Source organism: Micromys minutus (assembly GCF_963924665.1).
Source record: "Micromys minutus genome assembly, chromosome: 29".
Taxonomy (NCBI): domain Eukaryota; kingdom Metazoa; phylum Chordata; class Mammalia; order Rodentia; family Muridae; genus Micromys; species Micromys minutus.
The window spans coordinates 33755320-33873935 of NC_137964.1; the positions used below are offsets into that span (position 1 = coordinate 33755320).

The window sequence follows — 118616 nt, forward strand, 5'->3', positions numbered from 1 at the left end:
CTAAGCTGGTGGGAAGCCTCTTCCGCACGCTTTGGCTACAAGGGCCTAGAGAGCCTTGGGAGCCAGGCTGCCTCTGTGGCGGTCTTATAGCTCTACAACGTGTCAGCAGCTCACACACCACGTGCACAGAATCACATACTAACACACACCACACAGACATACATAGAAACAGGGACACAATCACACACACACACACACAACACACAGACACATGCACATATATACACTATACACACAGACACATACACAGCATATCACACAAACACAAAGACACATGCACATACACTACATACAGAGATACACATTGCACATACCACACACACAAACACACAGACACATGCACACACACACACACTATACACAGATATGTCTCACATAGAGACAGAAACACACATACCATATGTACACACACGGACAATGTATGCATGACATCACACACAAATACATAGACACATGCACACATATACACTATACACAAAGAGAGACAGACACATTACACATATCACACACCAAAACGCAGATACATGCACACACATGCCATAAGTGCAGAGACAAACACGTACACATGATATATCACACACACAAACACATAGACACGCACACACACACACACCACACGCAGAAGCAGAAGCAGGTTGCCTGTGCTCTGTTGAGATCACACACGCACACCAAAATAGGAAGCTCACAGGCTTTTCTGTGTCACCAAATATTTCTCCAGTCACTTTAAAGGGGAGGGTGGGTTTGGCCTTGGCGAACAGGCAGGGTCTGGATCAGGCTTCCGGCCAGCTGACTGACCCCGTCTACAGCATGGCCACCTCTGCTAGAGCACGCTGCACACTAGGATCTCCCTGGCCTGGCTCAGTGCCAACAGCTTCATTAGGAATGTCCCTTCGTCTCTCTGCAAGTACCACATTAGCGAGCAGAACCTTGCAGGCTGCTGGCTGACCACAGGGTTTGTTGATGAAAATGCTTGTTATAATTGTTGATTGCACGCGCCCGCACGCGTGCGTGCACAGGTCAGAGGACAGCTGGCAGGAGTCGGGTCTCTCCGCCTAACCTGTGGGTCCTGGGGATTGAATTCAGATCATCAGGCTTGGCAGCAAGTCCCTTTACCCACTGAGCCATCTTGCCGGCCCCCAGAGACGGCCTTTAATAGTACAGGACGATAACGGGCAGCAACGGAGTCGTCACACAGGACAGTTGCTCTGACAGGACCAGTCGCATTACAGGGTGAAAGCCAGTGCCTGTCGGAGGAGGGTTCAACCCCCCCCCCCATTACTCTTGTTGTTGCTGTTGGGTTTGATACAAAGTTTCCCTCTCTAACTCAGGCTGGCCTTGAATTTATAATCCTCCTGCCTCGGCCTTACAGGTGTAAGCACCACGTCAGATCCATCCAATGATGTCTTTTGGTGCATCACCAAGTGCCTGCCCATGTCTGCCCATGTCTGCCCATGTCTGCCCATGTCTGCCCATGTCTGCCCATGCCTGCCCATGCCTGCCCATGCCTGCCCATGTCTGCCCATGCCTGCCCATGTCTGCCCATGCCTGCCCATGTCTGCACTGAAAGCCCTTGCATCTGAGCATGTGTGTGTTTGCTTGGTCCTCAGTCAGACGGCCTGAAGAGACATTCGGGGTTCTCTTTTTGACAAGGGTCATGATGATCTTGATGAGATTGTGTGTATGCCTGTGTGTGTGTTGTAATGGCTCTACAAATTTTCCAATCGCTCCAACAGGCAGACTTCTGGCTTTGGATACAGCATTTTTCTTTCAGCAAACCTTCAGAATTTCAGGAGCAAAAGAAATATGCATATAACCCGGTGGGTTGACCTCTCTGGCGGTGATAGCAAACTTAGGCTGCTGTCGTTATTAAAGATGGTTTGTGGTAGCCGTGCCCGGGAGGTGGCATTCTAACAGAGTGTAAGAAGTGTCCTTGGAGCTGTCTCCCTGCTAACTAACCTAGCTCGGAGCGGGGTGTCTGGCCTCAACCCAGACATTTGAGCGCTCGGAGGAAACCTGACAGGCAGTTGTGTTATGGAAGCTGACACGCTGAATGGCCCTCTTCTCTCACATTCTTCACCTGTCTCTTTGTGTTAAAGGGGGAGCTGGCAGAGAGGCGGAGGAGGGAGTGGACGAGGCGGGAGGGGGAGGCAGGTGGGTGAAGTGTGGGGCGGGCTCCGTGTGCACTGCCATGTAGACGGCAGGCAAGAAAGGGCTGTGCGGACAAAACTCTATTGTTCGCTGTCATCTTGAAATGAGTGTCAAAGTGGGGGGGGGGTTTGACCGTTAACTGCACAATTTAGCCGGCCTGTTGTGTCCTGTGGGCCCCACCTCCTTGGAGTCTCTCAGATTAGAAAAGAAGGCTCCAGCCCCTTCTAAATGGGCCATCTCTCGTCCTTTGTGCCCAGACTGCCCAGTGTGAAATCAACAGTGACGTTAAATGTTTTCTAATGAATCATTACTGAAAGGAAATGGAGGGCTATCTGTGTAATGGATTGTAACGTATTAAAATGTTTTATTTTGCACACAAAAATGTTGTCCTTCACAAGCACCGTGATTGTCGCAGAAAGGCCTTTGTGCGGGGCTGTTTCAATGGATTACTCACTAGTGTTTCCATCCCAGATGGGAATCAAAGGGCGCCTTTGGCTAACTAATGTTTTCAAGATGGCAGCCATGAAACACATTTAGTATTTAAAGTTGTGGTTGTAAAGGAATGTTTGAACTCGGGCGATTTTCTCACTTACTCTCCTCCCACTTTGGGTTTGGGAAAGAGAAACGGCTGCCCGACCTCTGTCCACTCCAGAGGAGCCGGCTTCTCAGTCTCTGAGACCCCAGGGATGGGGGCCAGGTTCTGCCTTCATTCCATTCAGTCTGTCATCCCCCCAACTCCTTCCTTTCTGGCTAGCTGATGCTTTCTAGGACAGATCCTGGGTGCTCGGGACTGAACGTTTGCCTCTTTGTGGAAGAAATACAAGTTTCCGGAGCTTCCTGACTTGGTGCAGAGTTCCGGTGCTGTTCCGTTGCAAATCTGACAGCCAGTGCGTCTAGGGTCTAGCCTGCCTCTCTGTCCCCCTTCCTCTTTGTGGGTGCATGTCTTTTCCTTTCCACTTCACTAATAGTGTGAATGAGCTGCAGGAGTGGAGACGTCCCCATGCCCAGGGTGCCCTTCCTGTCACACGCTCCTGGGGTCAGCACTCAATGGCGAAGCGTGAACTGGAACTTCGGTCTGTAAAAAAAAACAAAAAACAAAACAAAAACTCCATAAGTGTGGCATTCTTCTGTCTAGAAACCTAGATTCGTAAACCTCGAGCTTCCATCTTGCTTCCCACCCCAGACGGGAAGGAAATCGTGCTTAGGAGATAAAGAAGGATTCTCTCGTCAGAGCACGAGAGCCATTGGCCGACTTAGGGATCTCGGTTGCAAAATGGAGCCCGAGAGCCTTGATTTAGGGAGGAGACCGGCTTGGGACTTTGTAGCAAATTGAAACAAAAACCTTTTAGAAGATGGAAGGAGGCTGATGTGCTTGCTTACACCACAGAGGTAACTTTCCAGAGGAAATGAGCCTGCCCACCTTGTGACAGCTCCCCGCTAGATACCCACAGAGGACGCGGCAGCAGTAGCCCTCCGCAGAGCCCTCCGTCTTACCTGCCTCCCTCTCGGCTTAGAACCGAGGCAGAATGCCTCTTACAGTCCTTTTATCACGGGATGTCATCTGCACACTGGCAAGTGTGTAAAATAAACGTGGGCCCTACTGGGTTGTTATAAACTGTACGCTTGTCCATCCATGTCTAGACAGGGTGTCCTAGCACTCCAGAAAGCTGTCAGTGCCTGGTCCACCGGCCTCCCTCCATAGCCACAAAAGATGGCTACAATTTGTTACAATTTGTGTTTTTCATATGCTGTATGTGTTCTCTCTTCTCTCTCTCTCTCTCTCTCTCTCTCTCTCTCTCTCTCTCTCTCTCTCTCTCTCTCACACACACACACACACACACACACACACACATTTTCCTTCCACTGTATATTTGTGTCTGTCTCTGTCTGCCTCTCATTTCCCTTCTCCCATCTCTGTCTGTCTGTGTTCCCCCCCCCCCCTCCAGTTCTTAAAGAAATCAGACCAGCTTCATAGAGTAGAAACCTCCAACCAGTGTTAGATAGCAAGAAAAGCAATTTGTAAGACCCAGCTACACTCCTGTAACCACAGCACTCAGGAGCCTGAGGCAGGAGGATTGTGGCTTCAAGGCTAGCCTGGGCTACACAGCATGTTTGAGACCAACCAGTGGTAGGTAGTAGGCTTACTTGAGTAGCAGGAAACCTTCAGTTTGATCCTCAGCCCAGGTTGGGGAGAGCTGGGGGTGGGGTGGGGAGGAGTGGGTGTTAAGGATAAAGAATCAATCTGCTGAGCTGTTGAAATGAAGACTCTTACTTTAAACAAGACAGGAAGAGGTCTCTGTGGCCAACCCTCTGACCAAGGCAGGCACTGGACTGAAATGAGGGGCTATGGAGGGGCCATGGGAGTTGGGAGGAATGTCTTTTGGTTGGGGTGACTGGGTGGCTCTCTGTTTAAATCTGGAAAGAGGGGGCAGACCAAAAAAAAATCATTTGTTGTTAAGCCACCAGAGGCTGGGTAGTTTTATAAACTCAAAGGGGAGTACCCAAACTATGAGTCGCCGAGCATCCAGTGAGCTTCTCGCTCCTTGCTCTTTCTGGGGGAGGGGGAGGGGCTCCACTCATAGCAATCTCAGATATATTTTGAGCCAAAAAAAAAAAAAAAAAAGATCATCATTTTTCCTCTGGTGTTCGAATTGCTACAAAATTCCATCCAGGTCTAGAGATACACCTCCTCTTCTAGGTGACTGAGTTTGGTTCCAGGTCTACTGAGTCGGGCAGCTCGAAACTGCCTGTGACTCCAGCTGTGGCCCAACACAGGCACCTGAACACATGCACACACACTCAGAAATAAAAATAAATCATTTAAAAAATTTTTAAGATAAAAACCCACCCTGGTGTGGCTGGGAGACCGCACAGTGGGTGTTTGCTGCCCATTTAGAAGGACCTGTATTAAGTCACATACAGAGACAGCACAACCCTAGCCGCGTGAGCAGGGCCTCTCGGCCTAGGTCACACAGAACCAACCAGTGTTCCTCCGCTAACCCTGAGCGTCGGGTTAATAAGAGCAGGGTTTACATTATTATATAAAGATAGGGTTTGCTGTAAAGTTTGATCTCTCTATAAACCGCCTCTGAGGTCAGAAAATAAACTCTGTGTCTGAGAGTAGCTGTTCTCCCTCCCTCCTCCCCTCTCTCTCCTCATACTCCTAATCTCTGCCCCCACCCTGTTCACCTCCTCCCTCCCTCCCCCCTCCTGCTCTCCCTCCCCCCCCTTTCTTCAGGGTCTCATTATGTAGCCCAGACTGGACTCAAACTCCTTAATCCTCCTGCCCCAGTCTTCTGAGGACTAGGATTTTAGGTGTGGGCCACCAAGCCCAACATAGACTCAGCTGAATGAGCTTTATTGTGGTTTTGGGGGTTTCTGATACTGAGTCCCATAGTCTGGCTTCACCACACCCTGTTTCTCTGATGGGCTCAGGCTGCCAAGGGCTTTGCTGCTGGAATTCCTCAGTGGGGTTGGTGATGTTTCTGTCCACCCTTCCTTCCGTCCTTCCTTCCCTCCTTCCCTCTTTCCTTCCTTCCTTCTTATTTTCCTCTTCTTCTTTCTCCTCCTCTTTCAAGGCAGGGTTTCTTCTCTGTGTCCCCAGGCTGCCCTCAAAGGCAGAGCTCCGCCTGCCTCTGCCTCCTATGTGCTGAGATTAAAGCCTCAGTCTTATGCCCGGCTGTGCAGTTCCTTTCATGCTGCTGCGGTCTCTGTGGAGCCTGATCTGAGGCCGACCCCGAGAACCCACCTGATGGAAGGAGAGAGCTGAGTCCTGCGACTCATTGTCCCCGAATTCCATCTGTGCGCGTGGCACGTGCACCTCTCCACACAAACAAATGAATAAATGCAATGTGAAATGTGAGCCACTTGAGTTTAGCTTGACGCATCACAAGGGCCTATCTGCCTCCCCCACACACCGTGAATGAATGCTGCACACACCGTGAATGAATGATGCACAGGACCATCCCTGGCTGCCTCATGCATTAATTAATTAATGCCTTGTTGATGGTCATCCAGAATCTTTCTTGATCGCTTCTTGGCCTTTTGGCTGAGATCAAGCGCAGACTCTCCCAGCTGATTTGACGGCCACCCTTTTCTTCTGGAGACTGGTCGACACTGGTGGGCACGGTGGTACCGCTCTCTCTCCTGTGGCTGCAAACAGGGCGGTGCTGGTGTGATTCGTGTTTATTAGTCCTTCTGCCACAAATATACATGCATTTTCCATCCCTGAAAATGTGTGTGTGTGTGTGTGTGTGTGTGTGTGTGTGTGTGTGTGTGTGAGAGAGAGAGAGAGAGAGAGAGAGAGACAAGCACATGATTCTTTCTGCTTTAGGCTCAGCCAACACGGGCCAAATGGGTTCTCTTCTCCATGCCTGGTTTCCACCTGTCCCCCGAAGTCCCCGCTGAGTGACTGCAGTTTTAGGTGAATTCACAGGCAGGCGCCTGTGGAACTGCATGTGATGTGGCGTTCCACTCGTTGGGGTGTGCGCTGCCTCCTACTTCCCTGCGGCCCCCGCTGGAGAAGCGGCTACTGGCCGCTGCCCTGTGTCCCCACCAGGCCCTGCTGAGCTGCTTCCCTCCAAGTCCCACCCCAACACCACCTCCAGCTGGTGGCAGGTGAGGCTTCCCCGGCTCCACGTCCTTGTCCAGTTCAGCAGAGCTGGAATTGTCTTCTGTTGGAGGGCTACTTGCAGATTTAACGTTCACGTTTGACTTTTCTATAAAATGCTTTCATTTTAACGTCTGCCCGGTCAGACTGAGCTAAGTGTTCCCTCATTCTGTAGACTTTACTCACTGTTTACATTGTGTGTGTGTGTGTGTGTGTGTGTGTGTGGTGTGCATAGGGGGTGGTGTGTATGTGTGTGGTATGAGATGCATATGTGCATGGTATGTGTAAGGTGTGTGAGTGTGTGATTGTGTGGTGGGTAGTATTTGTGTGTTGTGTGTGTGTGCTGTGTGAGGTGTATGTGGTGTATGTAGGGTATGTGTGTGTGTTTGTGTGTGAAGGGTAGGGTGTGTGAGTGTATGTGGTATGTGTGTGATTGTGTGGTGGGTAGTATTTGTGTGTTGTGTGCTATATGAGGTGTATGTGGTGTATGTAGGGTATGTGTGTGTTTGTGTGTGAAGGGTAGGGTGTGTGAATGTATGTGGTGTGTGAGGTGTGTTTGTGTGGGTTGTGAGGTGTGTATGTATATGAGGCATGTGTGTGTGTGTGTGTGAGGCATGTTTGTGTAGTATGAGGTGTGTGCCTGCTCATTCATGTGTGTGTGCAAGTGTCTTCACCTGTGTGTGCACGAAGAAACCAGAACTTGACATCTGGGGTCTCCTTTATACCTCTCCGCCTTAGTTTTTGAGGCAAAGCCTCGCACTGAACCTGGAACTGGTCATTTTGGCAGGAGGGCTGGCCAGTGGTTCCTGGGTCTCCATTAAATCCTTTGATGAGATACCTACTCGGTGTCTGTCACACAGTGTTCTCTACCACCCCCTCTCTGGTGGCAGAACACGTCTACTACTCCAAAAGACAATGCCTAGCGAATTGTCTCAATGTCCCTCCCATCCTGTGGTAGCCCACAGGCTGCACATGTATCTGTGGACTTCCCTATGCAGTACCCAACAGATGAGGACACTTATCAATCAGAACAGAATATCTGATGCGTAATAACTTACAGTGCTCCACGTGTAATAACTTACAGTGCTCCATGTGTAATAACTTACAGTGCTCCATGTGTAATAACTTACAGTGCTCCATGTGTAATAACTTACAGTGCTCCACGTGTAATAACTTACAGTGCTCCCCGCAGCGGGCTTATATCTTCCACTACACTTAATTTTCAAGATGTCATCTAACCTTCACTTTATCATTTACATGGTGCTGGAGCACTTGCTCAGGCAGATGCAACCATGAAGACCCTAGTTCAAAACCCCAGCACGCACATAAGACCAGGCATAGCGGAGCACATCCCTGTGATTCCAGGGATGAAGCCGGAGCTCCCGAGCCTGCCAGTCTAATGGATATAAACTCACCTGTGGTGCATTTTTGGACTTCCTGCCAAGCCATTGTCTTTCAGAAACAGTCACAACCTCAGAAGCACACAAATCTTTACTTCCTCGATATAATTCAATATTCAGATTTTCCCGGTCATTAAAACCAATCAGACTCCACATCAGTTTTTCTCCTATTAATAAGGGTCTTCTTCTGCTTGGTTTTGATTTTATCTAAGGCTGGAGATAACCGTTCACACGCACTGGGTTCATCGTAACGCCACACCCCACGTCCATATACCGTGACTATCAAGAGCACACCATGACCTTTCGGAGTACGCCAAAGGCTGCTCAGCAGAGTTCATGCCACAGGAAGTCTGTATCAGCTGGCCGGCCAGCATTCGGGGTGTGTCAGCATCCCACTGTAGCCCGAGAGTTGCTCAGGGAGAGCTTTTAAGTACAAAGTCTATATCCTGGGTTGACGTGGTTCGGTTAACAAGCAGTTAGCCAGGAGAACCGCAGACGCGGGCGGAGGAAGGTTAGTACATGCAGAGACTTTCCCGGACTACGGATTTTGGTGGATTGAGTCCTTTGGTTGTGGCATTGTGGGTGGTGCTGGCTGCATGCTGAGTGATACATCCTGAGTGGGATTTTCATCATGGAGTCGGTTGTGCTAAGGCGTGGGGCTGTTACACCCTTTAACAAACGGTCTCTCTATGGAGGCCTGAGAGGCGGCTCAGTGGCTGTGTGCATCTGTTCTTGCAGGGGACCTTGGTTCAGCTGCCAGCACCCACATGGTGGCTCACCAACACCTGTAAACTCCAGTTCCCAGGAATTTGATGAGCTCTACTAACCTCTGAATACACTCATACACTCACACACACACACACACACACACACACACACACAATAAAACTAAATAAACGAATAAAGAGTTTTAATCCACATTTGAAAACAGTACCTTAAAAAGCTCCCATTCTATGGTTTTTGTGTCAAAATAGGGTCACAAGATCCTCACCGAGACATGATCATGTTTCCCTGCCAGAGAGCAAACCCACTGGGCCACTAAGTGACTTTGAGAAGCTGACAGGTTGGGCTGGAGAGATGGCTCAGTGGTTAGAGCACCAGCTGCTCTTCCAGAGGTCCTGAGTTCAATTCCCAGCAACCACATGGTGGCTCACAAATGGGATCTGATGCCCTCTTCTGGTGTGTCTGAAGACAGCGACAGTGTACTTATATAATCAATCAATCAATCAATCAATCAGTCAATCCTTGGGCTGTAGATCAATCAATCAATCAGTCAATTCTTGGGCTGTAGAGATGGCTCAGCCGTTAAAGGCTAGGCTCACAACCAAAACTATAAGAGAGGCTGGCAGACCCGGGTTGGTGGGTCCGTGGGTCTTCTGTTTTCTGTCTCCTCCCCAGCAGCTGGGCTTTCCTGACCTGTTTCATTGTTACCATCTTGGCAAGAAGGAGGTGGTCTCGGGATGTGTTCTCCATGTGAATTTTAACCCTCTTCTGACCTCCGTGGGTCCCAGACATAGGTGTGGTGCACAGATGTGTATGCAGACAAATCACTCCTGCACATAAAATAACAGTTTAAAAAAACTCATAAAATCCCAACTGTTGCCGCCGTGGTGATACATTCATGGAAGCCTAAACCTTCAGAGAGCTGAGGCAGGGGGACTGCTAGCTTAAGACCAGCCTTGCTATACTTTCAGACACTGTGTCAGAGAGAAAGAGAGAGAGCAAGCTTCAGTGGGTTAAAAGAATAGAATATGAAGGTAAAGAGAGGAGGTGAGGGGTTGTGGGTAATATGATCATGATACATTGTATATGAAGTCAGAGGATACACTTCAAATACTCCTTAAGAAACCCAAGAGTTCAATAATTGCCTTGATAACAGGGTTGAAACTGTTTTTAAGACTACAATCTGTGTGTGTGCACATGTGGTGTGTCTCTGTGTGTAGCACAGGATGAAGCCAGTAAAAAATGTCTTGGATCATTAAACTAGAATTTAAGTGAAGGAGATAGGGTAGGAGTTTCAAGACGGGTACAGTGAATGACCAGAGCCTCAGGAACTGACTTGACAAGTCCACAGTTTGGACACATGTACACATATGTGTGCAAATGTGTGTGTGTGTGTGTGTGTGCACGCAAGCGTGCAAGTGCTCTAGTCTCTGGCATCCACCTACCCTCCTAATGAGAAACCAGAATCTAGGTTGGGGTCATAAATAAGATAAGTTTGACTTCCCATGTCCTCCTCTTTCCCCTCTTTCTTTCCCTCCTCCCCCCTCCTCCTCCCCCTCCTCCTTCTTCCCCTCCTTCCCTTCTTCCTTCTCCTCCCCCTCCCCCTCTCCCTCCTTCCCTTCTTCCTTCTCCTCCCCCTCCTCCTCCCCCTCCTTCCCTTCTTCCTTCCCCTCCTCCTCCTCCCCCTTCTATTTATTTTATTCTGTGCATGATAAGCACTTTACCTTCACATGTGTCTGTGTATCACACGTGTCTGGTAGCCATGGAAGTCAGAAGACATCACATCCCCTGGAACTGGTTGTGAGCTACCACTTGAGGGCTAGGACCTCGACCTGGGTCCCCTGCAAGAGCAGTGAGTGAGGAAACATACCAGATACCCGTGGCCTGTGACGACCAGGATGCTCATGGCCAACTCTGGGTGGGCCCTGAGTGGTCTCACCCCGCGAGTGCCTGCCTTCCCTGGACTGTGCTGTGTGGTGGCTGCGTCCTCAGTGGGGACGGTTCTCTTCCCAGGTGTCCAGCTGAGGCTGGAGGACTGCTCTGCGGTTAAGAGCACTTGCTGCTCTTCCAGGGGACTCAAGTTCGGTTCCCAGAGTCAGTCAGGCCGCCTTTGGGTTCTGATTTCAATTGACCAGTTATAAGGGACAGCAAGGAGGGGTAGAGCTTGGCTTCCTCTGGCTCTAGTGAGCTAGTGTAGGGAGACATCTGCTGGCCAAGTTTGTTGTCGTTTTTGTTTTTAACTTTTTTTTGCTATAGAAACTTAAAAAAAAAAAAAAAAAAATCTGCAAACAGGATAGTATCCTGCTCCAGCCCCGCTTGCCACTGAGTTTCTGGGTGTGCCTCCACCTCTCCCCACCCTCCCAGCTCCCTCGTTTTTATGGCTCCCTCTCATAAGAATTGAGGAAGCACACCCAGGCTGAAAGCCACACGTGTTAGTGGCGGACGCGTCTGCCTGTGGCTCGCTGATTCACAGCTCTATCGACTTTCCGTTGCCTCTCAGATGTCCTTCCCCTGTTGGCCCCCACCAGGCGACAATTGTTCTGAGTGTCTGCTGTAGATTAGCTCTGCTTGCCCCAGACAGTCACACGAATACAATCGCGGGGTGCACGTTCTTTTGTATCTGGATGCTTTCATAATGTCTGGGAGGGTCTTCCACGCTCCCTCGAACCCTTTACCCTTCGGTGCGGATGGGATCCAGCCATTCTTCGGTTGATGGGTCTTTGGACAGCTTCCAGTTCCCGGCCATTCTAAATGAAGCCATGCCTGGGCTGAACTTGGTGTTCTGGCCTTTTGTGGACCTGGGTTTACATTGCCCCTGTATAAACACTTAGGGGTGGAAGCGTTGATCAAAGGCCAGAAATGTGGCTGACTTTATTAGGAACTGCCAGAGTTCCTCTCCTGCCGACACACAGGACTTGGTGGCCCTGGTCTTCATCTGATTTCTGGTGGGGTCATTTGGGGTTTTCAGTTGCGTCTCCCTGAGAGCCAATGGCCTTGAACACTTGATGCTGAGTGGACACTAATCTGTTTCCTTATAGAATAACATCTGTTCGGGTCTTTTGCCCATCTTTTAATGACTTTTTTTGTATTACCCAACTGTGGCGTCCGCCCCCTCCTCCCTCGCGTGTGTGTACCCGTCAAAGCCACCATTTTCTGTGGCTCATCGCCTTTGCTCTTTGTAATTGGGTCTGGGCAAGGTGTTTCTGGATGTTTTAGGCTTTTTTTCAAGGAACTGAAAAAAGGCCAAAATATATTCGTGAATGAACAAATAACTTTATTCAGAGGAAAGAGCTAGACAGGGTAGATTGGGATACACTGTGGAGAATGTTAGGCCAGGCGTGGTGGAGCATGCTCTTAACCCAGCACTGGAGAGGCAGAGGCAGGCGGATTGGTAAGAGGTCTGGGCCAGCCTGGTCTACATAAAGAGATTGACAGCAGGCCACAGGAAGGGGCGCTTAGGCCCAGGTTATAGCCTGAGCTGCTTTTACTGATAGCAGTTTAGCTTTTAGGAACAGCATAGTTCTCTGCTCTGTGATTTTCTCTGTGTGTGCACGTTTGCATGTTTGTGTGTGAATCTGTGTGACTGTATGTGTTTGCATGTTTGTGTGTGTTTGCATGCTTGTGTGTGTGCGTGCGTAAACCAAAGAACTACTTGTGTGCTTGGTTCTCTTTTACTGTGTGGGGCCCAGAGATTAACCTGAAATCATCAGGCGTTTGACAGACTTGGATAAGAAAGGCCTCTGCTTGTTGTTTATGGTCCTCCAAATAATGCATCTGATTTCAACCACACGCACGCCCGACTGTGCGTATGAAATTAATAGGGATTCTCCCTAAAGTTCACTGGAGCGCACCAAGCCACGGCAGGAGGGGGCGGTGTCCCCTACTCTCACACTAGACACAGTTGGACTGTGACTGACTGGAATATAAACTTAATGGCCGTTAGGAGGCAAGACATGCCCCACTGTTCAGAGGTGAAATGTGTGTACACAGTACACGCACATCAGGGGCCAGGCTGGCAAATGCATCCTTCGGAGAGAGGTGTGTGCACAGCCCAGACCAAGCAGCGTCCGGGGCTGCTGCGCCATTCCCTATGCTTGCTGCTTCACCTGGAGACAGGGTTCCTCCCTGAACCCAAAGCTAGCCATTTCAGCCGTGCCTGGGTTTGCAGCTGGGTGCTGAGTGTTTGAATTCAGACTCTCGCTCTGAATGGTAGGGCGCTGCTGTCCTGGGGACAGGTCCTTCACGGCTGTGGTCTTTCACATTTCCTTCATTCTGAGATGCTTTGTTGCTAAAGCCCGATTTCTCTTTCCCTTAACTCTCCTCTCTTCCCAGGTCTGAGAGCACTTTCCACCTTCCTCTGCTTGGGAGATTCTCTCCTCGTTTACTTTTAACAGAGTCATTGATTTTACACTTGTGCATAGACCTAAGAGCACCTCAATTTACAGACTGCATGTCTGGCTAAATACTCTGTGTGTGTGTGTGTGTGTGTGTGTGTGTGTGTGTGTGTGTGTACATAGTATAAGCCAGAGCCAAGCTGGAGAGCTGGCGTGTGGATAGATAACAATTCCTACCCCGTTGCTTGAAATAAATTCCCATTTTCTTCCCATAAGTGTCTTGTACTTTACAAAAAGGAAACGAAAACAAAAACTAATTTTTTTTTAGTTTTAAAAAAGATTTTTATTTATTTTATGTATGTGAGTACACTGTAGCTGTCTTCAGACACACCAGAAGAGGGCATTAGACCCTATCACAGATGGTTGTGAGCCACCATGTGGTTGCTGGGAATTGAACTCAGGACCTCTGGAAGAGCAGTCAGGGCTCTTAACCCCTGAGCCATCTCTCCAGCCCTTAAATTTAAAGTTGTGTGTCTGTGCACCTGTGTGTGGGGTGCCTGTAGAGACAGGGCAGAAGAGGTGGCTGGCAAAGATGCTGGGACCTGAGTTCAGGCGGCAGGCATTCCTAACTATTGAGAGCTCACCATCCCTTGAGCAATCTCAGTCACTTCAGGGTGACCGTCTGAGTCCCCCACCTTTGTTTTTCTTCTTAAGGTTGTTTGGCTGTTGGAGGACCCTGGCTGGTCGGTTCTAGTTGTCCAATTACTGCCTCCCAGATCCAGGGCCGCCTTCCACGTTAAGAGCACGCTCCACGAAGTCAGCACGATGTTAACTCTCTTACCACTAGAGGGCGCCAGAAGCACGTTGTAATGACCTGGAGCAGCTCTTTCTTGTTCCGCGTTAAACTCTGGATTTTTTTTTGGTTTCTGGTTATATGGAGGAGGTACTTGAGTAAGATGCCATCTGGCGGTGACATAATCCGTTGTCAACCATGTTGTCACTGTCTTCTGACACAGTTCACACTCAACTTGGAACCTGCAGGATTGACCACACCCAGTGTCCATAGCTCTCCATACTCTGAGCCCACCCCCCCCACCGCCCGCCCACCCCACCACCGCCCACTCCCCCACCCCCCCAAACCCCCACCCCCTACCCCACCCCCCACCTCCCCCACCCCGCCCCCCACCCCCATCCCCCACCCCCCACACCCCCACCCCACCACCACCCACACCCCCCATCTCCCCCACCCACCCCATCACCACCCACCCCACCACCGCCCGCCCCACCCCCACCCACCCCCGCAGGGCTGATTCCCAGGACCTTCCACTGTGAAATGTTCTGTGGCTGAGATCTGAAACCCACATTCGTCCTCCACGAGGAATCCACTGTGACAAGAACACCTGGTTCTGCTGGTCAATCTTGGCGGTCAGTTTGACCCCTGAGAAGAGGAAAACAGTTGAGGGGTTGCCTCTAGCTGGAGGACCAATCTGTGGGGCGTTTTTTTGGTTGTTAACTGATGTGGGAGGGTCCAGCACGCCGTAGTTGTTGCAGTCCCTGTGCAGGTGGGTCTGGGCTGAGTAAGGACCCAAGCAAGCCAGTGAGCAGCACCCTTCCGGGGTTTCCACTTGACCTCCCCCCGGCGAGGGACTGGAACCCGTAAGCCGCATCAACCCGCCCACCCCCCAGTCTCTCATGGTCATTGTCTTTATCTCAGCAAGCGGACTGAGAAACTGGGGATTCCGAGGTGAACTTAGACCGTTAACTCTCATCAAAGTCAGAAAAAGCAAGTTCTAGGTCTGGATGCTCTGGCTTCGGTTTTTATTTCATGTATATGTGTGAGTGTGTGGGCACACGTGTGTACATGCGGACCTCGGGAGCCATCCACCCTGGGCTGGCCGTTCGCCATCTTTTATAAACAATTCTCACGGCCTGGAACCCACGGTCAGCTGTCTGGCTCTCTGGCCAGCGAGCCCCAGGAACCTGCATAGCTCACCTGGGTGAGACTGTGTGTGCGTTGTCATGGCAGCGTCTCCGAATGGACTGTGTGGTTCACACTCAGATCTTCACAGCTGCGTGGTGAGCATCTTACCAAATGAGATATCCCCTCGGTTCCCAGGCTACTCTCATGTCCTGATTCTGCCTTTTAACAGATACATACATTTATATATGTATATAAATATATACACACAGATACACACATAAATATACATACAATATACACACACAACACTCATACACACATGCACACAAATAAATACATATACACATATAAATACACAATATATACACATAACACACACATATACACATAAAAATATATATACACAGATACACACAATGTACACTGATACACAAATATACATATACAACATACATACACACACAACCATACACCAATACATATACACATATACATATACAATGTATACACAAACATATATACATATAAATTATATGCACACACAACATACATCCACATATATACACACATATACATAAATTCACATGCACATATATGTACACAATATACACAATACGTACACATATAAATATATATACACAGATATACATAATATACACACAACACACAAACATACATACACATAGAAGTACATATACTCATATACAGTGCAGACATATACACATATACACAATACACATACAACACACATACATAGAAGTACATATACACATACACAATACACACACGCACACATATATAAATACATATTTACACACATGTATGTCATGTGGTATTAAATAGCTATGATCTGAGCAATGCACCATCAGCCACTTTTGTTGCTATAAAAACATCATAGACTGATGCATAGTCACCCACTGTGGGCTTGTTATCCACACGTACTTAGACACATGTGTGTTCAAGTGTGCACACACATTGGCTACACACCCAGCTGAGGTGTTGTCTTAATGAATGCCATGGTCGGTCTTGGTACAACGCTGAGTATTTGTGAATCTGAACATTCCTAAGCATGCAACAAGCCTGGTAAAACACACGTGGGAAGTCTGTTGGGAGTACGCTCACCTCAGCCCATCCTCGGGGCTCAGCGTGTTTCCTGGCGGGCTCCAGAATCACAATAGACGTCTCTGGATAAATGAAGTGCCGAGGACATTTCCGGTTATGTGACCTGCTGAGGACTGTTCTGCCCCCCACAGAAGGAAGAAGTGAGGAGGAAACACATCCGCCTGCACATGGAAGGGGCGCTCACCGCCAGGGACAAGGTCGGAGTGCAGGACTTTGTGCTGTTGGACGCCTACACCAGCGAATCTGCCTTCCTGGAGAATCTTCGCAAGCGTTTCAGAGAGAACCTCATCTATGTACAGTAGCCGTTACCCAGCTGCCATGTCTGTCTGTCTGTCTGTCTGTCTGTCCCCCACTGTGCACAGCCTGGACGACCTGGCAGGACCTCACCCCTGACATAGCCACAAAGGGCCTGTAGGGGGCGCTCTCCACCCAGCCGGGACAACAGAATGATGCTCCCTTGTTTTGATGGCGGGAGAATTGAACATAGGAACAGACCAGGGTTCTGGCAGCCGCTGCTCTGCCTTCTTCCGAGGCTGTTTCCTTCTGGCACAGCTGCTCTTCGCTGAGTGGCAGGGTAATAGCCAGTTCCTCAGCTTAGCGTCGCAGGAAGAGAGCAGCGTCTTCCAGCGCCGTCCCGAGGTGGTCCAGATCAGGTGCTGGCTCACTCCAGGCTATCGTGGGTCAAGAGCCTGCCTCTCAGCCAATCCCCACAGACAGGGACCCGCTAAAAGCCAAGTCTGGAGGAGACGCCCAATCCCAGCCATCTTTGAACGAAAGATGGGACGGGGGAGTCTTTAAAGGAATCTTTTGGAACGTGGGGACTAGGTGCCAGACAGGGACTGGAAGAGCATCCCTGCGCTCCATCCCCACGCCCTGCACATAGCTCCCTGTGAGCACAGCACACGCCTGACATTGACGGATCACATTGCCAACCCAGAGTCAGTGCCTAGGGGTCAGAGTTGGGACACTGTGTGTAGCCTCGATTCCTCACATATGATCCCGTCCCTCCCTTCAGACGTATATCGGGACTCTGCTTGTGTCTGTGAATCCGTACCAGGAGCTGGGGATCTACACCGCCAGCCAGATGGAACTTTATCAAGGGGTCAACTTCTTTGAACTACCTCCACACATGTAAGTAGCTTCCCCAGGGTCAGCTCTGGGCCCAGTTTTCTTTTTTCACATTCTATATTTTATTCTCATTCTCTTCTTTCTTTCTTCTTCATACCCTCCTGTCTGTCCATCCATCCATCCGTCTGTATGTCTGTCCATCTGTCCGTATGTCCATCCACCCACCCACCCATTCATCCATCTATACGTTTGTCTGTCTGTTTATCCATCCACCCACCCACCCATTCATCCATCTATACGTCTGTCTGTCTGTTTATCCATCCATCCACCCACCCATTTATACATACACTTACCCATTCATCCATCTATCCATCCACCTGCCCATCCACCCATCCACCCCCCCACACACACATACACATATCCATCCATCCGGACTCCATTATGGATTTCCTTATACTCTACACTCTTGCATGTCAAAGCAGCAGAAAATGTTAGCAGGTCACTTTCGCATCTCAGTCTAAATGGACAAGAGGAGGACTCTTTGTGGAACCTCGGAAATCCCTGTGTGGCTAGAAACCAGTCTCCTCTAGGATGCGGCTGATGTGGCGCCACCTACTGGTGCCAGCGTGTTGCTGCAGCTAAGGACCCCTGAGCAATTCCTTGCCTAGTCTGCACAGGGAGCCTCGAGCTTTTGCTGAGGCTTGTGGGTCTGTTCTCCCCTCACCTGTCTCTCTGTACGCTGTGCTGTTGCTGAGCTGCTGACTTGTGGGTGTGCTCTGCCCATCTGTCTCGGAGGCTAAGCCATTCTTCCTAAAGCACCTGTAGATTTGTTTCTCATCAGCACTGAATTGTTCGCCACTGGACTCACCAGCTCCCAGGAGAGAGTTGTGCTTGGATTATGAGCCTGGGGATAAAATGCTTCACCTCATGTGATAGGAGATCGGAGTCTCTAAGCTTTGCTTTCTCCTGCATCCTGGGCTTTCAGGAAAGGGGAAAACGGCATTTTAACCTATTTATGCAGCTACCGACTACTTAGACAAGATACTGTATCTATCTACACTGAATAGAATGCCACAGGAGGATGTAACTTAGCATCTGGCTTATTCCCAGAAGAAATGTAAATGTATTTAAAGAATAAACTTGGAGGAACTGTTCTGCAGCTTGGTGGCCGACTGTGTTTGAGATTGCAGTAAAGCCTTAGGATTCAATGTCTAGGGTCAGAGCAATTAGGTTGTCTTAGTTACTTTCTGTCGCTGTGATCAAAAGCACAGTCAGCTCAGGGAAGAGAGGGTTCGTCCTGGCTAACATAAGGGTGGAGCCCACCACGGTGGGGCGTTAAGAAGGCAGCTGGTCACACTGTAATCAGGAGGCAGAGAGAGCTGAAGGCTCACTGCTCTGTCTGTCTGTCTGTCAGTCTGTCTGTCTCCAGTCACAGAGTCCTAGATCCCGGGCAGGGAACGGTGCCTGCAGACCTTCTCCTCACCTCACTCCCACAGGCAGGCCCCATCTCCCACACGATTCTAGAATCTGTCCAGTTCCACCAACTGTCACATGCAGCGATTGCTTTTGATGTGTGTTGTTCAAGCCTGTGTCTTTGTAAAAAAGGTCACTTGGACAGTCCTGGTGGAGAAGCTTTCTGAAGGGCGAGGGGGTTTTGTCCCTTTGCCTAGTAGGTATTCGAGTCAGGGCAAGCAAGCAGCACAGAGAACCAACAGGCTTCTGCCCGCTCCTTCCCTAGCTACGCCATCGCCGACAACGCTTACCGCATGATGTGCTCAGAGCTTAACAACCACTTCATCCTCATTTCTGGAGAGAGTGGAGCTGGGAAGACCGAGGCCTCCAAGAAGATCCTCCAGTACTTCGCCGTGACCTGTCCGATGACGGAGTCCCTCCAGATAGCCCGGGACAGGCTGCTGCTCTCCATCCCGGTCCTGGAGGTGAGTGGCCTCCAGGAAGCCCCCAAGCAAGAGCAGTTCCCTGCCTGGGTATGGCAGTAAAACTGGGCACGCAGCTGCCGAGGACAGGGGCTTCTCGGGTATTGTCACAGCGAGGGATGTGACCTCAGAGGCAGGCTTGGATGTAATCCAGCAGGCTTCAGCAGAGCCCTTGGATGCAGAGCCCATGTCCCCAGCTGAGGAATGTGTCTGTTCGGAGTACCGGACTCTCCAGAGCTCTTGGGGGTTCAGTGGGATGAGCGGCAAAAACACGTGTGATTGGTAAACTATAGATCACGCGTGACTTGTGCTTCCCACCAATCAGAATCATCTGGGTTGTCGTTCCTCCTGGGACAATGTCACCCCAGTCACTGTCTCCTGTGTTGTCCAGGGCCGGTGTGAGGAGGGGTGGTGTGACAGGCTGCCAGTCACAGGGCAGTGAGGGTCATGTGCCCTCCTGGATCATTTCTAACAGAACCCTTCAGAGACTGCCCCCTGCTTTTCCCGTGTCCAAATACAGCATTAGAGTCGTATCTTCAGAACTTAATGACTATTTTGTTTTTAGAAGACAAAGTGTGGTTTCCCTCCCTAGTTCCTTCTACTGTCCCCCACGGGCATGTCATTTGGGGGCAAGGACTCGCCAAGCACTGTAAGCCACAGTTGACTCTGTGTGACATTTATACTCAAAGGCTTTCGGGAATGCCAAGACGCTTCGTAACGACAACTCCAGCAGATTCGGAAAGTACGTGGACATACAGTTCGACTTCCAGGTATGCTGAGGTTCCTGTTTCTGCTCCGGGGACCCTATCAAGGCGACCCTCAGGAGAAGGGCGTTATCGACCTGAACAGTGAGAAAATTCAGGTCCAGATAATCTGTTAGTGTGAGTGCGTGTGCACATGACCGAATGCAGCATGACACCCGTGTGGAGGTCAAAGGTCAGCTTCCGGTGGCCCCTCTTCCCTCCTTGTGTGAGACATGGCCTCCTTTCAGCACCATGTGTGTGCCCGGCTAGCTCACCTGTGAGCTTCGTGGGAATCTCACTCCCTGTCTTGTCGTAAGAGCGCTGGGGTTACAGACACACACTGAGGATCCCAGCGCAGGCCCTTACACTGTAGAGCACGCGCTTTACCTCTGAGCCAGCTCCCCAGCCCTACCTTGCCCCCTGTGATAATTTCAGCACCCGAGTGAACCACAGTGCTGCTTCCTGATGCTTAAGAGTGACGTCTGAGGACGCTGGGTGTGGGTGGAGACGTGGATGGCTAGGAACCCACACGCATGGCTGCGGGGGGTTTGCGGTGAACCCGTTAGAAAACGCCCACTGATCTAACACACGCTCCTGCCTGCTAAAGCTACTGTCATGTATTCGAGCCGAATGCTATGGTGCACAAGTCCCAGTCCTGAGGAGGCTGAGGCAGAAGGATACACATGGATTTGAGGCCAGCCTGGGCTACTGTGTGAGGTACAGGTACCAGCCCATCCACATAAGTATCCCGCAGATACATAAACAAATCCCCAGTAGCCCTGCTCAGCAGGAAGCCTGGCGTGGGCTCCCTGTTCACTCACAGAGCAGCTAACCCGGGGTGTGTGCACACGGTGAGGTGACTCAGATTTACCGCAGCAAAGCGCCTCACTGATGGGCCCTGGGGATGGACTGGGATTGAGCAAGGCAGGAAATACTTTCCTCTCTGTGGGCCAGACAGCCTCTGTCAAAACACCACCTGTTGTAGCATGAAGGTAGCCATGACTGGTACGTGAATGAATGAATGAATGAATGAATGATAAGGTGCTACATACAGGCTGGGGGCGTAGCAAGTATCTGAGGCCGCAGGGCACCAGTGAGGTCTGGCTGGCTCAGGGTCTCCCAGAAGCTGCTCTGTGAGCTGCTAATAGCGGGTACATTGTCTTTAAGATAGTCTGTAGCCCGCAAGGTCTCGGACTTTTTTATTTTTTTAATTAGTGCTTAACGCATCGACCACACAGGCGAGCCCGGTGAATTCTGCACTGACGCTCATCTGTAGGGAGTCACCTCAAAGTGAGACATAGGAAACCTAGCAGCCAGAAACTGGTCCAACAAGATCATCAGAGCTTCTTGTGGCTGAATGTCACACGTGTCACACTATGAGTGTGGAGGTCAGAGGACGGCTCGCAGGAGTCGGGTCTCTGCCATGTGGGTTCTGGGAATCTTGCTTCACGACAGAGCCTTCACCTGCTGGGCTGTCTCACCGCCTCAGTAAAAGAACATCCGGGGCGTCTCTGGTCTCTACGCTGGGCAGTGGCCTCTTCCTGTCCTGTTCACACCCACACCGCCTTGGCTGCTCTTTCCAGTCACCTCTTCAGTAAGGATGCTTACTCCAGAGCCGATGAGAACACACAACCTAATTTAAAGTTGGCCAAACCGAATTTCAAGAGGCTGGAGAGCAAACGTCCACACAAGGAGACAGAGTTAGACCGAAGTCTTAGGAAAGAAGCCACATGAGCCACTTAGAACTCACAAGACTACCAGAGCCGACAGTGAACATGGCAGCGGGGGAGGAGGGATGGGAGCACGCCATGGCTGTGGCTGTACCAGGCCACCTCTGGGCCTGTACCCAACATGAGCAAAGATTGTTTTACCTGCTCCTTCTTACACAGCAGGGGACACTATCTTAGAGATCTCCATTTGCAAATGAGCCAAAGTGAGCAAGGCAGGCAAGAGGGCTCAGCGGGTTAAGAGGCTTGCTGCAAACCTGAGGACCTGAATTTAATCACTGAGACCCACATGGTAGGAGAGAACTGACTCCTGAAAGTTGTCCTCTGACCTCCACACAAGTTCTGTGGCAGGAGTGAGCACCCCTATAGACACACACACACACACTCTAAATATTTATTTTTTAAAGGTGAACAGTTTTGTCTCAGGCAAATAGGTTTCCTGAATGTATCCTGCTGACAGAGGAAAGCCAGGAACATAATATATAATACACAATGTAATTATATATAATATACAATGTAATTATATATAATATACAATGTAATTATATAATATACAATGTAATTATATATAATATACAATGTAATTATATATAATATACAATGTAATTATATATAATATACAATGTAATTATATATAATATACAATGTAATTATATATAATATACAATGTAATTATATACACTGTAGCCACTGAAACTTACTCTCAAGCCCAGGCTGGCCTCAAATCCATGGCTATCCTCCTGCCTCAGCCTCCTGTTTTGTGCCACAGAACTCTGGCAATAGCTTTACTATGCAGGAGCCTGTGTTAGAGCAACAGGCATTTTTAATGGGTTCACGTGAACCCCGGCGGCCATGTGTGTGGATTCCTGACCATCCACGCCAGCATCGTTGGCTGTGATTCCTGACATCATGACATAGACCTATGGTGTTACTGAGGCCTTTGGATGAGTGCGGGGTTGAGGTGAGACTGCGGTAAAGTCACTTGTCACCCTGCCCGATGGCCGGAGTTCAATCCCCACAGCCCCATATGTTAGAAGGGGACAATGTCCTCCTCTGACTCCACACCCAAACTGAGGAACACGTGTCTTTTCCCCCAAACACCACATGCACAGCTATATAAATGTAATTAAAATACCTGCGTTTGAAGAATCTGTGTTTATGGACGTGAATGTGCCCCATGGCTGTGTCAAAAGACTGCAAAAGCGTAGTCGCGTGCATAAAATAAATACATTTTTAAAATTACCACTGAGATTCGGTAGGGACAAGGTCATCTTTCCAGTGAGCGATACCTTATTGACTCTGAGTGTTGATAATGAGTTTAGAAGACATTTACCTCACGCTACAATCAAAAATTAAATACTGTGGGTTGGCAAAATAATGTGATATATACAGGCACTTGATACACAAACCCAGTGACCAAGGTTCGATCCCCGAAACACACACACACACACACACACACACATATACACACATACACACACACATACACATACATACACACATATACACACACATACACACACACAGGGGTGGGGTGGAGAGAACCAAATCCTGAAGATTGTTCTCTGAACACATACATGCTTTGGTACATACATACCTGCGTGCATGTGCGAATATATGCACACGAATAAGTCCAAATTTTTAAGTTATTTTAAGATTAGCAGGACCATAGTCTGTAGCATTAAACAGTAAAATGAATAGAAAAAACATATCTCCCTGATTTTGGACTGGGCAAAAACTGAGCCTAAGGAAAGCTGATTAACCTTTGACCCTGAGAGATTGTTGTTCATTCAAATTGTAATGCTGCAGAGTTGGGAAGACCGTGAATTCAGGGCTAGCCTGGGCTACACAGTAAAACTGAAGCTAATCTGGATGACCAAGACTCTCGTCTCCCCTCCCCCGCCCCCTGAAGAAACCACCCTGGCTAAACCACTATCTCTCTGGGCCCGTAGTGGGCCGGGCCTGTCCTGGCCACCTCCATCCTGTTCTCTTTTGAAGGGTGTTCCCGTGGGCGGCCACATCATCAGTTACCTGATCGAGAAGTCCCGCGTCGTCCATCAGAACCACGGAGAGCGGAATTTCCACGTCTTCTACCAGCTGCTGGCGGGTGCCCACGAGGAGTGTCTCGCCTCCCTGGGACTTGGGCGGGACCCCCAGCTGTACAAGTACCTCTCGCAGGTCGGGAAGCCCAGTGCCTGGCTTCAGTGGCCTCTGGGAGGAAGGGGTCGGGGAGTTTGCTGCACTGTCCTCTGAGAAGCTAGTCACAAGCAAGCTAACACAGTCCCTGGGTTCAAAACCCAGCACTAGGTGAGGAAACAGATTTTGGGGCTGACCTTGGAATATTTAGGTTCAGTCCTTTCAGGGTGGGAAGGAGCTGTCAGAACTGTTGAAGATTTAAGCTCCCTTGTCAGGAGGATTCAGCTCAGTGGTAAAGTACCTGCTGAGGATGTGCAAGGTCTAGGGTTCAAGTCCCAGTCAAACACCCTCCTTTTAGATCTGGCACACAGTCAGCTGCTGGGGTGGGAGTGACAGGCACGACTGTTCCTCTGCCCACATCAATCTGAAAAGAACTCTCTCCCTACCCTCTGCTTCGAGAGCTCAGCTGCAAAAGGAAAGAATTCAAAGCAGTTCGGGCCAGTCCCTCAAGCGGGCCTGGGAGCTAGCGCTGTTGGTGGACCTTTAGCCTTGAACTCCCAAACATTCATTTTTCTGTAGCCTGTGCCAGGGTTGGAAGGTGTGTGGGCTCAGGAAGTGTTTGATCCCATTAACACCTTTCTTTTCTTTGCCCAATGCTCTCTCTCTCTCTCTCTCTCTCTCTCTCCCTCCCTCCCTCCCTCCCTCCCTCCCTCCCTCCCTCCCTCCCTCTCTCTCTCTCTCTCTCTCTCTCTCTCTCTCTCTCTCTCTCGTGTCCTCACTGTGCCTGGCCTTGCGGTCACCTGAGGTCACTGTACAGAATGAAGGCGAGAGAGAGAGAGAGAGAGAGAGAGAGAGAGAGAGAGAGAGAGAGAGGCTTTATAAAGTGTGAGTAAGATGAGGACCATTGTTGCCTAGCTCCCTTCGGGGAAAAGATTGAAAGACTTAAGAAGAAAAAATGGGAAAGGATCAAAGAATCCTGATGAGCCAGAAGCTGTTCCTCAGAACAGAGAAGGGTTTGGTTTGGTTTGCATTTCTTTTTAAAGACCTGGTATATATATATATATATATATACATACATATATATATATATATATATATATATATATACATACACACAGAGAGAGACAGAGGGAGAGACAGAGAGAGAGACAGATATAGACACATACAGAGATACACACATACATGTGTGCAGGCCCAGAGACACAGAGACATACATACAGAGAGATACACATACACACAGACACAGAGACACATACATAAACACAGACACAAAGACATACATACAGAGAGATACACAGGCACAGAAACATACATACAAAGAGACACATACATGCACTCACACACACACATACAGACACACACTCCCACAGAGACACATACATGCAGGGAGAGACACAGAGATATACATACACAGAGAGACACAGAAACACATACAAACACACAGAGATACAGACATACACATGGAGAGACAGACAGACACACACCTTTTTTCTTATAGATTTTTTCCTGGACCTACTGCTTCAATCAAACCCATATATGGCACTAGGCTTGCAAACAGTTCTAGCATTTGCTAGTGTTTGTTTAGACCCCGTTCCCTGACAGCCCACAACGCCGGGGAACTGTTCAGCTTCGGTTTAGACCGAGTGTGTGTCCCGGAGGGACAGATCTGCACACGCTTTGCCCGCAGGAGGCAGGAGCAGATGTCCTGTCGGGAGGGACGGCTGCTCAGGTTCCATGGGGACCCATTTGAGGACTCCCCACGGATGGCAACAACCAAGGGCGTTTGAGTCTCTTACATAAAATGTCGAAGTGTCGGCATGTGACCGATGTACGCGTCCTCGCATGTGTGCTCGCTTGTCCCGTGTAAACGCTGTTCCTGGTGGTTATGTGGGTGGTGGGTGTGGCTCAGTCAGTAAAATGTTTGCCACACATTCAGGGGAACCTGAGTTTGAATCCCTGTATCCACACTGGAAGTGAGGAAGCAGAGACAAGGGGGAGGAGCCTTGCGGCTCCGTCCTGCGGGTCTAATCAAACTGTGAGCTCCTCAGTCAGAGACCCCCATCTCAAAAATAAAGTGGACGGTGATCAAGGAAAATACGTGGTGTGGACTTCTGCCCTCCGCACACAGACTGGGAACCATGTGCACACACAAGGTACACAGCTGTTATGCCGCACTGTTTAGGGGACTAAGACGTCTGCACATGTGTTGCGGTAAATATTAAAAAATGAATCTGCTGTTACCAGTCCTGCGCAGTGTCACTCCGCGGGAGCTGCTCCAGTGTGGAGCTGGGCCGCAGGCCTCTCTCCGCCATGCGGTCCACTCTGCCTGCCTGGCTGCTTTTGATCCCAGTGTTCCACAGCCACCCCAGCGAGTGGTCTTCCCTCACTTTCCCCTGGTGGGTTGTGGCCCCGCCTGGCCCACACACATCCCAACCCCATGGCGGGCTTTATGCCTCCCACCACCACACCCTCTCTTGAACTCGATTAAGTCGCCACATCGAAGAACACACCAAAATACTCTGATCCAATTGGTGTGATAGAATTTGCCCACCTAGGAAAGTCAGATCATCCTGTACAATTCCATCCCTTATAAAATATGCATAACAACCTTTATCCCTATAGATAAAATGATCAAATAAGACTGAAAAAAGTATGATCTCTGATAGGTAGATTAAAACCTCCTCGCCTGCAGTTCTGGACGTTGCGGAAGTGGGTTCCACGTGGTTAGAAAAACCGCTTCGAGCTAGAAGCAGATCCGCAACCTCCGTTGCCCTTAAAATGCCACTAACGGATCCGATTGTGCCACAGGGTCATTGTGCCAGAGAGTCACCCATCAATGACAAGAGTGACTGGGAAACCGTGTGTGGTGCCTTCTCTGTCATTGGTTTTACTGAAGCTGACCTTGAGGTACGGGGCCTGGGGTTCTGTCTGGGTGGGGAGCCACGCCGTTTTCTTGGGACTTCGTAGATGTAGGACTCGGTGTAGGACTCGGGCCGGGGGATGGTACAGCCTGCAGAACACTGGGGGGGGGCATGGGAAGGGGGGCTTGAGCCCCAGAACCTGCATCAGAAGCCACGTGTAGGGGCTGGAGAGACAGCTCAGCGGCCAAGAACACTTGCTGCTTGCAGACAGCTTGAGTTTGGCTCCCAGCACCCAGGTCAAGGGAGCCACTTAAAACTCCAGTTCCAGGGGACCCAGCACTCAGTAATAATAAAAGTCTTTTTTTTAAACAATAGATTTATCTTCTACAGACGAGTGCTTCACCTGCATGCATGACGGCAGATCACATGTGTGCCTGATGCTCACAGAGGCCAAAAGAGGGCAGCAGATCCCCTGATCCAATGTTACAGGTAGTTGAGAGCCATCACGGAAGCTCTAGGGAATGAAGCCAGGTCCTTTGCTATAGAGAGCAGCATGAGCTCAGAGCCATTGAGCCATCTCTCCAGCCCCCACAGTAATAAAGTCAGGCATTATAGCCTGATCCCAGCAACGGGAGGCAGTGGAAGGAAGGGGTGGGGTGGGGTCCCTGGGCTCACTGGCCAGCCAGCCTGGCTCACATGCTAATCTCCAGGCCAGAGGGAGAACTGGAAAAATAACCAAACTGAAGGTGGGCTTGAAGCCTGTGAGATGACACCTGAATTGTCCTCAGTTCCGGGGACACCACAGAGATGTGCACACGCCTGTGAACATGCATATATGCGAGCACATGTCGGGTAAAAAAATAGGGCATCCCGTAACAAAGTACTTTGAGTTAAATAACAAATAATTTGGTATAAATATGCCTCAAGTGTTGCATCCAAACAATTCTCAAGGATCAGACGCAGCCTGTTCCAGCAGCAAATGGGCATTTGCCTCTTTTCTGTCAGCTTAAGTTTCCCCAGTGTTGGGGCTGGAAAAATGGCTCAGTGGTTAGAGCACTGACTGCTCTTCCAGAGGTCCTGAGTTCAATTCCCGGCAACCACATGGTGACTCACAACCATCTGTAATGGGATCTGACGCCCTCTTCTGGTGTGTCTGAAGAGCTACAGTGTGCTCCTATACATTAAATGAATCTGTTTTTAAAAAGTTTCTCCAGAGTTGTATAGAGAGAGGTGATGTGGTCATTCTCAGGTGATATGGCTCTCCCCAGGTGACCTGGTCCTCCCCAGGTGATACGGTTCTCCCAGTGATGTGATCCTCCCAGAGATGTATAGTCCTCCCTTCCCCGGTGATGTGATCCTCAATTAGACCAGTTGAAGTCCAGTCTCTATTTAGATCTGTTGGACTTGCACATTTATTCTCTATTTACTCTTCAATTTTAAAATGAATTGCATCATGGATAAACACAGGATAAGATTTTGTCACTTTCTTCTGTTTGGATTATAACTCTGTTCAAATTTCAAGAAGCAAAAATGTAGTCTTATAAAAATGATATTTAAGACCATGCTATTAGAAAATTAAACGGTTTACCTGTAGGGTTTGTTGGTTGGTTTGAGACAGGGTCTCACCATGTAACCCAGGCTGTTCTGGAACTAGTGATCTCCTGCCTTATCCACCCAAGTGCTGGGGTTACAGGCATTCACTAGCTGCAAGTTTGTTTTGTAAACAGCTTTGGCTGTTCTTGGAACTAGCTCTGTAGACCAGGCTGGCCTCAAGCTCAGAGAGATCTGCCTGCCTCCCAAGTGCTGGGATCAAAGGTGTCCACCCCCTTTCATCAAGATAATTAGCCCTGGATAATAACCAGGGCCTATTTCTAGGGAGCTGGCTCTGTGAACAGGGCTGGGGTTCAGGGGGAGAAGCTGCATCACCACCAATTGTCAAGGAGGTGCTGCTGACCCTCTGTCCCTGTCCCCTGCCGGTTTACAACTCTAGAACCTCTTTGGGATCATCGCTAGTGTCCTACACCTGGGCAACGTTTGTTTCAAGGGAGACAAACAAGGCTGTGCTAGCATCCCGGACACCCACGAAATCAAGTGGATTGCCAAGGTGACCTTCCTTTGCTGATGAGCTCAGAGGGCGGGGTGCGGAGGCTGAACCCCAAATGTCCACAGCAGTGCAAGTGGTCAGTGCCACATTCTTTCGTAGTTGGGAGGGTCAGAGGGGGCCGTAACCAGGGAGCTTGCTGCTGTTTAAATCAGTTTGTTTGGCTTTGTGCTATGACCTCATTGTTGCAGTAAATTTGCTACCAGTCCTGTGGTCTCGCTGCATTGTGGAGCCGGGCACCCGCACAGTGTCCTCTAAGCAGTTAGTTACCAAGCCTGGCACCCACACATCTCGTTCCATTACAGAGCTGGGCCCTCATGCTCCAGCTTCCACTCAGCCATTGCTTTCACACACTGCCCTCCGCAGCCCGGTAAAAACATGACTCAACAATCAATAACTTATCAAACAGATTTATATGTTAAATTCTCAATCCACAATACAGCCACACAATGTAAGCTTACAACCATTGGACAAAGATGTAAACCGCCTGCCCACCTAGATAAAACAAACTGACCCATAGAAACCCTTTGAAATAATCGTATCTACCTAAGGCTACTCAGAGCCGCACGGACGGAGACGGTTCATCTTTGTCCTCCATCTTGATTCTTCCGCTTCTCCCCCTCTCCCTTTCCCAGCCTTTCTCCACCCCCAGCCCACCCCTGCCTACCTTGCTTCTCATCCAATGACAGGCTGGACCCACCTAGCTGCATAATGACATCATCCTACACCTCATTATATAACCCGGGCTAGCCCTGAACCAGTCTCCCCAGGTGCTGAGATCACAGGAGCCTACCACCATAGCCGGCCCTCTGAGGCCCCTTTTGCCCTAAGGCATAGCAGTGAGGGTGGGTGGGTGACCCTGAACCCAGAGAGGCCACAGGCTCTGCATGGTCACCGACTGACGACCGCATTCTTTCACACAGCTCCTGGGAGTCTGTCCAGCTGTTCTTCTGGAAGCTCTCACTCATAGAAAAATCGAAGCCAAAACAGAGGAGGTAAAAAACAGTGTGCAGGGAAGATGTCAGCCCCCTGCCGTGGCTGCCTGACCCAGCCACAGCACTCTGGTGTCCTCTGTGGGTAACAAAGCCTCTAAACCAACCCACCAGGCCCTGAGAGGCTCAGCTATTGCTGGGGTCCCAACCTCATCTCTCCACACCCATCCCCCCATTAAATTAAATCCCTTGTGCCTTACTCTCCACCCCCGCCCCTTACTCCTTCATCCCCACCTCTTACCCCCATTCCTACTCCTTACCCCTCTATCCACACCTCTTACCCCATCCTTGTTTCTAACCCCCATCTCCACCTATTACCCCATGTGCACCCCTTACCCCCGTGCCCATCTCTTACCTCCTATCCCCACCCCTCACCCCATCCGTGCCTCTTACCCCTCCCCCACCAGCTCATGTCTCACCCTTGCCACTCCCTTCCTCACAGGGTGGGCATGCGCACATGCTGTTCCCTCTGCTGGAACGCCTTTTCCTGTCCCCCATCCTTCAGCTCCCAGAGCCCTGAGTCAGGGACTCTTCCCGGTCACCTGCCTCAGCCTCTCAGTTGTCCACAGGGCTCCGCCGCTCTCGGCTGGCACCCGGACTTTTCCTCATGTGGGTCTTTGGAAGTCTTGTCTGCCCCAAGCTGAGCCCACAAACACCAGGCCTGTGTCTGGGTCCTGCTCTCCGAACCTGTGTCCTTTGCTCGGTGACCTTCGGACACTGGTGTGGACACTGAGGACACTGCTCGTCCCCTCCGTAATGACGTCCCTTACCCTTCTTTCCAGGTGGTATGCCCGTTGACAGTAGAACTCTCTGTTTACGCTAGAGATGCCATGGCAAAGGCTGTGTACGGGCGGACATTTACCTGGCTGGTCACTAAGATCAACTCTTCCTTAGTTAACAAGGTGGGTCAACACTGCAGTCGTCTTGTTCTCACCAGTGGTAGTGCCTTACGGTTGTCATAGTAACGTAAAGTGCCCATGAACATGAACCGGAAGCTCCTCATGGGCAGGGGTGATGTCGTGGGTCTTCCAGTGCCTTGCACACAGTAGGCTAATGGACATACATACCTGTTGGCTTGAGTCTTCCAATACACACAGTAGGCTAATGGGTGTGCACACCTGTTGGCTTGGGTCTTCCAGTGCCTTGCACACAGTAGGCTAATGGGTATCCACAGAACCCATGGATACCATGTGGCTTTCTACAGCATCTGACTTTCAAACTCCTGCTTAGGTTGTGTTTCCTTTTTACAGAAGGATCAGGTAAGATGGGAGTTTATTCAAAGCTAGAAATCAAGGCATGACTCTAGGGCCTGGCGTGCAGAATGCAGTCTCAGTCCACTCAGAAAGAAGAGGCCACTGTGTCCCGTTAAGAATAATTGGGGGGAGGGGAGCTGGACGGACAGCTCAGGGGTTAAGAGCACGGGCTGCGTTTCCAGAGAACCCAGGTTCAGTTCCCAGCATCCAAATGGCAGCTCACAGGTGTGTGTAACTCCAGTGCTAGGGGATGTGACATCCTCATACAGACACGTAGGCAAGGCACCGATGCACGTGAAATAAATAAGGTGATGGTGATGGTGGTGGTGGTGGTGGTGGTGGTGATGATGATGATGATGATGATGATGGTGATGATGGTGATGATGGTGATTAGCCAGGCTGGATGGCTCAGCAGTTAAGAATGCTATTGTCCTTGAAGAGGACCCAAGTTCAGTTCCCAGCATCCACAGTGGATGACTCACAACCACCTTTAATCCTGTTCCAGGGGACTCAGAGAACCTCTTTTGGCCTCTTTGGGTACCCAAACATGTGGGCTATGTGCATGTGTGCATTCTGCACACATGCATACACACCTGCGCACACACACACACACACACACACACACACACACGTTTAAATTAATGACAAGCATAATCTCCGTTGCTCTAACCCAGCCCCACAAGCTGGGTGGTTGATAGATTCTAGACGTTTACTTAGCTCGGGTTCTGGACGGTGGGGAGTTGGGAGTCAAAGCTCCATGTAGTGGAGTGTCGTTCAGCATCCGTACGCGGCAGGGGACATCCCACAGTGAGGCAGGAAGGGCTAGTGAGCCCCTGTGTCATGGCGCCCCGCCTCATGACCTTGTCCTCCGATGACGTGAGGCTGGAGGATGCCGTTTCTGACAGGTGAGCCTTGGGGAGATGAACAGTGAGGTGCCCGCCCTCACCTGTATAAAGTGACTGTCATGCCCCTGCCTCCTCTCACACTTCCTGGTAGTTTCTAGGTCACTTTGATGGTTGGTTTTAGAGTGCGGGAGAGACAGGAAACCATGAAGTGAATCGGAAGGTGAGGTGGTCCTGGCCTAGGGAAGCCTCCGACAGGCCCAGCTGGGGACCAACCTGAGGGCCCCAGAGGTTGCCGTGAGCCCCCGCTGAGGAAGAAGGCAGGAGCCATGTGCTTTGTAACCGAGTCCCAAGCTTAGGGGCAGGAACAGGGATTGCGAAGACAAACTTAACTGAGTCAGTCCATTTTCCATTAACTCTCATGGCGACCCGGGAAGAGTGTCACATGGTGACACAGAGAGGACACGGTCCGTGCAGCCCTCTGGTTTCTCTCTTTGTAGGGAGTCAGCAGCATCAGGTCCTGGGGTCTTATCTAACTAATGAACCCGAGGCCCCACTTCAAACCCCATAGTCAGATTCCGTTCCATCTCTTAGCCTCACTGTGGGGATGGAGTTTCCACACTGGAGCCTTTGGGTAGGAGCTTGGAAGGTGGCTCCCTGGTCAAACGCACTTGCTGCTCTTGAAGATCACCTGGGTTTTGTCCCCAGCACCCATGCCGGGCGGCTCCCAGCTGGGTAACGGCAGCTCTGGGGATCCAGCGCCCTCTTCTGGTCTCCATAGGCACCTGCACACAGGTGGTAGGCAGAGCTATGTGCACTAAAAATGTCTGGAAAATGAAGACGCTTTGGGAGAGCATGCAGCTAATGGCATGCGTTTTTCCCCACTAGGATTTCACCCAAAAGACTGTGATTGGGTTGTTGGACATCTATGGCTTCGAAGTCTTCGACAAAAATGGGTGAGTTTCCCGGGTGTGCTGCTGCCTGCACTGCCTGTCTGCCTCTATTAGAGCCTGCCATTGGTTTCCCTGCCCCCAGAACAACAGATCCACAGCCTTCCATTTACACACAGTTCCCGGCAAGTGCCCTACCCACGGGCTGCATCCCTAACCATTCACAGGCCGCCCCGCCCTGTTTCCATGAGAGTCTCCCCATTTATTAGTGGACGGCTCTACAGATATTTTTGCGTCCCCGCAAAGATGCAGTTTGGCTGTGCTTGGTGTCTCTGCACGGGTCGCACGACCAAAATCCCCCGTGTCTCTAGTTTTGAGCAGTTTTGTATAAACTACTGCAATGAGAAACTGCAGCAGCTGCTGATAGAGAGGACACTGAAGGCGGAGCAGGCTGAGTACGAGTCTGAAGGCATCGAGGTGAGGGCTGGGTGTCTCCAAGTTAGGGAGGGGGAGGGGGAGAGAATCTGAGATGGAGGTGGGAGGAGGAGGGAGGGATGGAAGGAAGGAAGGGGTGCAGGGCTGGCAGGAGACTCTGGCTTTGAACACACCAGTAAAACACTCTACCTCCTAGCTCCGCCCTGACCCCTCCCCATTTCTTGGATTGAGGACCTTTAGTTCTTCCCTGAGGAAACACTTGGCTATCTAGAAAGTGTCTGTAGTGAGAGTTTTAGAATTTTGGATTATTTTAAAAATGGAGATATGGCTCAGTGGTTAGAGCACTGACTGTTCTTCCAGGGGTCCTGAGTTCAACTCCCAGCAACCACATGGTGGCTCACAGCCATCTGGAATGGGATCTGACGCCCTCTTCTGGTGTGTCTGAAGACAGCTGCAGTGTACTTATATGCATGAAATAAATAAATCTTTTAAAAATAAGTTTTAAAACCCACGAGAAATAGAAATCAGATATCCTGACAGTGAAGATCAAACTTGCCCCAAGGACCTCGATGCCCCCAATCATCAGGAAGTGCTGTAGTGACGCTGTAGGTCACCCCCTTTCTGACTCCATTTGGGATCTCCTTTTCACCGCTTTCTCTCTGATCTAGTGTTAGGGCTGAGATGGTGGAGAAGACTGAATACGTGAGGGTGTAGGTACATATCCAGGGCACAGAGGACACCCTGAGTCACTTCTCTCCTTCATGTGGGTTCCAGGGAACAAACTCAGGATATGAGGCTTGTGCCACAGACACCTTTACCTTCTGAACCATTTCGCCAGCCCCAAAAGTATCATGTTTTTAAAAGATTTATTTACTTATTTTATGTATGTGAGTGCACTGCAGCTGTCCTCAGACACACCAGAAGAGGGCATGGGATCCCCATTACAGATGGTTGTGAGCCACCATGTGGTTGCTGGGAATTGAACTCAGGACCTCTGGAAGAGCAGTCAGTGCTCTAACCACTAAGTCATCTCTCCAGTCCCCCAAAAGTATCATTTTTGCAGGTTAGATATGAAAATCAGATTGTGAGAAAGTATTTGGAGCACCCAGGTCAAGCCAATGTGCTCGACGCCCCGTGCATGCTGGGAGAACCCCTCCCTATTGTCCTTCCAGTGGGAACCTGTCCAGTACTTCAACAACAAGATCATCTGCGATCTGGTAGAAGAGCGACACAGGGGGATCATCTCTATTCTGGTGAGGAAGCTGGGGCCCGGCTCTCTGACTACGCGCCCGCCACAGCGGTAAACAACGCACAGGGCTCACAGGCATGGGGGAAGAGCCCAGTGTAGCCCCAGCAATGAGGGCAGATTGCTGTGGGTTTGAGGCCAGCCTGGACTACATAGTAAATTCAATAGCCTAGGCTATTTAATGGGATGTCTCATTGTGTGTGTGTGTGTGTGTGTGTGTGTGTGCATCAGTGTGCATTTGTGGGGGTTGTGAGTTTGTGTGTGTATGAGTGTGTTTCTGGGGGTGAGTAAGTGTGTGTGTGTATGTGTATGTGAGTGTGTGTGGGGAATGAGTGTGTATGTGTGTGTGTCTTTGGGGCATATAGTAGGTGTGTGGGGGAAGGTGAGTGTGGGGGGTAAATGTGTGTGTATGTGTGTGGTGAGTGTATGAGGAGGTGAGTGTGTGTTTGTGAACATGTGTCAGTGTGTGTTTGTGTGTATGTGATATGAGTGGGGGGGAGGTGTAAGTGTGTGTGTGTGGGTGAATGTGTGTGTGTGGTAAGTGTGGGGGAGGTGTGTGTGTGTCAGTGTGTGTTTGTGTGGGTTGGGTGAGTGTGTGTGAGGATGTGTATGTTGACAATGGCCAGTTAAGTAGACTCACTGTTGAGGAGATTCATGCACAGGGATGGAGAGAGGCTCCGTCCAGCTTTCTTTCCACGAGGCATTGTGCACGCAGTTGTCCCTGATCCTTAATGACAGCTTAGGAGTGTTTCAGTAAGCTTCCATGGCAACCCTGAGTGTCTTTGGAAGTCTAAAAATATGGTTGGAGCAGGGCATGGTCCCCGTGTGCTTGAGGCCAGCCTGAGCTACATCAAGTCACTAAGAGTCGGGGAGGAAAGAAAAAATAAGTCAGGGTGTGGCGGTGCAAGCCCGTCACCCCAGTGATCAGGAATCTGGGGCAGGAGGATTAGGAGTTTGAGACCACTCCAAGCTACACAGCAAGACCCTAACTAGAGGCAAGGGGAGGAGGGTGGAAGGAGAATGAAACGAATGAATGAATGAATGAATGAATGAATGAATGAAAAGATACAGGCCAGAACGTGAGCTGGCCAGCACTGGTAATGCCAGCACTGAGAAGGCTAAGACAGGAGTTTGAGGGACCCTGGACACACAGAAAAGTCCCGCCTAAAAGGATGGGAGGAATGGAAAGGGATCAGAAGGGCACTGATCAGATGCAGGGCAGTTGACTTCGGTATTTCCAGGCTCTTTGGGGTGGAGGTTCCCTCAGCCAGCCCTGGGGTCCAGACACTGGCCTTGAGGAAGGTGACAGGAATTTAATCTAGAACATTCAGCTGGGGCTGGTGAAAGCTCTTAGAGCCCGAGTCAACCAGCACACACGCTGGTGTGTGGCTGAGCTGTCTTCTTTCCATCTGAAAGGATGAAGAATGCATCCGTCCAGGCCCTGCGACGGACCTGAGTTTCCTGGAGAAGCTGGAGGAGAAAGTGGGCAAGCATGCGCACTTCCAAACGTGCGTGCTTTGTCAGTCTGACAGGCTGTCCCGTGGGGAGAACGTTGTTTTCTTTCTTGGACCTGTGTCCAAGTACAAGTACTTTGGGGCTGGAGAGGTGGCTCAGTGGGTAACAGTACTTGTGCAAGCATGAGACCCCGACTTCAGATCACGGCACCCACATAAGGGGCTGTGTGGGCTACGCTGGTCCATAACTCCAGCTAGCTGCCAGTCTAGCTCCGGGCTCAGTGAAAGCATCCTGAAAACTGGCTCACGTCAGCATGCCCTTGTGAGTACACCGGACGGACAGGAATTGCATCTCTTTGAGGTTGGATGTGTCACTTTATCCAGCGGCGGTTATGTTTCCTGTGTGGTGCAGGTGGGAGGCAGTCCTTCTGAACCGTTTAGGTCCAGTAGGGATGAACGGATGCGGTGAAGGGCTTGCCAGCATTTGCTCTGGAGGCTGAGATAGGGAATTGGGAGTTCAAGGCCAGCTTGGGCCACGCAGAAAGACACTGTCTCAAAAGACCTTAAAACAGGCCAATACGTGGAACCCGCTGACCAGGGCCCTGGTTAAACCACATCTCAAAACCAAACAGAACCTCTAGGCAATTGAACACAAGATATAGCAAAAGCAGCAACAACGCCCCCTGCCCGACATTCAAAATATCCACATCAAAAATGCCCCGTAAGCGTCGTCCCGGGCGCCAATCCCGAGTTCTCAAAACGGCCTGACAGGTGACTGAGCAGAAAGACAACACCAAAATCTCTGCCAGCACAGCAATCAACAACTGACTATACACAGACACCTTCACACAACACAACCCAACACCTCTGCTCCCTCTTTTTCCCCTCCTCCTCTTTCCTTCCCCTCCTCCTCTTTCCTTCCCCTCCTCCTCTTTCCTTCCCCTCTTTGGAAGAGTCTCACAATGTAGCCTCTGCTGGCCTGAAGCTCATGTAAACCATGATGGCGTTAGACTCAGAGCTTCCTGTCTCCGGATTGTTGGAATTAAAGTCACGCAACCAAACCCAACCTTTTACTTTTTATTTAAAACTGACAGGGCTGAATAAGTCAAGAGCACCCACTGCCCTGCCAGGGGTCCTGACTTTGATCCCTAGCTCTCCGATGTCCCTAACTCCAGTTCCAGGGAGTCCAATACCATCTTCTGGCCTCAGACATACAGGCAAAGCACCCACATATACAGAAATTAAAACTAGAAGGAAACCCCTGTGTTGTAGAGGGAACCCAGGGCTCCGGGCTTGCCAGGGGTCTGTTCTAGTGCCCAGCTGAGCCCCCAGCCCTTGTTACTTAAACAAGACAAAACAAAAGCTGAACGTTTCTCGCAGACACATGCTTCTTCCTCCGGAGCTTAGGCAAAGGAAGGCTCTCATGATGGGAGACCTGATAAGACAGGCCAGTCAGGGAGCAGCTTCAGGGTAGACGTGGTCATGCCTGCTGGAGAGGTGGTCTGTGCTTGTGTCTTGTAGCCGGAAGCTGGCTGGTCCGAAGGGCCGGAAGAGGATCGGCTGGCTGGAATTCTGCCTCCTACATTACGCAGGAGAGGTTACCTACTGCACCAAAGGTGAGTGTGGGGGTGGGTTACAGTCACGTGGTGTCCAGGTGTCGCCAAGTCCTCCAAGGAGATCCTACCTATGGCCACCCAGAGTTCCCTAGTGTCGCATTCAAGCCAGCCACCTGAAAGGTCTTTATTAATTACTGATACTGTCATGTCCGAGTCGCAGGGACCCCAAAGGCCACCAGAGAGCCAATTGTGATGCAAACACACGACTGTCTTCTATAACAAGCTGAAGAGCAAGGGCTCTCGCCACCCTCCGCTGCAGCGGGATCCAAAGTGAGAACCCGAGTCTCGGGGTGCAGGGTTTTTATTGTGGCTACAGCAAACTTGAGACATTTCCATTCGGGTCACAAAGTTAATATTTTCAAAACTGTATTTCTGGCATAATCCGGAGGAAACAAACACGGTGGTGAAACCACCTGGCAAACAGGATGGTTAGGTTATCTCTTCTCTGAAGGATGTCTTCGGCTATCTCTGTGGACCTTGACCCCGCAGTTGTATCCTGACTGGGCTACAACGCTAAGGGGGATGGGTTGTCATAGGATGTTTGTCCAGGAGGACTCTGTGATATTCTTCCTGCAGTTGGGAGTTTCGTCCCTGGTCCCGCACAATGTGGAGTTTCTTCCAAAATGAAGCTGGTTGGCCTTTACAATATAACCCCCAATTTTTAAGTAAACAAATCAAATAGAGTTTATACAGCATATCCTTCATCCGCTGTCGCATGCTACTCAAGGGTTTTAGGGAACTCAGAGTTGTGCAACTGGGTACTCCGGTTCATATACTGCCTGCCTACACCCTCTGCCCCTACCACACCCTCTGCCCCCCAACACCCTCTGCCCCTCACACACCCTCTGCCCCCCCTCACCCTCTGCCCCTCCCACACCCTCTGCCCCTCCCACACCCTCTGCCCCTCCCACACCCTCTGCCCCCCAACACCCTCTGCCCCTCCCTCACCCTCTGCCCCCCAACACCCTCTGCCCCTCACACTCTCTGCCCCTCACACACCCTCTGCCCCCCAACACCCTCTGCCCCTCACACACCCTCTGCCCCTCCCTCACCCTCTGCCCCTCCCACACCCTCTGCCCCTCCCACACCCTCTGCCCTTCCCACACCCTCTGCCCCCAACACCCTCTGCCCCTCCCACACCCTCTGCCCCTCCCACACCCTCTGCCCCCCCACACCCTCTGCCCCTCCCTCACCCTCTGCCCCCCCACACCCTCTGCCCCTCCCACACCCTCTGCCCCTCCCTCACCCTCTGCCCCTCCCACACCCTCTGCCCCTCCCACACCCTCTGCCCCTCCCTCACCCTCTGCCCCCCAACACCCTCTGCCCCTCACACACCCTCTGCCCCTCCCTCACCCTCTGCCCCTCCCACACCCTCTGCCCCTCCCTCACCCTCTGCCCCTCCCACACCCTCTGCCCCTCCCTCACCCTCTGCCCCCCCAACAACTTCTGCCCCTCCCACACCCTCTGCCCCTCCCACACCCTGTTCTGCCCACTCTGCCATCTACCCTTCCCATGTCCTCTGCCCCTCCTCCACATCATCTACCCTCCCCTCTTCCCCTCCCACACACCCTCTTCCCCTCCCCTACATCTTCTGCCCCGCCCCCACAGCACAAGGCAGGGAATCAATGTCCTTTCTGAGTCCATAGCTCCTGGCCTGGAGAATGTGATCCGTCCGGGTCTGATTTCCCTCGTTAGCATAAGGTTTCCAGCTTCCTCTATGCTGCCCTTCATCTTCATTGTCTAGTAATATTCCGTTCTCTGGATACGCTTCTCTGTGCCCATGGTTCAGGAAACATTCAGGGTGTTTATCCTTGCAGCCATGGTGAGGAGTGACGTTTGGAATACGGCTGTATATCCCCTCCCCCACAGTACCACGCATACATAAAAGGTTTTAGAATTTTGGGACAGTCACAGTAAGTTGCCCAGGCCGGCTTTGAACTTGCCATCGTCTTGCCTCAGGTTTCTGAGTAGCTGGGATGAGCAGGTTGCTAATATCTTCCTGGCATTTGTTATCGGTGATGCCTTTCCAAGCACCAGAAAGTTCATCACAAAGAATCTTTTTAAAGTTAAAAAAAAAAAGGATAGATTGGCTCTCTGTTGAGATGATTCCATTTATATTTTGAGGCCAGCCTGGTCTACAGAGCGGTTGCAGGCCAGTCATAACTGCATGGTAGGACCTTGTCTCAACTAACCAACAAAACCAGAACAGCACGGGAGAATGGAGAAGGTCACCAGGGGAGTTTGCCTTTGTCTGTGGGGCTGAGAGTCGTGGTCTGAGCTTGCCTCCCAGGGCTCAGTGCCCCCCACTGTCTCTGTGGGTCCTGGATCACTTTGAATCCAGGTTACACATCATGCAGTGGCTGCTGTAAATGTACCTCTGAGGACCTGCCTCTCAGCCTGGGAAGTTGTCCCCTAGACTATCTGGCTCTCTAGAGTTACAGAGGGAAAGTGGACACCTAGAATGCCTGGCTCTCTTCAGGAGGTATCAAGGGGCGTGTCCCCCATGATGTCTGTCGTATAACACTGAAGATAGGGTGTGGCTCTGGTGTGAGTGAGCGGAGGCCTGACTGTTGCCCCATCTTAGCTCACAGCGCAACTCAGAGCTCACTGCCAGGATCCAGCCCCTCTTAGTGTTGCAAGGGCTGGGAAACCCCAGGCAACCTCAGTCGTCACCAGGTGCCTCAGTCAGGGTTTCATTGCTGTGAACAGACACCATGACTAAGGCAACTCTTGTAAGAACATTTATTTGGGGCTGGCTTACAGGGTCAGAGGTTCAGTCCGTTATCATCAAGGTGGGAGCATGGCAGCATCCAGGCAGACATGGTGCAGGAGGAGCTGAGAGTTCTACATCTTCATCTGAAGGAAGCTAGCAGAATACTGACTTACAGGCAGCTAGAGTGAGGGTCTAAAACCCATGCCCACAGTGACACGCCCACTCCAACAAGGCCACACCTCCTCCAACAAGACCACACCTACCTCAACAAGGACACACCTCCTCCAAGACCACGCCCTCTAATAGTGTCACTCCCGAGACTGCACATATACAAACCATCAATTACATCAGGATGTGTCTTAGCTATTAGTGTGGAATTCATTGATTCAGACTTTTTTTAAAAACAGGATTCTTGGAGAAAAACAACGACCTGCTTTACAGACACCTGAAGGAGGTAAATCTGAATCTCCACCCCACATGTTACTAGCAGTGAGGCAGAAGTCGGCAGTGGCTCTGGGGGTTTTCTGGGACTTTCTTTTTTCTTTTCTTTAAAGATTTATTTGTTTATTTTATGTGAGTACACTGTTGCCGTCTTCAGACACACCAGAAAAGAACATCAGATCCCATTACAGATGGTTGTGAGCCACCATGTGGTTGCTGGGAATTGAAGTCGAGACCTTGGGAAGAGCAGTCAGAGCTCTAACCACTGAGTCGTCTCTCCAGCTCTACAAGGACTTTTTTATATGTCTCAATTTTATTAAATTAAGGACTTCTTTCAGAGGTGGTGGCACACAGCTGTAACCCCAACATTTGAGAGAGGGAGACGGGAGGATCTTGAGTTTAAGGCCAGCCTTGGCTAGCTAATGAAAGTGTCTAAAAGAAAAGCATAAAGTAAAGATTAGAAGAGGAAGACACTGGGACTGGGGCTGAGCAAGGCACCAAGTATGGTTTATAACAAGAATAAAAAGGGGGTGCACTTTCTTATAATAGATTATTTCAAAGACGGATGGAGCAGGACTCGCTAATACAAAGCCAGTCTTTGGTTTCACAATACCAGATCTGTCTCCTGAGATCCAACTTATACTGGTTTCTGAGTCCCCCAGGAGTGGCTGAGGCCCGGCTGTGTGTCCTCCGTTCCTTCCCCTGAAGTGCAGGGCACCGCACGCTCACTTGCCCCGGCCTTCTTAGGACTGATTGTTCATAGCTTGGCTCATTCCCCAGCACCAAGGTGGGCTGGAGACAACTCTTGCCAAGTCATGCACGGTGCGGAAAACTAGAAGCCTCTGCAAGTAAATGAGGCACGGCTTTTGCACGCCTCCTTCCGTGCTCTTTGGCAATGCAGGGTGTGGAACCCAGGGTCTCACTACAGGAAGGGAGCGATCTACACCCCCAGCCCCTTGTTTCCCATTTCTTTGTGTCTCTTCCCACTGCCCTGTGGTGGGGAGTAGCTTCATGTGCTCACGGAGCTGGTGGCTCTGCTGTCCCCTCAGGGCTTCTAGGATCCCGACAGCCGGGAGTTCAGTGTGGCCTCTCTTCACACAGGTGCTGTGCAGCTCCAAGAATAGCATCTTGAGGGAATGTTTCCTGGTGACAGAGCTTGAAAACCGGAGGCGACCACCCACGGTGGGTGAGGGAGAAATGCTAGTGTTACTTTAGCAAGGGAACAAAAGCCGTAGTAGGGTAACAGTGACCACTGTCTCCTTTCACAGAGAGCTACAAGACACAGACGTAGACTTTGTATCAGTTCTTTTCCCATGCCCGCAGCTGGGGGAGGGGGAGGGAGCTCCTTGGCCTCCAGGGGTTGCAGTCTGGGAGGAGAAGATGTGAGAAAACACTGTCCAAGGAAGGGATTGGGACCTAGGGACATGGGGCTGGACACAGTGGCAGCTTTCGCTCTCCATTAAGTACTCTGCGTGTGTGAGCCAACTTTCCTGCCCTGTGACAAAATCCTTGAGGAAAAAAAAAGTAAAAGCTGATTTAGTTCCTGGTTTTGGAGACTGAATTCCTTGACCTCTGGTTGTGGGAGGCAAGGAACACTGCAGCTGAGAAGGTATGTGGAGAGATTGGGGGGAAATCCCCCTTCCAAAGTAAGTAACTTACTTCTTCCCAGGAGGCCCCACCTTTTAAAGAGCCCACACCCCCCTAAACCCACCAACCGCAACACCATTGGGCTCTGACTCTATGATGATGTCATAGCCCCCCCTCACTGTAAAGGTTGCTGCACTGGGGACCATGGGCCTTTGAAGGACACCTCAGAACCCATTCATAATACTGTGGCTGCACTCCTGAGCTAAGAGCCTGGCTGATGCTAGGGGCTGGGGGCTGGGGGGCAGCTGCGCCTGTGCTGTGCTGTCTCCAGAGTTGAGCTGGTAGCAGGAGTGTGTACTTAATATGTCCTCTCACCGCATAGGTTGGGACTCAGTTTAAGAACAGCCTGAGCAGCCTCCTGGAAATTCTCGTCTCCAAGGAGCCTTCCTACATCCGCTGCATCAAGCCCAATGAGAGGAAGGAACCCAGTGAGTTCCCCCACTGAGCCCTGCTGGGGGAAGCACAGCAGGGTGGCCAGGGTCAGGAACTCCAAACCCTTCTCCTTGAACATGGGCTCTTTTCCTTCTCAAACAACAGGGGCTGGGATATGACTCGGTGGGTCACCTGCTTGCCTTGCAAGCATGGGGTCTGAGTTCAAATCCCAGGAACCCACATAAAGCCAGACACAGTCATAAGAGATAGGTGGGAGGCAGAGACAGAATTCCTGGTTAGCTTGTGGGCTAGCTTGGTGCACTAGTACACCTCAGAAAACAACAGGAGATCCTATCTGAAGCAAGTTAGAGAGTAAAGAGTAACACTTCAGAGGTTGTACTCTTTCTTACACACAAGTACACACAAGCGCGCGCATACACACACACAAGCAGACTTAAGCTTTTAGGAAAGGGCTGTCCATGATGGCATACCTTTAATCTCAGGAGGCAGAGCCAGGTTGGGGAGGGGCGGGGTCAGAGGCAGAGCCAGGTTGGGGAGGGGCGGGGTCAGAGGCAGAGCCAGGTTGGGAGGGGCGGGGTCAGAGGCAGAGCCAGGTTGGGAGGGGCGGGGTCAAAGGCAGAGCCAGGTTGGGAGGGGCGGGGTCAAAGGCAGAGCCAGGTTGGGAGGGGCGGGGTCAAAGGCAGAGCCAGGTTGGGGAGGGGTGGAGTCAGAGGCAGAGCCAGGTTGGGGAGGGGTGGAGTCAGAGGCAGAGCCAGGTTGGGGAGGGGTGGAGTCAGAGGCAGAGCCAGGTTGGGGAGGGGTGGAGTCAGAGGCAGAGCCAGGTTGGGGAGGGGTGGGGTCAAAGGCAGAGCCAGGTTGGGGAGGGGCGGGGTTAGAGGCAGAGCCAGGTTGGGGAGGGGCGGAGTCAGAGGCAGAGCCAGGTTGGGGAGGGGCGGAGTCAGAGGCAGAGCCAGGTTGGGAGGGGTGGGGGCAGGCTCCCATGGGAGAGCAGGGTAGAGAAAAACCAAGAGAAAAGAGCACTAGATGCTAGACTTATTCAGAGGGACTCCTTTGACGCTCCAGAGAGCGCTCTGCTCAGAGCCTGGAGATGCCAGGCAGGGGGCCGAGGAAACAGGAATCAGAGTGACTCCTTCATGACCCAGGCAGGTGGCATACTAGAGAACAGGGTGACAGGGTCTGGAGCGTGTCCTCCCTAGAGAGATGGCAACAGTAAGTCCTTCCGCCAACTGTTCCTTGTGAGAGTCCCGGCCACATCAGCGGGCCTTGGAGTTATGGGAGAAACGAGAATTCCCTACGAAATCCTTCCACCTAAGCACAGCCGAAGCCTAGAAGCAGGTTTCTGCACCTAGCTGCGGCCCGGAGCCGCCCAGAGCCCCGTTTTTTAAATAGAGCTGAGGGAACGTTTTCCGGTTCACTATCTTCTCCAAAGGCAAGTTTGATGACTTCCTCATCAGCCATCAGATCAAGTACCTGGGGCTAATGGAGCATCTGCGTGTGCGGCGGGCAGGCTTCGCGTACAGGCGCAAGTACGAGCATTTCCTGCAAAGGTGAGTTGAGTCGGCTGAACCTCAGTCCTCTGGGAGACAGTGTGATCAAGCGGGTGGCGTTCCCTAGGGAGCCGCCGTCAGATCTGAAGCGCAAGAGCTGTGAGAACAGCTTAATTCTCGTTCATTCTCCTGCAAAACCAGGACCCTTTCTGCTGAGTTCGCTAAGCTCTACCCTACCTACAGTCTGGAGGAGAGGCTGGGAACTCAGACCCGCCACCGAGGGGCGCACTGTCCATCCAGACCCCTAAGGGTCAGTGCCTCTGTCCTGGGATGTGGAGGGCAGTGAGCTCAACAATGGTGGTGTCATGAAGGCACCAGCTTTGAAACCCCAGAAGGGTGGAAACTCTCCCAGTGCCTCATAGATGTGACCTATCCCTTGACCCACAGCATGGGTAAAGTGTCAGGTGTTTATGAAGGTTTAATGCCACACCCACAGCGGTTTCCTTGGGGACAGGCAGTGCACTCTTGGGTGAGCGTTGCAAAGTGGCCATCTTCAGAAGTCAAGATGGCTGCCCTGTTGTCTGTCTCAGACCGTTATGAGGCTGCCTTTTGAGTTAGTTTGAGCGTGGCAGGGTCCACAGAGCATTGCCCACAGCCCTTTCCCTGTGGTTCCGGCTGCCCCTCCACTGCCTGCTGTCTACCCGACATTCATGCTCTCCCCTGGCTCTTAACTGCACCCCACGTGCCCCCTTCTCCCGCCGATATTGTAACACCTCTTGAGCACCTCCTGAGCCATCATCCTACAGGCAGGCCATGCTTTCTAATCTCAGTGCAGGCCATTTTCTGGTGGAGGGATGTGAGACCTGAGTGCAGGAAAGTCCACAGGGGACAGGAGCATGCCAGGCTAGAGGCTGGCTTTAGAGGGGCCCCAAAGGTATGTGTTGAGATCGGATAAAGCCAACGCCAGAGCCAAAGTTACTCTGAAAGGAATATTTTCTGGCCGGGTGTGGTGGCTCACACCTTTAATTCCAGCACCCAGAAGGGAGAGGCAGGCAGGTAGATCTCTGTGAGTCTGAAGCTAGCCTGGTCTACGTACCAAACTCTGACCCTGTCTCAAAAAAAGAGACAAGAGAAGAAATAATTGGAGCAGCCAGGCTGAGGAGATGACACAGGGGAGAAAAATGTTTGTGTCACAAGTTTGAGGACCGGATGCTGACCCTGAGCAGCCACACAAATGCTGGGCAGGGGGCGGGGCTAACAGCCCACACATAACCCCAACACTCAAGAGTCAAATAGGCTTCCCAGGCCAGCAGGCTACCTAGACCTGCCAACTCAGCAGCCTGAGTTCAGTGAGGGCCCACACATGCACACCCACACCATTGTGTCCACACACATGTAAAGGTGCTCCGGTGTGCATACATGCTACATGAAACCAAACATGTCAACCCCGCCCCCCAAGCTTGAGCACATCTGTTACCCGCCTGACTGCCCTGCTTTGGGCCATTACAAACCGTGCTGCACGAGGCTCTGTGGACACGGATGCAGCTCTTGGATACACTCCAAGGAGAGCTGCTTGGCTCCATGTGTAGCGTGAGCCACTTCCTCTCATACCTTTCTCGCCGTGTATGGATTGCTGAGGTGATTGTCCCTTGAGCATTTGAAACACTCCAAGGGGGTCCGGGAGACCTCTAGGGGTGTGTGGAGGGAGGGCAGTGTAAAGCGGCCTGGTGGCTTCTCTATGTCCTTCTCCATTCCCGCTAGGTACAAGTCATTGTGCCCAGACACCTGGCCGCACTGGCATGGACCGCCAGGAGAGGGCGTCGAGCGGCTGATCAAGTACATCGGCTACCAACCTCAGGACTACAAGTTAGGAAAGTAAGTGGAGGGGGAACGCCAATCCGCGCGGAGCTGGCGTGTCCAGCCTTTGACGTGGAGGCACAGCGTTGCCATCTGCAGAGTTCTCAACTGCTCAACTGAACGGGGAGGGGGGAACGGACCCTTGAAAACCCTCATTCTCGGGTGCCATGGCCTGGCAGGCCAGGAGCTGGATATGCCTGATACTACCTCCTGTTTGCAAGCTAATGCTTCTACCCACTAGCTTAGATGTAGCTGAGTGTGTTGCAGTGAGAACCGGTGGTCCCGAAAGAAGCCAGGCGTTCCAAGGCTGGCTCCACGGTTAGGCAGAGCCTCTGCCTACAAAGTGAAGAGGGGTCCGGAGTGGGGTCCCACCTGTGCTGGCCTAGCATCTCTCGATGCTCAAATGCTAACTTCGCCTTGCTTCATCCTTGGCATCCCATAATGGTACTCCAGAGCACCGTAAGGATGCTAGAGTATCGGGTACCGCTGCAGGGATGCGGTCTCCCGGAGCAGAGCTTCCCCATGAGTTGAATGCTTTCAGACACTCAGTTGGATTAGCCAGGATGGTTGGGTCTGTGCTGTCAGTCATTTTGGTCAGGATCACAAGGCACAGCTGCCTCAGGTTCAAGTCTCACGAGGACCAGTTCACAGACAGCAGGGCCTGCCCGCTTCACGGCTCCCTACCAGCTCCAGCCTGTTTGGCTGGTCTCTCTCAGCTTCATTAATTCATCCACATCCCTGAGAGGGCCGCCTGAACCTGTCCCCATTCTATAGTCCTGGACTTGGCATCCCAGCACATGGGATGCTGCTGTCCCTCAGCAGCTGCTCTGGGAAGTCTGCAGCACAAGCGGCTGTGTAGCTGGCGCTACCCTGCCTGAAGGCCCAGAAGCATTACTGTAAGCAACTTGGGGTCTTACCGTGGATTTGCTCTGTGGGGCTGTGTAATAAGCCACAGCAGTGGTGATGCCCAGGATAAAGGCACAGGCAGGCTCCGTCTGAAGGTCATCAGCCAATTCCCGAAGCTCCTCCGCCAGCTCCTGGCCTTTCTTGGTTGGTGGCATCGCTCTTGCCTGCTTGCGTCCCACATCCTAGCTCTTATAAAGAGGATGCCGGACTGGCTTTAGGGCCTACTCAAACCTACTGTTTCCCCTCTACAGTTCTTTAAACCCATCTGCAGATAGCCAGCCCCCCCCCCCCAAGATCACATTGTAAAGTTCTGATTGGATGTGCATTGAGGGCGGGACACTACTCAACCATTGTAGGTGGCAACTGACCAGTCAGTAATTGTGTTTCTTTTTGCTTCTAGAACCAAAATATTCATTCGCTTCCCCAGAACCCTGTTTGCTACCGAGGATGCCTTTGAATTCAGTAAACATCAGTTAGGTATGATATTCTTTTTGTCCCAATTTCAAGAGATATGAACAAATTTAGCCAGGGAGAAGGAAAGAAAAGCCTTAAACATGGCTGTCTGGTGTGTCAGAAACAGGGATAAAGGAACGAGGCCATGAAGTTATGAGGGGACACCTCTGACCTGGTGCACTCCGAGGGCAGGTGTGGACACATAACATGTCCACGTATCTCATTCTATGCCTGCACCTGCGTGCACACTGAAGTGTGAAATCACAGGGGACCAGGCCCCTCAGTTTGGGCTTCACAACTTCCTTTCCGAATCTGATGGCAACAGCTGTGCCTTGAAACCTGCAGCCAGGGTGACTTTGTGACCAGTGAGTGACAGGAGTTGGATGTGGGCGGGGTCAGGTACTTGTCTAACTGCACATCTAAGGGATCCTTGCTCTGACTTGTGCAGAGTCCCCTACCAACAATCATGCTCCCAGAATAAATCTGAGTGCGGGGCGCTGCTCCCGCTCAGGGGAGCTGAGATGCAGGGGCTCTGAGAAGCTGATCAGCAGCAGAGCCTGGGCTTGAACTTCGACCTGTCTGGTTTCAAGGTCTGACAGTTGTACATGCAAGCTCTCTACCCAAGCGACTGCTCAAGCAGCGGGTACCCATGGCCACCCACCAGGCTGAGCTGCAGGCACTGGCTTACTAGCCAGGCTCCGGGGCTTTGGGTTGGCATCTATTCCAAGAGGACATGCTGCTGCTGGTATGCAGGACTCTGTGAATGTGGCCTCTGGTGCTCAGTCACTACACGGAGGGGGGTGATGAAGGCCAGAGCTGTGGGGTGTTCTGGGGTTCACACCGCTCAGTGTTGGTGGCACTAGGCATCTCCATGTGAACCCGATGCCATTCGTGAGATGAGCCAGTGTCCTTCCAGCCTTGTGGATAGGTTGGGAGGATGAGCTATGAACTGGGCACCTAACAGGAGCCTCTTCCTCACCCTGTGGAAGGGAACTACATTGCGTCTGGGAGCCAGACCTAACTGCTCACATTTCCCAAGTGTGGTTACACTGCAGGCTCTCAAGACCAGTCCCAGAGGTCAGTCCTGCCTCCAAAATCACCAACAAAGACACAGAAGCCAATTCACCAAAACTTTCATTTCATTTAAAGTGTCAAGAATCCAAGCCACATACAAAGGCTGCCTCGGAAGAAGGGAATACGTAAGGAAGAGACAAGCAGGTGAGGACTGGGCGGACATGTGACAAGTCCTTCCCCTATGTGTCCCCTGCCTTGGGCTGGGTTCTGAGATCTAGCACAGTGCCTACGCCTGTCCTATGCACAGGCTTTACACGTCCACATGTAAATAAGATATGTGTGTCAGGTACATGTGCTCACGTGTGCTTGTGGAAGCTGGAGGCCAGATGTTGGGCATCTTCTCTCTCCCTGTTTTCTGAGACGGGGCTGACTGACTTCACCAGAATGGCTGGCAAGTCCCAGGGATCCCTTCTGCCTCCACGGTCCCCCTGCCATGGGATCACAAGCATGTACTCCATGCCCACCTTTTCTATGGGCACTGGGGATTCAAACTCAGGTCCTTATGCTTGCAGGGTGAAGCACTTTACTACCAGGCCATCTCCCCGTCCCTAAGAGACTTTGCCTCAATGTAGTACATGCCCACTGAACTCCTTCGGAGTCATATTTTCAAGCATTTCTTAGACTTTTCTTTCTTACATTTTTTTTTTCTTTATAGTTTTACCATCTGTGGATGCCACTAAACAGCATAGTTTGATGGGCGTCGGTGTTTTGTGGTGAGGGTTTTGTCTTCTGAATTGTTTCTGAAATTCGCCCAGGCGGTGGGCATATTTACCTCTTTTCAAAGCTGCACACTGTCCCTTTATGACAGATCAGCAAGACGGTATTTCCAATCTGTGGGTCCCTGCAGCCTCTCACCTCTGCCACGGCTGCCTGGTACTGCTTTCGGCAGTATGTACAAGAACGAATTTAACTGGGTTCCAATCCAGCTTTCTATACACAGGCAAGCTGCTCTGCCGGCCTCGGGTGCAAGTGCTGGAGTGAGTGATTTCCAACTGTCCTCCAAGAGAAACCGCTGTTCTGGGGGAAGAAAATGCATTTTGAAAACCCAAAGAAACACACACACACACACACACGAAACATTAAAACGCGGAGACAAGCCAGGAGCTAATTTTCCATAACCCTGTTCAGTTATGAATCTCCATCTTTGAAAGCCAGCATTGGTAATTGAACGCAGGGCTGGGACTAGTTCGTAGGTCTCAGGTGTAGTTCCCCACAGAGCCCACTGGAGGGCCCCTTATGCAACTCTGAGCTTCTGCCAAGGTCCCCCAGCCTCTGCTGTCGCCTGGTACAGCTTGCAACCTCTGGGACCAGCAGAGCCCTCTAGTGGGCTGACATGTGCTGAGTGGATGGATCCTTCTGGAAAAGCCTTCCCTGTTTCTGCGTGAATGTTCTGCCTTCTAATGGTAGCAGTGACCTCTTTCCAGCCACCAAGTTAGAAGCCCACTGGCGTGGAGTCCTGGCTCGGAAGGAGATCAAGAGGAGAAAGTGGGCGGTGCAGATCATACGGAGGTAAGGGGTCAGCTCCAGGAGACCAGCGTACCTCAGCGAGGCCACGGACCTGGCGGAGTTTCTGTGGTTGTTTTTAAGGGGTAGGGAGGGGTGTGTTGTGTATGTCATGTGGATGTGTGGAAACGTACTCACCTACGCAAATGGGTGTGAGTGCATTCCAGTAGGGGCACTGGCTCTCTGGAGCTGGAGTTAGTTGTCTGAATGACTGAGCTGTCTCTCTAGCTGTGGTCTTGGTTTATACAGAAAGCTCTGCCCCCAGAGCATTCTGGGGACCCAGCTGTCTCTGCTCTGGGTCCCACCTGTTAGGTCTCAGCTTCGCTGTCTGCGCTCAGCTCTAGTAGTCATGCGACTTCCAGAGCCAGAGAGGGAGAGTGAGCAAGTCTCACAAATGGGCATCAGACAGGACGCTGTGGGGACTCCAGGCGGTCTGGAGGCTCAGGACACTGAGGTGGACTGTCGCCGATTATTTTCCCCAGGGGAGATGAGCCCAGCTGTGTAGCCAGCCTCCTCAGAGAAAGCTGAAGCCCTTTAAAGTTTAATATATTTATGAACACAGTATAGCTGTCTTCAGACACACCCAGAAGGCATCAGATCCCATCACAGATGGTTGTGAGCCACCATGTGGTTGCTGGGAATTGAACTCATGACCTCTGGAAGAGCAGTCAGTGCTCTTAACCACTGAGCCATCTCTCCAGCTTCACACTGCCCATTTATAAATTGACAACTAACTCAAGCTAGTTGAAAGAGGAAGCAGTGCGGGTGGAACACAGCAGGCTGCTGAGGCAGGCGTGGCTGGGGTAGAGTGCTGCATTCCCGGTCCCTGGCCTGGGTGGCTGTGGGAACCTGTCACTTTCCTCCTGAGGTTCATCAAGGGCTTCATCAACCGTGACAAACCCCTTTGTCCTGACAATGAGGAGTTCGTAGTGCTTGTGAGGAAGAATTACATCCTGAATCTTCGCTACCACGTGCCGAAGAACGTGCTGGACAAGAGCTGGCTGAGGCCTCCGGGCATCCTGGAAAATGTAAGTCTGAACTGGGATGCTAATGTTACAGGTGACATGGGCACCAAGAGCCGACAGGGCTGCCTCTCAAGTCATTACTGGTGTTTCTGATGGAACGGGATACCTCAGCGTTCATTAGCAGGGGTCATAAACCCAGCAGACACCTGCTTAGACAGTCTGTTCAAAATACAGGTTCTTACTGTGTATAACCCAGGCTGGCCTTGAACTTGTCACCTTCCTGCCCCAGCATCCCAAGCCCTGAGACTCCACATATGAGAGAGGACTCTGAAGAGTTCCAAACCATGATGTAGCACTCTTGAAGTGACTGCCATGGGTTCCACAAAGAATGTTCTAGAACAGCGGTCCTTAACCTTCCTAACGCTGAGACCCTTTAATGCAGTTCATGCTGTGGTGACCCCGACCATAATTATTCCATTGCTACTTCATAGCTGTAATCTTATTATGAACCATATGTAAATATGTGACATGCAGGGTATGAGAGGTGACAAGGGGGTCACAGCCCACAGGCTGAGAACTCTAGTGGCATCTACTGCAAGATTCCTGGGCTCCGGTGAAGCCCTACAGTGCAAGACTCTTTGTCTCCTTTCTATAAGCTCGCCGTCCCCCCCAACCCCCCCACAGTGGTTCTAATCACACCCAAGTTAGTGAACCCTCGCTCAGCACTGCTGACCTGCTGGTGGGACCGGGTCAGCTGTCTAGAATGGAAGCTGTTGCTCCCACCTAACCGGATACCCCGTCCTGAAAAGCTGCCCTGTGGGTCATGAGGGCGTGAGAAGTCTGTTCTCCACACAGGCTTCCAGTCTGCTTCGGAGGATGTGCACAAGGAACCTGGTTCGGAAGTACTGCCGCGGCATCTCGGCCAAGAGGAAAGCCATGGTAGGACAGATGTGTGGCGGGGACCAGCTCATAGGCACTAGGTCCACTTTACCATCTACCAAGGAGCCAAGGGGTCATGTGACCTGTGACTTGTAGAGCAGCTGAGGAACTTAAATGGTTTCTCTCAGCATCCTAGTGTTGTTGCCATGGCAGCAGAATCTAGAGGGCCCCTGTAGTTCCCCAAGCCAGAGGACACTTCCCTGTAGTCTTTTTTTGTAAAGGGCTTTAGCCTCTACCTCTGAGGCTTTCTGGGCTGTAAGCTCTGGCAAGCAGCAGTCACAGACATGTAACCATGAGCGGCCATAGACCTGTTCCACTAAAGCTTCCCCTGCAAACACAAGCAGCGGGCCACAGGCTGCCGGTGGGCTGGAGTCACAGAGCTCTGCTTTAGGAGAGATAGTCCTTGAAGCTCCAAAACCTCCACCGGAGGAAACCCAAGTAAGGGACCCTGCAAAGCACCAGCCTGCTCTCCACCGGTTCAAGCTGTAGCAAAGGCTCCTGTCTGGAAACCGCCCAGGACCTGCTCGGTGTTCTGACCTGTTGCAGATGCAGGAAAAGGTGGTAGCGAGCGAGATTTTCCGGGGGAGGAAGGAAGGCTACTCGGAGAGCCTACACCAACCCTTTGCCAGCAGCCGGCTGGGTGAGTGCGCTTTCTGGGGGGTGGGGGGGACCTCCACAGGAAGGAGCAGGGCTGGGGCAGCAGGTCTTCCTCACAGGGCTGGCGGTGACCCCTGATGTCCTGGTTCCTTCCCTAGATGAAGGCAAGGTAAATCTCAAAGTGCTTCAACTGCTTGGCAGTGAGAAGATCCAGGTACAGCCTCTATCATGACCCTTGTTATGTCTGAGGCCAGGGTGTGTTTTCCCCGTGAGCAGTTCCAAGTGCTGCTTACACAGGGTACAGCTGGGTTCGCCGGGGCTCCCCACTGCCGCTCGGGGCACTAGCTGACATTACCAGGTTGGTGCCTATTGTCTGCCATCCCCCAAACCATCTTGGTTTGCTTGTCCTTGAAACAGCTGTAGCCAGGACCTTTATCATGAGACCCCATGTTGGTGGGGGACACTGAACTCAAGACCCCAGTACCTCAACAAAAGCCAGGAGGAGGTCACTGCTTCCAACTGTAGTGGCTTATGGGGTAACTGAGGGCTGAGTGAGACTCTTGCTCGTATACTTGGTGGCTGCTGTCACCGGCCTGGTGCTGGAGAAAAACAGCAGGAGACTGAGAACCTAGGAACCAAGCACGCTCTCCTCTGTGCTGGCCTCTCAGAGCCTCAGGGGGCCGAGAAGGAAGGTAGAGCACAGAGTGGAAATCTTCCAGAGTCAGGGTGACTCTGGGAGCAAAAGGGGCTCTACTAAAGCTGAGTCAGGCTGAGTGCCTGAGGCAGTAATGTCACAGGATTCTACTTGGAAAGGCTCTGTCCCCAGCCCTCGGGTGAGGTAGCCTTTCCCTCCTGGTGACACTAGCTGCCTTGCAGTATGGTGTCCCGGTCATCAAGTATGACAGGAAAGGGTTCAAGGCACGGCAGCGACAACTCCTCCTCACGATGAGGTCAGCATACCTGGTGGAGCTTTCCAGAATCAAGCAGAAGATAGAGTACTCAGCCCTGAGAGGTGAGCGCTGGGCCGTCTCAGTGTCTCACCAGCCGCTCCCTGAACCTCAGTGGCTGCACCCCCCTGGCCCACCCCACCCTCATGCTGGGTATCCAAACCCCGTCCTCAGGCTTAGCCATCTCCACAGGCCCCAGTTTTTGTCTCTTTCCTCCCAAGCAGGGCTTCTCTGTGTAGCCCTGGCTGTCCTGCACCTAGCTCCGTAGAGCAGGCTGGCCTTGAAACCACAGATTCACCTGCCTTTGTTTCCTGAGTGCTGGGATTAAAGTGTGTGCCACCTTTTTAAAACTGATGCCAGCCTCTGGCTCTGTCTTAGGCGTCTCCACCAGCAGCCTGAGCGATGGAGTCCTTGTCATTCATGTCTCACCAGCAGACAAACAGCAAAAGGTGACAGCCCCCGGCCTCCACTGCCGGTCTCAGCCACAACAGCTCGCTTCTTGAAGTTGGACACTGTGGGGGCCCTCCCCCTTCAAGTCACTCATCTGGAACTCACTGTCACCCTCTCCACAGGGGGATGTCATCCTGCAGTGTCAACACATATTTGAGGTGGCCACTAAGCTTGCCATGCTGAGTAAGAAGGAACATGCTGTCCGTGTCGTCCAAGGAAGGTAGGGGCTTTTCCACTGTGACAGGGCAGCCGGTGTGAGCCCCACCCGCCTCTCCTGCACAAGGCGGTGGGGGTCCTCCAGTGGGGACTGGGTGGTACAAGACACTGCCGCACAGTGACTTGGTAGTGAACAACATTCCTTTCTCCATCCCAATCTTGGGCACAGATAGATACCCAAAGAAGCCAGCATCTCCTTCCTCAGTTTTCAAAGGGGGCACTGATGTTCAAGGGGGGGCCTGTTATCACTCAGTGTGCCCAGAGGGCGCGGGTCTGCCACCCTTGTGGCGGGTGGGCAGTGGTACAGGTGCTCCAGCAGGAAGGCTGGTTTCTTTAGGGGGTGAAGGAACTGGCTGAGGCAGAGAACTCTCAATCCTCTCAGTAAGTCCGGAACAGCCCCTTAGGGTCCCATTCCTGAGCAAGACAAGCTCAGGCCACCCAGTGTGCCTGAGGCACAAGGCCGACAAGGGAGACCGTGAAGTCGAGGCCTCCTGCTCTCTGCCGAGTGTGCTGTGCTCTTAGCCCCTAATGGGTGAACTCACAGGTAGAGAGCGGGTGGGGACTCCTCTGAGGAAGGGATCCTCGGGTGGCCCTTAGAGGGCTGGACTGCTGGACTGGTTTGAGATTAGAGAGACCCGCTTGTGAGGACATCTTCCTCCTGATTGTAACCAACAGTGAAATTCAATCATTGCTAAGACACTTTCCCTCACAGACAGTAACCCGGTCTCTCGCTGCATTTTAAGTTTACAGTTCCACATCAGTCCTGGGAGAGAAGGCACCATCGTTTTTGAGACTGGAGAGGAAAACCAGGTCTATAAGGATAAAAGCGGACAGTTAAGAGTGGTAAGTGGAGGGTGGGAGTGAGATGATTCTGCATATGCATGAGCCAAGATCGGCTGTTCTCCCTGCATCCCGACTGGTACTCTGGTGTCTCGAACCAGAAGGGCACACAAGATAGTTGTCATTCTCAAATGTTAGAGCCCAGCTGTTTGTCTGCTGGCTCTCAAAAGGCTCTGCCATGTAATCAGGACCCAGCCTCGATGAAAGGGCCCCAGGTCTAAGGAGGTTCTGATCTGAAGGCACTCAGTGCCTGGTGAAAATAGACTGAGCTGGGCCACAGCAATCTGAGGAAGGGTTTCTCCTGCCATGCGGCAAGGGAATGGCATGCACAAAGATGGAGGAATCCATTTTCTGTGTATGTGTACTTTCTGTATCTCACCTGTCTATAAAAATGGCTTGCACAGTTGCCTTTTGCCTCTGCATGCTCAGGGACAAGTAAAGAAAGGGTTCCTTTGAAGTAGGTGATCTTTTAGTGACGTGAGGTACTGCCCTGACATGGTGGTCACTCAGTCCAACTTCCCCCATGCCTATCCAAGGCAGAAGATGCTGACGGGTTGGTCTCTCTGTACCACGTTCTAACATGGCTGCTCAGAGGCAGAAGGGAGCCCAGTGGTGGCTGCTTCCACTGGGGCTGATGGGGAGGCTCTAAAGCCAGGCATTCCTCTCCTCAGGTGTCGGCGGGGAAGAAGACCTGACAGAGGATGGCCGTGTCCTCTACTATCACTACCTCTGCTCCAGCTCAGGCAGGCACCGGGCAAGCGCAGACCTGCTCCAGTTGCCCACGCGCAGGGCCGGCGCAGCAGCTCCTGGAGCAGGGCTGCGGCAAAGCCAGGTCTCAGGCGGCACTGCATCCAAATGCTTTCTGGGAGCCAACCTTGAGTCATCCCCCGTCCCTGGTAGAACCCAATTTAGGCGCATACCAAGAAGTCATCAGAGGGAGGGTGGCAGACTCTGTACCCCTGGCAAGCTGCTGAGACACAGGAGTAAAGGAAATCTCATCAAGACGCACCATTTGAACTCTGCTGTACATGACACATGCTGCCAGGGACTAGCTGGGCTCCCAGATCCCAGAGGGGGTAAAGGGCCCTGACCCCAGTCTAACACCAGCCCCTCACCTTCCTACAGAGAAGGACTCAACTGAGGTAGGACGTGGTGGCCTTGCTGCCAAACAACCTCAAAAAACCCAAAGGCAGATGGGAGTAGAAGCAGTTTAACATTTATTGTACATGTGGACAGATGCCTGCGCAGAGTGAGCACTTCCGAAACGCCCAGCGTGGTTTTCATGTGCAGAGGCAGGAAGGTGGTGGTGTGCTTCTGTGACCAGGGACTGTGGGTGGAGCCCTCTGGCCTGCACACACTCTGGGGCGGGCTGAATACCAGCAGGTATAGGACATGGCCCCCCTGAAAGGAACCCCTCTCCCTCAGCAGGCGACAGGAAGCTGTGCTAGACCTGCCATGGGTGTGGGCCCCACAAACACTGAACTTGGTTACCATCAACAAAAGCTATTCCGATTTATTTTTAATTGTGAGCCCTTAGCGTGCAGCAAAAGTTCCCTCTACACAGCGACTCACTAGACGGGAACGAGGAATACTGACCACCTCATGCCAGCATCTGGAAGCACAGTGCTGAAGATGCTGGCTCAGGCCTGGCCTGACACGAGTGTCAGGCACCATGGAATGTCCGCTGGGTCTGTTCCTATCCCTGGGAGCTCAAGTACAAAGCTACAGGCACAAGGTTTGAGGCTAGAGGAAGGTAGAGCGAGCTGCCAAAACAGTAACCGTAAGGCCAGAGGCCAAGGCAAGTCGGATTGTGCTGCTAGGTCATTCTGCACATGAACATTTAAACAGAGGATACATGGCTTTTCCGTTCCTATACAAAACTTCCTAGAAAAGTTGAACCCACTGGGCAGGGCTGACATTTAAAACAAACAGTATAAAAACTTAGGAAACAGGATTTGTAAGCTCCCTTTCTGGGCTCTTAATACAAAAGTTCACTCCATACCAAAAAGTAATCACCCCGAGCATGGTTTCCCGATCCAGTCGGGACTGTTTGGATGTGTCACAGGCTTTGCTATCAGATACAGGAAAAAGGTATACAACTGTCACGTACAAAGTAAGCTGTACAAACCGTGTCAGATCACCCACTCCATACCTTTGGTCTAAAAATAGCAACAGTCCCTTTATCAAGCAGACAAAATCCACCCACCGCTCTCAGCCACGGCTCCTCTGCACAGAGCAGACTGGGGGAGCCTGGCAGTCCTCCTCCTGAGCGCCTGCGCCCAACAGTCACACGTCCTCACCCACAGTCACACACATCCCTCAACACAAGCGAGACCCAGAGGTATCTGCACGCCCACTCTGTTCTGCACAGAAGCAACCCTCGGGAGCCTGCAGGCCACACAATTCCTAACCAGAGGAAGGCAGGCAGAGGAGAGCAGGCCCTTAAAGCAGCAGTCTGGAGCGCACCGAAAGGACCAGCCCAGAGAGCAGCAGGCTGCCAGGCACTGGGGGGCCGTGGACAGGCTGGAAGCACCCTTAGTCCCCCTTCCACTGCTGACCACGGGGCTCTAGTCACAAAACCGCATACAGAGCAGACTCCCAGGAAAGAACAAGACTGCCTGCTCAGACACAGGGGTCAGGCTGTTCACAGAAACCTTGGTGGCTGGCTGCCAACTACACAGTCCCTCCGAACTACCAAACTAAGCCCTTGGGGGAATGTCACCACCCATAACAATAAATACTGCAGCAGAGGTTCTCACAAACACAAACTCACTCATACTTTTCCTCCAGGAGCCCAGAAAAGCCAGGCTCCAGGCTCCCACGAGAAGTGGGGCCCGTAGAACAGCTTGTTCAGAAGGGGTGCACACCTGGGTCAACACAGAAGCAATCCACTTTGTCAAGAAATATCAAAATAATCATCTGGCTTGTTACAAAAGTGTCTCAGACTCCAGGGGCAATGAGAGGTGCCCCGAAGCCTACAGAGGGTCTGAGGGAGCAGGGACGGAGGGAGGACGGAGGGCAGGTTGCACCGGCCTGCTCACTGGTGGAGGTGGGCCCGGTCATCTGGGCGCTTGATGTGGATCCTCCGCACTCGCTCAATCCGCTCCCGCTCCCGCTCTTCATCCTCATCCAGGTGATGAGAGCGTCCCGCCGCCCCTCCCGTGGCCTCCAGGAGTGCATTGTCAGGTCCTCGGCCATCCTGGGCCTCATACAGCAAGATATTCAGGGTCTCCTCATAAATGCGGGCTTCGGGGAACTCAACCTGCACCCCCACAAAATACAGGGCAGGAACGTTAGCAGGCTTCACATGGCCACCTCAGACTGCATTCTCAGCAGCTCCTAGGTGGGACTGCAGAGTCCCAAGGAGTCCACAGTGCACCCCGTATCCTCCATTTCCCTACTCTTCCGCCTCCAGCACATGCATGGCTGTACACAGAGCCTGTCCTCGGGACATCTCCCTTTCTGGTGGGGTCGGGGGTAGGGCTGTGGTCCAAGTGGCAGCCTGGGATAAAGCACGAGCTTTACAAGTAGTCATTTCAGAAAGGAATGGTGTGCGGGGCCTACGCTGGAAGCCAGATCTGGGTCAGCAGAAGGAAAGGACAGGGAGACAGCCAAGGGTAGTCAGGAACCATGCTTCGGAAGGCAGCAGAGGCCTCTGACCAGGGAGCCTTGATGAGGCCATGCCGGTGAAGAGCCCTGCCACGCAGAGCAGGGTCACGCAGCATGGGCGGTCAGAAATGCCAGGATGCACTGGAAGCTGGGAGCACGGCCTACTCTGCCTGCCCGGTGTCAGTAGGACCAGCCTTTGTTTCTCAGACAAGCCACCCCCCTCCTTGGAGTGCTGCAGAGATCTGAGCGCGGCCCTCAGCAGCGCCTGCCCGGCTCTTACCTTGGTCTGTTTCTTCTCGGTGGCGTAGACAATGGAGGTACAACAGACCTCAGCAATTTTTCGGCCCTGGCCATAAAATGACCAACAGCAGATTTCATCCCCAATGACGTCCTTTATGAACAGGACCCTCCCGTTGAAGCGCAGGGAGAGCTTATCAAACAGTTCGATGTTTTTCAACATATTGTCGTCAGAATTGCTGCAGAAGAGCATTGGGTAGGGTGAGCACAAGCCGGCACCAGTGCTGACACCCACCCTGCACCCCGCACACGAGCCCTCCCTGGCCCCTGCTCTCGAGCCCTACAGTAAGCCCCCGAGAAAGGGACCATGGAGTCTACTGCCCAAGAAAGGAAAAGAAGGCCCAAAGACATCAATTCACTGTTCAAATCCATATAGATAACGGCAGAGCTGGGTTTCAAGGACAGTTGTGGCATGAAGGCTGTGTCCCTAATCCATGGTTGCACATCTGCTCTACACACGCCTAAGAATACTGACTGCAGAGTCTCTGGGTACAAGCTCCTGAGCCCACCCTACCACGTTCCCTGCCAGGTCCCATGAGGTGCGCATGCCCGAGGCACACTTTTTGATCCCCGGTCTGTGGGTCCTTGATGACCTCATCACGTCTCCCCATCCCTCAAGTTGCTCGTTTACAAAGGGCACTGGCACTCTAGAAACGTCACTGCTTGTGGGTGACACTGTTCAGAGTCACAGAGGACCCAAGACACAGGAACACAGGTGTCCACAGACCTGAGCTTTAATGCTTACGGCAGCATTTGTAACTGCAAAGAGCCCAAGTGCCCACACTCACGAGTGACACTGACAGCGTTTGCTGATGAGCCCTGAAACCTCACGGGAAGGGAAGGGATCGGTCACACATGCAGCATGTTCTAGCACATCTCGTGAGTGAGACAGAAAAACCACACAGTAGGCTGGCAGCCCTGACAGCCGGGAAGGTGAGGAGACTGCTCATTGGGCACTGGCACGCTGCAAAGCATCGGTGTTGCACATTGTGGGTATGTCCAAATCCCTCAACCGTACAACACGACCAAAGAGTGGATTTTATGGCACGGGTGGATTCCACCTATCTCTAAGTTTCCTCCACCTAAGATGTAGAGTGAGGTCCTTGTGCAAAGGGGACAGACAAAGCCTGGCTGACACTCACCTGGTGTAGGAGTACTTGTTGTTACTTCTGTTGTAGAGCAGCTTCACGGCTGGCTGTGTGGGTCAAAGGGGAGGAGAGTCACCAGTCCTGTAGGTTCCGTGCACACTGGCCTCCCAGAGGCTGTGGGCACAGGCTGAGCTTACAGGGGGCTGCTAATGTTCCAGGAGTAGGGCAACATGTGAGAGGGGGTTCCCACTGAGAATGCCCTTTCTCTCAAAAGACAGGCACTGGATACTGCCTCCCCACACCAAGGACACCCCTTCTGTCCCCGCCAGACACCTCCAACATATACATATATCCCCCCCCCCCCCACACACACAGGTACACTCAAAGCTATACACAGACATCCACAGTCTGGTACACAAAAACACCCTCCCCACACAGACACCTCCATACTCGGATACAAAGGTGCATATACCCTCCCCATTCACACAGGCACCCTCCCACACACACACAGACATCAACACCCTCACACACTATCCTGAGCCTCGGCATACCTTATTTGACGTTGCTATAAGCCTCTGTTCTTCCTTGGAGGATGTGATGACAGGAACCTTGCAGAAGGGCTCGTAAGTATCTTTGTTCTGCTGGAACAAAACATGCTTTCAGTCCAGGGTGTCCGCCTGCCCAGGGCTAAGCTAGCCAGCCAGGAAGCCAGGCCCTGATGGGGAGGAAAGGAAGACACCTTGCCCCTGTACTGGGAAGGGTTAGACTAGGGGAGGAAAGAAGTCTTTGTTTGGGGTTGTGCTATGCTGGAGTCTCCAGTACACACCAGGATGACACAGCTCTCTCTGCCCAGGAGGACACTCAAAGCTCCAACCCCACTGTCACGACAGCAGCAGATGGGAAAGGAGAGAGTGGAGCCGTGACGTCAAGAATACAGAGGGAGTCAAATGTTGAGCTGGCAAGCAGGGTCCAGCTCAGAGGAGGAAAGAAGTCAGACAACAGAGCCCAGAGTGTTGCTAGGTAGCCTGGGCTGGTCTCAAAACTGGTCACCCTCCTGCCTCTGCCTTCTGAGTATCTGAGTTCTAGGCACCACCATGCCTGGCAGTGGAGGACTCCTTACAGGGCAACAGCTTTTCCCACGAGGCTTCCAGTCTATCATCCAACCATGAAGGCCCCTAAAGACAAGGACTCCCAGCCCTACATATGCAGTTTGTCCTTGGACCACAACAGAAGCCAACACAGTGGAAACACTAGGGACAGTTAGAGACAGCCTCTCAGGGGACAGATGGACACTTGAGGCCATGTTCAGGCAGCCAAGGAGAAGGACAGCCCAACGGGAGTACGGCTCTCAGACACAGAAGGACAGGACAAGGAGGCAAGCCCTGTAGGCTGAACCTCTGTAGACAGGGAGCCAAGGGACCCATTCCTACATAAAGGTGACAGAGGATCTCCAAGCAGAAACAGACATGCACTAAGAAGGGGTGCTTACTTGCAGGGCCGCCTGGCATTCTTCCAGCAGGCCCTGCACCAGGTAGTACTTGGCCTCCGCTAGCAGCTCCTCAATCTCCCGGCGGCTCTCAGGCAAGGGCACAGCCCCGTCTCGAAGGTAGTTGAGGATTGTCCCAAAGTGCTTCCCACAGCGGTCGATGAGGATCCAGCCTGCAGTGGGGCGACAGGAGAACTAGGTCACAGGGCACTTGTCAGGGGAGTTGAGCACCACGGTTGGGTTGGGTGCAACCCCCCATACTCCTGTGCTGGTCACTGTCAGCTCATGCAACCCCAAGGCCCCTAAAGCCTAAAAATGTGCTCTGAAGGACCTGCATATAACTCAGAACCCAGACCCAAAAGTCTGACTTCCACTCTGGCCAATCTGCCAAGCATCCCACTGTCATCTCCAGTCAGTGAAGATGCCCCATGACTTCAAACTGCAAGCACTTATGGACCCATGACAGCAACAGGACAACAAAGTGTCATCAGAGGGCTCAGTCAGTAAGAGCAGGTGAACCTGCCTCACTGGGTATGGAAAATGTCCCACCTGCTGGTAGCACCAGGCATGAGGGGAAGGGCAGAGACCACCCTTCTGCTTACCAGAGTCCTCTACAATTGCCACTGGCTTACTCCACCCAAGCCCACTGGTTTCCAAAACCCCTGTCCTAGTATGTGACAATTCTGGAAGGTGTTCAGAGGAGAGGACAGGCCTGGAGCCTGGTAACAAAGAAGCACCAGGGAGAGGGAGAAAGAGCTGAAGAACTGTGATCTCAGAGAGCACGGGAAGCTGTCAGAAGCAGTCAGGGTAGGGTTAAGGGAGGCTGGTGAGATGGTTCGGCAGCTAAGAACACTGAGTGCCTGTCTAGAGGACCCTGGTTCAATTCCCGGCACCCATATGGCATTCACAATCATCTCTGACTCCTGTTTCAGAGCACTGATGTCCTCTTCTGACCTCTGTGGGCACTGGGCACTCTAGTAGTACTCAGACACACATGTAAGCAAAACATCCATATACATAAAAATAAATCTAAAAGAAATACTAAAAATCAGTAAGATGGGATGCCAGCCACACCGTGACCCCAGGCATGGGGACTTGACCACGCCTCTTGACTTAGCATGGTATAAAAATATACACAAAACTGGATCTGTCTTTTCTGCTCTCTGTTGAAAGAAGGAACAGGTATCTCTACTCCTGACCCCCTGTGTACTACCCCGTGTCCTCTTACCTGAGCCTTGAGCAAGAGAAAGAGGACAACAAAAGTATCTTTTTTAAAAGATTTATTTATTTTATGTATGTGAGTACACTGTCACTGTCCTCAGACACACCAGAAGAGGGCATCAGATCCCATTACAGATGGTTGTGAGCCACCATGTGGTTGCTGGGAAGTGAACTCGGGACCTCTGGAAGAGCCGTAAGTGCTCTTAACCACTGAGCCATCTCTCCAGCCCCCAAAAGTGTCTTTTTCATATGTCAAGTCACACCATGCCTACCCCCCAGACTCCCAGACCCATCTCCCAATCTCCGGCCTTTGGCTTTGGTGCTGCCCGAGATCCCATAATCTCTTCTGAGCCTCCTCGACCGCTGCGCCATACCTGCCACTGCAGGCTGGTCTCTGCTCCTGCCTGGGGCAGAGGGAGGAATGCCCGCCTGTGACACAGCATGAGTGGAGCTCCATGTCCTAAGGCTAAGAAGGTAAACCCTCCCTCAGTGACCCCAGCAGCCACCCAAGCTTCTTTCTGGGTCTAAGAAAACAAGACATACACTGACTGGTGCACACAATCACAGCACACAGCCTCAGTGTGTGTGGCTGGTGGTCCAGGCCAGTGGCCAGCTACAGAACACACCCCTTCTCCCAAGTGTGGCCTTTACTGATGCAGCCAAAGTGGCCAACAAGGCCATTGGGTCCTGGTCTTCCTGGGCTCTTATCAGTCTAAGCAAAGCCAGAAATTCAGGTTTGTTCTTTTCTACCACTCTCATTTTAAAAGGATGGTAAACTAACTTAAAAAGCAGACCTGTCAAAAGGTAAACACAGCACGTATCTGTGTACAGGTTGAATGCAGCCTACATGCATCAGGCCTACAGCCCCCAAGTTCCCCAGACCACATGCTGACACAGTATGGACTGACACTCTGTACTACTGTCTGGACTGCTCATCTAGGGGAGGCTCATCCCTGCAGTGCCACAGATACAGAGTCCCCGAGATGCTTGGTGGCGTTTAGAAGTGGAGGTGGGGATGCGCACATGCACAGGATTCAGCCACTGAGAATAAAAATCCTCGAGTGTCGAGAGAAATGGCCATCAATGACAAACTCAGCTGACTGGAAAGAACCTGCCTATGTCCTGCAATCTATGCATGATCAGCTCAAGCCACTGAGGGAAGGCCAAGAGACCCCAAATCCATTACTCAAGCGACAGCCCAGAGTTTCCATAAACGAACAGGCGGACAGGGACACTGGGCTCCAAGTCAAGAATGTCAGGAAATGCTTGTGGGGAAGGCATACTTTGAACAAATAAGGGCAAAGGCGCCAGCACATTCTCCATGAGGTTTCAATTACATTCTGACTTGAAATATTCTGGTTGCTTTCAAAGCAGCCATCTATCCCTCACGCTCAGCTCAACCCTGCATGGAGAACCGCAAACTGACATCAAGCAGCCTCTTGCTGCCTTGGAGCACACAGCACCGAGGAGAGCTTCCAGGGCCACGGGGACAGCAGGATTGGCAGTGCAGCCCAAAGGCCCTGACTCCAGGACATCTTAACGCCTAGCACAGTGGTGACAAGCAGGGGCCACTGTCAGAACCCCAGCTCTGCCACCTGCCTGCCTCCCCTTAAGCTCTGTCCTGAGGTCTCTTCTACAGACGGTTGCACAGTGCTGGTGTACAGGTGTGATCAGAGGCTGGCCAGAAAGCACAGCACAGAACTGGCCTGTGGGCAGCAGTGACAATTAACTACAGGTGTGTGACAATGAGCGTACATCATGGGTGCTGGAGGCAGAAGCAGGACCACTGGGACACTGCAAACGCCAGACCCCAGGAGTGAGTCACTGTGGCTTTCAGGGTACCAAGGCTGCTGGGGGTGGGATGGGGGATGGGGATGCTGGGGCATGGGACTGCTGGCTAACTTCATGTAAACACACTAGTGTTTCCTCTCTGGGGGAGCTTGGCTGCTCCCCCTCCTTCTCCTTCTTCTCTAGGAAGCCTCTCCTTATGACTCCAAACTTCCCCCAGTCTCCACACTCAGATACCTGTTCAAACCCAAATTCCTGAGCCTCAGGGCAGATCTGATCTATGAGACAGCGGGCGCCTGCCCAGTGTACTGCAAGACATCCAGGCTGCGACCATCAAAAGCATCTTTGGACATCGATAAATGTCCCTCAGGTCACAAACTGTAGCAACACTGCTTATCTGAGAATTGCTAACACATCACATATCCATGGATGGGCTGAAGTGCAGACAGGGTCCTGTCTAGCAAGTGACAACTCCCAGTCCCTGTTCCCAGTCCTGGGAGGAGAAGGGAGACAGGTAAGAGGAAAAGCAAAGGAGGGGAAGGAAAAAGGGAGGTAGAGAGCTAACAGAAGCCATGCTCAAATGTAGAGGTACTGAAGAAAGCTGAGGTCAGCCAGACTGGGAGACGATCTCTACAAACAGAACCCACAAGGAAATAGGACCCAGAGCACACACTTGTACAGCAAGGTGCAGGCAGGAAAAAGGAACAACTTAGAAAGGAGATGCAGTCGGGCAGCTAAAAGATGAAACCCAAACCAGTAAGACAGACATATAACACACAAGAAACTCGGAAATGCAAAATGCAGCAGGCCCTGGATGTGCACAACTCCTTGGCAATAGTTAAATGGTCCACAGAGCTAGTGCTGGCACTAGTCTAGACCCCAGGAGGTGTAGCCATTGACACAGCCACCTGAGGGAAAGCTCTGGCAACACCGCACATGGAAGACACCTTCCCAATGGCTTATGGGAACATCCTAGGGAAGGACAGCCGAGGGAACAGTGGGAGCTTACTGCTCCAGACCTGGAGGTTGGGGGGCAGGAAAGGGAAGTTGACATTCTCAACACTGGGACCTGACACGTCTGTGGAGCCATCAAGCAGGCGTGTTCCACTAGCTGCAGTACGTGTCTAGAAGGAATTACTCCACCTCAGGGAAATACCTGAGCCGGGACAATTGACTCATGACGTCATAAGCATAAAGCCAAGTGCACGGGAACGGAAAAGAGCGTGCACTTTGAGGCCACACTTCATGGTTAGAACGTGGTTAGCTCACAGCAGTGGTGAGTGTAACGCCCACTAAAGCACAGCTCCCCATCCTGCCCACACCCTGGATTCGCCCGGGGAGCAACTGTGCCACTGTCCAACCCCGACCCAGACGGAAGCTTCGCGGTCCTTGGTGAGCAGACTGAGCTGCACAGGACACGAATCCGACTTCACAGTGGCCACGGCGCAGCCCAGGAGCCACACGGCGAGTCTCCTGGCTTTCTTCTGAGAGGATTTCGAGCACTGAGCGAGTGCTTCAGCCTAGTCTCTACACTCCCGGATTCTGGAGGCATTAGTCAGAGGTCTGGAGCAGGGAAGGCACAGTGTCCAAGCTACAGGAACAAAGCACAGCAGGCTAGCCTAAAGAGTGGAGGGGGACAGTCTCACGTGTGGCCTTGAACTCTCGATCCTCCTGCCTCCACCTCCGGAACACTGGACTTACAGGCACCATTATACCTGGTTTTATGTGGTGAGGGAGGTGCTGGGCAGGCACTAGGAGCCAGGATTTCATTCATACTGCCAGGTTTGCTGCTCAGACCCTCTGAGCCACTAGAGAGGGTGAGGACTCAGAGAATTCTGTGGTGGCCAGAACGGAACTTTTCAGAGAAGTTAGGGAAAGCCTGCTCGCTGCCGTCATGTCCCCTCAGAAAAAGAACCCTAAGGACGCGATTCCGAGCCACAAGTACATCTATTCTGCAAGGCCCCACCAAGGCAGGCTTCTACCCCTCCCCCTCCAGGAATGGCCAATGGCTCGGTTCTCCCAGCATCAGCGCTGAGCACATGCTCTCTGGCATCCTCACAACTCGAGCAGCGTATGAGAGAAGCTCCAGAGAGCGCCTCACCAATGTTGCAGCTCCAGCACCTGGCAGGTGAGGCAGAACCAGGACGGAAGCCCAGAGGTGTCCCCTACACTCAGGCTCCTCACTGGGACTGTGTGCACATGGTGTGGCCCTCAGGAAAGAGCAGTGGCAAGGGGCACTCAAGGCAGCCCAGAGGCAGGGCCTCTTTCCTCAAGCCACTCTCTCAGCCAAGCTCTAGGAATGCCTACCAACAGGCCCGCACACTCCCAGGATGCTAAGACCTCCTCCTCTCACAGGATGCCCTACTGTGGGTGAGACCTCTTCCTATCTCCTAGGACTGTCTATTCCTATTGTACGTAAGCACCATAGGCCAGGCTATGCCCTCCAAGGACAACAAGATGGCTCTGCCTAGCATGAGCGATGGCTGAGGTCAGAACACCAACCTGACAGCCAGGCCTCCATGGGGTTGCTGAAGGGCTCTGGCAGCAAAGCAGTGGCTGACCCTTCAAGGGATCTGAGTTTGGGTGATGGGCCCACCCAATCACGGAGATTAAGAACCAGAGATCTCAGGGACAGTAGCTGTACTGGAACTATGAAAAAAAGCATTTAACATCTTCCACAGGCAAAGAGCTAAGCTAAGGATTAAAGGAGACAGCAGCCGGGAACACGGCACTCAGAGTTCCCAGAGGGCTAGAGGCCCCAGTGACCGACAGGTATAGACAGTGTGTCTGGCTTGTTGGTAATGACACTGCTGCCCCAGTTGCTGGGTTATCCAGACAGCTTGGGACAAAGGCCGTCCTTCCCGTGCATCCTCAACAGGAGTAGGCTGCTGGTCCACAGACACTGTCCACTGTGTGAGGAAGGCTGTGAACCATGTCTGGGTTACACTATGGCCTTAGGGCCACCCCATGATGGCTTTCCACAAAAGCTTCCCCAGCCTTCAAACCTGCCAGGGCCAGAACCCTCCCTGCAACAGGCAGGACCAAATCGCACAATGGCCCTGGGTTCTCAGATAACCTTGGTTTCCTTGTGCAGCTGGGGTACCATTGTCTTCATTTCCACACACACCCTGCAGTGTGGGGTGTGACACCACAAAGGGTGACTCCCACTCATAAAACACTATTCTCCAAGCACAGCAGCAGGTTATGGCTCCGACCCCACGTAGCTGCAGAGACTCAGTAGGGAAGGTGCCTGGCCCCGCCTGGTTTTATTATGGCTCCGACCCCACCTAGCTGCAGAGACTCAGTAGGGAAGGTGCCTGGCCCCGCCTGGTTTTATGGAAGCAAGTGAGGCCTGGAGCAGGAAGAATCTTACTCAGTCACACAGCAGACCTGCCAGGTCAAGACCAGGAGTCCTTATCTGCACGAGTGACTGCTACTCAGTCTGATCTCAGCTCCAGTGCCACTTCCTCAGGAAGCCCTCCCTGACCACACCCTCCAGACTAAGTCTAATATCCAAGACTCTCGGGGCTTCCTGCACACAACTGTGTATATGATTGTCCTTGAACTTGGGGCCTCTAAACAGACAGAGGCCCTCAGCTACTAGTGTATCTGGCACTTAGCACACCAGCATGGCAGGTGACTCACCTTCACTGTCGGTGAGCACTTCCATGCGCCCACTAAACATGGCCTTCAGCATGGTGTCCTGCTTGGTGAGGGTCTGCATGGTGGTGTAGTAGAGGGCGCCCCCCACATTCAGCTTCACGTACTTGGAACTGGGACTGGCACCCTTGAAGGACGTGGTGCGGGTAGCAGCTGCTGGCACCGCTGAGCTCACCACACTTTCTCCTGACATCTCTTCCTGCCAGGGAGAAGACAGGGTCAGCACACCAGCCTGCCCACTCCTTCAACTGCAGGCTGACCTCACATCCAGATGTTGTTTGGTTCAGCCCTGTATACACTGCAGTCTCAACACTGGTGACTCAAGAGCACAAAGGAAAAAAACCTTGGATTTCGGGTATCTCTTTAAGTCAGAGGCTAACTATAACTAGGCCAGGAGGACAGACGGCGGCTGCTGGAGGACTGCCCCCCAGGAGAGAAGCGCATCCCTCAGCTTGCCCCAATCCACGCTGGTCTAACAGGCCGACCTTGCCGCTGACCCTGGAGGCATACGTTTGTCTCTAAATCTATGTTGCCTGATGTCCTTCATCAGTATCAGCAGCACCTGGACCACATGTTAAGGCAGCCAAGGCCATGCCTGGGACGATCTACCTTTCTGTATGGCTACACACGGAGCAGCCAAAAGGAACATCTTTCAGATGAATTCAAATTAACATGGCTCTATGAGGTAGGCGGGATCCCTACTCCTGATTCTATACTTCCCACGGGGAAAGTCATCCTGAGTGCAGGCAACAGCCAGATAAGGAAGCAAGTTCAGAAAAAGGAGCAGCTTCCTGTCCTAAGATCCTACAAAAGTTCAGGCAGCACTGCCAGATCTAAGGCACTTGGGCCAGGGTTAAAACACCTGGTCCTTACGTACTTCAGGATGGATGAATCAAATTCTAGAGCCTGAGATGTCCTGAGGTGGGCTGGATCTGCTCCCTGAATCCAAAGCAAAACTGAGGGGGGAAAAAATAGCCTCCACAGACACTGTGGAATGTCAGCACTGTAGGCCTTGGACGGTATCACAGAGTTCCACCAACACTCTAAGAGGCTCTGGGGCCATGCTACCGTGGGACAAAAACAAGACCATTCCACCAACACCGCCGTAGACAGAGGACATGATCAATATCCAAATCACATAAATACACCACACAGTCTCCGACGTGGATTCCTTCTGATGACTTTCGGATTGTGGGTCTTGGAGTTCTGCCTTTAGGGTGAGAGTCACCACACAGAAGCATGGAATTAGCTGCCTGCTGACAGTATCTCACAAGGAGAGGCGCCACATCTCTGAACACTCCTGCTCCTCTTCCTGAAGTACCGTCCCCTCTCGAAGTGTAACCTGGAGGTAACGCAGCCACAGTGGGCACACAGGTGCCCCTGCTATCTTTTGGCCAGAGGGCACTGACAGCACAAAACTTCAGGCTGCCTGAAAAAGTGACCGTTTCCCCATTTTTATCAGAAAGATTTTTCACAGCAAATGCTTACCACAAAATAAATGGCAAAGCATACATTGTTTTAACAGGTAGGAGACAAACAAGGAACTCGCTGCAGCAGAGACAGTGAGCAACCTGAACAGGATTCAAGGTTTTCCAGTTCCTCTGGCCCCTCTGTCCTCTGCCCCACAACCCTCACAGCTGGAGAACTTGTGTCAGAACCCTGCAGAGCAAAGCAGAAAGAAAAGTCCTCTGCAAGGAAGGGCTTCCTCAAAGGTGTGTGTGTGTGTGTTTTCTAAAGCTCAGCTGGAGTTCTCCTGGAGTCTATGGCATGATGCCAAGGAGGAAAGCAGGACAGCAAACGTGCGCACGCACACGCTCGAGCACACACACGCACACACACACATACATATATGTACACATATAGTAGAGTATCCTCAAGGTACCTGATACAAAACAGGACATAAACACAGCTGTGTACGTTCGTGTGGACATTTGGCACATAATAAGTCATTCTTTCTGTGTACAGATGGCTGGGTTTTAATGAACTTGTGCATCTGGGCAGCCCCACTCTGAACAAGGCAAAGACACTGACACACTCCAGACACACACATGTCCATGCCCCTGACCACCTAATTGCTACCACTCTGGACATCCGAAGTATGGGGGCAATGTTGGTCATCTTCAGCCTATGGCCACAGAGCGTCAGTGACAAGCAAGCAAAGGATGTGGCCAAGGTCTGCCTGGCCCTGGCTCATTCGTGATGCTTGGCATATTTAGATCTATGACATGGAAGTCAAGATAGGACAGTTCCATCTCTTTAAAAAGAAAAAGTTTAAAGATAAACAGTGTGTAGTTGAGGTGCTTCCAGACCCATGTTCAAGGCCCCAACTTGGCCACACACTGGCGCAGGAACATGGTGGACAAGATACCTAAAGGCATTCCAGCTATCAGAGCGGCTGGCTTCCCTCCCTGCTGCAGGAGGCCAGGTGGACAGAAAGCACTCGGCAGAGCCCCAGGCTGACTAAACATTCCGATTATCCAAGTCTCAAGCCATCTCTGGAGGCAGTCTCCACCTATGAATAATGAAGGGCAAAGGCGTGATGGAGCCTGAGACACCAGAGGAAGCAATAAAAGCCTCGAGACTCCCCACAGTCCCTCACCCCAAGTCAACTGGTCAGCCTGGTGTCTAATGCCAGGAGAGCCCCTTGGAGGGCAGGTTCTGGCTCCATTCACACCTGGGGCCGTGAGGGTGAGTTGAGGGCACGGAGCGGTCAGCGGGCTTCTCTGCAGATAACGCTCCCTGCCTTCCCCACGGTGAGGCTGCCCTTCTGCAGGCTGATGTCACGATGAGTGGGCGAGGGTGGGAGAGCAGACCTGGTACCGGTGGAAGGGAGGTGACCTGGCTGTGAGACACGGGCTCAGCCGCAAGTTTGTTCTGGTGTAACAGGTGACACTATGCTTCTTCCCTCCCCAGCTGCTGACTGTTACCCACTAAATGGTGGCTCTACCAGGCCACACACTGGAACCCCAGAGGAGCATTTAAAAGACAGTAATGTCTGTACCCACTCAAACAAATTCTTCTGTTATCAGCCTTCTGGGCGTGGCCCATGAAACAACTTTAAAAAAATTCTTCCAGCTGGCTTTAATATGCAGCCAACATGACATGTCCATGTTCTAAATGGTTCTGTACCCCTTAATTCGGCTATAATTAGCTCTGTGGTCTTAAAGAAGCTCTCTACTCTGTTGGCCCACTGAATTCCTCACCCACATTAAAAAAAAAAAAAAAAAAAAAAAAACAAAGCATCATAAATGAAAGTCTCGCTTCATAGTGATTTAAAAAAAAATCAGCTGAAAGAGAGAATTGTTGACTCGAAGGGAAAGCTAGTCAAATAAGACAGGAAAAAAACAAACAAAGCCCAGAAAATACCAACTCCCTGCATACATCTGTCAGCTGAGGGAAACAAGCTGAGGGCCGAGCAAACTCAGTTTCAGGCCGTCGCTTTCTGTGCAATGTTCACAAGTCTCGGTTTTCTACTTTGTAAAACAGACTGTTAACGCCAGAAACTACCAAATCTGTCTCCCCACCAGCCTGCCTCAAGAACAGAGACAAAGCAGGGGCTGCCTAGTCCTACTTTTGCAGATTTCCCTTCTCCGGAACTCCTTAACACCAGGTGTTCTCAGCTAGAGACCTCAGAATCACCGGAGCTTCGGGTACCCAGGCCGGCAAGGAGCGCGGCAGCTGCGAACTTGGGATTAAAAAGCTCTTTCGGGTGATTCAGATGCTAAGGGGAGTTCTGCCTGAGGTATTACACACTGAGGCTGGCTAACCCAGCCTGCAGAAAAGACTGAAGCACCATTTGAAAGAAGCAAACAAGGTTGAAGGAGGCCAACAGCTGAAGCATTTTGCCCCACACTTGCTTCTAAGGTAGTTACTCCCAATTCCAAGAACCCGGTCCTATGGCATTCTCCTGCTTTTGAACACACTTGGCCCGGAAGTTGTCATGGCTGCTTATTAGGGAAGGAAGCTAGGAGTTAGAATCGTCCAGGCGTTGTGGTTTCCAAACGCCTTCATTTCACGGCCCAAATCATTAAGGACACGCAGAGATGGTAAAAAATACATTGGTAAGCCGCGTGTCCAGATTGTTTCTGGTCAGGGTTGAAAACCTGACAGCTTTTTAACGAGTTCCCAGGTTATGCTGCTAAGCCCGGAGACCAGTTGAAGATCTACGGGTGCTGTTGGCTTTCTGCTCAAGTGTCCCTTGTTTTACACAAAATAGAGCGGATCAAAGCCAAATACAGACTGAGCCACTATTCTTTAGTTTGGGGCTGATCCTGTAGGTAAGTGGCAGACAAAGAAGAGCTGGGTTGATATTCTCCCATCCCCATCCAAGGACAAAGAACCGTACAAGAAACAAACCCTAGAGAATTTCAAGTAAACAGAAACCATCCCATAACCTAGACAGCAACAGCTGACATCCTGGGATCCCAAGGTGTGGTCACGTAGGGCCTCAACGGAAGTGATTAGGTAGGCACCTAGGTGCTACTTGAGGCTACACTCTGTGGTCGAGATACCCCGACTTCAGACACCTGGCATGCATCCCTAGAATATACTGTCATCGGCCATCTCACTCCAGACTTGTGGGTTCAGAGGACCGTGTACACCCCTTCCTCTCTTGCCTGGAACCCAACCACTCAAGACACAGCCTCCAAGACGCTAAAAGCTCGGTTTCAAGGACACCCCTCTCGCCCCTCACCACACGCCCTCGAATGCCCAGTTTTTCACCCCAAGCGTCTGTTTCGACGCCCGACTCTTTGTTCTGACAATCTCCCAAGTCCCTTCGCCAATCAACACCCAAGACCCAGAGCCGTTCACTCGCCGCCCAGCGCATCTCCGCAGGTCCAGACCCCCACCCCCCACCCCCGGTTCCTTTCATCCAAAGCCCTTCCCCCGCCGCGACCTCGCCCGCACGCGCTTCCCAGCGCCCCACGGCTACGGCGCCCGGTCCAGCGGGGCCCTCACGCTCGGCCTCGTCGCCACCCGCCGCCCTCGCCAGCCCGAAGCCCCCAGACGGCGGCCACAGCCCTCACCATGAAAAGTCGGAGGACGCCGGAGTCTCCAAATCCGGACTGAGAGGCAGGAAACACCCAGCTCACTCAAGACCAGGGCGGAGGCGGGGCCGGGGCGGGCACTTCCGTTGTCCACACCCCACTTCCGCCCCGCAGAGGGACACTTCTTAAATCGTCCCCCGTACCCCAGATGGAGACTTTTATCAACCGCTCCCGCTAGAGTGGGTTTCACCTCCCCTTGGATGAGTCAGGCTTTTATCCAACTTTTGGATGCTTGTTTCTCCTTTTAGGCTGCTAAGGAAGACCACAGGATGAAGAGAATTTGTTTGGTTTTCCTCCCATGGGCAAAGAAGCTATGCGGAACTATTGTTTCCCGGAACTGTATAATTGCTTCCAGGCGAAGATCGGAACACAACACCCGGGGCAACATGGCGGCCGGGCTTCGGCCGCTGCCCCGGGTCTGGCGGAACTCGGGGGTATCGGGCTGAGGCGGAGGTAGCTGCGGCCCGGACCCCGAGTGCGGGGGCCTCGAACGGATTAAGATCTCCGGACTGCGGGTAGCGAGTGGGATCAGGATGGTCGATTCTCTGGGTGGCGGAGCCAGGGACTGAGGGAGGTTGTCTGGGGGCCGAGCCTTGGCTTAGTGAATTCTGAGGAGGGACTGACTTTCCGGCTTCAGGGATTTCCATGGCCCCCTTCCATTGATTTTCGTGTTGAGGCGACTGGCCTTACAAGCCAACTGAATCTGGGCGAGGCGGACTTGTTATTGTGGTTGTTGATGTTGGTGCCAATGAAAGGTGTCGGGCCTCTGGATCACCCCAAGTGGCATTCGAGCCCTGTGCGCTCGCTGTGTGTCCTTGGGTGAATGCAGTCACATCTCTGACCCTCGATTTCCTCCTTTGTAAAGGGAGTAATTCGGTTGCTTTACGGAGCTTATTTTATAATACGTTTTAGTGTGGTTCCTGGCGGCTCTTAATACAGAAAAACGGGATCGTATTTTGACTTCAGCCTAGCCACAAGGGTGCCTGGCATTGTCAACTTCTCTGTTGTGCCATTCTCTGCGTGTGTGTGTGTGTGTGTGTGTGTGTGTGTGTGTATCCTGAGCCTTGTCTTTTTGACTTCCCAATAAGTAATTCCTTTGGGACTCAAAGTCAGAAACCCGGAGGACAGTGGCAAGTTATGTGTCCTCTGCATTTCGTTACCCCATCTGGATAGGGTGTAGCTTTCTAAGAGCAATAGCTTGGCTTCTTAATGATTTCTTTAAGAGCTATTGTCTATTCTTGAGCTTGTAAAATTGGGGTGTTGTGGCCTAACAGGGTAGAGCTGATAGAAAGGAAGACCTAGTTAAATATGTCTATAGTGTCTGTTACGTGGTTCCTCCCTACATGGTGGCCATTAAGCCTGGCAACTTAGCTACTTCTACCATAAAGGAAAGTTGTTCAGCAGCTTGTGTTTATTTCACTTCATGGTTTGGACTCTTGTGCGTCTTGTTGTGCTTCTTGAAGTTAGTCTCAACCAAATAGGTTGGTTTTAAACAGGTTGCCTCGGAACATAAAATTAGCACAGAGTCTGAATCTTGTCTGTTAGTGTTGAAAGCTTGGCTCAGCGGCTTACCAAGTGTATGACCCAGACTGAGGGAGGCAAGATTTGATCTTCTTATCCTATTGCTGCCCTTATTAGATGAGACACTTAGAGGACTCGTGACTTAGCTTCCCTTCAGGGGCTCTGGATTCATTCCAACGTATTGTTTTCTGGTTTCTCCACCTATACCCCACTCTTCTTTCCCTACACCAGAGTCTCGGCTTTCTAAGGACAGCACAGTAAGGCTTCCTTAGATGTGATGAACTTCCAAATGCCAGTTATTAATTTTTTCCCATTTATTCCTAATTTCAGCAGCACAGTGACTAAATTAAGGCTAAGAATGGCAAGTGTTCCATGCGATCCTTAGCAACCCTAAAACTGAATACTGTTACTCTCCCAGGAACCTGGGGCCCACAGTGCTCACGTGACAGTGCTGTGAGGTAGAATCAGGACTGCCGAGGCCTAAGGCTCCTTCTCTCTGACCTGAAGGCCTCTCTTGTTCCAGTCTTTGCTGTGCTTCTCTGTGGCTCTCAGGGGACAGAGAGCTTAGTGCCCAGTTGTGCGTCTGAGTTAATTCGTGAGTGGAACTGGGACAGGAGAGAATGAAGACACCCTCAGAGCTTTGCTTCTGTGCAGTGCAAGCAGAAGCCAACGTGTAAGATTTCGGATGGGGATAATTTGGAGAAAGGTGTGGAGTCCTGAGGGGTCCCGGGGAGAAGAGAGAGCTCTGAGGTAGTCACGGACGCTGGGTACAGTTTGCGTGCAGTCATTTGTGTTTCCACTGAAGGGAGGGGCCTCTCCTGCCCCCTCGAGGGTCCGGCCTGCCACAGAGGGTAGTTTTGTTTTCTTTAAAAGAGTTATTTTTTAAATTTTAGGTATGCATGAATGCGTGTATGTATGTGCATTCATTATGTCCATGTTTGGTACCCATGACCAAAAGAGGGTATTGCATTCTCTAAAACCTTTAGTAGGTGCTAAAAGCTGAACCCGGATTCTCTGCAAGAAGAGCCAGCACTCCAAGCCACAGAGCCATCTCTGAAGCCTCGAGTAGGGGTATCTTGAGGAGAGGACTTGAGCTCTGCTTGCACCTCTCCGGAACTTGACGGTTCACAGTTTAAACACTAGGACCAGGACTTTGTGGCCCAAGTGCTGGGCCTGGCACCTCTTAGTTCACTTGAAGATAGGGAGATGGCTTGCTGGGACTGTGCAGGTGGGAACATTGTTTTTTCAATGGTAATAATAAAATAAATAGTCTGGAAGAGAGCTCAGTGGTTAAGAGCACTTGCTGCTCTCGAGAGGACTCGGATTCCATTCCCAGCGCCAGGGCGCATGGCTCCTGACGACCTGCACCTGCAGTTCGAAGGGAATCTCACTCCCTCTTCTGGCTCTCCTAGGGACTGCCCCCACAGACCGGCAAACACACAATAAAAAGTAATTTTTAAAAAAAAGCTTTTTGTGTCTATAAAGGTAGCACGTCCCCTAGGCTTCTGCACTGTTCTCTTAGTGGTTCTGTAGAATCACAGTAGAAACACGGCACACATGCATCCTCATGACATGCACCAAAGCTGACTAATGGAACACTGAGGCTCCCTCCCAGCAGTGGTGCCAGCTCTGCGTAACTCAGGCCCTGGAGCCTCTTCCTGTGCCACCACACCTTGAGCTTTCTGTGAAGTGGGGGTAGGAGGGGCCTCCCCTACCCACAATCCTACTCCTTAAAATGGCCGCTCTGATTTGTTTTCACCCTTACTTTTACCCAGCCTTGACCAGGCGTGTCCTGATTCAGTGTAGTATGGTTTCCATGTGTACACACTCACTTTGCCTTTTCACTGAGAGGTGGAAGCCGGTTGTCTTGTGGGCAGCCATTTTTTCCCAAGGCATTCACTTCTAAGGCATGAGCCCCTTTACAAGGTGTTGAAACTATGTGAAGGGTAATTATCTCTTAAACTGCATTAATCTTGGAGTTACTTTGAGGTTTGAGGGTAGTTAGAGAAGATTTAGAGGGTTTTTAAAAATGCTAGTTTCTTCTGATTTTTATGCGACCTGGTGTTTTGCATGTATGTGTGTCTGTGTGAGGGTGTTGGGTTCTCTGGAACTCGAGTTGCAGAAATTGTGAGCTGCCATATGGGATGCTGGGAATTGAACCCAGGTCCTCTGGAACAGTAGCCAGTGCTCTTAAATGCTGAATCATGTCTCTAGCCCCTAGATGGTTTTTAAAAAACCACCACAGTATACTGCTTACATTCAGCCACACTATAGTGCCATGCCTATAAAACAGTACTAATTCTGAATCTTCCTTAGGCCAGAAAAACCAACTCCTCTGAAGCCAGAAGCTGCAGGAGGTCACTGATGGTCACTTAGCATCTCCACTGCACAGGCAGGTCCTCTGGTGAGCAATCCAGGCCCTGAGGAAAGAGGGGACAGTTAGGAACATGGCTGCCCCTCTTGAGCTTCCTTCCTCTCCCCGTGGTTAGCAGCCTATGCTGTTCTAGTTCAGGGATTGCTGGTGGGACTGGCTAGTAAATGGGGCTTCGTGGTAGTGTGTGACTGGCATGCTCAAAACAACCATTGGCTTGAAGATTGCCGAGGATGGAGCAGTATGTCCAAAAATCCCTAGCGCCATCTGACAGATGCGGGGTCAGGGAGGGGCCGCAGAGGTTCCCGGGTGAGCTCGTAGGACAGAAATCTAGGTCTGCCTGTTATTCTACGTGTGTTTCAAAGTGGCTGCTGCTTCGAGCAACATAACCTGGTGAAAGATGCTTTTCCAGACTCTGGATTTCTGTATGATTCATGTTAATGATTCAGTCAGCTGGACTGATGGCGGTGTGGTTTGCAGTAGCTAAAGAAGTCACCCACTTAGGAGGCTCGGTGGATCAACGCTGTGTATGTCAGTCAGAGACACCCGACTGGGGCAGAAGCAGTTTGTAGTCATCCTCTATGTATGTTCACCTCTGACCCCATAGCACCTGTCGGTGAGGAGGCGCAGTTTTCCTACTCGGCTTACCAGAGTAGAAAAAAAGCGCAGTGTCCCCTCCCAGGGTAAATGGGCTGTCACAGCTGCTGGAAACATGATTGGTGGGAAAGCCCCTGCTGGACATGCAGGAGGCCCAGAGATCAGGTCCCCAGAATCTTCCTGTGCTGGGCAGGTGTGGCACCCATCTGTAACCTCGGCACCTGAGAGGCAGAAATGGGGTCTGGGGCCATTTCAACATAGGTAGACCAGCTGACTCGTCAGCACTGGGTTCAAGTGAGATACCCTACCTTAATAAATCCAATGCAGGACAGCGGAGGGAGACACATGACCCTCAGTCCTCCATGTGCGCGCACACACACACACACACACACACACACACACAAATAAATGTAGTTTTTAAGTGCTTTTAAAAAAAATTTTTTTTGTATTTTATCTGAGCATTTTGTTTGCTTATATGTGCACCGTGAGTTTGCAGTGCCTGCAGGGGCCAGAAGAGGGCATCAGATCTCTGTAACCAGAGTTACAGGTGGTTGTGAGCTACCGTGGGCTGTTGGAAACTGAACTGGGTCTTCTGCAAGGGTGGCACTCGCTCTTAAGCCATGACATGTCTCTCTGGCCCCAGTACGTGTAAAGAAAGACTTCGGGTGCCGGGGTGACTGGGGTAGAGATCTGATGGTCTGATTTCAAGCTCCAAAACCCATGTAAAGAAAACCAACTCCTCAGACTTTTTCCTGATCTCTACACATTTACTGTGACACGCTTGCCAACACCAGCACACCACACATACACACTACATCTTTCTAAGTTGCAAGCAAAGTAACACAGCAGGTAAGGGCCTGCTGCCCAGCCTGACAGTCCGAGGTTCATCCCCAGGCCTCGGGTATGACAGGCATCCCTGTGGCCCTGGTGTATGTGTATTGCTCATTCATACTTGCCCAAATAAAACTTAAATATTTTAAACAATTTTTTAAAAAGCAAAAAGTTTTTTTTTTCATGTGTGACTGGACAGAGACACAGCACAGGCTCCAGTAAATACTTGTGAGCGGGTGACCCAAGTGGTGGTAACAGCATAGTGTCTGTCTCTTCTTCACACTTTTCCTGCCAAGATGGAAGGTGGGTGTTTCCCTGCTGGCTAGGTATGGGGAACGTAGGGGAGAGGCGCCTGTCTGGGAACCTCTGACTCCTCTTAATTGGCACTCTGGACAGGATGAGTTGTGCTTTGGGCTCTCCTTAAACGTGCAGGGAGCCGACCTCTGCTATGCCCAGGGTCGATCTTATCCTTAAGAAAATGTGATTATTTAGAACATGTGGTGTCCCTGGTCTCCATGGGTGGTGTGAAAGGAGCTGGTAGGAAATCTAGAGTGTCAGGGGAGCTCTGTGGGTCCATGGAGACTGCTGAGCCCCTCTGCTGTCGGGTACATCCCAGCCCCTGCCGTGTGTGTGTGTGTGTGTGTGTGTGTGTGTGTGTGTGTGTGTGTGTGTGTGTATGTGTGTGTGTGCCACTGCTGAGCCCCTCTGCTGTCGGGTACATCCCAGCCCCTGCCGAGTGTGTGTGTGTGTGTGTGTGTGTGTGTGTGTGCCACTCTGTGACACCGGCCCCTCTCTTGTCCTCTCAGGCTTTGTGTCAAACATGTTCACTGTGTCTCAGACCTCCAGAGCATGGTTCATCGACAAAGCCAGGCAGGCCCGAGAGGAGAGGCTGGTGCAGAAGGAGCGGGAGCGCTCCGCCGTGATAGTCCAGGCCCTAGTCCGCGGTTTCCTCTGCCGGAGGCGACTGCGCCGAGACCTCAGGTGAGAGCAGCTCCTGCTGCTGTGCGGAGCCGTCCGTCCGGGTGCTCAGCGCTCCTCCTCACGAGTGTTTTTCCTCTTCCCTGTCTAGGAGGGAGATTGATGAGTTTTTTACTGAGGATGAGTCTGGAGCCAGTAAGAGAAGCGCGCTTTGTATTTTTAAGATTGCCAGGAAACTGCTGTTCATATGCAAAACTGCCGAGGACGGTGAGGTGAGCCCTGACAGTCCCTGGCAGGCTTCTCTCCCTGAGTCACCCCTGCATGAGCGACAGCTCACTGCTGCCTACAGTCTTTGGAGAGATTCAGCTCTGCTTCCGGCGATCCCTGCACATTAACTGTTACAGACAGAAGTCGTCCTCAGATGTGTGTGTGAGCCAGACAGCTAGCTGAAGGACGCGGGTGAAAGACGCTAGCGACAGCACATCTGCAAGTGGTGGGCTGCAGGGGTGAGGTTCCGAGAGAGCGCGGTCTGCTCCCTGACCTGGCCAGAGGGACCGGTGCCGGCCCAGGCTCCAGTTTTCCAGAACCGTGCTGGAGGTTTGAGTTGCACTTGATGACGCGCTGGCCTCTTATGTATTAATCACACCACGAGACAGACCGCTTTGCCGTGGCCCTCCAATGACGGGGAAGTAGTAGTTGCCTGTGATCACACTCGGGATACCGCTGGGGGAGCCTCACCCCCATGGAGCTCCTAGTCCAGCTTGGGGAGGACAAATGGTCACAAAGATGTGGCCCTTCGGGCTCCAGGAGATGACCCCATTTCAGGGAGGACACTGGTGGGCGCTGTGCCCTTTTCAGCAGCAGGCGCTAGGCTAGAACAGAACAGCCGAGTAAGTAGTTCTTCCAGTTTCTACTTTTTCTTGGTTTGCACATCACAGTTAAAATGGAACGGAAGAGCTTTGGCCGGTAGCTGCAAGGCAGAGGTAGATGCTCGTGACCACAGAACCGCCTGCTAGGGCGCAGGTTAGAAAGACGGCTTCGAGCCTGAGGGAGGCCAAGGAGGCCAGGATTGCCGCAGGTTAGAGGCCAGCCTGAGCCAGAGTGAGGCTCTATGTGAAATGCACATAGACACAGCCGTGGGCTCAGGAGTTCTGTAAGCCTCCACTTTGAAGCCTGTTGGGTCCATGTGTGTAAGCAGGAATTAAATATGATTGTGAGTGTATATGGACCACCTGACTTTCCCAGCACACTTCGTGTGTACCCACCAAACACATACTAGCCTTCCTTTCTCACCTTCGATCAGCCTGGAGAACTGACGGCGGCTTTTCTGCCCCTACAGAGACTGGAGAAGTTGTGTCGTAGCATCCTGAGCAGCATGGATGCAGAGAACGAGCCAAAGGTGAGTGGTGGGGGCCGTAGAGTCTCCTGTGAGCCCTGCAGGGCGAGCGTGTGTACCCTAACTGTGGGTGAGCTCTGAGGGGCGGGCGTGTGTGCCCTGACTGGGTGAGCTCTGAAGGGCGGGTGTGTGTGCCCTGACTGGGTGAGCTCTGAGGGGCGGGTGTGTGTGCCCTGACTGGGTGAGCTCTGAGGGGCGAGCGTGTGTGCCCTGACTGTGAGCTCTGTGGGATGAGCGTGTGTGCCCTGACTGTGAGCCCTGCAGGGTGAGAGTGTGTGCCCTGACTGTGGGTGAGCTCTGAGGGGCGAGCGTGTGTGCCCTGAGAGTTCTTCTCAGTGGGTCACACAGATGTGCAGCTGAGTGCTGGGCGGGTGAACAGTGCCTAGTCCTCATTTTCAGAGCTGTGCTTTGCTCTTGCCTCTGATTCAAGATGGCTGCTGCCTCTCGAGGCCTGAGATCTCTGGATTTAGTGTTAGAGCCCTGCTGCCTCCCGGGCTCACGCTGCTCTCCCACTGCCTGTAGGTATGGTACGTGTCCCTGGCTCTTTCTAAGGACCTCACCCTGCTGTGGATTAAGCAGATCAAGAGCATCCTGTGGTACTGCTGTGAGCTTCTTGGGCAGCTCAAGGTAAACCAATCCCAAACCCAATCCAGCCAGTTTGTCCTCACCCGGTGCCTCAGTTTCTCTCCTTCGCTCCCTGTGCTGTTGGCGATCTAACAGCCAGGAGAAAACTGGATGAGCCACTGTGTGGGAGAGAGAAGAGCAGATGCCATGGTTACTGTGCTCTCTTAGGGGTCCACAGTAAATTAAACATCAGTTACATTAGCAGTCTCCATACCAAGGAACCTTCAGTTCCAGGGCAGTGACTGAGTGGATAACGGGGTGTTTGTAGTGCAACTTAAGAGGACTCAAATTTGAATCTCCAGCATATCAACTTTGGGCATACAAGAGAGCAACAGGAAAAGATACTGAAAGTCCTGTCTGCCTGCACCCACTGACTCACACCACATACACACACACCACACATGCATAGTCTGTCATACATATGTACACACACACACTTCAAAGAATTGTAAAACATTTTGAAATAAACACTTAGGTACGGAGGCGGGCGTAGAGGAGTGTAGGAAGCTGCAGCCAGGGCCTCTAGGCTCCGGCTGCTTCTCCACCTCTTACTCGTGCTCTCTCCTGCGGGTCTGGGGGAGGAGTGGGAATCCAGGTGAGTTCTCAGCCTAGAACGTGGTCGGTGTTAGCCTGGCATGCTCTTGGAAACCGGGGAGACCGTCACAATCAGAAGCAGCAGCAGAACCCAGGCAGAGCTACGTGCCAGGCGCTGCACTTTGGTCTCTGCATTAAGCCATTGTTCCCTCCGAAAGCCCCATGAGAAATCAGTGTCCCTAAATGAACAGGTAAGGGAGCCAAAGCACAGAGGGGTTAAGAAACTTCTCCAAGATCACACAGCCAGTAAGTAGTGGGGCCAAGTTGTAGCCCCTAGTCCCTGTGAGTCTATGCTGCAGGCGCGGAGGGTGAGGCAGCCTGGGGTCCTGTCCCTCAGGGCTGCCTCCCTTCCCAGCAGCGTTTGGTCCTGTGGTTGAGTTCTCGTGCTGAAAGTCTAGACTGTGGGCTCAAGTGTGCACTGGCCGCACAGTAGGGCTGGCTGCACAGTAGGGCAAACACATGCGCCGTGGAGTGGGATCATGGGTGTGAGTGTTCCTCTTCCTCCATCATTTGCAGCCAGAGATCTTACAAGACTCCAGGCTTATCACACTGCACCTCACCATGCTTGTGACCTTCACAGACACTTCGACGTGGAAGATTCTCCGGGGAAAAGGTGTGTGGGACCCACTTCAGAAATTTTCCCAGCCAGCATTGCATAGCCGGGGGGCGCCTCTACTGCCACAGACACACTTTTGCCACGCAGGTTCGGAGGTCCTGAGTCCAAACCTAAGCCTGTGAGCTTGGTGTGTGTTACTGTGTGTGGAGACCCTCCTGCCTCTGAGTATTTGTGTGAAGACTGTTCCCTCTGGGGATCAAACCCTCTGAGGCCTTCTTGTATTTGTTAAAAAAAAAAGCCAGGCAGCGGTGGCGCACACCTTCAGTGCCAGCTCTCAGGAGGCAGAGGCAGGTGGATCTCTGTGTTTGAGGCCAGCCTGGTCTACAGAGTTCCAGGACAGCCAGGGCTACACAGAGAAACCCTGTCTCAAAAAAAAAAAAAAAAAAAAAAAAAAAAAAAAAAAAAAAAAAAATTAAAAAAATAGTAAGAGTCTGGAGAGGTGACTAGGTGGTTAGGAGCAGTGACTGCCGTTCCAGAGGACCTGAGTCATGGTGGCTCACAGCCATTCGGTGACTCCAGTTCCAGGGGCTCCAGTGTCGCTTTGTCTCCTCCATGGCCACCAGGCTCGGGTGTTTTCCATACAGGCAGGTAGAGCGTGCACACAAATCAACTAAATGTTTTCGATGACAATACTGTTGCCCCTAATATCTACTGTAAAGTCGCCTTCCTTCCTAGAACTTGTTCAGTGTCTGACCCAGACTCTCAGCAAATGGCCTTGCTCATGCCAGACTCCGTTAGACACTGGAGACGTGGCGGTGAGCAGAGCTGGGGTCTGGTTATAGCAGACGCCACCCTCCAAAGCAGGTTTCACAGCCATGGGCTCAGTGAGCTGCAGGGAACACCTGAAAAAGATGGCACTGTATCAAACACCTGTATCCTCTTTTCTCAAGTCACAGCTTGTTATGTGGGGGGGGGGGGGTCAGTGTCAGCGGGTGATCTAAGATACGTGCAGGATGTCTGTTCTGTGCCAACCCTAAAGGATTTGTCTCATGTATTTTTTGGACTTAGAAGGTCCTCAAGCTTTTGAAACCTCAGCCCTGCTGGGTGGGCGTGTCCCACCCCTGTGATGCACCTCCTCCAGCAAAGCCCCGTTTCCTTAAGGTTGGGGTCCACTGCCTCCCAGTCAGTCATGTGAGCCTTGGGAGTCCTCAGTCCCACTGCCCACTGTGGCAAGAGACTGTCTTCTCTAGCTGTTCTCTTCATTTAGGTGAGAGCCTTCGGCCAGCCCTGAACCACATTTGCGCAAATATAATGGGCCATCTCAACCAGCGTGGATTTTACTCTGTGTTGCAGGTCTGTGACCCCATCCCTCATGTCCCCTGCAGTGCCAGCATTGGGTTTCCCGTGGGTTGGACACAGTGTCCTCTGTCACTTCTGTCACCATGGTCTTGGGAGGGAGCCTAGGAAGTTCTACCTAACAGTTACAGGGGCAAGCCAGTCTTGACTGACATTGAGGTCCCAGAAGGAGGCCGTGGTGGAGGGGACGGTGTGTTTGTACCTCGGCTACCTCAGGTGTCCACCCCATAACGCCAGTTCTCAGGCTGGGAACTGGACAGAAGCTGGTGGTTCTTGAGGGGTGCCCTGGGCTTTCCGGGCTTTAGAAGGAACATTGGTCTGGCTCTTCTGCCCGGTGCTAGGATGGGCCCTCTCCCAGTTCCGGTTCTCCACGACACAGTACTGTGTCAGCCAGAAGTGGCATGCCAGCTGGCCGTCGGCAGGATTACTAAGCAGTGTGCTTAAGTCACGCTTCTCAGGGGTCTTCTCCACTCACTGATTGTGGGGATTGCTGTGCTGCCCAAGCCAACCCCAAAGCCCCAGTCTTGAGTGCTCCTGGGAAGCCAGGACTGTAGGGCCACACTACCCAGCTCACATATGCTCATTTTCCAGCTGTTTATTGTGGAAATGCTTTCAACACAGTGTTTGGGGTAGGGATGGACAGACCCCACCCCACCCCGCAGCTCCCTTCTTTCCGAGCTTCGTTCTGATGCAGTTCTGTTCCTTCTACCTTTTGGTTGTTGGTTTGAGAAGGGTTCTGCTGTGTAACAAAGCTGGCCTGGAACTCACTGCGTAGACCAGGCTAGCCTCCAACTCAGAGATCCTCCGACCTGTGCCTCCTCAGTGCTGGGACTGAAACCTGCGCCACCGCACCCCAGCCCTTTTGCAGATGGAAGGCTATGGAGTCTATTTATAGGCTGATGGCTTGACTGTTCTTTTCAGGTACTGATGACTCGAGGCCTGGCCAGGCCCCGGCCCTGTCTGTCCAAAGGCACGTTAACAGCCGCCTTCTCTCTGGCCTTGCGGTAAGAAGCCAGCTGGCTTACCCTGGCATTCCCCTCTCCCCTCTTGGCTCTCTTTCTGCCCACCTTGTCAGACTTTGCAAGAAGTGTTCATCTTAGTGAACGTGACATCTTGTGACAATTCACACTTTCCCTCAGCCTTCATTGTGTGCAGGTGTCTTTGACTCATGCCGAAGGAGGTGACTCACAGTGAATTAGGTTCATTCTGCCAGTGGCTGTGTGAAGGAATTTTTCCTTTTGAGTTCCTAAGAGTAAAAGAAGGAGGACCAGCCCAGGGCATGGGGAGGGTTCAGAGGACGGGTTTGGGGACACACATGGGAGATGCTGGCATCTGAAACCACAGAGAGCATGCGAGGTTGTATGTGTCAACAAAGGGTGTGAGTGTCTAGACCTGAAAGGCTTCCTTAGAGAAGTCAGACCTACGGTTCTACAGTTCTGAGAACCGCAAGGGGAAGGCCACATTCCTAACCACAGAGTATTTGTAGTCTGCTGAGGATCAGAGTTGGAGATGGCTTGGAAACTGGTCCTGGAAGGGTGCCATTGTCCCCGCAGCTCACGTCTGAGCGTGGAGTCTCTTACCTTGCTGGTGTATCGGCTTTCATCCCAGGTGCTGTGTTCTTTGGAGCCCCTTTGCATGGTGACGTTGCATGGTGATTCTGCCGAGCCTGTGTTGGCAATCTTCTGTAAAGGGCTGGAAAGTAAACAAACGTCTTAGCTCCATTGCCTTTCTGTCGTGGCTGCTGTCACGGCAGTGAGGGCGCAGTGAAGATGGGCGGTTTTCTATCATTCACCACCATGGCCATGTTTAATCACCAGTTGGCTTTGATGGCCGGGACGGTGGGCACTGGGGATGGCGGTGCTTGGCTTTAAGGAGGCGGAGTATCAGAGTTCAGAGTCATCCATGGCTAGATGGTGTGTGAAGACCAGCCTGAGATGCACTAGACCCTGCTGCAGGGAACACGGAACACAGAACTCTGATTCCGTAATGTCTCTGCTAGAGCAGTCCACTGACCTTGTTAGGGCCAGGCTGCTGCAGAACACTTCGCTCCCTCCAGGTCTGCAGATCACTGAACATGATCAGAAACTTTCAAATAGGATTCAGGGTCAGTGAGATGAATCTGTACGAAGGGCACTCACATGGGCCCAAAATTCTCATAGAGGTCACAGACCACAGCCCTCAGCTGGCACACCCTCACACACAGCGCGTGCACACACTCTCTAATAGTAAATAAGATTGAAAAGACTCAGCAGTGTTGCCCTTGTCAGGAAGGTAGTGAAAACCCTGGAAGTTGTGACAAACTAAACAACCCTCCAATACCAAATCCTTCAGTACCAGGTTCTCAAGTATGCATAGCTAGAAATCACAGCCACACATTCTTCTGGGGCTTCTTCCAGCCACTGGTTGATTTCCTACCACATTCCCCTCTTCATCTTAGATACAGACGCTAAACCTCAGAGAGGCCATAATTACTCTGGGTTGCACATCAGGGAGAGGTCAGACTAGGAATTAAATCTGAGTCTGAGAGCCCACAAGAAGGTTCCTTATTCTTCATGTTTGCCTTGCACAGTGCAGACACTTGTATCCTAATCAGTGTGTGTCTCAGTAAATGGCACACGAGACCCCTCTCAAGTCTGTGTTATTCCTCAGACCTGCCGGGCATCCGTTCCCTGAGTCCCTCCTTGGTCCAGCAGCGTTGCTGTCTGCTTACTAGTCTTACTAGTATTACTAGTCTTACTAGTCTTGGTTCCTGTGTGCTCTGTCCCATCCACCCCAACCTGGCTGCGCTGTGAGCTGCCTTGTTAAGCACACAGTGGCATGGCAGGTAAGTGGGACAGCTGACTCGTCACCTGAGAGGGCTGCAGAGCAAGAAAGCCAGGGAAAGTTCTGCTGATCCTCGCTGGCAGACGGAGGGCACACGTGCTTGTGAGCTGTGCCCATGTGTGGCACCCCGACACCTTTCTCCCAGACTGCACTGACCTGGGCGGGGCTGGAATCTCCGGATGCCTGTGTGCAGAGCCGAGACACAGCTCACTACTGCTCTTGAGCCTTCACTCTGTTGAGGGGACAGTGCCGTCCTGTCTCAGCCTCTTGTAAAGTGCAGAATTGGATTGTCTTCTGTTTTGCCAACTGGAACCAGTGAGATTAGCTTGGGTGCCAAGCACTTAGTGTAGCATTTCAGCCTTAATTTTTTTTTTTTTTTTTTTTTTTTTTTTTTGTCCCCAAAGTGGTACTCTGCAGAGTAAAAAGTTAGGACGCAAAGTCTGCCAGCATAAAAGCTGATAACACAGTATTCATTGTCATTGGATATGTTCGCTGAAAGGCGTCCCTGGCTTTTTGTAAGCTTTCAATCTTTTCAACTGCGGTCTGCATGGCTTCTGTGCTGGTCAGTTTTAACTTGTCAACAGGGCACGGAGTCATGTGGCAAGAGAGGTAATGCGATGAAGCAGTTCTCAGTCACTGATAAAATGACCTTACCTACCTACGTTCCAGACAGACAAGAGCCCATCACGGTATCGGAGAACAGCGGGAGCAGCCAGCGGGAAGCTCACAGCTTAAACTACACACACGCACACACTGGACACAGAGAGAAGGGCGGGTGTGCACTGGGAACACTGCATGGCGTTTGAAACCTCACAGCCGCTCTCTTCCCTCCCCCCAATCTCTAATGATGCTCTTCCATAAGGTCACACAACTTTAATCTACTTAAACTATGCCACCAACGGGGACCAATATTCAAATGTCCAAGTCTGTAGGTCACGTTAGGCGTGGTCATATCTGTGGGGGGTCGTGTTGATTGATAACTGAGGCAAAAGACCCTGAGTGTTGAAGGCACTGTTTCGTGGGTGGGGCCCTGAAGTGTCTAAGAAAATCAGCTGACAAGCAGGCGGCATGGCTGCCTTCCGCACAGTGGTGGCCGTGACCAGGAATTGAAGCCAGGTTGCAGCCACAGCATCAGCAATGGGTGACTTTCTTTTTCTTTTCTTTTCTTTAAAGATTTATTTATTTGATATATGTGAATACACTGTAGCTGTCTTCAGACACACCAGAAGAGGGCGTCAGATCTCATTAAAGATGCTGTGAGTCACCATGTGGTTGCTGGGAATTGAACTCAGGACCTCTGGAAGAGCAGTCAGTGCTCTAACCACTGAGCCATCTCTCCAGCCCCAGTGGGTGACTTTCTTAACATCTTGTTTTATCTTCCTGTACTGGGGATTGAACCCATGTGCATTAGGCCAGTATGTTGCCACTGAGCTACATCCCCAGCCCCGATCCTACTGACTGAGGTGTGATTCACATGTGAACCTCATCCATGAAGTATGCTGTTCTATGGTGGTGGTCAGTGTATTCACAGAGCGCTGACACAGACAGGACTGCCTAGTTCAGGATGTTCTCCTCGCCCTGAAGGGAACCTGCCAATTAGCAGCTCTCCTCTGTTCTCTCCTGAGGCCTGCAGAGTAGATGTCACCATTAATGGATGTCAAGTGAATGGACTCCTAAGCTGCACCCTCTGTTGTTAACAGTGTTTTTATCTGCTTGTGCTCCCATGTTCAGTGAGCCCACACCTCCTTCTGTGTGCAGACACCCCTGTGTGAGCAGACACCCCATGTGAACAGTCACCCCTGTGTCACCCCTGTGTGGGCAGACACCCGGTGTGGGCAGACACCCCATGTGGTCAGACACCCCCGTATGAGCAGATACCCCTGTGTTAGCAGACACCCCTGTGTGAACAGACACCCCATGTGAACAGTCACCCCTGTGTCACCCCTGGGTGAGCAGACACCCCGTGTGAGCAGTCACCCCTTGTGGGCAGTCACCACTGTGTGTGTAGACACCCCATGTGTGCAGCTCCTTTGGATGTTCTGTCATTTCTGCTACTGCAGTCCTTTTCTCTGAGTGTGTGAGGTGTGTGTGCGGTCCTTAGGTTGATTCTAGGAGTAAGGCAGCATGGCCATGAATACTTGGGCTGGAAAGAACTGTCACACTCCTCTGAGTGTTCCCACCAGCAGCCGGTGAGGCCTCCAGTTTCTTCTCAGACTCACGAACTCACGTAGAGCGTGTGAGGTGTGCGCACAGTCACTGGCGTTAGTTCCTGGTGGCCGCGGTCGCCACATTCCCAGGTTTGTTAACATGTAGGTGTCTCCCTGGAGAAAACCTACCTGTGTTGAGTTCTTTGGTCATCTCTGTGCCCTGTTTTGTGTTTTCCTTTGAATGTAGCATTAAGCTATTTAGCCAAGGCTAGCCCCAAACTCCTGCTTTTCCTTTCCTTGCCAGTGTGGGACTCCCCCATAACACCAGCTGTAGCTTGTTCCTCCATCTTCAAGTTGGGATGTGTTTTACTACTGAGCTCTGCATTCCAGAAGCAAGCCTGGTGACAGGTGACATGATCTGCAGGCACTTCAACCTTTCTGCTCCTGGTGAAGTGTGTGATCACACACTGTTGTGCACTTACTTAATCATTTTCCCTTTGTACCTACACTTTTAGTGTCATAACTAAGAGGTCATTGCATAGCCCTAGGTCCCAAAGATGTCTGGGGTTTTTCTATGCATTCGATGATTTGAGTATAAAGTTAAAGGTTGATTGTGTGTGTGGTGTAAGATTCGGTTCACTACCTTTCCAGTGCTTTGGTTTGGTCTTCCATGCTGCAGCCTCTACCGCTGAGCTAGAAGCCTGGCTCTTGGGTTTGTTTGAAATCAGGTGTCATAGCCCCGGCTAGCCTTGACTGTGACTTCTGCCTTAGTCCCCGTGTGCTGGGATTCCGTGTGTGCACTGCCAGGCCTAGCCCGGGTTGGTGTCTTGCTTTAATATCTATCTTCTAATGGAAATAATGTATGTTTATTGAAAAAGAACCCTAGTAACTGAGGAGGTAGGAAGAGGGGGCCGTACCCCATGCTTCTGTTACCCCACAAGTCAGGTTCTGAGCTTTTCTGTTTTCCCAGGCTTTTCCCTACTTTTCTGTTTCTTGTGCTGATGTGCATACTTCAGTGTTCATACGGACCGTAGAACTAAAGTAAGCTGTGCACTTAGAGTGTGAGGTATTGGTGTCGCCGCACTTGGGTGTGGGTGGCTCTGCTCGGTTGAGGAGTGAGCTGTTCTGGAAGCTTCCTCTGTCCTCTCAGAAGGCCGTCCCGTCTACGGAGGTCTTTCTCTTGCTTTCTTCCACATTTCTCATAGAACAGACATTTTCTTGGGTCAGTCACGTTTATGCAGCGTCATCCCCGTGACGCCCGTGTGCCACCGTCCTAGCCCTGCTCCCTCTCTGTCTAGCCCCGTAGTTGCTGCGCAGTTCTCAGACAACCTGATGCGACCGTTCATCATCCACGTCATGTCGGTACCTGCTCTCGTGGCTCATCTCAGCACCATGGCCCCTGAGGTGAGCCTGCCGTCCCGGTCTGTTTGCTAGACTCCAGAAGCAAAGCACCCCCGCTGGTCCCCACTCCTTCCCCCAGTCTTCCCGGTAGCTGGAGTAGACAGGTACCTGTTGTCACCTTTCCTGCTTGAAGCAATGTGCTGCCTCCGCGAGGACAGCCAGCCTTGTTCGTGTCCTCTCAGAGCGGCTCCGTGTTAACTGTCTCCCGTTGCCCGCAGCGTCTCGATATTTTAGAGTCTCATGACATGCTTCGTAAATTCATCGTCTTTCTGAGAGACAGAGACCGGTGCCGAGATGCTTGTGAAAGTTTAGAAGGCTGCCATACCCTGTGCCTCATGGGTGAGTCTTGGAGGCTGGGTTTGAGGGGAGGCTGGGGGGGTGGGCTCATGTTTGTTAAGATCATTAGCAGGAGTTCATACAAAATCAGATTCTCGCCATAGTGCAGATAGAAGAACAGTTAGAACCTCGTGTAGAGTGTGACTGTGTGGAGAGTTGGCTGCGTGTCCTTCCGTGAAGGGAGGGGCCGTGGCTCAGATCAGAGGGTGCTGCCTCACCGTGTTTCTGTGGGAAGCATCTGAACGCAGGGCACACAGCTCTTTCTCTGTGTCTGAGGAACGGAGTTTAGGCAAAGCTGGTCTTGGGCTGCACCCTAAGAGGAGCTTTGGTGAACACTGAGCACAGCCGTCTCCGAGGACATCAGCCAACGCCGCACCTGTGCTCCTCCTGGTTCTGAGTTCCTGTTGGATCCAGATGTGATGCTGGGCGTCACGTCTCTCTGTGTGCGTGGCACTCCAGTGTCTTCTCACGGTGCCATAGGAGCCCAGCTGTGGATGCTCCTCCTCACCTGAGCTTCAAGCAGAGAGCAGGGCGGGGAGACCCGCAACACACCTGTCTGGCCTTCACGTTCAGCCCCCTCTCTTTTCAGGCAATCTCCTGCACTTGGGCTCCCTCAACCTCAAGATGGTAGAGGAGGAAACAGATGGATTTGTCAGCTTGCTCACCCAGATGCTGTACTACTGTCAGAAGTACGTGTCCCAGAAGAAGTCCAACCTGACCCACTGGCACCCTGTGCTTGGCTGGTTTTCCCAGCCTGTGGATTACGGGTATGCACTGGGCATGGGCTCAGTCCTCCTCCCACCCACCTCCTTCCACCTCCTGTTCTCTTCTTCCAGCTTTTGGGGTCTTGTTTTATTGTAAAAATCATATGTGGGGCTGGAGAGATGGCTCAGCAGTTAAGAGCACTGACTGCTCTTCCAGAGGTCCTGAGTTCAATTCCCAGTAACCACATGGTGGCTCACAACCATCTGTAATGGGATCTGATGCCCTCTTCTGGTGTGTCTGAAGACAGCAGCAGTGTACTCACATACATAAAATAAATAATTCTAAAAAAAGGAAGTTTATTATATGGCAGAGATACAGCCTGCAGATTTGGCTCACTGGTAGAGAGGGCTTGCCTAGTGGGCCCAGGGTTCAAGCCCCAGAGCCAAGAGAACATTTGATAGCCCTTGATCCTCATCCACAAACAATGTGGGTGGTTGGCTTTTCTTGCATGTCATTTCCTGATAGTTTTCCTGTATAGAGAGCTGAGGTCACAGGGTTTCAATGTTTCTCTTTAATTAGTAAGGTGCAGATCCTGCCCAAGATACGTTTCTTTCTTTAGTGATTGTCTCACATGCCTAGGAGATGGTGGGGCAAAGGATTTAAAGGGATAGGAGCCTCCAGGACATCCCACGTGGCGCGATATGAGCGTCATAAACTCAGTGTTATTAGAATGGCAAGAGCGGGAAGAGCAGATGTGAAGTCAGGTCAGGCGGCCACACAGACACAAGTGTGTGCCCTGGGCAGCAGAAGGCTGAAGTATCTGGGATATCCTGCTGGCCCATTCAGTATGCCAGAGGTTTGCCTCCTTCCTTTGTACCTGAGTAACATCCTTGAGGCCTGTCAGGGTGTGAACATCTAGGTGTTGGGCATGAGAGGAAGAACAGTGCAGGCAGCAGGAGACAGCTCGTGCCTGACAGGGCCGCTCAAGATGGCCGCCTCAGGGATGGCAGCGTGAGAGACTGGCCTGGGAAACAGGCCCAGCCTCGGTAGCAGCTCCTCCATTCTGTTTCCTCTTATGAGGAAGTCGTTTGGGTTTTCTTATTTGTTGGTTTTGGACAAAAGCTCATATGCAGCTCGAACTAACCTCTAACTTGGCAATCCCCAGTCTCCCGAGTGTGGTGTTACAGGCCTGTGATGCCAGCCCAGGCTGCTCCTCTGTGTGGAGGGTGGGAGGGAGGGGACCGGGGCTCTCCCTGAGTGGCACTGACACCGTGTCCCTCTCTGTCCTAGCCTCAATGACTCCATGTACCTGATCACCAAACAGCTGCAGTTCCTGTGGGGGGTGCCTCTCATCCGCATTTTCTTCAGTGACATCCTCAGCAAGAAGCTGCTGGAGCACGCAGAGCCGGCCCCCACGCAGCCGCAGCCGGCCTCGCCACAGACAGTGCTTCCTGTGAAGAGTGAGTGAGTGCACGTGCAAATCCTCATTTGCATCTGAGGATCGTGGGCTATTAGTGTTCTCTTGGCTCGGGGCTTAAATCCAGGGCCGTGGACCTGCTAGGCAAGCCGTCCACTCAGGAGGGCAGCTCCTGCTTCTCCCTGTGGGACAGTCGCCTCTCCAGCCGCCCTCTGCAGGGTGCTGAAGTTTACATTCAGCAAGACAGTGATGGGTTACAGAGTAGAAATAGGAGGCAATGAGAGAGAACAAGGCAGACATGCTCAGGGGACTGCTCTCTGTCTCTGAGCCTCAGCGTGGCTGCAAACTTCCTGATAGCCAAAGGGCAAGGAACAGTCTTGTGGACCCTTATACCAGGGAGGAGCAGAAAGCCCATCTTACAGTAGACTTTAGTCATAAATCTCCCACATACGACTCCTCCAAGGAGCCACTGAGGCACAGGCCAGGCTGGCATCTCAGCAGCAAATCACCTCTGTGCAAGGCAGAAGTGGGAGTCACAGGAAAGAAGGAAGGAAGGAAGGAAGGAAAGAAGGAAGGAAGGAAGGAAGGAAGGAAGGAAGGAAGGAAGGAAGGCAGGCTTCTGCTACTGTGATCACAGTCAAGCAAATGTCAGCTGTATATGATCCACAATTACTGCCTGCACTGCTAACCTGGGATGGGGGATGGGCATGGGTGGCGGTGGGTGTGGACGGCGGCAGGCGTGGGCAGTGGTGAGTGGGCACTCCACTCCTGTCACTTCATCTGCCCATGAACAGGAGAGCCAAAGGCTGACATGAAGGTGAAGGCTAGGACTTGGGGACTCAATCCCCAACACTCCCCTCTGCCTTGTTGGACTCTGCTGGTGCAGTAAGGACTCGTCAGAGCGGAGCATGCCTGACTTTCAGTACTGTGGGATTAAAGGGAGTGTTAGCATGTTCCCAGGTTATCCCAGAGGGACACACTGAGTCCGTGCAGCCCCACTGCACTGCCCGTGACCGGTCCTCGCCGCCTCTTCCCTGCCGTGTGACTGGCGGATGGTGAACTGTGCGTCCTCCTCCCTCCGTGCCAGGCCTCCTCAAGCGTGCATTTCAGAAGTCAGCTTCCGTCAGGAACATCCTCAGGCCCGTCGGGGGCCGGCGCGTAGACTCTGCCGAGGTGCGGAAGGTCTGCAACATCTGTGTGCTCTACCAGACCTCGCTGACGACCCTCACCCAGATCCGCCTGCAGATCCTCACAGGTCAGGAACCGCGGCTGGTGCTCCCACTTCCCAAGTCGTTAGGCAATATTTCCTAGAAATACTGACCTTTTCTTCCGAGCTTCCTTGACTCAGAGGGTGGGCGTTTGGGGTTACTCTTAGAGATTGGTGAGCCTCCAGAGCTCCGCGGTCACAGCGCCACTGCGTTGTTGTTTCCTTACTGGCTGTTGGTCACTGGGTACAGAGTCCTCTTTCTGAGAAAACACAAAGGTAGGAGACAGGAAGAAGGAACAGTGCTTGCCCCTCACGCCCAGCCCAGTGGTGCTCGCCCGCTGTGTGCCCTCGTGCCATGTACGTGCTCAGACCGGCTCCTCCCACCACCCTCCCTGCCCTGCCTGCAGCTATCCTCCAACCATTCTTCAGAGACCTCATTCCTATTGGCTGCCCGATACTCCACTCATGGATTAGCCCAACATTTTCTTTTAGCTAAGTAAGGAAGTCCCTTCTATAAGGACAGGAGGCGTTGTGTGACCTGAGTCTCTGAGAGGAAGTGGTCGTTCTCTCTGGGCGGGCTGCTTCAGGACCGAGTACAGCCTCTGCTGCAGTGTCTTTACAGCCTCTCCCGCCTCTCCCGTCCTTGAGACTCATTCACCAGTCAGACAGGCTTGTCTGCGCCGGCACTGAGGGTGTCAGGGAGACTGTGCTGCCAGGGTTACACTCTGAAGCTGGGGAGGTCGCTGGCTGGGGAAGAGCCGGCGCCTCACCTCGCACTGCTGCTGTTGAGGCCGCACACGTGTTTGTGGAAGGGCAGTCTGCTGTCATAGGACGCTACCCTGAGCTAGACTTCCTCTCTTACTGGGTGATGCCAGGCCACTGTAGCAGAGGTGATAAAGACAGAGCAGGAAGGCACCAGGTGTGCTGACGGGGCAGCTGATCTTACTGACATGTTGTATTTGAGGCGTGAGGACTAGAGGTGAGGCCAGCAGTGGGGCCTGGGCACCTCTGTGGCCTCACTGCTGAGCTGAAGGCCAGGGAGGGCCTTGTGAGGTCCCCAGAAGGCTAGAGTTGGAAGAGAGCAGGGAAGCCACCTGGCATTTCCCAGCCCTGGCACCTGAGGCTCTTGGGGAGGGGAGTCTGAGGTTCCCACCCCTGTCTCTTTAAGGTGACCTCTCAATAACACTCCTTCCCTGTGTGGGAATCCGAAAATGAGTCTCCTGCCCAAGGGCTTTGAAAATATAATGGCGTGGAGTCCCTTCCCCTAGCTGTCATTCTAAGTCAGGTACAGAGGTGACACAGGGTACGCCACTCTTCTACTCATTATCCCTGACTGCGCCGTCACGTGCCCTGACCCCACGTCTGCCTGTGACACTGTTGCTCTCTTGTACTCAGTAAGATACAGGCGTCAGTCCTGTGCTCTGCTGCCTCACGGTCATCCCCCAGCACTGAAGCGTCCTGACAGGATCCCAGAGCCCAGCCCAGGCAGCTGCTCGCTCCCAGGCGGGCCTCACTTGAGACTTGAGTGGCTGATCTGCTGAGGTGTTAGGTCCCGTGCAGTCACCTCCCTGCATCTGCATCGTGCCTGGAACCTCGGGTCAGCTAGAGTGTTGACCAAGATGGACCAGTCTACAGCCTGTGTGTGGCCCTGAAAGAAGGTCCCCGTTGTACCTGTCGCTTTTCTGCTGCTTTCCTGATTCTAGTCAGCGTCCGAGGAGCAGGTGGAGGGAGCAGTCTGAACACCGTCAGGCGTGGGTCTGCCCACAGAGCCCAGCCCGCCCTTTACTGTCTGTCCTGAGTGCCCTTTTATTGGGACAGAGCTGGGTCCCTTCCTCCTCTTCATTCCTGTCTGCGCTGTGCTAGCACTGAGCAGTTATTAACAGTGTGCAGGTAAACGTGGCCTTACTGTTGAGGACCACGGAAGGGCTGACCTGTGTGAACACTTCCTTAATGAGTGGCCAAGTCAGAGCCACAGCGGCCAGCCTCAGGCGGCCACCCTGCCAGGACCAGACTAGATGACGTAAGGAAGTGTCAGGAGGCGCACTGCCCGCCCCACCTGGAAGCTGTCCTCAGACTGCATCTGGTCCTGTGTGTAGCTGCCGGAGAGCAGTTACACTCTTTGCTCTGTTACATTCTGAGGGCTTTTTTGATTGTTTTTGTTTGTTCGTTTGGGGGTGGGGTTGTTGGCACAGTGCTGGGGGCGGGGCAGGGATTTGGTTTTCTCTGTGTAGACCAGGCTGGCCTTGAACTCAGAGATTCTCCTGCCCCTGCCCCTGCCCCTTGAGTGCTGGGATCAAAAATGTGTACCACCACCACCTGGCAACTTTGATAAATTTAATTTGTTTAAGCTTTTAACAACAGAGATTGCCTGGCCAGCAGCCCTTAAAAATACCTTCTGCTCTTAGCTGGTTTCCTGATTTAAAAACATGGCTGCTGCGTTAGACAGCCCTGCTCTTTCTCTGTCTCCCCCTCCAGCCATGGCTTAGGGGCAGTGGCTGACTCATTTATAAAGCAGATGCACTGGGCCTATGGGCGGGGCTGCCCCGGGGCTTTCGGAGTGGAGTGTGGTGCTTGAGAGCATCCATCCGGTGTCAGCTGCCCTGCTGTTGTGCTCACACCTTCTCTTGCGTGCTGGTTTAAGGAAAGAAAGAAATAGCAGACCAGCTGGAGACCCTGCCTGAAGCTTGGGTTTCTCTCCTTCTCCAGGTCTTACCTACCTTGATGACCTGCTGCCCAAGCTCTGGGCTTTTATCTGTGAGCTGGGGCCCCATGGAGGGCTGAAGCTCTTCCTGGAGTGCTTGAGCAACGACACTGGAGAGTGCAAGCAGCTCCTGGCCATGCTGATGCTCTTCTGTGACTGTTCCCGGCACCTCATCACGTAGGTTGATGTGGGCTGAACGCCCTGGCTACGACTCGGTGGGGCCATCGACAGTTCAGGGAAGCAAGTAACTGCGCCTGTGTGGCGGGGCCTTGTGCAAACTGGCCAAGAGCTGAGTGTGGTGATGCCTGTAATTGCAGCTACTCAGGAGAGTGAAGCAGAAGAAATGGCTCGAGTTCGTAAGTTAGAGCCTAGACAGCATAGCAAGAAGACATTCAGAAAGCAGGTGGCACATGCCAGGTGTTCAGAGATGGTTAGGTTCTTTCAGGGCAGCTGCTGTGGGCTCTGGGGGTCTCTGGAGATGTGTTCAAATCGCCCTCTTCACTGAGAAGTGGATCTCAGAAACCAGGGCAGTACCGAGACACCAGTGCCCTCCCTGTGGAGGGGGTAACACTGCAGTCACCTCAGCACGTGTGCGAGGGTTAGTCAGTCAGGGCCATGTTTACAGCTCTGCTAGCAGGCGCCTCCACACAGCTGGGCCACCGTCCTCTCATCTGTGGGATGGAGGTGACGTCACCTACCATGTAAAGAACAAGTAGGAGAGCGCGGTCAGGCCGGGCCTGGAGCATTAGCCAGAGTCCCTGTGTCCCTTCTGCATTTGCTGCCATGTGTCTTCCACTCCTCAAAGGTTGTTGGACAGATCTAGAATGGACCTCAAGCAGTTATGTTCAGACTAGAAGATCTCCAATCGAAGGGCTTCAAGGACAGTTAGCTAGATGGCGAGGAGCCCTAGAAGAAGGGGTCCACTGACTGGACTAAACACTCCAAAGGCTGATGCAAGGCTAACCCAAGACTGAGCTGTATGCCAAAACATGTGGAGAGGTTTCTGTCAATTTTCAGTTGATCTGTGTCATGTGTTAATCCATTTGTCTATCCATTTGTCCATCCATCCATCCACCCATCCATCCATCCACCCATCCATCCACCCATCCATCCATCCACCCACCCACCCACCCATCCATCCATCCATCCATCCATCCATCCGTTTATCCATATATCCATTCATTCATTTACTTTCAAACATTAATTTACTCACAAGCACCAAGTGCCACTGGTCTCCTGGTTGTGGGTAAGGCTTCAGAGTGCTCCTCAGTAAGCTCTGACTCAGATTCTTAATCCTCAGGCAGGGAAAGGCTGACAGTGTGCCTCAGGCCACTCACTGGGAAAAACCCTGAGCCAAGCCTACTGTCTTCCCTATCTAGACAGAAGTTGTTCTGTCTTCCTACTGAACAATTTCAAGGAAACAGAAGGGAGGGTGGTTGAGAGCCTTCAAGTACTGTGGCCAGCTCATGGCCAGACTTACTTCATTTAAACCCCAGGAGCTCCCCTCCCACAGCCTAACTCTGAGGCAGATCTTAGCACCACGTCGTTTTGTCTGCAGGCCATGCAGGCTGTGTCTAGAAAAGCCTTTCTCTCCTTTTCCCGTGTTTCGTCTAGAATACGGTGAGGCGTCATTTGTTTCTTTGTCTCAGTGGGAAATTCTAAACAGTTTTCTGCCTCCTGTAGCATCCTCGATGACATTGAAGTTTATGAAGAACAGATCTCATTCAAGCTGGAAGAGCTGGTCACCATCTCCTCGTTCCTCAATTCCTTCGTGTTTAAGATGATCTGGGATGGAATTGTAGGTAAGGCGACCGTTCCCTGGAGGCCAGTCAGCACCCTCGGCTGGGTCTCAGCTTTACGTTTACCAGGGGTGGTAGGGAACGCCTGGCTGCCCACTGGGCTCGTGTGGCTGCAAAGGTCTCTGCCAGCTCTGCTCCGAAGCTATCTTTATACCTGCACTTTGATTTCCATGGCGAGGGCTTGTGTCAGTTCACGCTGTGAGCAAATCTCCTGTCTCACATGTCTCTGCTGCTGCGGTACAAACTCCTCAGAGGACGAGGATGGTGCAGTCCCTGAAACACACTCAGGCCCTAAGGACACAGAGAGAGCACTCCAGACAGCCTGTGATTCCACTGAAGACAGTGCCTGAGCTCAGGCCTGCCCTCCCCCTCTGACCCCTCCTGTTTGCTGCACAGAGAACGCCAAGGGTGAGACCCTGGAGCTGTTCCAGTCCGTCCACGGCTGGCTGATGGTGCTGTATGAGCGAGACTGCCGCAGGCGCTTTGCTCCAGAGGACCACTGGCTGCGAAAGTGAGCACGGCACACCCGGGACCGAACCTGGGGCCTCCCTCACTACCTGCCGCACGCTGCCCGGCATTGTGCTTAGGGCCACAAGCCGTCTCCCCTCTTGCACTCTGTTTGTCTGGAAAGAAGTGCTGTTCTGTGAAGCACCTGCCTGGGCATGTCACTTAACAGTAGATTCTGTCCACGAGTGTCACTTGAGTTCATTGACAGTGACAAGCCAGGCCAGGCTCAGTGACCGTGTCCCATCTAGGCTGGGAATAGATCTGATCAGCAGAGTGTAGTTTAGTTGCATGGGGATTTTTACCAGCAGAGTCACCAGGGGAAAAGCTCCCAGGTTTGGGAGGTGGGTCAGGAGCCTCTGACAGCAATGAAACTCCGAAGCACACAGTATTTCTGTCAGTGAGTTGCCCTGTCCCAGGAAGTGGCTGCAGCTCTGACACCAGAGCCTCACAGACTCAGACGGCCTCTGCCCAGCCACTCCCTTTGCTCGGTGCCGCCAAGATAGCCACAGACGGCACACCTACATAGGGATGGGCAGGTGTGGCTGTGTTGGTAAGACTTACACCAGTGGGCAGCTGCCACACTGAGACACCTATCCGCCCTGCGCTAGAAAAGGCTTTTCTGGCTTTTGTAACCACCGCTGTGTCTGTCTCCTGAAGGGATCTCAAGCCTGGTGTGCTCTTCCAGGAGCTTGACAAGGACCGCAAGAGGGCTCAGCTGATCCTGCAGCACATCCCCCACGTCGTGCCTCACAAGAATGTGAGTTCACTCGGCTCCTCTGTCCCTGTGTGGCCGCTGGCTCCTGGAGCACCAGTCACCCCACACACACTGGGGGGCCTTACTGACTCGGGCAGCCTTGTGCCGAGTACTGGAGGGCACAGACAGAAAAGGCGATGTGGAGTCAGGTAAGGTGAGGTGTGTACTGTGTAAGTCCCAGCACACGGACCTCATTGAGCTGCTGGGCCCCACATACAATGGAAGGAAAGAACTAACTCCAGCAAATGATCTTCTCACCTGCACAGAGCCATGGCAGGTACCCACCTGTACACACAAAAAATTAAAAAAATTAACTGTCATCAGTCTGCCATTGATACATTTTCTCATTGTGCTCAAATCAGTTTATATTTTGTAGGTCATTGTATAAAGTCTTAGACCCACTGTGTGAGCTGTAAAGTGAATTCTTACTGAGCTCTTAGACCCACTGTGTGAGATGTAACGTGAGTCCTTACCGAGCTCTTGTAGTCAGAACTTTGTCCCACGCCATCGGAAGTGGGATGTCCACTCTGCCGTAATTCAGAAACAATAAAAATGATGTCGGTAACTCAGAACAAGGGCAGAGCTCCAGGGCCTGGCATGGGGGGGGGTTCAGAGGATGGAGTCAGAAGCGAAACTCGAGCCTTGCTGGGAACCCGAGGCTGATCCAGAGCAAAGGCCCTGCTCAGAGCTGTACTCCAGCCAGTCGGCTCTGGCCATGCTGTGAGGACAAGCTAGGAGCAGACACTGCAAAGCTTCAGCCAAATCCAGGGTTACACTTGACAGCAGGAAGGGCTGGAGGCGGAGGCTCACTGATTAGAGACGGGCAAAGGCAGGTCTGTGAGCAGCAGGAAGGTGGTTGTTGCTGCTTGTGGGGTACGTGGGTCTGCTGCAGGCACCACGCAAGAGGATAGAGCACCCACTAAGAAGAGAGAAGATGCTGTCACATCCTGAGGTGCTCATTGGCCTCAGGGAGGGAGCCCTGGAGTAGGAGGGCTGTGCTGGAAGACACATAGAGGCTGCTAGACTCTCGGCAGAACTGTGTCCTCCAAAGAAAAGCTCCCATTTCTTGCCCTTCCCCATACATTTTTGTTGGGGGGTGTGAGATTTTATAGGTATTATTCTTTAGAGATACCAAGTCCTCAGTCTTGAGTTTGGTTTAATGCTTTGAGTTGCTGTCATCCTGCTGGGACCGTGTGCAAGCGACGTGGCTGCTGAAAGCCCAGCTTCATTGGCAGGCCCTTAGGATTGAGGTTCCTCCTGGAGACTACTCAGTCCAGTGTGCTGAGACCACACGCCCACACACGTGCTAGAAACCTCACAGCCTGGCAGAGCTGGGCATCCTGTGTTCTTCCAAGTGATGCTGAACTCTTCCTTATTTACCTCCCACCACTCGGAAAGGTCTGCCTCCATCTCTGCATAGTGCAGTGGCGGAGTCTCCTATGATTTGCCACAGCCACCATCCACCTTGTGCATTTTCCATTTCCTGCCTGCCAGTCTCATTCACAGATATCTCTAGCCCTCGCCTCGCCTGCCGATGGCCTGGTGGCGTCTGGACCTGGGTCTTGGAACGTAGGAGGCAGACAGAAATGCTAAGGATCCTTATGGTGTAGGCTCAGTTTTACATCTGACAGTGGAAAAATTCGGATGGTTTTTGTGACTGACAGGAAGCAGCCTGTGGGGAGGCTGTGTCCCTGGTCTTCTGAGGTGGGATCAGTGCCGGAGGATGGGCTTTGACTCATCTCGCTCCACTCCAGCTGTGGCCAGGCGCCTCTCTCAAACACACCCGTGTTAGTGCAAGTTTAGCCGTATTTCTCATTCCCAGAGGTCCTTCCCGAACACCTCTGAGTAACAGCCCACAGGCCACCCCTTTCTCATCGCAGCTCAGTTGACGTGATTATTATTCTGTGTGGAGGGTCTGCTTTGGTTTGACTTTGGCATTACTTGTTGACCCCGCTTCTAACTCCACCGTTGCTCATTTCAGAGAGTTCTTCTGTTCCGGAACATGGTTATGAAGGAGAAAGAGAAGCTGGGGCTTGTGGAAACCAGCTCTGCCTCTCCTCATGTCACCCACATCACTATCCGAAGGTCCCGGATGTTGGAGGTGAGTGGCCCCGACCTGTCGCTTCCAGACTCTCGTCACTGTGCTATGAACACTCAAAGTGAGGCTCTTAGAGCACAAAGGGGTTGAGCCCGGCAGTGGCTCTGAGTAGCTGCTCAGTCTAGCATGTCCTCCATGCTGGGCTCTTCAGTGACGTCCTTTACTGTGTTAGGACCCCAGTCATAATGCCTCTGGAACAAAGGTAAGAGCCCAGGGCAGTGACCACCCTGCCTTTCCCAAGGCTGTGCTGACTCGGTTGTCCTGCCAACACCTGCCAGACCCACCTTTGAGAAGGTGCAGCAGGAGCCGTAGGTGCCACCCTGCCAGGCCACCGTCACTCAGCTGCCTCTGAAGATACTAGAGATTCAGTACTATCACCCTCTCCTGACACTCCTTGTCCAGAGCGCCCCGTGTGGCCACTTCAGGAGGTAGAAGTAGGTGCGTGGCACAGTAGCTAGTCTGAATGCCGAATTTCTTCTGCTGTTGAGGAGTCATTAAAGCAGTACCGTGTGCAGCAGTTGATGTTCTTACCTGAAAGGCGAGGATAAGATGTGGATGGTGTGACTCCGTGGTGACTCCGTGGTGACTCCGTGGTGACTCCGTGGTACAGCACCCGCCTCACACCCCTGAGGCCCTGGCTTCCATCCCCAGCACTGACCAGAAAACAGAGTGGCTGGGTGCGTCTCTCAGTGAGCATTAGTTTGCGTGCTCAACAAGAAAACGTGTCCTCTGCTCCTGCTGCAGCCCAGCACTCTCAGACATAGCCTCCCCTAGGAGAGACACATCCCTCAGGAGTGGGCAAATGGTAGCTGACATCTGGCTTCAGTGTTGGGGAAATGGTGGGCAAGAGGGTGATGTGGCATTCACCCCAAAGATACGTCTACAGTGTCTGACTTTCTATGGACATGTGGGTTCCAGGGGACTTTCAGTGTTTAAGAGAAGATTCCCCAAATTCAGGTCTTACATGAAAGCTTCAGATCTGTTATGTTGTGAGCTAATTAGCTTTTGTCAGCTACCCTTTGCCACTCATACCACCAGTATGAGCCTCTGCTTTGGCTCAGAAGCCTGTTTGTGTTAGGATCGTCTTCAGCACTTTCCTCATCAGGACCGGTGTCACCGCCAGGTCTCTGGAATCTCAGTCCTCCCCACCAGAGGAGTCTGGCACCCACCTCCTGAAGTGATTGGGAGGCGTGGACTGTAGCCATTGGCTCCTCTCTCAGGTGCACTCACTCTTAACGTAGGCAAAGGCGGTTTTCCTCTTTGCATATTTCTTGTGAACCGGAGTCAGACCCGAGAGGGGTTGGTTCATTTATCCCATGATACCACAGGTTCTCACGAGCCTGTGGTTGGGGTGCCCAATGCTTTGCTGTGAACACTCAGGGAGCTGATAACTGACTTGCTTTTCTGAACTTGTTTGTAAGGCCAGGTTTCTGGTAGATTTCACCATCCTACAGAAATAGCCCTTCTTCAGGGTGAATGTAGTCTGTCATTTAGTTATTGGGAACTGGAGGACACTCAGACATACCCTTACCCCACCCTCGGGCAGGCGCCAGCTCACTGTCCTCTGTTTAGTATGTTGAAGCCTAAGAGAACCCGACTGTCCTGTGCAATGTGTGTGTAACCCTCACATAACCACACCGGTGCCCACAGGGCAGGGATGCCTCAAAGGAGACAGGAGGCACATCCCGCTTACAGCCTCCTGAAGGTCAAGCAGGAGTGAGCCTACACCCAGCAGGTCTTCCTCAAGACTGCCACGGGATGACTAATCTTCCACGTCCAGTTGCAGGAGCGTGCTGGCGCCCTCTGTGCCCCCTCCCAGCCAGCCATGCCCGGGAAAGCCGGTTGTGCTGCACCCAGTGCCGCAGCGTCAGCAGCACACACAACACCACACTCTCTCCTTTTCCGTCATAACTGTCCTTGGCTCCTCTGTAACTCAGACTGGTCTCAGACTCACAGGCCTCAGCTCCGAGTGCCTCCATGGCTGTGCCCAAAGCTGGCTTCCCATTCCTGCGGGTGGCCTGGGGAAGAGGTCATCCTTCCTTGGCTCAGCAACCTACGAGTCTGTCTCTGATAAGATGCAGAGACTCCATCGGAGGGACTTTGTGTCACTGAGCATGACAGGAAGACCGCAAGAGCACCTCAAAATGGGGCCCACTGTGCTGCCAGGTGGCTTGGTGGCTTTGTGTCAGAAGCCACCAGGACAGCACAAGGAAGGATGAGTAGCCCCCATGGGTGTGGCCTGTCATGTCAGCTAACTGTGACAGTACTGTCCCAGTGTAGACACGCCAGCATTCCCACACCAGGACACTGAGCGGCCGGCAGGTGCCAGGAAGACCTGCAGAGAACCCAGAGGCCTCTGCCTCAGTCATGGTCACTGTTGCTGTGACAAGACACGATGGCCAAAAGCAACATGGGAGCAAAGGCTTCGTTTGGCCTCTGTATCCACTGAGGAAAGCAAGGCAGGAGCGCAATCTGGGAAGGAACTGAAGGGGCAGCTGACACAGGCTGTGACTGCATTGCTCTCAGCCTGCTTCCTTACAGACCCAGGGCCGCCTGTCACCAATTAAGGAAATACCCCACAGGCTGCCTGCAGCCAGATCTTATGGGGTAATTTCTCAAGTGAGGTCCCTTCCCCTCAGATGACTGCAGCTGTGTTGGTGTGACCTAGGACAGCTTTAGTGGACTTAGAAAGTATGCGTGGGTGGGAGACGCACACTCGGTATCTGCATTTACGGATCTTGGTTTCCAGTGTTGTGGCTTACACTGAGAGCCTGGTGTGGGCTAAGCACACTTACTCTATGGAGTGACACCCCACAAAAGGCTGTGTTTTGAGGGAGCTGAGCACAAGCCAGCAGAGCTCAGAGCTCTCCCAGCAGCATGCCCCACTGTCCCTACCCTGAGGGCAGACTCAGCATCACTGCTGTGCCTGGGCTTCACACCTTGTCTCCTGCCATGTCGGCTGCCAGGGGCTCTTTTAAGTCAGAAAGCCAGCCTGCTTGCTCCAGCCTTTCCAGCCCCTTCCCCACAGTTGCCGTAAGCAACCAAAACCCTGGGTTTTCATCTTGCCGTGTCCTGTATGCCTGACTCTGCCCGTGAGCTAAGAGATAGTCTCAGCATTAAAGGAAACAGAGGAATTCCTAGCTTCCCCCAGCTTCCCCCAGCTTCCCCTACCTTCGATGGCCAGAGCAGGACCCATTCTGTCTAACGTCCCTGTCTGACTCTGTGTCCTCCTGGGGGCAGTGTCCTCATGCCCATGAGTGGGACACCGTAGCCATGCAGTGAATCCTCCATGGCTGCCGTGCAGACCGGCACGGTTAGGCTCCCGTCTGCTGAGGTTGCACTCCTAGGTGAATTCTGTCTCTGTAGGACGGCTACGAGCAGCTCCGGCAGCTTTCCCAGCACGCCATGAAGGGCGTGATCCGAGTGAAGTTCGTCAACGACCTCGGAGTGGACGAAGCTGGCATCGACCAGGACGGCGTCTTTAAGGAGTTTCTGGAAGAGATCATCAAGAGGGTGTTTGACCCAGCACTCAACCTGTTCAAGGTGGCTAAGGGGACACTGGTAGGGCTGCCAGCAGCCAGACACAGGGATCCAATGCAGAGTAAAGACAAGCCTCTAACTTCCACCTCCCCGTCCTTTCTCCTGGCAGACAACCAGCGGGGATGAGAGGCTGTACCCCTCGCCCACGTCCTACATCCATGAGAATTACCTGCAGCTCTTCGAGTTTGTGGGGAAGATGCTGGGGAAGGCAGTGTATGAGGTGGGCGCTCAAGGGGTGTGGAACAGCTGTGCAGGTGTGGGTGTCTGAGAGCTGCGGGACAGCTGTGCAGGGGTGATGAGAACTGTGGGACAGCTGTGCAGGGGTGATGAGAACTGTGGAACAGCTGTGCAGAGGTGGGTGCCTGAGAGCATGCACCCTGTAATCCTGTCACTCGGGAGGCCGAGGCAGGAGGATCGTAGTCTTGAGACTAGCCTAGGCTACATAGCTAGACCCTATCTCAAAAAGAAAAAGAGAAAATAACTAAAGTGATATGTGTGTGTCTGTTTGGGGATGGAACCCGGGCTTCAAAAACTAAGTCAGCACTTCTGTCCCTGAGCCACCTCGGCTCAGCTGTCTGTCAGTTGAGTGGACACTGAGGAGACAAAGATCCCTGGGAGGAGCAAGCTAGGACAGAAAGAGCAGCAGTGTAGGAGCCACCTGCATTTCCTCCTGTAAGCCTGTCGCCTCATCCATAGAGTGGGGACAGAAAAGCTGTGACTGGGTTGTCCTCTGTGGTGAGATCCAACCCTAGCACCAGGTTCAAGTCTCAGGACTCTTGGCTTCTCAGCCTCACGGCATCAAGGCAGTGATGTCTTCTTCAGGCTTCAGGGGATTCCCTCACAGCTCCTGGTTCCTGTCCATGGACACCCAGGCTGCGAGAGCCATCTGCACGGCTCACCTGAGGTCGCATCCCTGTACTATTTGGCTCTACGACCTGCACCTACGACCATTGCTAGCCAAGATCCCTAGATGCTGTCTTGGGTGATTCGAGGTGTAGCCACAGCTGCCACCTAGACTCCGCTGCATCCCTTAAGCTGCCCTGAGCTGACAGCTGAGCCTCCTTTCTCCTAGGGGATCGTGCTAGATGTGCCGTTTGCCTCCTTCTTCCTGAGCCAGATGCTCGGGCATCACCACAGCATCTTCTACAGCTCCGTGGATGAGCTTCCTTCACTGGACTCGGAGTTTTATAAAAACCTCACCTCCATCAAGGTTAGTGCTGGGTGGCGTGTGTCCACAGCCAAGCGACCAGCTGAGTCACCTTTCCTGTCGCTCAGACTTAACCCAAAACCCACCCTCGGGCCCCTTTCACAGCTGAGGCCCACAGCCTCTTCCGTCCTCCTGCCCAGTGGCCTCTGTGTGGAGGTGGGGCCCCTCGGAGGGAAGAGCTCTGCCCACACAAGCCCAGTGCTTTCTCTGTTCCATTAGCGTTATGATGGAGACATCGCAGACCTTGGGCTGACGCTGTCTTACGATGAAGACGTCATGGGCCAGGTATGTGGGCTGATCAGGCAGGCGACTCGTGGTTTCCCTCAGATCCGCCCACTGGGGATCTGCCAGTCACTGGCCAGGGATGACTTCCTGAGTGTTCCCTGCCAACCTGACCTCTGCTTGCTAACCTTGGCTGGCTCCCACAGAGCCTGTGCTTTTGCCTGTGTTAACATCTTTGGGCTTGAGAGAGAACCTGCCTATGCCCAGCCTTCCTGTTCTAGTTTGTGGCAAGTTGTGCATCTCAGTTGGGAGCCCTCAGTTTGGTGAGGGCCGGCCATTATAATCAGAGATTTTTGACCTGCTGTGTAGAGCAGCACCTGAGAAGCTCCTCGGGGAGGAGGGATCCCACTCATGCCATCAGGAGCAGGAGAGTCAGCCTGCAGAAGCCATTTCTGTCACAGTGGCAGGATTCACCCATGTCCTCTGCCCTCTTATATTCCTGCGAGAAGCTCTCTGTCCAAGTAGCCTGAGAGACCAGGAGCATTCAGTGCAGAGCCAGCTTCTCAGACTCTCCTTCACCTCAGACACTGTTTGGTCTTTGAAAAGCATTGTAATGTGTCCCATGAGTCTTTCCATACCCGGTCTTTACATAGCAGTGCAGTATTCCCAGGTGTGGGTGTCCTCAGTATCGGCCTCCCTCTGTGGCATCCAGCAGCCTTAGTGCAAATGTTTGGACAAGGATTGGATGACAGACCTTTCCTACTGATCACACAGGCCTGCGTGTTGGTGTTTTGGCCCCAGGCTTTTGTGAAAAATGATCCTTCTTAAACACGCGGCATCTTAATTCCATCTTTATCATGGGCATTTGCACCAGGCCCTTTCATCTTCCAGAAGCATTGCTAGCCTGTTAGAGTTCTCTCTGGTAATTACTCCCGTCTTCTCCCCAGCTGGTCTGCCATGAACTGGTTCCTGGAGGGAAGACCATCCCAGTTACAGACGAGAACAAGTGAGTACCGCGGTCAGCGCCCGAGGCCGGCACCTGAGAGGACGGCTCTGGCTCTGGCCTAGGCCGAGAACTGAGCAAGATAGATGGGGGGAAAGAGGCCATAAATATCCTAATGGGGTTTGCTGGTTATAGTTCATAGGCCGGAAGTGTAGTAAATTCAGTTTGCAGAACAAGAGTGGACGGTTTACTCAGCAGAAGCACTCGGAAGGTCAGAGGCGCCATTCTTAGGAATGTAGGGATGGCCCGCGATGAGGCAGATGGAGCCTAAGCAGCTTAGCCATGCTGTCCTGAGGGCAGGCAAGCAGGCGCCCTTCAGAACGCTGTTCTCAGGAAGACGGTGTGAATGCAGATGTGGCAGATGTGCAGTAGAGGCAGGAGTTGAAGGAGGTGCTGGGACGCAGCAGCTCCTGTCACAGATAATGTGCTTTTAGTAATGTCATAAATTCAGTTCTTTTGATCCCAGAAACAAACCCCTCAACGCATGCTTTGCACCCAGGCTTTCCGCCTAATTAAAAGGGAGGAACTTGGCAGGAGGAAGGGATGATGGCCCTCTTGTCAGTTTTCTGCCACCCCAACTGAGGACTTGAACTGTTTGACAAGGGCTCAGGCCCTGTGACTCACCTGGTGTTGGGGGATTTTGTTTTAATTTTAGAAGTCTTCAGCCTGGTTGAAATCCAGCAGCATTGCCCTTAGCCACAGGGCATCAGTTTGAAACCCTTAACAAAGGGTTGCCTGCAGAGAAGGGATGGCTGAGGTCTGAGTCTCTGTGGGGTGAGCCTGGTCCTGCCTGTGTGGCTGTGACTTCCCCAGGGGCAGCAGTGTTTAATGTGTAAAACAGCCTTTGAGCTATCTAGCTGACAGGGAGGCCCAAAGTTTTTGACAGTAGATATGAGGCATGTGGTGTAGACCTGCCCACCTACCAAGGAGGTCACCTTCTGCCTGGAGCTATGGCAAAGGGGGATTGCGCGCGCGCGCGTGTGTGTGTGTGTGTGTGTGTGTGTGTGTGTGTGTGTGTGTGTGTTAGAAAAGGCGAGTTCACACACACTAAAAGGCCAGGGAAGATGGATCTGTAGGGCTAAAGGCCAGGTAGGTGAGTTCTCGCACACGAAAGGGCTTCAGGGAGAAGTCTGCATTGGCTGGGAGGGCCCGGGAGATGAGTGTGTGCAGGCTGAAGGGCTGGGTAGGTGAGGCCTGCAGGTACGCTAGAGTAAGTTTCTTCTGCCATGAAGCCTAACAATGGCCTATGGTGAAGCTTCAGTATATGGCAAGGGTACCTGGTCTCTCACACGCACAGTGTTAGCGACCTCCTTCATACCGTGGAAGAAGGAGATAATTGAAAATTCAAATTTCAATGTATTAATGTATAATGTCTGTTGCTGAATGTTTTTTAAACTAGGAATATTTCAAGGACAGTAACGTTGGCCTGGGCAGTGTGGGGCAAAATAGAATCATTTGGACTAGACTTTACACGGAGTTTTTAATAGTATACTTGGGCATGCTTGCCAACAGATCAGCAACACTGGCAAGCTGCCGGGGTGTCAGCCGCATCTATAGACAAGCTAGATCCAGGGTTATGACACTAACTGGAGAGCCTTTCCCTCATCAGCGCGGATTGGTCTGACCTCCCCGTTGATGTTCGGAAATGGTTGGGCCCTGGCCTGTGAGTTCCAGTGTCTCTTTCTTGTTATAGAATTAGCTACATCCATCTGATGGCGCATTTTCGAATGCACACTCAAATCAAAAACCAGACAGCTGCTCTCATTGGTGGCTTCCGTTCCATTATTAAGCCCGAGTGGATCCGAATGTTCTCTACCCCTGAGCTTCAACGTCTCATCTCCGGGGACAACGCTGAGATCGATCTGGAAGACTTAAAGTAAGAGCACTGAGGGGGGATGTGGGTATGACTAGGCCAATTGGAAGGACAGCTGGCCCCTCCCTGGCTTCTAATGCAGAGTGGCTCTGCTACCCTGACAGTCCATTTAGTTTCCAGGGGGTGAGGCCATTGCATGGAACCTGTGCCAGTGTCCCGTCTGCCCCTTCCTGAGTGTGAGCCCTGCTCTGGGTTGTTTTCAGGAGGCACACGGTGTACTACGGCGGCTTTCACGGGAGTCACAGGGTCATCATCTGGCTCTGGGACATCCTGGCTTCCGACTTCACACCCAGCGAAAGAGCCATGTTCCTGAAGGTACTGTCTTACAATCTCTGCACACGCTCTTGATGCATGCTGACCCCGGGCCGCTCTGTGATTCCCACTGGAGACAGTGGGCTTGTCCAGAGGGCAGTGTTAGCTTAGCCTCTTCTGTGCCGAAGGCCTGAGGAAGCAGAGACAGGCTGCAGCGATGGGGACGCTGCTGGCGGCTCCCTCTGTGGAGCAGGGCCCTGTGCACCACTGTGCGCCACACCACCCTCACCATCTGCACTTCTGCCTCGCAACCGTAAAGAAAACAATAATAGTGCACAGCTTTATCATCCCAGCACTCACAGGCAGACGCAGGCAGAGCTCTGTTTGAGGCCAGCCTGGTCTACAGAGTGAGTTCCATGACCCTCAGGGCTATACAGAGAAACCCTGTTGCAAAAAAGGAGAAGGAGGAAGGGGAAAAAATACAGAGAACCCTAAATATCACTCCAGTGCAGTATGATACACACATCGCACAGATACATACATCGCACAGATACACACATCGCACAGATATACACATCGCACAGGTACACACGCACAGGCACGCAGAGTGCTCTAAGGAACACAGTTGTTGAGGCTGACAGCACTAGTATCACTCTGAGGGATCAGGGGCTGTCAGGGTTTTGGTGTGTAGCCCAGTCAGGACTTTGTAGCCCAGCCTACTTCAGAGTCCAGGCAAGCCTCCTGCCTCTGCATCTTGAGAACTGAAATTCCCGGTGTGGCCCATGCCTGACTTACTGTGTGCTTTCTCGGGAGTATCTGTAGTTACCTCTCTGCCCTAGTGTCAGTGAAGTCCTGAGTATCCTCCGTGTCCCTAAGTGCTGTTGGGTCTGATGGACGGCAACAGCAGAGGGTAGCTTTATAGGATACTGAATTACATGCACCTGTCACCTGTGGGTAGATTGTCATTTAAAACACATCATTTTGCCACCTGCTTTCCTTCTATCTGAAAGGCCATGGTCTAGGAGTGTCTGTAGTGCCTTGGAACCTCCCCTTAGGCTGGCTGCACACTTTGTCTGTCTGTCTCCCTCTTTGTCCCCCTTTCCCTTTAGGCAGGGTCTCATGTATCCCAAGATGCTCAGATTTGCCATGTAACATGTAACCAAGTTGACCTTGAAGTTCTGATCTCCCGTCTCTGTTGTAAGTGTTGTGTGATCCACTTTGTGTGGTGATGCCATTGACCAAACCAACAACTGGTCTTCTTCCTTGCTGGCCATTCTGAATTGAGTTCTGTCTTGCTGAGGGAGCCGTCACCCACGCCAGTCCCACCAGCACACACGCAGGCAGAGTTAAGCACGCTGGAGCAGCCACATAGTAACCTTTTGTAAGGTTTGTGCTTATGTCTGTGTAAAGATAGGCTACCTGGAGGCCAACTGGAGTTAGAGGCAGCTGCGAGCTGCCTGCTGTGGGTGCTGGAGTCATGCTCAGGACCTCTGGAAGAGCATCAACCACTGAGCCAAGTCTCCATCTCAGGAACATAGTAACTTCTCAAACCCTTTGAAGCGTACCACATAGAGCTGCGTCACAACTTGGCTTAAGTAGTTATGAGGACCTGCACTACATTAGCTACTAGATTGCAGAGCCAGGCTTGGTACTGTCCCTCAGACGACAGTGTGAATCTGGTTCCTGCTGAGTTAAAGAGGGAGCCGACCTGTGGATTTCCAGCTTGGCCGGATGCCTGTGTCTGAAGCATGAAGGCAGGAACTGTATTTGGGGGATGCCAGGAGATGCTGGGGTGTTGCTGGGAGTGTAGCTGGCTGCCCTCAGACTCCACATTCAGTGTCCACACCTTGGTCCCTGCAGCCACACAGGCTTTGTGGAGCTGATTTTTCCCAGTGTGCTGACGGGTACTGAGTCTTGTACAGACCCTCCCCACCCCCACCCCCAGGATGCTCTGCATGTGTGTAAGACACCAGTGTGCAGCTGCTCTTTGCTACTTTGTGGGTTCTTCATTTTCCCACCCTTTTTCTGCCCATTTTCACCCCCTATTACTAGATAGAGAGGATAGCAGGGAGAGAGATGAGTCTAATTTCTTTCTTTCTTTTTCTTTGTTGTTGATGATGATGTTTCTTCTTTGAGTACCACTATTAACAAACTGCACTCCTCCCCCAGTGATCAGCAATCATGCCTATCAGGTCTCTAGCATTTGCACACCCTCTGAACATCACACAGTTGCAGAAAGTATCTACAGCTGTCAAGACCACGCCTCTGCTAGAGCGTGAGGCAGATCATAGCCAGCTGCTGTGAACCATCTGAAACAAGCAACCCCCTATTCCCACACCTGGATTGAAATGAGAACACTCAGAAGATTTCTGTGTTTTTAAAGAAACCAAAATCTCACAGTTGTCACAGTAGCATGTGCTGTGCGTGAGGTTGTGGTTTCAAGCTGCACCAGGATTCACTGGCTCCAGACCGGCTCATGGACGCCTCCTGCGTCTGCTCACCCAGGCCCCTCAGATGCTGTCCGTGCGGGCCTCCCCGAGGACAGGTCACTCACTCCTCTCTCCCTGCCTCTGCTTACCGTGAGTGCGGCTGGAGGAGAGGCGTCAGAGATATAAACAAGAGTGTCGAGGGATGCCACTCCGAGTTGCCCTACAAACCACCAGTCTTGTTCAGTGGGCCATTACTTCATGCGCTTTATTTAGTCCTAGAGAGTGGCACCCTAAAAACATGTGACATGTCCTGTGGTTGTGGGGTCAGCACCTCTGTGTCCCCTGGTTCTACTGAGCAGCACACAGAGGGAAAAAATGCCCAGCATGGCCGCGGTGGCAAACCCCCTCCCATCCCCCTGCCCCATCTTGTATTGCAGTTTGTGACCAGCTGCTCTCGGCCCCCGCTCCTAGGATTCGCCTACCTCAAGCCTCCGTTCTCCATCCGCTGTGTGGAAGTGTCAGATGACCAGGTAACTAAGGCCATGTCCGTCTGTACATCCATCCTTCCTTCCCTCCCTCCCTCCCTCCCTCCTTCCTTCCCTTCCTCCATCCTTCCTTCCTTCCCTCCCTCCATCCCTCCTTCCTTCCTTCCTTCGTGCTCAGTCCCCACCCTTGCCTACATGGTTCTCAGCGTGGAATGACAGCCAGCCACCCACTGCAGACCCAGGCCAGTGTGGGCTTCTGCACTGTGAGGTCCCTCCTTAGGGAAGACCTGCGGAGTGTGTAATCAGGACTCTGTTCTGGCTGCTGACCTGGTCAGGTTCCAGGTCCAAGAGGCAGTAAGAGGACAAAGCAGGTCTGCCCCAGCTCCTCCCTGAGGACATGCCTACCCAGGCGAGCTGCCTGCTGACTGCAGCTTAAAACCGAATGCCCTAGGACTCGAGCCCAGTGTGCTATGAGCATGACCATGGTGAAGCTCAGATGTGGTGCCCTGTGGAAGCCTGCTGGTCTCGGGATGTCCCTGCCTCACCACCTCTCCACAGCCTGCAGGCTTGTTCCCTTGGGTCAGACACTAGATGATCCTCCGCTTCCAATTTTTGGGAAAAGTTGAGCCAATGCTAGTTGGCCATGGCTGTGGTACTGACAGAGAAGGGGTATGGGCTGCCTTAGTTAATTGACACAGGTGTCTGAGGTGACCTAGAGCAGGACTGCGGCAGGTGTGAGTGCCCGGCAGCGGTGTGGGTGTGCAGCAGCAGATGCTCTTTAGCCTCAGGCCAGTGCCCTGAGCTGGGCGTCTCCTGCACCTGTGTAGGCACCTTCTGACCCAGAGCTGTGGTGTGTGCTTGCAGGACACTGGGGATACACTGGGCAGTGTCCTCAGGGGCTTCTTCACCATCCGCAAGAGGGAGCCGGGTGGGCGTCTGCCCACTTCTTCCACTTGCTTCAACCTGCTTAAGCTGCCCAACTACAGCAAGAAGAGCGTGCTCCGAGAGAAACTGCGCTACGCCATCAGCATGAACACAGGCTTTGAGCTCTCCTAACCCAACCCAATCTCACTACTACAGAGCCCTTCAGCTCCTGGAGGCAGCGTGCCCCCAGGAGTGTGGCCAGGTTACCACAGCCCTCAAATCCTCTTAATAGCCATGAAATGCCCAAGCTTGGGGTACTGCACAGCGCCCTCCGAGCACTGGGGACAGGGGGCTGGTGAAAATAACCCCCCAGTTCTGCCCACACGGCCTTCCTGCCTTCTAGGGCCTGAGACCTGGGCCTGGTGTTTGCAGAGCAACGCCTGGCGGTTCTGTGAGGCTTCCTTCTCTTGCCCTCTGAGGACACAAGGCCTGTGCCTGTGAGCTCCTCCTTCCGTTCTAAAAACTCAGGTACGGCCTCGCCAAGCCTCTATGCACAGCAGAACCCCTGCCTCTACCCTGTCCACAGCGGCCTCGTCCCAGACAACCAAGCCCAGTTCCTGCCAGGGAGGCCACTGAGCTGTCGGGGTCTCCTACAGGGGACCCCGGTGTTCTGCACCACACCCAAGGCCTCAGCAGGCCACACTGTCAGGGAGCCCTTGCTGTCAGCCCCTGACCTAGCTTGGGAGAAACCTGACACCCCTGGAGAACAGCCCATTTCTGGAGTACCCAGAGCCTGCCCGCCCTGTGTGTCTGCCTCATTACCTTACAGAGAACCACACGAGACCCTACAGTGCCCGGTCCCCTGGGCTGTACTTCATTCCAGGGACTTGAGAGTCTGTCCTCTGCACTGACAGGCCCTGGAGGCTGAGGTGTGTCCCACAGGCCTTCACACCGCCTCTCCTGGCCCTGCTCTTTGTCTGGGCCTCCTACTCTTTTCCCATCACTGTACTTCTGGTCCCTCCCCCATTTACCTTAAGAACTTTTTCCAGATCAGGATGTTGAGGCAGAGGCCCCGGGCTTAGTGACCTGCTTGCAGCCATGCGGCTCCTGCCTCAAGTTCTTGTATCCCTCCCGCCTTGGTGGAAGCCAGGAGTCCTGGTCCCTCCTCTACTTTGTGGAGACAGCTTAGGGCTACAACGCTCAAAGCAAGAAGACACCTTCCTCGAGGGACTGCAGTGGGAAGGTGGGCAAGCCCTGTTCAACTTCAGCGAAGAGCAGTGGCTGGAGCTTGCGCAGGCCCAGGAAAGCCCCTGGGGTTCTGGAAAGTGGAGCCAGCTTCATTGGATGGGAGGCTGGCAAGTCCTTGGAAGACGTCTGCCAGCCATGTGTGTTCCCAGCTTGCCCGCAGCTTCCTGTGCCCTGTGCGCAGCCTGCACAAGCAACATGGAGCCTGAGAGTTACCGTGGGGACACGGGAGAGCGTGAGGTGTGAGCACCGATACCAGCGTGACCTGTTTGGTTTTCACCTGAGGTTGTCTGTCTGTCAGCAGAGTCTGCTTCCCAGCGGTTATGTCATAGCATCCAAGCCATAACCGAGGCTCGCCCACATCCCAGGGGGCTCCAGAAAGAAGTGGGGTTTTGTTTCCGTGGGTAACTTGTGGGCTAAGACGTGTCAGGGCTTTATTAAATTTGTACTTGAGCACCAGATGGCGCTGTTCTGGTTTGTACTCAGTCCGTGCCCACATGGCTCAGGTCACGTGAGGTGCCCATAGGAGCAGGAAGACAAGGGGTGCTTTGACATCCTGGCCTCAGGGCAGTTGTCACGTGTGCCCAGCTTTGTTTTTTGAAGTGACATTTCAGAGAAGCATCCCTAGAGCCAGTCTCTTCTGCTCCACTCCAACAGAGTGGCGTGCATAGCTTTGCAGTTTATGATTTATGTGGCACCTACAAAAGCCAGCTCGTTTGATGGGGACAGACCAGATAACTCAAGATGGGTCTAACATGGGGTACCTCAGACACCCCAGTGTCCCCACTAACAGAAAAACACTACAAAGCCCCCAGGACACTCGGCCTCCTCTGCAGTGTGATGCTCACCAACCTAGAACTAAATCCTGGCTCTGGCTTTGTACTTTTTAGAACTGAAGTTACCAGTGCAAAAAGCTAGCACGCAGCAGCAGGACCTGTGGGTGCTTATGATGCAAAACCCGGGAAAACACCGCTGTCACCGGCAGTGGTAAAGCCATTGACCTTTGTCCTCTGTCAACTGAGCTGCTAGAAGCAGGGATCAGGCAGACATAGTGGCTCCTCCCTGAGTTGGTCAGGATGTGAATGTGGCATGCCCTGGGTCCTTTTCCTTTCCGAGATTGGGTATACGATGCTTGAGTGCTGGTGTCACAGGTTCATGTGTCACCACATGTATAACCCCAGAGCCTGGGAGTCCAGGACAGGAAGATTTCAAGGTTCAGGCCAGCCTTTGATAAGCAGCAAACCCATGTGGTCTCAAGCCCCCCTCCCAAGAAAAAGCCAGGGTCAGGGCCACCCACAGAGTGGTCAGAGATAAAGGTCACCTGCCATTTCTTTACAGTTTACACAGGCTGGGGACTCGTCTGTGTGGAACAGCGCCAGCTGGAGCCTGGCCTGAAGCTTTGCACACCAGAGGAGCCGGCTGTGCCTCCCACACCAATGTGAGACCAGTGTGGAGAGCCCACTTCAAGACCTAGGCCAGCGGTCCCCACCCCTTGGCACATGGGTCTTAATAAAATCGTTCCTTCATTGTGCTCATGACAGCCAACGCTGCTGGCGAACATATGTGTAACAGACGGGGTTGTCCTGCGTCTCGGACTCCACCATCCGTCCAGAGCGGAGAGCATTCTGTCACACGGCTCCTGTCCCAGCTCTGCTGCCCCCAACTGAGAGCTCAGAACAGAGCCCTTTGCTTTCTGAGATGCGGTTTCACCTCCAGGACAGCAGAGAAAGGGACATAAGAGACCCTGGTCTCTGCCATCTGTGGGCAGCTAGTGCTTCATGGTTATCTCGGGGACAGAGTAAACATTGTCTCTGGACTTCCTTTGTTCGTCCGACTCCTAGGTAGGGACATTCACCAACATCAGCAGACATCTCGGGGATCTGCTGTTGAGCCAGAGACGGTGCTGGTACCGCTGGGCCAGGGCTCCAGCAGGTAGAATTCAGCACTGAACTTGGCCTCAGAGACTCCCAGGTCATCCTGGGCTTCACTATGCACGCACACCTATGGAATACCCGTGAATCTTCTTGCCGACAGACAGTGGAATTGCTGGGCAGGTGGGTGAGGCTGGTCAGGTCATGAGTGTTCTGGCCACCTTGCTTGGAACCTTATTCCCCTCATCTGAGAAAACGGGACAAAGAGTTTTCTTTGCTATAGCTAGCTGCACTGCGGGTCACACCATTCCCAGCACTTGGGAACCTCAAGCAGGAAGTTCAAGGATAGCATGGTGGGGAGGGGGAGGGGGCCTGGAGAGATGGCTCAGTGGTTAGAGCACTGACTGTTCTTCCAGAGAACCTGAGTTCAAATTCCAGCACCCACAGACACACAGTAAGGTGGGGTCATGATGGGAGATGAAGTTCCACTGGCCCAAGGTCATCCTGGGCACCACATGCCAAGCAGTGATAGGCAAGGCTGCCAGTCAGCTCCCCGACTCGGTTGCACCTCTACTTGGATGATAGCTATGAATCCACCAAGCATCTCAAGAACCGGAGTGAAGCTGACCTAGGTGAGCGAGGTGAGCAGGCTTGCAGGAGATCACGACTCAACTCCACAACTGAGAGTCCTGGGCTTGTGTGACTCTGCTGCCTGAGGGTGTCTGCTGGATGGGGAACAGGGGCTCAGGGCTGAGGTTTTGAAGTCATTGGGGACAAACAGGCAGCAATGTTAGGCTTGGAAGAGAAGTCCTCGGGGGGAGTCGGGAGCAAAGCTATGCCAGGGCATGTTGCTACTTTGCCCACTAGGTACCTGCCCGGCATCTGCATCCAGGGTCCTTCTGTCCCACACGGGACACTGTCCAGGGGAGGGAACATCCTCGGTGCATACCGTAGAGGCTTTGGTATAGTCTGCTGGATGGTCCTGTCACTGGCCCAGACGGTGCCAGATGGGCTAAGCAGCTGGCAGGTGTTCCAGCCGGGAGCTGGCCCAGGAAGCCTGACGGGCATTCACTCGCCTAACAAACAGGCAGAGGGAACTCCTGCGCCTCGGGCTGGGACGCATGTAGCTACAGCCACAAGCAACGTGGGTACTGTCCGTACTCCGAGGTGTTATAATCCAACAAAAAATGTCATCACATACCTTAATCACTCTGTCCAGTGCCCTGCGTCACCCCATTAGGATACCCACTTAACAGCTAGGAAAGCTTCTCACAAGGCTGAAGGGGATGCCCTGCCTTTGTAGTTCTTCCTGACCCCATCACCCGGCAAAGGCTTCTGGAAGCTGACATGGTCACACGTGTGTTGAGGTATTCCTACCGGCTTTTGAAAGACTAAACTCCCAAACTCTGGCTTCCCAAGTTCTGCAAACTGCGAGGACATGGCAGGCCATAGAGCAGCCTGTGGCCCCCAATTCCCAGACGAAGGGGAGAACAAGACTTGGGGGTGCTCCTGGCAGCCTGCTTTGTGGTAGTAAGTCTCCCCCGAGCCTTTAGAAACTCACAGAAGACAGGAAGGTTAGAAAAAGGCCAGGACCTCAGCTCACCCGAGCTCCTTGGGTTCAGAGACCCCTCACCAGCTGAGGCAGAGAACTAGGCAAGACAAGGGCCCCCAGTGGACACGGCGTCCACATCTGAACGCATCCCATTGAGAGGGACACCACGGCTGCTTCCTGTATGAGTGTCTCCCTCGTCCCTCAGCTCCCAAATGTTTTCATGATGATGGTGGG

The 118616-nt window shown here is 52.4% G+C and overlaps 3 protein-coding genes across 8 annotated transcripts; 2 read left to right on the plus strand and 1 right to left on the minus strand.

Annotated features, from left to right (window-relative positions):
- Window positions 1-16424: 16424 nt before the first annotated feature.
- On the plus strand, window positions 16425-54151 carry MYO1H (myosin IH; the record flags this gene model as incomplete). Its single annotated transcript, XM_080940535.1, has 29 exons — window positions 16425-16550; window positions 17273-17388; window positions 19064-19262; window positions 19949-20029; window positions 23728-23907; window positions 26674-26772; window positions 28717-28830; window positions 29751-29822; window positions 30602-30721; window positions 32803-32870; window positions 33176-33281; window positions 34412-34492; window positions 35902-35993; window positions 37461-37555; window positions 40676-40722; window positions 41811-41891; window positions 42679-42784; window positions 44179-44296; window positions 45998-46111; window positions 47400-47476; window positions 48602-48670; window positions 49951-50035; window positions 50898-51057; window positions 51850-51933; window positions 52480-52573; window positions 52689-52744; window positions 53407-53542; window positions 53856-53926; window positions 54050-54151. 29 exons carry the CDS (start codon window positions 16425-16427, stop codon window positions 54149-54151), a joined length of 2949 nt encoding a protein of 982 aa, XP_080796661.1.
- Window positions 54152-56185: 2034 nt separating this feature from the next.
- On the minus strand, window positions 56186-73240 carry KCTD10 (potassium channel tetramerization domain containing 10). Of its 2 annotated transcripts, none has more exons than XM_080941436.1 (7): window positions 73160-73240; window positions 68118-68331; window positions 61467-61636; window positions 60529-60615; window positions 60032-60084; window positions 58873-59068; window positions 56186-58245 (listed from the first exon to the last, which is right to left on the minus strand). In XM_080941436.1, the coding sequence occupies exons 1-7, from the start codon at window positions 73160-73162 to the stop codon at window positions 58021-58023; spliced, it is 948 nt and encodes a 315-aa protein (XP_080797562.1). In that variant the 5' UTR covers window positions 73163-73240; the 3' UTR covers window positions 56186-58020. The 2 variants fall into 2 exon arrangements, with proteins under 2 accessions (XP_080797562.1, XP_080797561.1); XM_080941435.1 differs by having other exon boundaries at window positions 60529-60618.
- A 318-nt stretch (window positions 73241-73558) lies between these two features.
- Window positions 73559-115420, plus strand: UBE3B (ubiquitin protein ligase E3B). 5 transcript variants are annotated; one of them, XR_013975606.1, is made up of 29 exons: window positions 73559-73695; window positions 77018-77105; window positions 79307-79481; window positions 79570-79690; window positions 80758-80817; window positions 81337-81441; window positions 82549-82645; window positions 83856-83941; window positions 84866-84948; window positions 90213-90318; window positions 90534-90654; window positions 91241-91418; window positions 92647-92816; window positions 93861-94028; window positions 96687-96858; window positions 98365-98483; window positions 98877-98991; window positions 99645-99744; window positions 101723-101842; window positions 105206-105382; window positions 105489-105599; window positions 106452-106589; window positions 106806-106871; window positions 107756-107814; window positions 109505-109687; window positions 109888-109999; window positions 112803-112895; window positions 113715-113976; window positions 114118-115420. XR_013975606.1 is itself a non-coding variant. In XM_080940517.1 (29 exons), exons 4-29 carry the CDS (start codon window positions 79321-79323, stop codon window positions 113904-113906), a joined length of 3213 nt encoding a protein of 1070 aa, XP_080796643.1. In that variant the 5' UTR covers window positions 73562-73695; window positions 75688-75929; window positions 77018-77105; window positions 79307-79320; the 3' UTR covers window positions 113907-115420. The 5 variants fall into 5 exon arrangements, 3 of the variants coding, with proteins under 3 accessions (XP_080796642.1, XP_080796643.1, XP_080796644.1); XM_080940517.1 differs by adding an exon at window positions 75688-75929 and having other exon boundaries at window positions 73562-73695; window positions 113715-115420; XM_080940516.1 differs by having other exon boundaries at window positions 113715-115420.
- The last annotated feature ends 3196 nt before the right edge of the window (window positions 115421-118616 follow it).

Coding starts and splice junctions, on each gene's coding strand:
- KCTD10 (XM_080941435.1), bottom strand. Junction 60,085..60,528: donor TTATAGCAACGTCAAATAAG/GTATGCCGAGGC, acceptor TGACCCACACAG/CCAGCCGTGAAGCTGCTCTA. Junction 59,069..60,031: donor AACAAGTACTCCTACACCAG/GTGAGTGTCAGC, acceptor GCTCTTCTGCAG/CAATTCTGACGACAATATGT.
- UBE3B (XM_080940516.1), top strand. CDS start 79,321: ATGTTCACTGTGTCTCAGACCTCCAGAGCATGGTTCATCGACAAAGCC. Junction 106,590..106,805: donor AAAACCTCACCTCCATCAAG/GTTAGTGCTGGG, acceptor CTGTTCCATTAG/CGTTATGATGGAGACATCGC. Junction 106,872..107,755: donor ATGAAGACGTCATGGGCCAG/GTATGTGGGCTG, acceptor TCTTCTCCCCAG/CTGGTCTGCCATGAACTGGT.